The following is a 144,179-nucleotide window of genomic DNA, read 5'->3' as shown; positions in this document are numbered from 1 at the left end:
GTATCTCATTCGAGATGTGGATTCCGGTAGCCACCGATGGGTCTTCATGAGGGTCCGTCGCTCCAGATCCAATACCTACTTCCGGTGGCTCATTCTTGCAAGGTTGTGTGGTGCCGTCAGAAGGCTCCTCTGTGGAATTTGGTGATTATCATTTCGACAAGTTTGCCTTCGGTTGTAAAATGCAATCAATGGACGACGGCTTTGCCGCAGAGGATATTATTGTGCAAAAACGATGGTGGGATTTCTAGCCCAGTGCATGTAGCTGCCGGGTTTGCGGAAAAGTGATGGCGACAACACATGGTTGGCCCTGATTTGATGGTTCTTCTTAAGTACCCGGTCTCGAACTCCATGGTGAAAACCATAGGTCCGGCCTAAGTGGATTATACCTGAGAAATGTGATGTGGTTACCTTGTTCAAGGCATTGCTCGGAGATGCTTGGACTTGTTTTTGGTGTGAAACCCAAGAATGGCCTCTGGGGATTGGATGCGGTGATGACATCGCTTGAGTGTCGTTCGCTTCCTGGAGGCGTTGTTGTTGAAGAATGTCGTTGTCCATGCAGTTTCAAAGATGATTCCTATGGATATTGTCATTGTTGTAGCTTGTCGATCATTGTTTTGATCGCTTTGGTGATTTTTCTTTTACTTCACTTAGGTAAAGTTTTGGTCTTGTATGATTTTGCTCTTTTCAAGAGTGTTTTTTGCATGGATGTGTTGGCGTGGTTGTGTGCATCCACCCTTCATAAGTAAGATCATTGTGTTTGTATTTACTGTATGTTCATTTTTGTTAATAAGATTCACCCTTCGTAAAAAATGAAAAGTTTTGTGCATCACCCGATGTAGATGTGGGGCGTTTCCTTCCTTTTTTGTTTTTTTATCAATACACATAGTATTGTTATGAAAATACCATCTGCACAAAGCATGTTACGATGTTTGTTCCTTGTTGTTTGGATATGAAAAAGATAAGTGATGCACGTGCAAAGTTCCCCACAAAAGAAAATGTACGTGCATGATTAATGCATGTCGTAAACTTATATGTGATATATTTTTGGGTCCCCTGCAAAAAACAATGCTTTTGGAATATTAATATTCCTACCAACATCTCCTAGCTAGCACGCGGAAATATATTAATACCCCCCAAGCACCAAACATAGATGTCTTTTGTTGAGATGAGCAGCGATGACTTCGGTTCATCAACGTGAGAACGAAAGAAAGGAGTAACCATGGGCCTTGATTCTGTGCTGATGGGACTGAGAGGGACCAGAAACTAGATGGGCTCATCCAACTCGCAGTCAAGCCGAGTGTTTTACCCCAGAACTTCATGCCAACAAAAGACGTTTTGGGTTGGAGTACGAGTGACATCCAGTGCGATGGCAGGGGCGCTTACTACGGCCGAGACCGATAGCTGCAGGTGCATGGGTGCCTGCGAGGAAATTTCGGTCCACAAACGCAGTCTTTTCTCTTGCATGGAAGAAAATCAACCGCCTTTCACTTGATTGCATTGGCTACGGATATCTGGTGCTACTATCTGCAGAAGTAGCTTATTTAGTCTACCCATACTGTCGCACACTGTAACCATCTATCCCTGTTCTGTAGCCACAAGCTAAGACTCCAGTGAATTGGTTGGCCATGATAGACTTGCACGACAAAACCCAGTTCCTCGATTTCGTGAGTGTTTTTGCTTTTGCCTTCCGTTTTTTGGACCGCTTTCTTGCGTTTCTCCTTTCTCAACCACCCCCCCCCCCCCCCCCCCCCGCGAGTCAGACGGTCGAGGGTCCGGTCCGTGACAAGGAGTTCGGTTCTTCGAGAGGAGCGTGCAGGACTTGGGTTTTTCAAAACGGTGAGCGCGAGCGAAACACCCACTGGGTCGGCTGGCGGCATCCCGGGTTGATCGACCCGGCGGCCTTTGACTTGGCATTTGAAGCGTGAAGGAGCTTTGGCCCGTTGTGCTTGCCAGCCGACAACCGAAGCCGGATCTGTGGCTTTAAGGCAAAGTGGGGGACCGTGCATCCTTACTAAATCAGGAATCACCAAGTAAGGCGGCGGGGTGGCGATCGAGCCGGCCAGCCCCGTGCCCCTGGGTCGAGCTGGTCGGACCGGTGGCCGGGTTCAGTGGCATAGTGATGCGAGAAAGTAGGGACACGATAAATTGGTCAAAAAAAGGCAGCCCCTGAGTCTCGTTCGGGAACCCCATAGTTTCATGCGTTTACAAAAGGCGATGATATATACACTCGTGCGGCTAACTGTAAAACGGACAGAGGAGTTCCGTGTTCCACGGCGGGTTGTTTCTTCGCCGGCGGTGTCTCTCTTCCGCTTCTTTGACCTTCGTGCGTCGGTGAGGTAGTAGGTGTTGCGATCGCGCAAGGCCCTGCTCACGATGAATGGGCCCTCCCATGGAGGGGACAACTTGTGCTGGCCTGCTTGTTCTTGGACGAGTCGGAGGACAAGGTCGCCCTCGCGGAACGCGAGGGGTTTTATCTTCTTGTTGTGGTAGTGCCTCAGGCCTTGCTGGTAGATGGCCGAACGGCTGAGCGCCATGAGGCGTGTTTCTTCGAGCTGGTCGACGCCGTCTTCGCGGGCTTCTCATGCTTCGGCTCCGGTGTACATTGCAACGCGCGGCGAGTCGAACTCAACGTCGGTCGGGATGACGGCTTCGGCTCCATAGACGAGGAAGAACGGGGTGAACCCGGTCGATCGATTCGGCGTGGTGCGGAGACTCCAGAGAACGGCCGGCAACTCGTCGAGCCAGCTGCCGGGTGAGTGGATGAGTGGTTCGACGAGACGCAGCTTGATGCCGGATAGGATGAGTCCATTGGCACGCTCGACCCGCCCGTTGGACTGCGGATGTGCAACGGAGGCCAGGTCAAGGCAGATGCCGGAGACGCAGCAGTATTGCTCGAGCGCGCCCTTGGCGAAGTTGGTGCCGTTGTCCGTGATGATGCTGTTCGGCATGCCGTAGCGAACCGCTATGTCCTTGATGAACCGGACGGTTGTTGGCCCGTCAAGTTTCTTGATCGGCCGTGCTTCAATCCACTTGGTGAATTTGTCCACTGCCACCAGCAGGTGCATCATGCCGCCTCGTGCGGTTTTGAAGGGTCTCACCATGTCGAGTCCCCAGACCGCGAAGGGCCAGGAGATCAGAATGGTGCGGAGTGCTGACGTCGGCTGGTGGTTGCGCTTGCTGAAGTGCTGGCACCCCTCACACTTGAGAACGAGTGATTGGGCATCTTGGAGGGCCGTGGGCCAGTAAAAGCCGTGGCGAAACGCCTTGGCTACCAGGGATCGCGACGCGGCGTGGTGCCCGCATTCGCCCTGGTGTATGACGAGGAGGATGTCGATGCCCTGTTCCTGCTCGACGCAGCACTGGAACACGCCGGTGGAGCTGCGCTTGACGAGCTCATTGTTGATGATGTTGTAGGTGGACGCCCGGCGCTGCACTTGCCGGGCCTCGGTCTCATCCATTGGGAGAACCCCGTTCTCCAGGAATTCTGGTATTGGGAGGGCCCACGACGGAGCTGTAACCACGGCGAAGATGGCCGCCAGGGTGGGTTCTGGGTCGGCAGCCCCCGAGCCGGGTTGAGCAGCCCCCGGGTCGGGGATGGCGACGGCCGGGTCCGGGGTGATGTCGGCCGGATCGAGCTGAGTAGCCCCCGGGCCGGGTTGAGGTGCGGCCGGGTCGTGTGGAACGTGAATGGACTCGGAGTCCGCTGACGGCTTGACAGACAGCTTGCGCAGGTGCTCGAGGGAGACGCCGGACGGTATGGACTGCCGGGACGACGCGACCTTGGTGAGCGTTTCGGCCACTTTGTTCTCCGCACGCGGGACGTGGAGGAACTCGCAGCCCTCGAAGGACCCGGTCAGCTTTTGGACGAGGAAGAGGTAGCTTGCCATGTTGGGGTCGCGGGCGTCCCACTCGCCGGAGCACTGCTGCACTACCAAGTCACCGTAGCATAGGATGCGTCGGATGCCGAGTTCCTTGGCAAGCCGGAGGCCGTGCACAAGGGCTTCATACTCGGCGATGTTGTTGGAGGCTGCGAAGTGGATCTGGAGCGCGTAGCGGAGTCGGTCACCCTTTGGGGACGATAGTACAATGCCGGCCCCCAGGCCGAGTCACATCTTGGACCAGTCGAAGTGCATGCGCCAATGTGTCAAGTCGGGGAGCGGCGGTAAGTACTGGGTCTCAGTCCAGTCAGCGAGGAAGTCGGCCAGGGACTGAGACTTGATCGTGGTGCGGGGCTCGTAGAGGAAGGTGTGGCCGGCTAGCTGGAGCGCCAACTTGGCGACCCGTCAAGAGGCATCCTGGCACCCGATGATTTCTCCGATAGGATCCGTGCTAACTATGGTGACGACGTGCTCTTGAAAGTACTGCTTCAGCTTCTTGGTGGTAAGGTACACGCCGTAACACATCTTCTGATAGTGCAGGTAGTTCTGCTTGGAGGTGGAGAGCACCTCGCTTAGGTAGTAGACCGGGCGCTGGACGGCTTGGATTTTCCCCTTCTCTGGTCACTCGACCACCAGCACCGTGCTGACCGCCCGCGAGGTCGCGGCTATGTAGAGCAACAGCGGCTCCTTGTCAGTCGGTGTGGCCAGGACTGGTGCGGTGTATAGCATGCACTTGAGGTCTTGGAAGGCCTCGTCTGCCTTGTCGTTCCATTCGAACGGGCTCGTCTTCTTCATCAACTTGTACAGGGGTAGCGCCCTCTCGCCCAGCCGGCTTAGAAACCGGCTGACCGAGGCCAAGCATCTGGTGAACTTCTTGACGTTGCGCAGCCGAGCCGGCTTGCGCATGCGCTCGATGGCCTTGATCTTCTCCGGATTTGCCTCAATGCCGCATTCCGAGACGAGGAAGCCGAGTAGCTTTCCGGCCAGGACGCCGAAAACGCATTTTTCCGGGTTAAGCTTGACCTTGTATTCGCGGAGGTTGGCGCATGTTTCCTTCAAGTCATCGAGGAGTGTGAAGTGCTGCTTGGTCTTCACCATGATGTCGTCCACGTAAGCGTCGATATTGCGGCCGAGTTGCGGCAGCAAGCATTTCTGCATGCAGCGTTGGAAGGTGGCGCCGGCGTTCTTCAAGCCGAACGACATGGTGATGTAAAAATACGCCCCAAAGGGCGTGATGAAGGATGTCTTCAAGGCGTCGGCCGGGTCCAGCTTGATCTGGTGATAGCCGAAGTAAGCGTCCAGGAAGGACAGGTGCTCGCACCCGGTGGTCGAGTCGATGACTTGATTGATCCGCAGGAGAGCGAACTGATCTTTGGGACATGCCTTGTGAAGGCTGGTGTAGTCGATACACATGTGCCAGGTCTTGTTCTTCTTCAGGACAAGGACTGGATTGGCCAGCCACTCGGGTGAAACATTTCCATTATGAAGCCGGCCACCAAAAGCTTGGCGACCTCTTCACTGATGATTCTTCTCTTCTCTTCAGAAAAACGTCGTAGGGGCTGACGGACAGGCTTGGCGTCCTTGCAAACGTGAAGTTTGTGCTCGTCGTACTTCCTCGGGATACCCGGCATGTCCTTCGGGGTGTATGCAAAGATATCCCGATTCTCATGGAGGAAGTCGATGAGCTCGCCTTCCTATTTGCTGTTGAGGCGGGCGCCTACGACGATGTACTTGCTGCAGCTGGGGTCTTCTGGGTTCAGCTTCACCTTCTTGGTCTCCTTGGAGGGCTTGAAGGCGGCTTCGTCGGCCGGGTCCATGGTCGGGATCAATGCGGCCGAGGCTTCGCCTGCCATGGCGAGGATCCGGTCGAGCTGGCGCCGCTCCTCGGCAATGACCAGCGACTTGGCCAACTTGGCGCCGTATCGGGCTCACTCCAGGGACTTGCGGTAGTCGCCGGTAACGGTGATGAGGCCCTTGGGACCCGGCATCTTCACCTTCAGATACGCGTAGTGGGGGACCACCATGAACTAGGCGAGCGCGGGCCGGCCCAGCAACGTGTGGTCCGCGCTGGACAGGTCCACCACCTCGAACCAGATTGGTTCGCGTCGGAAGTGGCCACTGTCACCGAACAGGACGTTGAGCCCGACCCGGCCAAATGGAGAGCAGGAGAGGCCGGGTATGATGTCGTGGAAGATCGTCCGGGTCGGCTCCAGGTCCTCGGCCTTGAGGCTGAGCTTGGTCATCGTGTCGCGGTAGAGGATGTTGATGCTGCTGCCGTCGTCGATGAGGACTCGGGAGAACTTGCACGTGCGTCGTGCGATGATAGTGGGATGGAGGACGAGGGCGTAACCACCCGGATTCAGCATCACTGCCGGGTGATTCTCCCGGGTCCAGGTGATCGGGCGATCCGACCAGTGCATGAACTCCGGCTTGGCCGGGACGACGGTGTTCACCTCTTGCCAAAGGAGGCGCTCGCTGCGCTTGTCATCGCCGAGGCTGGTGAAGAAGACATAGGCCGCGTTCTGGTCCGGGAAGGCGTCGTCGCGCATCACGCCGCCAGCTGGAGGCGGATGCGGCTGCCCCACGCCTGGAGCCGGAGCCGGAGGAGGCGGGACATCGCCCTTCATGATGCGCTTGGTGATGGCACACTGCTGAAGCGTGTGCGTGGACGGTCTTGCGCCGCTGTGGTGCTTGCAGGGGGCGTCGAGCATCTCTTTGAAACTCATGGCGGGCTGCCATGCCATCTTGCCGGTCTACCGACGCTTCGCCGCCGGGTTGGCCGCGGGCTCGGTGGCCGCGACGAGCCGGTTGTCGTGGCGGTGCGCCGGTTGGTCGGCCTTGCGCTTGTTGTTCTGGTGATGCTGCTGCCGGCTGCTTTCGCCGGCCGGCTTCGTCCAGTGCCACCTGGATCTTCATGGCGGAGTCGGCATTGGCGTATTTGTCCGCCGTTATCATGAGCGCGGCCGTGGTGGCCGGCTTGGAGCGTAAGAGCTTGTGCTTGAGAAGGGTGTCATCTCGGCACCCGCTGACAAAGTACTGGATCGCCTAGACTTCATGGACGCCCTCGCAGCTGTTCCGGAGCTCGGTCCAGCGTGCGAGGTACTCGCGATCCATCTCCGTTGGCCCCTACACACACATGGCGAGCTGGCTAGGGCGGTCGGGTCGCTTGTAGGTCCCCATGAAGTTGCAGACGAAGGCTTGCTTGAAATCGACCCACGTGTTGACGCTGCCCATCGGCAGAATGTTCAACCACATGCGGGCCGATCCCTGGAGCATGAGCGGTGTGTATCGCATGGCGAGACGGCGATTGGCACCAGTGATGCCAATGGCCGTGGTGTAGTCCGTGGGCCAGTCTTCTGGCTTCACGGTCCCGTTGTACTTGGGGGTGTCGCGGGGGAGCATGAACCCTTTGGGAAAGGGCTCGTCCCGGATGCGTGGGCCGAAGCATGCCAGCCCGATAGCACCGCTCTCCTCCACCTCTAGGGGGCGAGCGAGCTGATCGAGACGGTGGCGAGCGTCAGCGTCGTCGATGGCGCGCGGGCCGAGTCTACTGGCGGCCAGGCCCCGGGGGGCCGGGTCGGTCGGAGCCGGACGCCGGCCATGCTGGCCGGGTCTGCTGGGTCTCCGGGACGGGCTCATCGCCCAGGACGCCGGCGGCTGTTGCGGCCGGGTCACGCCGAGTCCGAGCTCAGCCGGAGTGCGCCTCGCCGAGTGGCGAGGAAGCTGTGTGCAGAAGTTTGCCGGGCCCGCCAAGGCGGGCGGAGCCGGATCCCGCCGGCTTGGCGAGCTGGTTGAGGCGGTCCTGCTGGGTGTTGGCCGCGTTGAGGAGCTCACGCATCCGCCCGATGCTCTCCTGTAGCTCGTCACCCATGAGCCAGTCCAGACCGAGAGCGGCTCCCTGGGCAGCACGCATGTTCTTCATTGGGGTCTCGTAGACGGTCCGGATGGCGCCGAGGGCCCGGCCGATCGCTCTTCCCCAGGCACGCACATCGGCGACCTGGCTTGGCTCGGCCGCGGCGGGCGCGAATCCTTAGGCGGCGTTGTGCTCTAGCTGAGCGGCGTCCATGCGACATTGGGTGGCAGCGAGCGTCTCGGACAGGTACAACATCTGCTGACGCCTTTCCTCCAGCTGAGTTCATGCCTCAACGACGTTGGTAGCGTCGATGTCGGTGCCGATGGGGATGCGGAGGCTCTGCATCACGGCGCGCAATGGATCGGATGGCTCGGTCCGTTCCGCTGCGGCCCTGGCTTCTGCGGCCTTGCTCGTCTGGCTCGACGAGGAGGACGCGCCATCACCGGTGACGAAAACCTCCACATGGACGTCCATCGCTGGGGTAGGTGAGCACCTCGCTGGGGTACTCGTCGGTCGTGAACGCATCGGAGATGCGCAGCGCGGCGAAGGAGGCGGCGAGTGCGCCGACGACATCGTCCGCCAGCGCGACGGACTCGTCGGAGTAGGAGAAGGGCCCCGTCTGAAGCATGCTCCCGGCCAGCTCCTCGAGCTGCCCCACGGTGGGCGCCGACTATTGTGGTAGGTGCACGGTAGATGCCAAGGGATGGCTAAAGAGAGGAGGAGGCTCGAGGGCGTTGGTGGGCTCCAGAGGAGAGGTTGGCATAAGCGGGCGCGGGACGCCGGACATACCCAGGTTTGGGGCTCTCCAGAGAGATAACACCCCTAGTCCTGCCGAGTGTAGTTTGATGCTTGACAGTACAATGTGGCTCCTGGAGCTGTATGGGAGAGGAATGGAGCTGGCCAAGGCTTAGCCTGCCCCTTCTCTCTAGGGTTGCTGTTTCGGTGGCTAGTTCCACCCTTACTTGCTCTCGTTCTCTACATCACATGCCCGTATATGCGTGGGCTCCTGGGGGGTTTTATAGACCAACCCCCCAGGGATACAATGGTAATATTACGAGTCGGTGAGTCCGGGTTGCCGGTGTCCGGGGACCCGGGCTGGGACCCGCTGGGGGCCTGTGGTTCGCCGGGTTCCCCTAGGTGCGGGCCCTGCGTGCCTAGGGGGACTGTGCGCCGTCTTGTCGATCGTCAGGGTGAGGCCGAGTTGAGTCGTATACAGTGGCGCTCCGTCAGGTCACCGTTTGTTGCCGTCAGCGGTGAAGGCAGGGGCACTGTAGCCACGCTAGCCCTGGTCAGCGGGCAGGTGAGGGGCACTGTTGCCATGTTCCGGCTGACCATAGGCATGGGCGGGACACTGTTGCCTTGGTCATCGGTGATTGAAGACTTATCCCTTCGTACGGCCTGGATGGGATGGGAGCTGACCCGTGGCTGGATTGTGGAGCACGCCACGGGTGGAGCTGGCTTGTTTGAGGAAGCTTGGGTTGCGCCGGATTCGGCTGCCTTGCGCCAGTTGTTGAGGCCGAGTCAACGTGTCTTGTCGGGTCACAGATCTTGGCCGGGTTGCGGGGCTTGGCCGGGTCGAACGACCCGGCCAGGCGCTTAAGTTTACCTATGCATCTGCGAGGGCAAGTCAAGAAGTTAGCCTAAGAGCATCTTCACAATGTCCCGACCATTTAGTCCCAGTTGCGGAACCGGGACTAAAGGTCCTCTGAAACCGGGACAAGTGCCCAGTTTTCTACTAGTGACCCTATCTCAAAGAAACAATCAACAATGTGTAATACAAGTTTTTTAAGCATACTGAAGCACAAGAACATATTATTTATTTATATATATCCTGCATGGATGGGTGGTGGTCGGAGGTGAAGGGCGAATATAAACCATGCATACTGGCCTACCAACACCACTTTAATACTTCGGTACTAGTGAAATTTTTGTATGACATGAAACAAGCGCCTAAGAAATGACATAAGAAGTTTAATACAACTTTGACGTTTGCTGGCTTCGTTGTTAACGAAGCTGAAAAATGTGTATACTGTCGCTATGGTGAAGGCGAAGGAGCAATACTGTGTCTGTATGTTGATGACATACTGATATTTGGAACCCACCTGAAAGTCATTGAGGAGGACAAGACCTTTCTATCTCATAACTTTGAGATGAAAGACTTGGGCGTGGCCGATGTTATCAGGAACATCAAGCTACTGAGAAATACTGAGGGTGGAATTACACTTTTGCAATCCCACTATATTGAGAAGATTTTAAGCCATTTTGGATATTCGGACTCCAAACCTTCTGCAACACCATATGATCTTAGCATGAGGATTCGAAAGTTTGAAGGCACGACTGTAGATCAATTGAGATATTCTCAAGTGGTTGGTTCACTCATATGCCTAGCTTGTGCTACTCGCCCTGACATCTCATTTACTGTGTGCAAACTGAGCCGGTTTGTTCCAATCCGGGAGATGTGCATTAGCATGCCATTGAGCGAGTGATGCGTTACTTGCAAGGTACTGTGAACTATGTAATTCACTATTCTGTGTACCCGACGGTACTTGAGGGGTATAGTGATTCTAATTGGATATCTGATGATAATGAGATGAAAGCCAGAAGTGGATATGTCTTCACACTTGGTGGTGATGCTGTTTCCTGGAAGTCTTGCAAGCAGACGATCTTAACGAGATCGACTATGGAAGAAGAACTCACAACATTAGACACATCATGCGTCAAAGCAGAATGACTTCGAGAGCTTTTGATGGATTTGCCAGTGGTTGATAAACCAGTCCCGGCTGTCCTTATGAAGTATGACAATCAAATTGTGATTGCCAAGGCTAAGAATTCAAAAGAGAACATGAAATCCAGAAAGCACATCAGAGGAAGATTAAAATCTGTCAGAAAATCAAGAATCTCCGGAGTGATAACGTTGAATTATATCCAAACTTCTAAAAATCTGGCAGACCCTTTATGAAAAGGCTATCACGGATTGTGATATAAAATGCATCCAGGGAGGGGGTATGAGACCCACGTTAGTTATCATGCGGTTAACCCAACCTACGTGATTGGAGATCCCGTGAATTAGGACCTCGGAGAAAAATCCAATGGTCAACTGATTATAGTATCCTTAATTAACCCACTCCGCTGGAGATGCATAATACTCTCAATTCTGTAAGACAAGCTGACTTTTGTCTTAATGTGTTCCAAAGCTTCTGTAAGCAAGATGCTAACCTACAGAGCATTTTTTGAAGGAACACGCCTACGTGAGCCCGACTACTGGTCATAGTCTATGAGATTGGGTAATCTCTAGGAAGCTCGTGAGAAGGTAATGAGTGTGATTAATAAGCTCCATTTGTGGGGTTTAGCCTTCGACAACCACGTATCAGCTGACAATAGACGAAACTTCTACACGCCAAATTGCCAATTCAAGGCATAGTCCATTGTTCAGTTGTGAAGAAGTATAATCCTGTTGCTCTAGGTGGAAGTTCAACTTAACAGTCTCCACTGAAAATTCGGTATATCAAACATTATTTGGAACAGTTGACAAAGTTATGTGCCTCCAGATCTGGTGGGGGATTGATGGATTATAGATGGGCATATGACCATATAAGACAATAATCTTTGGTTAATCTCTAAGGCCCATTTAGGTGCAAGGCAAGTGGTGGGAAGTTTAGTCTCTACTGCTACAGTAAGAAGAGTGAGACCCCTTTATAAGGGCTACTCTACCACATGACATTGGGAGCTTGGGAAGAGGAGTTGTACACGCGCGCTCCTCCTCCTCCACCACCCGTCTCGTCACGATGCACGCAAATGCCGCGGGTTGCGGGAATAAGCCTATCCGAAGCTTATTTTTGCTGGTCTGGAATGGTTAATTAATTATGGATTAATTAACGAGTCACTAATAGAAGTGCCACTGTTCGAGACGTTGGACCATGGGCTGTTCGTGGACTCGGTCGTGGGCTGTTCAATGTTCCTCTCTCTGTGCTGCTTCCGGCGATCCCATCCCGACGACCGCGTGCATGGTTGGCCGGGAGAGCAGGTGCCTCCGGAACCCTGTCATTCGAGATCATACCCGGGAGAACGGCAACAAGGTTTTTGGGGAGCGTCTCCACGTGACTGCTCCCAGTCCGTCCCCGTCTCCGTCCGCCTCTGCTTCCACTACTTCCCCTGCATCGAATCCATGATTGACGACGAAGTCGCCAAGAAGAAGGCCTCGGCCGTATATATGCTATCCATAGATGTTTCGGTTCTATGTATTGTATGTGCTCACATGCTTAGGTATCATTATGAGATGCATACATTTGCCGTGCTTATCATTTACTTTTGGATTAGATTAGTCAAAAATGTGCTAATATTTCCAACACATAGTTGCTCATGGCCGATGACAAATGTGCAGATGCAGTCATGCGTCCAGCTGTAGTTGCATCCAGAAAAGAATAACCCAAAGAACAAAAAAGGTAAAATACAGCGTAAAACGTAAATCAGTTGCGTGCAAATGTCTGCAGTCAGAGCACAACACCAAAAAGGAAAACAATAGAAATTTTTGTCGCACGGATCTTCACGCATTGTTTGGGACTTAATTAATTCTTAATTTATTGAGAATTAACAAATTCATTATTATTTACAGCCGTCATGCGTTGTTTAGTCCGTCTGTAAAAAAGTTAGAATAAAGCGGAAAGAGATTGGAGTGCCGCCATGCGTCCAACTGTAGCTGCACCCAGAAAAGAATAACCCAAAGAACAAAAAAGGTAAAATACAGCGTAAAACGTAAATCAGTTGCATGCAAATGTCTGCAGTCAGAGCACAACACCAAAAAGGGAAAACAATAGAAATTTTTGTTGCACGGATCTTCACGCATTGTTTGGGACTTAATTAATTCTTAATTTATTGAGAATTAACAAATTCATTATTATTTACAGCCGTCATGCGTTGTTTAGTCCGTCTGTAAAAAAGTTAGAATCAAGCGGAAAGAGATTGGAGTGCCGCCATGCGTCCAACTGTAGCTGCACCCAGAAAAGAATAACCCAAAGAACAAAAAAGGTAAAATACAGCGTAAAACGTAAATCAGTTGCATGCAAATGTCTGCAGTCAGAGCACAACACCAAAAAGGGAAAACAATAGAAATTTTTGTTGCACGGATCTTCACTCATTGTTTGGGACTTAATTAATTCTTAATTTATTGAGAATTAACAAATTCATTATTATTTACAGCCGTCATGCGTTGTTTAGTCCGTCTGTAAAAAAGTTAGAATCAAGCGGAAAGAGATTGGAGTGCCGCCATGCGTCCAACTGTAGCTGCACCCAGAAAAGAATAACCCAAAGAACAAAAAAGGTAAAATACAGCGTAAAACGTAAATCAGTTGCATGCAAATGTCTGCAGTCAGAGCACAACACCAAAAAGGGAAAACAATAGAAATTTTTGTTGTACGGATCTTCACGCATTGTTTGGGACTTAATTAATTCTTAATTTATTGAGAATTAACAAATTCATTATTATTTACAGCCGTCATGCGTTGTTTAGTGCGTCTGTAAAAAAGTTAGAATCAAGCGGAAAGAGATTGGAGTGCCGCCATGCGTCCAACTGTAGCTGCACCCAGAAAAGAATAACCCAAAGAACAAAAAAGGTAAAATACAGCGTAAAACGTAAATCAGTTGCATGCAAATGTCTGCAGTCAGAGCACAACACCAAAAAGGGAAAACAATAGAAATTTTTGTTGCACGGATCTTCACGCGTTGTTTGGGACTTAATTAAATCTTAATTGATTTAGAATTAACAAATCCATTATTATTTACAGCCGTCATGCGTTGTTTAGTCCGTCTGTAAAAAAGTTAGAATCAAGCGGAAAGAGATTGGAGTGCCGCCATGCGTCCAACTGTAGCTTCACCCAGAAAAGAATAACCCAAAGAAAAAAAAAGGTAAAATACAGCGTAAAACGTAAATCAGTTGCATGCAAATGTCTGCAGTCAGAGCACAACACCAAAAAGCGAAAATAATAGAAATTTTTGTTGCACGGATCTTCACGCGTTGTTTGGGACTTAATTAAATCTTAATTGATTTAGAATTAACAAATCCATTATTATTTACAGTCGTCATGCGTTGTTTAGTCCGTCTGGAAAAAGTTAGAATCAAGCGGAAAGTTTCGAGGATTCTAATGCAACAGTCTGACAACGGAGGAACAAAATTAACGGTGGCAAAAATCATCTCCTGTGGGGTAACTAGCACACTAAACCAAAAGGTCTTGTGGTGAACCACCAGTGGGTGTAAACAAACCACGGGGATAATGCCAGGTTAATGAGAATTAGGAGCAAAGCAACCCCCAAAAGAAGAAACAAAGGCAGCCCTTGCTCCTTATCACCACCTTTCCGCCCCCATATTTTTATTCACCCCACCCCTTATCACAAAGCCACTTGACCCTTTTTGATCCAACTTGCACATCCCGTGGAGGTATATGCCATGCCTACAACTACAACCAATGGAATTAATAGCCGGGACAAAAATACCATCGGCGTTCTTCAACGAAATGGAAGAAAAATACCCCTGAGGATGACTCAGTCAGTGACAAAAGGAGATATGATTTTCAATTTCACTGGCGGAAGCTTGCTTGTGTGCCCATGCCTGGACCCTGCCAGGAGAGCAAAGGTGTGGATCGGCCATTGACGAAGATGAAAAGGGTACTGTTATCAGATGGGATTTGAACAGGCTATTGGAGGGATGGAAAGGCAGACATGGACATGATGAAAAGTTGGAAAGAGACCTCCACAAAGAGGTCTCCTCTTTTTGCTTCTTCCTTGCTATTCCATAGGTACCAGCTGGCCTCCTGATGTGAGCATCTTTTGATCTAGCAAGTTGCTTGCTTGACATGGGGCTAGGGCTCTATCATTGGATTCGATCACATGCAATTTTTCAGAAATGGATTCCCATGCACTCGTGTGTTGGTATCTTGGAATATAGGATATATTTTCTGGAGAAGATGATATCTATAGGTCTGCGCGTATATCTACCCTCAAAGTTATACCATTTTTCACTTTGCGCTGCGTAATATCTAGCCGTGCAAAAATGCGCGAATATTTCTTGTACAGGTTGAATAAATATCAAGTTCTCTCGAAAATTATTTGTGTGTAACACCCGCGAATAAAACAAAGAAAAATATTTACGTATAGTAAAATCAGTTTTGCTAAAGCATATCTAGATGTGTTCCAAATATTGCACATCTAAGTCCTATGCCATTAATTTTACACTAAGATTCGTGCAAGCATTTTTTCTTTTTTTTTCTTTATCCATCTTTGGATTTAAACCATAACGCAGACTTTGTGCATCTCTCTCCTATATATGCAGATGCCGGAGAACTAGTTGACTTTTTTTTAAACGGAGGCAAAATATTTGTCTCATCGATTAATTAAGCAGAGGAGAATTTCTAGTGTCCACTATCTTTGATTTTGACAAGTTCATTTTGCAACACAGATTCTCCAGAAGTATGATAAGTCGTCACTTACACACATATGCACAAACAGCTGTCACTAATATAATGTCACAACTCAACTTTTACATATAATTACATGCATGCACGAATTAGTATATATAGTAGTAATACAAAAGTAGTGCAATTAAGCTAGCTAGCTAGGAAGAACAAGAACAACAAGAGAAACGTAATGAAAGCCTCTCAATTCAGAGCGTGTTGATCGATCTTGTTGTAGTACTCTTGGTCGTCGATCCTCCACAGGGAGTAATCCTCGCAGAACTCCCATACCGGCGACGAAGGCTCCACGGCGGGGGCGGGCATGACCACGTGGCCGGCTACGCCCCAGCTCATCATCATCTCCGGGTACCTCTCCGACGCGGCGATGTCGTTCCAGAGCTGGTCCATGTCCACGGGGGAGCAGTACTGCACCACCTCCGCCTTCTTCTCCTCGCTCGCCGACGTGGCGGCCTCCTCCTCGGCCTCGTCGTCCATGCTGGTAGTACTTTCCTGCGGCGCCTCCTCGGTGGTCGCCGCCGAGGAGGACGTGGCCGTTGGGGAGGCCGAGCAGGTCGTCGTCGTAAGCGACGTGGAGTCGGCGGAGGAGGAGGACGGCGAGGAGGAGGCCTTGTTCTTGGCGAGCATCTTCTCCTCCTGGGCCTTCTTCCTCATGTGCGTCCTCCAGTAGTTCTTGATCTCGTTGTCGGTGCGGCCGGGGAGCTTCCTGGCGATCCTGGACCAGCGGGAGCCCCACTCGGCGTGGAGGCTGAGGATGAGGCGCTCCTCGTCGGCGGTGATGCGGCCGCGCTTGAGGCCCGGGTGGAGGTAGTTGACCCAGCGGAGGCGGCAGCTCTTGCCGGTGCGCCGGAGACCTGCATGGAGCACAGCCGAGAACACGCCGGAGCAGGAGAGGGAGAAGAGAGAAGATTAATGGTGACTGGCCGTAGAGGTCAGGTTGGATCGATCACCCGCCACCGCGCAAACCTGAGACCTGAGCTAAGAAATCCCAACGGCGTTCGCCGAGCAAGCGCACGAACCATACCAGTTGGGCGTCCTCGTTCTCCGTCCACGGCCCCTTCCGAGCCGCCATCGCCCCGCCGCGGCCACCGCTGTTGTTACACATGGCTGGTCGATCTATGTGATGAACCGATGATCCTCCTCCTGGCGTCTTCGTCTTCGTCGTCGGCTTCGTCCCAGACTCCGGCCAAATAATTACCCTGAAGAAAGAGGAGAAAGAGAAGCTCGTTTGTGTTTGCTGGCCGGAGATGGATGCTAATGGATGGAGCTAGACTCTGGACGAACCACCGGGTTATATATAGAGCTAAGAGTATAGTACTAGCCAAGGTGAGAGAGTGAGTGGCACCTAGCTAAATGTAGCTAGTGCGGCGTTGTGCGCGGTGATGTCAGTGGGGGCACGGTGGTGGTGGATCCGGTACAGATATGCACCACTGATTGCAAGGACGAAAGGTAGTGCGTGCGTGCCTCGTGACACCATACTAGCTACCAGCTGCCTGTCAATCGCTTGTCGTATCCGACGACGACTTGATTAGCCATGCCGGCCGGCCTCAAGGTCTCAAACCTGTTCATGGCCTTGCATGCGTGCCCAAAATTGTGCCTCTTGATTAGCCATGCCGGCCTCAGGTCTCAAGCCTCCTGATTCGATTTTTCTTCGGCGATGGAACCTAATTTCAGGTCTATCACCATGTCAAGCTGATACAACCGCACAAGAGTTTAATCCTCAACCGGTTTATGCTTACGAGAATGCTCACGGCACCAACACGCACGAAAACTCAACACATATGATTCGGTAGTTGGTGTTGTTTTTGGTTTTGCTGAGCTAATAAATAGTCGGGAAAAGAGATTCTTGCCATCCATTTGGTTGGAGATTCGCATGCATACATGTTTTTTTGGAGGATCTCATGCATGCATGCAAGCATGTTGCTAAATTTATCGTTGTTTCTAAAAAGTTTTTGTAGTTGAAACTTGTCCGTCTGCCCGATTTGCCTCACGACCCACAAAGTCGTTGTATTCCGCGGAAGGCACACCAAGTTTTTAGTTTCAGTTTTTGAAACTTGCGATTTTGTCGTTCGCTCGTATCAAGTTTCAGCAGTTGAAACTTAACGAATATTTAAAAACTCATCAAAATGTATTTAAAATGGATCTTATTTGAAAGCCCCTGAAACAAGCAACATGAATCTGAAAATATATAAATTGGAATTATCGTTCAAAACATATAGAAGGATGGGAAATGGGATGGGTGGAGCTGTCAAAAGCTGTATGCACGAGCTCATCCAAAATGGACTAATCCAGGCACCGGACTTGCCGTGCATGGGAGAAAATCTACTCTCATAAATAGTCAGACTAGTTTTCAGTTTGTTGCAAGCATATGAATTTTTGACTTGCATTTCACCCTTGTTTGTTTCAGCCTTAGGCAGCAGCCTCTCGCAGGAAAAATCAGAAGCTTTGCTACACCATCTGTACCACCGCCGTCAGGTTTGGCGACGATGGCGTTTAGGTTAGGGTCCGGGTTTGGTCATAGTTTTGCATGCGTGTGCTCAAAAGAAAGTTTTTTATAGAACTATTTTTTTTCAGACTACCACACATGTCTTTTATTCACGAAAAGCTGCAACTATCGGCCAAATGCAAAAAAAACTGTTGTATGTTGAATTGTTCTTTTAAAAATTTCTTGAAATTAAAAAGAACGAAATAACCAATCATATCAAGTACCATAGTCATAATTGATATGCCAAGGCATATCCAGCGAGGACCTGAATCTCTTGACTGATGTAAGTCATATTCATGTACTAGAAAAAAATATCTACCAGCTAGCTTGTTAATTACATTCCCGCAAAAGCAAAGCTAGCTTCTTAATTACAGGATCGAATGTCATGTGTAGACCTGATTCTTCACGTCTTCTAGATCATCTTTAGTGACAGCAATGTATGCATGCAGGTAACTTACTTAATCGCCATGTTGCAATTCTTAATAATATCCTTGTGTTTTTATATAATTAAAGAGAAAAGATGAAGAGAATTTGTTCTCTGCAATGATAAACTATAAAGATCAAATGCATCAGATGAAAGATGCCTGAAAATAATTTACCCCACTTGCGTCCACCTTTCCCAGCTTACCCATGGATAATTTACGGCTCCGTCCAATCAAAATTCTACAGAGCTACCACTGGCAAAAGAATAAAAGATCCACAAAAGTTGCAGCTACTTGTTGCCAACTTGAGAATTAATCCATGAATCTTGCTAGGCTCTATTTGAGGTGGTTATATGCTCTACATGCTTGAAGTTCTTTTTAAAAGAGGCGGCCTCGTGGAAAAGAAGAAAATTCTACTGCTTTGCTGATTGGTAAATAAGAATAAATTCTATACTTCAATGAACGATGACCCTCTCACAGTTTTTCATGGAAAGGTGGCCCTATCATGTGTCGACACATATTTTTGAAATTACAAGAATTAAAGAAGTTACCGCTACTTTATATAGAAAGAAAAAGGACAGTCAAACATCTTCAATTTTCCTTTTTCCAAGGAGGTAAGACCTCCCCTTTGCATCGGGTGATGCATGTAGCTAAACCGGATTATTGCAATTTTCCCAATTCACCACAATGGTAAACATCAGTGAATTAGGGTCTAAGTGCATGTTGGATATTATCTGAGCAACAAGAACCCTCGGCTTAGTGGTGCACCACTCAATCTTGCTCCTAGTGGCATCCACCCAACGTTATCGCAAGAAAAGGGTATATCCCACTATACATTTTAATTAATTTAATGCTTAAAATTAACACAAGATATGTGCTGAAAGTTAATACTGTATCCAACGCAAGGGCCAAAATGAGACTCAAACTCAAGATGATGGACAGAAACTCAACGACAAGTAAATTGAGTAAGAAACACAGAGCAGTTCAGCCTTTTTTATTTTTTTGGAATTTCTGTTCTTACAGAAGATCATGCCCCTTAAAAAAAATCTGAATCTTTTCTCTTTCAAGACTATCAGCCTTATTTAGAAAGCCAAGAAGAAAATATGATATTATGATAGTTTGCAAAGTATTGGAGCAAATAATGAATAGTTTGGGAAGACAACTTGTGTACTGCTATTCATGTGTTTCTTTGGCTACAGTAAAGTAGGCCTTGTTCATCATTCCTTCCAGGAAAGGTGAACTGGTAACTGTGATAGGATCAGTGATCGATGTCGGCAGTGTGCAGACTATGACAAATGTACCGTCGAGGTCACAACTTAGTGCATCGACTAGCTTTAAATCTGTTCTAAAACACTGAGTACAACATAAATGGACACACGCGCAGACGCATACACCACAACACATACGGGCAATATTCATTTTTCAATTAAACTTTGCATGTCATTGTTTTCTGGCATTATCTTCACCAATGAGCAAAACGACTATCTAAAACCGGGCAAGGATTGAAGGTAAACGGTTTTACAAAGTTTAAGTGTTTGATATGGACGATTTCATACTTTGTGTTATGTTATGATCGAAATTCAAGTATAAAAATAAAGGCTAACTTCTGACGAGCGAGCGGAGCGAGGCCTGTTGCCGGTAGGCTTGGTATGGATCAGTATTGACCTAGATCACCTGTGTTATATATTTATTTATTTTTTGCGGGGGTTATATATAGTCTTTGTAAGCCGCCGCACGGGATAAATTGATCAATTGTAAATCCCCGGTGTTTGTAAACTCCTTCAATATAGTGAAGATTTGCTGGATGGTGCCCGTGGTTTTTTCCCTTTCGTGTTGGAGGGGTTTTTCACGTTAAAATCGTGTGTCTCCTGAGTTTGATTTCGTTCTTCATCGTGTCCGATTGCATGTCGTATCTCTAACACTTTGAACCATTGTTTAGGATTTAAAATAAGCTTATGTCTAAGTTATCCTACAAGACAGTACTGTAACCAACCTGATCCTCAAACATGGAAAATTAAGAGGAGACCTGCATATAAATAAACTGTAACTAGCTTCTTCCTTGCAAAAAGGAAATAGGACTACCGAGCTGAGCTGAGGTGAGTTTTGTGTCTCAGAACTTCTAAAATCTAGTACTCCCTCCGACCTGAATCAGTTGACGCAGCGTCAATTAATTCGGATTGGAGGGAGTAGTATTTCTGAATTTCATGCATCCACTGCTTTATAAACTTAAAAGAATACATGGATCTGAAGAAACTAGCAATAATGGATTTTTACTTAAGAAGGTATATAGCATCAGCTACGTACGTGGAAAGGTGAGGTGGACAGCACCTACCTAAGTTCCTCTTATCCTACCCTATCCCGTACGTCAGCAGCCCCACAGTAGGTAAAATGTTGAGAACTAATATGTGGCTGCAGATCTCCGAAATATGTTCTACTCCCACCGATCCAAAACAATTGTGGTTTTTTCGTTTTTTTAGAAAACGAGGATTGCATCCGGCCTCTGCATCTAGACAATGCATGCAGCCATTTTATTAATTATTCATAAAGATCTTACAAAATAGTATATCAGCTTGTTCAAAGCCATCATCTTAGCAACAACTGTCGCTACTCCTAACCACTTGATGAAGGAGTGCCGATAATCCGAGCCTATACCAAACAGACATCACACCCAAACCTAACATCTAAAGCCGGAGGCCCCAACCGAGCCGCATACTGGGTTTGGGGTACAAACCGGTCCAACGCACTCTCATGTGTCATTGCCGCCGTCTTCCACCAATCCATCTTCAGAACAAAAACTAACACACCGACTTTGCCAGGCATCTCTGTCATCAACGCCACCATGTCGCCAGACGACATCCTCCTTCTGCGTGAGTCCATCTCCGCGCATTGGGCACCTAGTCTCCACTGCACCACGCCGTCGAGATCCGCTGTCATAAATGAGCAAGATGAACACCACTCCACCAAAGAAGCCACCCACTGGTCCATTGAGCCCGTGTACACCTCCAAGAATGACGACCACAAGGGGGAAACGACACCAGAGCGCCGCCGTCATCCGATCTACAGATTTAGGGTTTCCCCCGGAGGTAGCAGATAGAGGTCTTGAGTTTCTCCACGGCGATCCCTTCAAAAAACAACACAAAAGAGTGTCATCATCGCCGGTCTTGGCAACAAGCCGAGAACAAGATTTTCAACCGGATCCGCTCGATGAACCTCCGTCTCGCATCGTGCGCATGGACCACCAAGAATCTCTGCCACCATGAAGCGAGCAAGCCACTCTGGCCAGATCAGATCTGACCGGAGAGCCAACCACGCCCGCAGCTGACCAGCCCACCAAAGCCCTTCATGCGGCCGCCGATTTGAGGTGTCGTAGTGCCGCGGCCAGATGCAGCAGCTCCACCACTAGTCATCCGCCGTCGCTCCCCGCCGGGAGCGAGCCACTGCCGCAGAGGCTCTGATCTGGGGCACGCTTCCGCTTGCCCGGATGCCCCTTGCTACCCTCGCGCGCGAGGAGAGGCTCCTCCACCACCGCCGTCGGCCGCCTGGGCTTAGCCCGGCGTCTTCCTCCAGCGGCGGCGGAAGGGCTGGATGGGATGGGGAGTGACCGGCGGCTAAGGTTGGGGCCCCTCGGCTTCGGTTAACCAAAACCACGGCACTTATTCTGAATCAGAGGGAGTAGGTACTATACCTGTACAACACAGAACCATTGACTCTCCTTGCCGTTCGGTTCGATCGTGTTGGCACGATTCTTGCGACTTTGCTAGATTTTGTGACTGTTGTTGAGAGGCAGAGGTTGTGCAGTTCAAAAAAGTGCATCAGCGTGGATAGCAGGAGCAGAGATTGGGGAAGATGGCCTTTTGGTCCATGTAAAGCCAGGCCACGCTACTCTGTATCCTGTCTCTGTTGGTACATAGAGGACACTTGCTCAGGCATACCTCTTCCAGGTGACAAAACCAGAAAAGCTAGCTAGTACCAGAAACCATAACTAGCAGTATTTATGTATATATACTGATGCATCATGCATGTAACAATTTTTCGACAGATTAAAGATCTTCTTGCATACATTCCTAATATTTTTATTTTGAGAATTCATTCCTCAGATTCAGAAACACTTCGGTGGTGCCGATCTTTTTTCTTTCTTTTCTTTTTTGCATTAGCCTTTGCTGTGCTTTCCTCTTCAGAGGGTTCTTGTAACGCTTCTTCTGATTAATGAATTTTTTTTTTTTTGAAAATGGGGTTACCCCAGCCTCTGCATCAGAAAGATGCATACGGTTCATATTATTAAAGGCGAAACCAGTAACAAAGTCTCCAGTGTCTCAAAGTACGAAAAGAAAACTGAACGCTCATACGAGCCTAATCAAAAAGCCACAACCGGCAGGCAAACAAAATAGGAGCACTACATGCCTATCCTATTACATGACCGCCATCCAAACCGGTTGAAAATAACCCGAGCTACCATCTCCCATCGGGTAGACGCAGTAGCCAAACGCCCCCTGGCCTCCGTCGGAGTGAGTAGCGACCACATACGGATCAATGATGTGGCCCTGAAGATAACCTGCAAAAAATGAAAGTTCGTTGCTCTGTTAAAAACCAAATCATTTCTGCAGTTCCAGACTGCCCATAACAAGGCACAAACTCCAACACGAATGTGCCTCGCTATATCCGAGTTAACCCCATCAAGCCATGTTCCAAATAACATGTTGATATAGGTAGGTGGAGTAATATTAAAAGCAATACGAATCGAACGCCAAAGAACCTTAGCCAGCGGACAATCTAGAAAGAGGTGCCTGATAGTTTCCTTATGATCACAAAAACTACACCTAGCAGAACCCATCCAATTGCGTTTTGCCAGATTATCCTTTGTCAAAATGACTTATTTATGCACAAACCACATAAACACTTTGATTCGCAAAGGTACCTTAACTTTCCAGACGTGCTTCGAGCAAGGAATGACACTAGTGTTTATGACATCCAGATACATGGATTTGACCGAGAACACGCCGTCCTTAGTCAGTTTCCAATACAATCTATCTGGCTGCTGAGACAGCTGGACATTCATCAGCCTTCGTACAAGATGAAGCCAGGCCTCCCAACGATCGCCTACCAGCGTCCTCCGAAAGCTAATATTGAGAGGTGTTGACTGTAAGACGGTTGCAACGTAAGCTTCTCGACGTTGAACAATATTGTACAAAGTAGGATATTGAAGTTCCAGGGGCGTCTCCCCAAGCCACGTATCCTCCCAGAACCTCGTATTAGCCCCATCACCGACCAAGATCTTTGCCCTGTTAAAGAAGAGGGGCTTGACTCTCATCAATCCTTTCCAAAACGGAGAGTCAGTCGGTCGCACAGTCACCTGAGCCAAAGTTTTAGACTGAAGATACTTATTTTGCAAAATCTGAGCCCGAGTAGCCTCTGTCTCGGACGAAAGTTTAAATAGCCACTTGCTAAGGAGACATCTATTCTTGATCTTTAGATTTTCAGTGCCTAGATCGCCTTGGTCCTTCGGCCTACAGATGATGTCCCATTTTGCAAGCCTATATTTTCGTTTCAACTCATCATTCTGCCAAAAGAATCGAGATCGATAAAAGTCTAGCCTCTTCCTGACCCCCATCGGGACCTCAAAAAAGGATAAAAGAAACATAGGCATACTGGTGAGGACCGAATTAATCAGAATTAATCGCTCTCCATATGACATGAGCTTCCCTTTCCAACAGCTCAGTTTCTTTTCAAACGATCCTCGATGCACTTCCACTCTTTGTTCGTCAGCTTACGATGATGAATGGGTATACCTAAGTACGTGAACGGTAACGAACCCAACTCACATCCGAACAATTACTTATACGCCTCCTGGTCATCATTAGCTCTTCCAAAGCAAAACAATTTGCTCTTATGGAAGTTAATCTTGAGCCCAGATAATTGTTCAAATAAGCACAACACAAGCTTCATGTTTCTCGCTTTCGCCAAGTCATGCTCCATAAAGATGATACTATCATCAGCATACTGCAATATGGATATACCACCATCAACTAGGTGCGGAACCAAGCCACTAACCTGCCCCGCATCCTTAGCCCGACCTATTAAAATAGATAGCATATCAACCACTATGTTGAATAGAATCGGTGACATGGGATCTCCTTGCCTTAGTCCTTTGTGTGTCTGGAAATAGTGACCTATATCATCATTCACTTTAATCCCTACACTCCCTTTTTGCGTAAAGGATTCAATCTGGTCTTGCCAGGCCTTGTCAAATCCTTTCATACGCAAAGCTTGTTGAAGGAAAGGCCATTTAACTTTTTCGTATGCTTTTTCAAAATCCACTTTAAAAACCACACCATCTAGTTTTTTGAGTGGATCTCATGGAGCGTTTCATGCAAGACGACCACCCCTTCAAGAATATTTCTATCTGGCATGAAAGCAGTTTGGGACGGTTGCACAACTGAATGCGCAATCTGCGTAAGTCGGTTCGTCCCAACCTTGGTGAAGATTTTGAAACTGACATTAAGCAAACAGATAGGCCTGAACTGCTCAATGCGAATAGCCTCTGTCTTCTTAGGAAGAAGAGTTATCGTTCCAAAATTGAGCTTGAACAAATGAAGCTGACCAATGAACAACTCATGAAACATCGGCAACAGATCACCCTTAATGAAGTGCCAGCACTTTTTGTAAAACTCCGCCGGAAACCCATCCGGTCCTGGCACTTTATTATTTTTCATTTGTGCAATGGCCTCAAAGACCTCCTTCTCCGTAAAAGGAGCAGTCAAAATCTCATTCTCTTCCGTCTCAAGTTGAGGAACATCCTCAACCCTTGACTCATCCGAGGACACAAAACTTGAGTGTTGGTTATGTAAACTTTCAGGTTTTCCTAACCAACTATCGTCCCTTCATCTTGTTCTAATTGGAAAATTCTCTTCTTACGATGCTTTCCATTAGCAATCATATGAAAGAATCGAGTGTTGTCCTCGCCTTGGACAATTTTACTAACCTTAGCTCTCAAAGCCCACTTCAATTCCTCCTCGCGGAGAAGCTCTTTCAGCCGCAACTCGGCCTCCACTTTAGTCTCCAGCTCGCTGGTATCTAAGATAGAGGTTTCAGCTTTTAACTCAAGGGAGTGAATAAGCAAAAGAAGTCTTTCCTTCTCCGCCTTATAAATCCCAAACGTATGTTTGGCCCATCCACGAAGGAACCTTCGAAGATGACGAATCTTGCACTGCCACCGCTCAATGGGTGACCTTCCACCCGAGTCTTTAGCCCACTCTCTAGCTAACAACTCGAGGAAACCCTCTCTTTCAAACCATGCTAGTTCAAACGAGAATATATTCTTATTACCCACATGAGTTTGAGCCCCCGAGTCGACTAGTAGTGGTGTATGATCCGAGACACCTCGTGTCAACGCCTGCACTATTACCAGGGGAAACTTCTGTTCCCATTCAACACTAGCCAAAACACGGTCAAGCTTCTCAAAGGTCGGAACCGGTAACGAGTTAGCCCAAGTGAATTTCCTACCCGAGAGCTATATCTCTCTGAGATCCAAACTTTCAATGATAGTATTAAACATAAACGACCATCTGCCATCAAAATTGTCATTATTCTTTTCCTCCTTTCTTCGAATAATGTTGAAATCACCACCCACTAAGACGGGTAGTTGCTCGTTACCGCAAACACGGACCAGATCGGCCAAGAAATATGGCTTGAGTTCTGGTTGCGCGGCTCCATATACCGCCACAAAAGCCCAATCAAATCCATCGGCTTTAGTCCTGACCCAAAATTTTACCGCAAACTCTCCCAAAACTACACTCCGAACCTCCAAAGGTTCGCACTTAACCCCAAGTAAAACCCCACCGGATCTTCCTCGAGGAGGGAGGCAATGCCAGTCAAAATCTACCCCCCCCCAGATAAAGTGCTACAAAATTGTGGAGTGAAATTGCCTCGTCCAGTCTCCGACAAAGCAATAAAGTCTAAATGGTGTTCAAGAGAAGCATCCGCTAGAAACCTTCTTTTAGCCAAGTCTTTAAGACCTCTGCTATTCCAAAAAATGCCTCTCATATTTCATCATGAAATTTTTTAGAGGTATGGATCCTAGCGCTTCTACGCACAGCCGACACTAGATAAACTTTCCGTTTCCAGGTCCATTTAGGCTTAACGCCAGCAACAGAAGGCTCACCACACTCGCGCTCTGCCTCTATCACCAAAGACTCATCATCATGGTTAGAGTTTTCAGGATAGGTATACTCCTCCTCCTCCTCCGTCTCCGGTAAAGTCGGGTCAAGATCGGCACACAAACCATCAAGAATCCTAACCCCAAGCGCATCAATCTCCGACTCATTCATAGGCTTAACGGCAGCTAAGTTGCAAATCATTTCTAACGCATGTTCAGCTTCCAAGTCAAGCATATCATTAACAGACTTAGATATCTCTAGATCATTATTACCAAGTGATACGCCTAGTTGATTCGCATTGTGCACAATCTCAACATTGGTAAAATGCATAATAGAATGTGATTTATTAACAGACATACCAGTGGAAGACTCAATGTCACGCAACTTGGCCGCCCTCATAGCACACCTGAGCTGCATGTCATCAACGTCCGGCTGCTCCTGTAGCCTCCCGCTGATCCGCCTCCCCTGAGAGACAGAGTCCGGAATGCCACCAAAGGCAATGACCTCATCGCGAGAAGCTCTGCTAGGGGAAAGGCTTCCTGCCTGTCCCCCAACAGAGGCGCCCCAGGCCGAAGCCACCGGGGCAGCAGCACTAGACGGCGACAACTCCCACGGCCTGTCCACGGAAGTCCCGCCGAAAGCAGGGACCGGCGAGACCAGCATGCGGCGATCCGGAGATGCAGGCGGTGAGACAGCCACGCCACCCAATACACCCACTGAAACAGGGCACGATCCGACTGCGGCCTCCTGCACGCCCACTCCTCCGCACGCGTCCGGCGTCGAAGAGAAGAGCGCCGAGCCCGCCATGGGCGGCGGCGGTGACAGCAACTCGGAGGACCGGGCTTCGTGCCCGCCACCTCCAACCGAAGCAACCATCGCAGCTCCATCCACGGAAGTCGCAGGAGAGGTAGGAGATATGGAAAGGGCCACCTGCCCCTCGGCACCTCCCAACTCAACGACCTCCGACGCACCCATAGAAACAGGTCAGTCGCCCCGAAGCCGAGGCGGAGCAGAGAACGGTCCCAAGGAACCAAGCTGCAAGGTGCATGTCGGAGCCGCATCAGTTGACCGAACAGGAGCAACGTCACTGGAATCAGAAGGACCCGATGGCTCCTTGGCCTTGTCATCATCTCCCTTAGCCGAATCAGTCTGGTTCCCCGGAGCACCTCCTCCCTCAGACGTGTCCATCGGATTATCATCCTCAAAATCATCGAACAAGTTAGGATCCTCATACTGCACGTCCAACTGATACAGAACATCGTCATACATCCAAGGCACCATGTTCGGCAGGAACTCAATGTTAGCAACACTGACAAGGAAACACGCCACCCCGTTAGCCCGAGTGAAGGGCATATCCACCTGCTCAGTCTTGCCAATCAAAGACCCCAGGCTCCACGTCACCAAAAAGCTGTCGAGGGGATCAGATGGCGCCCCGGAAAAACGTACCCAAATCTGATGTAACGGCGTGCCCTGTGGCTCCTTCTTTTTCCATTCATCGAACTGCAACACAAAACTAGTTCCCGTGACCCTGCTCATACCAAACTTGAGGATTCTCATCTGATCCTCCTTAGAAGGGAAATCTACTTTGTAGGAAGTATCATTGAGCTTGAGCAAAGACCACTGAAAGTTACCCGGAGCGAGCTCCCTCAGCTGCTGAATAATCTGCGCCTCGGTCAATGGTCCATGAACCACCTTCACCACACCGGGGAAAGAGGTCTCTACCGCGGGAGCCGAGGGTGCCACACTGGAAGACTCGAAGAACATCAACTCCGAGCAGCAGACCCCGTAAATCTGAACAGTAGGCTTAGGCCCAAGCATAAGAGGACACTCTGCAGCTGTATGTTTAGGTTTCCAGGACAAGTCACATAACTCCGCAGTGCATTCAGCCATAAAGTGCCCCGTGTCACCACACCGGAAACAAGTGAGCTTCTTCTTCTTAGCCGCCCACTTGGGCACCTTGTCAGCCTCGAATTTCTCAGTACCATGTTCAGAGGCCGAATCACTAGTCTGCATGGGCTCCGGCAACGAGACTTCGGCCAGGGCTTGAACCGTCTCCACCGCCACCTGCGGTAGAACTGATCCCCCGTCAGCCACCTCCGTCCCAACCGAAGTCTTCGGATGCCTAGGCGGAAAGTGACGCCTGTTCCCGCCCCGCCCTCCACGGAAATGGCCCCGGAAAGAGCGGTTAATAGGGGCGACCGCACCCTCCACAAAGTTGTCGGGCGGTCCTTGAAAACCCCGGTTAGCATTGCCGTTGTCCACCCAAGCATGTCCACGGCCACCGCCGGTAGACGAAGAGCCTCGATGCAGCCCAGAACCGTAAGCATCATACCCATCATCACCCCACAGACCACGCGGAGGATTATGATCATCCCCCGACGATGCCCCCGCCCCACGACCGTTCGAGCCTTGGCTGGCGCCACCACGGCCACCCGCCATCTGCCTCGGCCACGGCCATTGGGTCGGCTACAGCTCAGCCCTAGGCGGCGGCGGCGGATCAGCCCTAGGCTGGGGAGGCGTACGAGGCGCAGCCCTAGGAGGTAGGGCCGCCCTAGCCGGTGGCGGAGGTGGTGCCCCCCGGGGCGTCGGCGGAACCGCCCGAGGCGGAGGCGCAGCACGCGCAGGGCCCAGCGCGACTGCCATCGCAGCCATAGAAGCTGCGCCGCCCGCGGCCCCGGTCTGATTCCTCACCACCGGAGCCACCCGCGGCGGAGGTGGCTTGGGCGGCATCTCCGCCGGACGCGATTCAGGTGGAAGGTGCCGGCCGACTCCGGCGAAACATGGGGAGGAACGGCGCAGGGAAGCGGCCGGGAAACCAACCCTCCCGCGACGACGAACCCTATCAGAAACAGGCTGTGAGGGAGAAGGAGATCGTGCATGCAGGGGCGACCGAACCGAGGCCTCCTCATGCACGTCGCCCGCACCCGCTGCTTCGCTAGCCTGGCCAGCCCCCTGGGCCTCTAGCCCAGTACTGACCAAGCCCATGTCGCAGGCAATCACAGGCAGCCCAATTGAGTCCAAAAGAGCATTCAAACGCTCAGATCTGGCCGCCCGAATGTCACACGCAACGGCCACCGCCGGCGATCGCTGTGGCACCAAACAACCACCTTTCTTCTTTCTCCGAGTCACTCTCGTCCAGCACTCGGGACGAAAAAAATCGGACAAAGAGATAGCCGGCGGCCCCTCCTTCGGCAACGGTCCACTCCAGGGTTTCACTTTCGACTTCTGCGAAGAAACTGGCATACCCAACAAAAACGATTTCTTACTACTCACCATAGGTTTAGGCCTCGATGTAGATGTAGCCACGCCAAGCGTAATTGGTGGCCGAACCGTCGCTTCTGGCAGATCATCATCACCTTCATCTTCATCAGCAAGAATCCAAAAATGTCCCGCAACCCGCTGCGCAGGCTTGGATCCCTCGGCGTCCTTCGTAAGATCCACGACATCAATGTGCTCGTCGCAATCTATGGGTGCCTGCACACACTCAGGAACCTCGATATGGAAAAAATCGATTGTTAAACGCTGACCGATCGCAAGCTCTTCGTCAACATTGAGATGTCTTCTGGCCATAATATCTCCATCTTCGTCCCGAATCGTCATCCAACGAGACGGATGCGAGTAGATGAGGCCATTGATCCATTGCCCCGCCTCCCTGTCATCTTGAAAACGCACGTACCATTTCGTAGGATTCAAAAAATCCTAGTCCCGATCCGCAGGAGAAGGCGGGGATGGGAGTAGATCAGGCCCCTCCATAGAAACCACCGTGTGCGTCGGTCGCAACTCATCCGGGAGGAGCGGATCCGGTGACGATCGCAAAGGCGACGGCGACAGAAGATCCTCTCCGCAGGGCGAGACTGCCGGGCGGAGCGGCAGTGAGAAACTCCCCCTCCCGTTGGCCCCCAATCCATTCCCATCGGCCGTCGAGGGCGGCGGCGGTGGCGGCGTCGGGGACGCCCGCCCGTGGCAGAGCCAACATTCAAAAGTATCACAAACCTTAACTAGCAGTATTTAAAGTATGACAAACCTTAACTAGCAGTATTTATGTATATATACTGATGCATGTAACAAAATTTCTGACAGCTAAAAAATATTCTTGCATGCGTTCCTCAGATTCAGGAACATGCGTTCCAATTTTTGAGAATTCATTCCTCAGATTCAGAAACACACATCAAAACAAGTAAACAAAGCTCTCAAGATGGTTTTATTATATTTATTTTGGTCCATCAGATTAGCCATAGCATTATTTCAGTGTGCTAAACAGGAAGAGCATGCAGGTGCTAGCTGGCTCCCATAATTATGTATTAGAAAGTAGAAACTAGAAACTAGAGATTTTCACTGGGAACGACATCGACCTTCATGGTAATCATCTCCTCGTTCATTGACTTGAGTTCGAAGAGGAGCATATCTATGTGAGGTCTAGGGTTTGTATTCAGGCCATCGCCATGAAAATCAAATTGCAGAGGAAGGATTGCAGGAGATAAGGTTCGGCTCTCGCAGGAGCACTCACACCACACACATTACGCTAGCCGTAATGCCATCGCCAACTCAAACTATCTTCGTTACAGATATAAGTATTGCCGAGCTCAAGCCCACTCAGGCCCAACCAGTCGAGCGGGTAAGCGAGGCTGCTGATGAAGCCATGTACCTAGGGTAGGGTCATGGACCTGTCCAAAATACCCTTCCCAAGGACATCTCTAGAAGAAACTACCTTTCAGTTGACCTGGAAGGATTCCACTCGACGGACTCGAAGACACTCGACCATGAAGACTCACTCGACCACCAGGAGACCTAGAGTCACTCTGCATCCAAACGGTCTGTTATTAAGTAGTCTTTATGGCCATGATATCACTTTATGTAAGGCGTTACCAGTAACGTCTGGCCTTTATGTACATTGAACTCTCTGCTACGTGGGCTGGCTGGGGTCCTGGCGCACTCTATATAAGCCACCCCCCTCCACAGGCAGAAGGGTTGGCACCCTTGTAACTCTCACACATATAATCCAGTCGACCGCCTCCAGGCACCGAGACGTAGGGCTGTAACTTCCTCTGAGAAGGGCCTGAACTCGTAAAACTCTTGTGTGTACAACTACTCCATAGCTAGGATCTTGCCTCTCCTTAGTACCCCCCTACACTACTGCCGGACTTAGAACCACGACAGTTGGCGCCCACCGTGGGGCAGGTGTCTTATCGACTTATTAGAGAAGTTGCAATTTTTCCGATTCCCTTCATCATGGTTTCAGGCGGAGTTTTGGTTGAGGGCCGCGAGATCCGTCTCGGCGCGTTCACGTTCGTCGCCGACAACTCTGCCTGGCTGCAGGAGGCTCCGCTCGACGTCGACGCGCTCCCAGTCCGCGGAGGTACGCAATTTCGAGCGTGCTTCTGCGGCGTCCTTCTGCGGCAACCGTCGACCCAGTATCGGCCGGTTTTTGTGTCATCCTCCCTCCCAGCTTCCCGCCGGCGCAAGCGCTCCGGTCGGTCGAGGCTTCAGTGGTGGGTGAGGCACGCGGTGGCTTACCAGTCGACCACTGCCCAAGTCGCGGCAATCGAGCCCGACGAATCTCTCTACGGCCTGTTCGACCTGTCGACTGGCTCCGCAGAGACTGCATCCGAGTGCGACAGTAGTGATCCAGCGGCGGAGGTCCTGATGGTCAATGGACCACACATCCCCCCGGCTTTCCCGATGCCGAGGAAGGCAACGTCGGAGGCGATCCGTCGCACGTCCATGAGGAATACCTCCCCGAGCCCCTCAATTTGCTGTAGAGGGAAGAACTTCGCCGCCGGAACATGGATGCGCTTCACACTCCAATCGTTGGAGAAACCCTTGAGGCTCACGCCTTGGAGGACGCGCGCTTGGCCAACTTGGCTGAGCGCACTCGACTGGAGAACCTTCAGCGGGCACTCGACGAGCGTGCGCAGCAACGGATTCCTGACTCCAGTCGACGCCAGCTCTTTCCACCTCCGACTCAGGTATATCGAACTCCGATTCGGAATTTGGCAGCTGCAGCCCGTATAGCAGAATCAATTAGGCCTTCCCAGTCAGAGGCTGGCAGAGGCTTGATGCAGATCAGAGATTTGCTCTGGACAGCAGGAGATCAGAATTCAGCTGTATCGCAGTCGCGGAACAGGATTCACAGCAGGTCCGTGGCAGCGAATATGGTCCAGTCGGCTCATAGCCCCAGATCGCCTCCGAGGCGTGAAGTGCGTGGTGACCGGCACGATCAGTACAGGAACCATGAGCAGTATGATCACCGATTCGATCGCAACGATCGACGTCGAGCTCCCACTCCCCCTCTAAGGGGTGGATCCTATGTGCCTCGACAGCAGGATGATAGGCGCCAGCACAGTGGCGGACGAAGAATCCCAGTCGACCCCAGGGAACTAGGCTTTGATGCGATATCCATCATCGTTCAAGGTCTGGTCGACCGGAACAGAGCTCACAGAGAGGGCAACGACAGAGATGTACCCACCAGTAGCCGAGTGCATGTCTCCGGACCAGAGTGTTTCAGCAGAGCCATCCGAGCCGCAGTGATTCCTCCCAACTTCAGGTTGGCGACTGGAGTCAGCAAGTTCAACGGTGAGTCTAAGCCCGATACTTGGCTTGAGGACTACCGAGTGGCTGTCCAGATCGGCGGCGGAAATGACGAGGTGGCCATGAAACATCTGCCTCTTATGTTGGAAGGGTCAGCCAGGGCATGGCTGAATCAGTTGACACCCAGCAGTATTTACATGTGGGAAGACCTTTCCCGAGTGTTTGTCAGAACGTTCGAAGGAACATGCAAGCGACCAGCAGGACTGACAGAGCTGCAATCTTGTGTGCAGAAGTTGAATGAGACTTTGAGAGATTACATCCAGAGATGTATCGCATTGCATCACACAGTAGAGAATGTATCTGATCACCAGGCAGTCTGCGCCTTCAAGGAAGGCATAAAGTACAAAGAGCTAAGCCTGAAATTTGGTCAAACCGGAGACATGTCTCTGAGTCGAATGATGGAGATAGCCACCAAATATGCCAATGGCGAGGAAGAAGATCGGCTCCAGAGCGGCAATCACAAGTCAGTCGCCCAGGACACCGGAGGCGGGAATTCTAGTCGGAAGCAAAAGCGGAAAGCCGAGCCAGCCGCTCCTGGAGAAGCCTTGGCCATGACTCAAGGAAAGTTCAAAGGGAAACCCAAAGGGCCTTGGAACCCCAAGAAAGTAAAGGACAAAGAAGGAAATGACGTGATGGATTTACCATGTCACATCCACACCAAGAAAGATGAAGAGGGTAATTTCATTTACCCGAAGCATACCACTCGACAATGTCGACTCCTGATACAGCAGTTCCAAGGGAAATAGTCCAAGGATAAGGAAAAGGAGTCGGACAAAGTTGAGGACAAGGAGGACAGTGACGAAGAATATCCGCAGGTCAATTCCACCCTGATGATTTTTGCTGATGTTGAGAGCAAAAACCGACTGAAAGTTATAAACCGAGAGGTGAATATGGCCGCTCCGGTGACGCCCAATTATCTGAAGTGGTCTCAGACGGCCATCATGTTCGACCAGTCTGATCACCCGACGCACATAGCCACCCCTGGGAGGCAAGCTCTGGTGGTCGACCCAGTCATTGAGGGCACTCGACTGACTAAAGTGTTGATGGATGGCGGCAGTAGTTTGAATATACTGTACCCTGAGACGCTGAAAGGGATGGGCATTCCGATGTCCAGACTCAGTTCAAGCAACATGAGTTTCTATGGAGTCATTCCTAGCAAGAAGGCCGCATCACTCGGCCAGATTGCTCTCGATGTGGTTTTTGGTGATTCCAAGAACTTCCGCAAAGAAAAGCTGACATTTGAGGTCGTAGATTTCCAGAGTGCCTACCACGCTATTTTGGGCAGGCCAGTTTATGCACGTTTTATGGCTCGACCATGTTACGTGTACCTCAAATTGAAGATGCCTGGCCCTAAAGGCGTGATCACTATTACTGGTAATCGCAAGAAGGCGGAAGAGTGCTTCCAGAAAGGCTCAAAGATCGCCGATGCTCAGATGGTGGCAGAAGAGTGGCAGGAACACCAGAGGAATGCAGACCCGAGTGATTTGTTGCGAGCTAAGAAGCCCGCTACGGAATCAGCGTTTCAGTCGTCCGGTGAGACAAAACCAGTTCACATCCACCCGACCGACCCCAACGCTGCTCCGACTCATATCTCCACAACACTCGACCCCAAATAGGAAGAAGCGCTCATCCAGTTCCTCCGTGAGAACTGGGACATCTTTGCATGGAAACCTTCTGACATGCCAGGTGTACCCAGGGGCTGGCTGAGCATCGTCTGCGAGTCGATTCAAAGGCAAAACCTGTCAAGGAACATCTGCGACGGTCTGCCGTCCAGAAAAGGAAGGCTATTGGCGAAGAGGTGGCTCGGCTCTTAGCAGCAGAGTTTATCCGAGAGATTTACCACTCCGAGTGGCTCGCCAATGTTGTCATGGTCCCCAAAAAGGACAACTCACTTCGCATGTGCATTGACTTTAAACATATCAATCGGGCCTGCCCGAAAGATCATTTTCCTCTTCCCCGCATCGATCAAATAGTCGACTCGACTGCGGGATGTGAGCGACTGTCTTTCTTAGACGCCTATTCCGGGTACCATCAGATCCGTCTGTATGGACCCGATGAGATCAAAACAGCTTTCATCACCCCATTTGGGTGCTTCTGTTATGTCACCATGCCATTCGGGCTCAAGAATGCCGGAGCCACGTTCATGAGGATGATTCAGAAGTGTTTGCTCACTCAAATCAGTCGGAATGTGGAAGCATACATGGATGACATTGTGGTCAAGTCACGGAAAGGTTCCGACCTGCTGACTGACCTTGCTGAAACATTTGCCAACCTCAGGAGGTATGATATCAAGCTTAATCCATCCAAGTGCACATTCGGAGTTCCTGGCGGGAAGTTACTCGGTTTTCTCGTTTCCGAACAAGGAATCGATGCAAACCCAGAGAAAGTGGGCACTATACTCCGAATGAAACGACATATGCGTGTGCACAATGTTCAGAAGCTTACTGGTTGCTTGGCCGCTTTAAGTCGATTCATCTCTCGTCTCGGTGAGAAGGCATTGCCTCTTTACCGACTGATGAAGAAGTCAGACAAGTTCGAGTGGACTCCTGAAGCTGATGCAACATTTGCAGAGTTAAAAACCCTGCTTTCCACCCAGCAGGTGCTCGTTGCCCCGATCAGCAAAGAGCCTTTGCTGCTTTACATTGCAGCCACAGGACAAGTTGTCAGTACAGTACTTACGCTCGAGCGGGAAGAAGAAGGGAAAACCTTCAAAGTTCAGCGCCCAGTATACTATATTTCCGAAGTCCTGACCCCATCAAAGCAACGATACCCTCATTATCAGAAGCTTGTATATGGGATTTATATGACCACGAAGAAAGTTGCTCACTACTTCTCTGACCATACCATCACAGTCGTCAGCGACGCCCCCTTATCAGAGATTCTGCACAACAGAGATGCAACTGGTCGAGCGGCAAAATGGGCGATTGAACTCCTTCCCCTTGATATCAGATTCGAGGAAAAGAAAGCTATCAAGTCCCAAGCAATAGCATATTTCCTCGCCGAGTGGACTGAGCAGCACTTACCGACTCAAGTTCACTCGGAGCACTGGACTATGTTCTTTGATGACTCTAAAATGCTGAATGGTTCCGGTGCCGGGGTAGTGTTGGTTTCCCCCCGAGGAGATAAGCTCAGATATGTACTCCAGATTCACTTTGACTCCTCCAACAACGAAGCAGAATACGAAGCACTTTTGTATGGGTTGCTTATGGCCATGTCACTCGGCGTTCGTCACCTCATGGTCTACGGCGACTCAGATTTGGTGTTTAACCAAGTGATGAAGGAGTGGGACGTCAGAAGCCCAGCTATGACTGGTTACTGCAACGCAGTAAGAAAGCTGGAGAAGAAGTTCGAGGGGTTAGAGCTTCATCACGTACCCCGACTGAAAAGCCAAGCAGCTGATGACTTGGCGAAGATAGGTTCCAAAAGAGAAGCCATCCCGAGTGGCGTGTTTTTGGAGCATGTTCACACGCCGTAAGTTCAAGAAGATCCTTTCACTTAAGAAGCCCCGCAGCCAAAAAGCGCCACAGATCCGACTGAAGTCGAGGTCCCAGCTGTGGTCGACTTAATCATGGAAGTTCTGGTTATCACTCCCGACTGGACAGTGTCCTACATCGCGTATATTCTAAGGAAAGAGCTCCTAGAGAATGAAGAAGAGGCTCGGCAGATCATCCGTCGATCCAAAGCCTTTACTGTCATGAGGGGACAGTTGTACAGAGAGAGTGCGACTTTAGTCAGCCAGAAATGCATAACACCGGAGGAGGGTCGAATGATTCTCAACGACATCCACTTGGGGACCTGTGGCCATCATGCGTCCTCTCGGACCATCGTGGCTAAAGCATACCGAGCGGGTTTTTACTGGCCCAGAGCAAATGAAATGGCGAAAGAGATAGTCGACAAGTGTGAAGGATGTCAGTTCTACTCCAACATGTCACACAAACCCTCCTCAGCCTTGAAGACCATCCCAATCGTCTGGCCTTTCGCTGTTTGGGGGTTAGATATGGTTGGACCACTGAGAACTGGCAGGAGCGGCTTCACCCATGTACTGGTGGCAGTCGACAAGTTCACCAAGTGGATCGAAGCCAAGCCCATTAAAAATCTTGATGCGGGCACTGCCATCAGCTTCATCAGAGAATTAATATTCAGATATGGAGTTCCGCATAGCATCATCACTGATAATGGGTCAAACTTCGACTCCGATCAATTCAAAGCCTTCTGCGCTTCTCAAGGCACACAAGTCGACTACGCTTCAGTCGCCCACCCCCAGTCGAATGGACAGGCAGAAAGAGCAAACGGCCTAATTCTCAAAGGACTGAAACCCCGGTTGATGCGCGACCTCAAGCACGCGGCAGGCGCGTGGGTCGACGAACTTCCATCAGTTCTTTGGGGATTGAGGACTACTCCAAATCGGTCGACTGGGAGGACCCCGTTCTTTCTGGTCTACGGAGCTGAAGCGGTTCTGCCAAGTGACCTGCTTCACAATGCACCGCGAGTCGAGCTCTACTCTGAAGCCGAAGCAGAACAAGCCCGGCAGGATGCAGTCGACCTTCTAGAAGAAGAAAGAGAGATGGCCATGATCCGATCGACCATCTATCAGCAAGACTTGTGTTGATTCTACGCCAGAAATGTGAAGAGCCGAGCCTTCCAAGAGGGATACTTGGTCCTCCGAAACAGAAGCCACATAAACTCGCCCCTACTTGGGAAGGCCCCTTCATTGTTACCAAAGTTCTCCACAACGGAGCATACCGTCTTTACAACGTCGATCGCCAGATTGACGAGCCAAGAGCTTGGAATGCGGATCTGCTCCGCCCCTTTCATACTTAAGTATTCACTCAGATGAGTTGTAATAAAAGTACTTCTGTAGTTTATTTATCAAAGACAAGAGTTTCATAATTTTACCAGTGATTGTTGTTACTTTTGTTCACATAAAGCAGTCCCCCAGCGGGTGGCTTAGCTGCGAATCTGTTTCGCCTAAGTTTGTAAAAGAAAATCCTACCGAGTGGTGAGCCAGCCTTTCACTCGGAGGCTTAGCTGCGAATCTGTTTCCCCTAAGTTCAATGAAAATCCTACCGAGTGGTGAGCCAGCCTTCCACTCAGAGGCTTAGCTGCAGTCCAAGTACTCGCCTAAGTTCAAACAAAATCCTACCGAGTGGTGAGCCAGCCTTCCACTCGGAGGCTTAGCTGCAGCCCAGTGCTCGCCTAAGTTTTTGAAAATCCTACTGAGTAGTAAGCCAACCTTCCACTCGGGGGCTTAGCTGCAGCCCAGCGCTTGCCTAAGTTTTTGAAAATCCTACCGAGTGGTAAGCCAGCCTTCCACTCGGGGGCTTAGCTGCAGCCTAGTGTTCTCCTAAGTACAAATACAATGTGCGCTCCGCAAGGAGGACGAAGCGCAGGTCGACTGCTACCTTCTCCTTCCGAGCTACGCCACAAATACAACTTGCGTTCCGCAAGGAGGACGAAGCGCAGGTCGACTGCTACCTTCTCCTTCAGAGGTGCACCACAAAAAATTCCACCGAGTGGAGAGCAAACCTCCCACTCGGGGGCTTAGCTGCAGCCCAGCGCTCGCCTAAGTTTTTGAAAATCCTACCGAGTGAAGAGCAAACCTCCCACTCGGGGGCATAGCTGCAGCCGAGCGCTCGCCTAAGTTTTTGAAAATCCTACCGAGTGAAGAGCAAACCTCCCACTCGGGGGCTTAGCTGCAGCCCAGCGCTCGCCTAAGTTTTTGAAAATCCTACCGAGTGGAGAGCAAACCTCCCACTCGGGGGCTTAGCTGTAGCCCAGCGCTCGCCTAAGATTTTGAAATCCTACCGAGTGGAGAGAAAACCTCCCACTCGAAGGCTTAGCGGCAGCCCAGCGCTCGCCTAAGTTTTTAAAATCCTACTGAGTGGAGAGAAAACCTCCCACTCGGAGGCTTAGCTGCAGCCCAGCGCTCTCCTAAGTCTTTGAAAATCCTACCGAGTGGAGAGCAAACCTCCCACTCGGGGGCTTAGCTGCAGCCCCGCGCTTGCCTAAGTTTTTGAAAATCCTACCGAGTGGAGAGCAAACCTCCCACTCGGGGGCTTAGCTGCAGCCCCGCGCTCGCCTAAGTTTTTGAAAATCCTACCGAGTGGAGAGCGAACCTCTCACTCGGGGAACTTAGCTGCTGCCCAGTGCTTGCCTAAGCATGACGAGGCACAAGCCGATTGCAATCTGTGCTTCGTCCCTACCTGCAAAAGTGCATCACAAACACTGGTATATATTCCGAGCGAAGGGCAATAATCATTCGAAGGCGAGTGCAAACATATTCAACGGTAAACCCAAGTTCAGATAACGTCTTACGGATCCGGAAGTGCTCAGACACCAAGCCTGTTAAGGTTTTTCGGTTACAAAAACCACTCGGCATTCAGAGGCAAATTTAAGGCGTCAAGCATAGAAGTTTTTTACCCCACCTGCGGAGGACTAGAAGGCGCAACAAACTCGTCCAGGTAGATTCCATCTGCGATCCGAGTGGCTGCAGCAATGAAGGTCTCCATGAAAGAACGGAACTCATGCTTCCTGGTATTGGCCACCTTGAGAGACGCCAGCTTGTCCTCTCGCGCTTCCTTGCAATGAACGCGAACTAGAGACAGGGCGACGTTGGCACCACACCTGGCAGAAGACTTCTTCCATTCTTGCACTCGACTTGGAACTTCGTTCAGTCGAGTCATCAGAGACTCGAGGTCGTTCTAAAGTGTTTCTCCTGGCAAGAGTGTTCTGTCGATGCGCGATGTTGCAACCTTCAGTCTCGCAGGATAGTCAACCACAGCAGCAATGCGAGACTCAAGGCGGAGCACGTTCATGGAGGCTTCATCCTTCACTGGAGAGTTGATGGGATCCAAGCCAGTCTCCACTCGACTAGTCTCCTCTTCAAAGTTTTGGCAGAATTCTGTGGATACGATCCAAGGATAAGCTAATGTTCCTACAAAGTCAGTGATTACCAGTCGGATATAAGGGGTTACCTTCGAGCATGAGGAATAACTTCTTGGCGAGCCCTCCCAGATAAGCCTCTAAGTCGTTCTTCTTTCCCACCAGTTCACTAGCCTTGTCACTCAGGGCTATCTTCTCACGCTTCTGTTGGGTGACCTCCTTGTTGACCGCGTCGAGAGCAGCTTTCAGATTGGTATTCTCCTCTTCAAGTTTGCTGATTGAAGCCAGCTTTTCTTCTGCAAGTTTCGTCTTGTCCGAAGCCGCTTTCTGCGCCTCGGCAAGGTCAAGGTCCTTCTTCTTCAGAGCATCCCTTAGTTTATCTGCAAAATGACAATGAGATCAGACTCAAGAATGGACAAAAAATCAGGGCAGTCATCAAGGTTCTCACCAAACATACCTTTTGCTTCCTCCTTCGCCTTTGTGAAGTTCTCCTGGACAAGCTTCAGATCAAGTTCGAGCTGGATATGCTTGTTCTCCAACTTAGTATAACGAGAAACAAGCTCGCAAGATTTCTGCGAAAGATCAGTCGACGGACATCGAAGACAGGTCACTTCAGAGTGACTAAGAGAAAAATCGTAGCATTTCTAAGACTACAGCCGAATCAAAATATTCAACTGTAGTCTCGGGGACTACACCCAGTGGGTGCACTCAGAGTGCCCCCACTGGTTCTACCGGCTCGGATCGATCAGTCGACCGAAAGCAGCTAACTGTCAGCAGTTAGACGCAGTTTAAAAAAAAACAAAGAATTCTTAAGACCATAGCCGACTACCAGTAGTCGACCACGGTCTCGGGGACTACACCCAGTGGGTGCACTCAGCGTGCCCCCACTGGTTCCATGATTCCATTCGACCAGATCGAGTGAAGAAAGTAAAAGAGAACAAAGTTCTAGACATAAAGACTATAGTCGACTGCCAGCAGTCGACCGTAGTCTAGGGGACTACACCCAGTGGTTGCACTCAGCGTGCCCCCACTAATCCAGACATTTCAATCGACACACCCACTGGGTGTATGACAAACATTAAGATTTTCAGAAGAAAAATTGTCAGGTGTCATATCCTAACAGAACAGGCGGTGTTCAACTAACCTGGACATTGCTCTGAAGAGCTGAACTTGCATCATAAGCTGCTTGGCTGGCAGCTCGGATCGCCTTCACCTGCTCCATCATGACCCCCGCCTGGCGTATGGCTTCCTTGGCAGCACCTGCTTGGTCCTCTGGGACGTGGTGTGTGGAGAAGAGAGAAGGTGGTTTGGCACTCGACGACGGAGGACGGGCACTCGTCAATGGCTCCGCAAAGGACACGGTAGCCCGAGCAATGTTTCTCCCCTCCGGAACCAATGATTCAGGTGCTGACACAACCTGAGCAGTCTTGCCAGTAGACGCCTTCTTGTTCCTCCTTTGCCTCAGTGGCGCCTCATCGTCATCGTCAGGGAGATCAATGATAATGCTAGGTGGAGCTACTGAGAAAGTTCAAAGTCAAAAATGAAGATCCGATCGACCGAAAGTGAAACTGCACAGATCATACCAGGATGGGAAGTGGTAGCATCCTCCATTTCTTGATCGTCATGCCTGGCTGAAGTCTCAGAAGTAGCAGCACTGCGATTTCAGAAATCAGTCGGTCAGCGATCGAGTCGACCAAGAATATATCCATGTTGAAAGGGAAAACATGAGTTATGCCATTACCCGGAAACAGTCGGAATCTCCATCCTCATCTTTGGTAGGGCCTTCACCGGTTTTGTCGGTGCCGCTCGAGGTTGCTTTGACGCTTTCTTAGTCGGCGCCGGAGAAGTCGTCCGAGGGCGTTTGGTCGGCTGCCCAGTAGGCGCGGCTCCCTTGCCACGCTCGACTGTAGGATCATGGGCGAGCTTGGACCGTCTTTCAGTACGAGGAGGCTCGACTACCTCCTCCTCTTCCTCCTCCTCTTCCTCCTTAGAGCCAGCATCTTCATCACCCTCGTCGCTGTCCGACTCCCACTCCTCCTGGCTTTCGCCTCCGCTTCCTTCTTCTTCTTCGGTCTATTCTTGCGCCCCGTTGGGCATCAAGTACATCTCGGTAGTTATCTGGAAGACAACAAACAAAATTTAGTCGACCGGATTGCAGCAAAGCGGAATGATGAAAACAAGAGGCACGGTCAGAAGAATGTAGTCAAACCTTGTCTGGTTCGTAGGACTGGTCGAGTGGCGGGATCCTCCTGGCTCCACGAGGATTGTCCCTGTTCCCCGTGATGGCGGTCATCCACCTCTCTAGAGTGACATCGTCGATCTCCTCTGGGTGGACCCGAGTGGTGTCTTCAGTGCTAGAGTACAACCACATCGGATGGCCCTGATATTGAAGTGGCTGAATGCGCCATCGAAGGAAAACCTCTAGGAGATCCATGCCCGTCACTCCGCCGCGAATGAGCTGGACCACGCGCTCCATCAACATCCTAACCTGAGCTTTCTCCTCCGGAAGCACCTTCAGAGAAGATGGCTTGTTCACTCGGTCCATGGAGAACGGGGGGAGGCTAGTCGACTGCCCTGGCGTCGACTGGTCTTGGCAGTAGAACCAGGTTGACTGCCACCCTCGAACTGACTCGGGAAGGGTCATGGCTGGAAAGGCACTCTTACTCCTCATCTGAACCCCGAGACGCCCACACATCTGGATTACTTGGGTTCTCTCGTCATTGGGGCTAGCCTTTTTCACCGTCTGAGAACGACAGATGAAAATGTGTTTGAAAAGGCCCCAGTGCGGCCGGCAACCCAAGAAGTTTTCGCACAAAGACATGAAAGCGGCGAGGTAGGCAATGGAGTTGGGCGTGAAGTGATGGAGTTGTGCACCAAAGAAGTTCAGAAACCCTCGGAAGAAAAGATTCAGCGGCAGAGAAAAACCGCGATCTACATGGGTGGCTAAGAGGACGCACTCACCCTCCTGAGGCTGCGGCTGCCACTCCTTCCCCAGAAGCCTTGCTGACCCATGGGGGATCAGTCCCTCATTGGCCAGGTCATCGAGGTCCTTCTGCGTGATGGCAAGCGGATCCAGGCCGACTAGGCGCTCTTCCCTTCGCCTTCGCCGTCGCCTTCTTCGCCCGCTCCAAAGCCGCCATCTTTTCCTTCACCATCGTCGCCGGTGAAGCGCGCAAGGAGCAGCGAGGCGGAGGTGGAGGCGAGCGTGGCGAGCGAGCTCGAGGAAGAGGGAGAGGGGATTGAGGGCGCACTGTTTGAAAAAACCCCGTTCGGCGCCTTATATGAAGTCTCTTCCGAGTGGCTGACTGGTAGGCCCGGGCGATCCTGTCAAATCCCGCAACAGTCGCGCGCGCAATACGTGGCGAAAAAGGTGGCGCAGAAATCGAGGCATTCCTGCCTTATCCCATCCAAGTACTTTGGCTTCCTCCGCCTCACACGCTTCCCGAAATTCAGATCCCGCTAAATCCGCGAACAGCAGAGCAACTTGTCAGACTGAAGATTTCCTCTGATATGTCGCTCGGAGATCTTCAAGTATAGAAAAGTCACTCGACCAATATCAAGAATGGATCAAGGCGACTGAAAAAGAAGTTGGTGCCGCCACCTATGGTCATTTGATCCAGAACAAGACATACTCATAGCATAAAAAGAGGGGTCAGAAGAATTCTCAACTCCTTCCTCACTCAAACCTCGATCCATTCGGGGGCTAATGATGAAGCCATGTACCTAGGGTAGGGTCATGGACCTATCCAAAATACCCTTCCCAAGGACATCTCTAGAAGAAACTACCTTTCAGTCGACCTGGAAGGATTCCACTCGACGGACTCGAAGACACTCGACCATGAAGACTCACTTGACCACCAGGAGACCTAGAGTCACTCTGCATCCAAACGGTCTGTTATTAAGTAGTCTTTATGGCCATGATATCACTTTATGTAAGGTGTTACCAGTAACGTCTGGCCTTTATGTACATTGAACTCTCTGCTACATGGGCTGGCTGGGGTCCTGGCGCACTCTATATAAGCCACCCCCTTCCACAGGCAGAAGGGTTGGCACCCCTGTAACTCTCACACATATAATCCAGTCGACCGCCTCGGGCACCGAGACGTAGGGCTGTTACTTCCTCCGAGAAGGGCCTGAACTCGTAAAACTCTTGTGTGTACAACTACTCCATAGCTAGGATCTTGCCTCTCCTTAGTACCCCCCCTACACTACTGTCGGACTTAGAACCACGATAGCTGCCTCTTGGGTTGGCCCTCAGTTTGAATATCATCTTGGCGCTCCTCTGGGATGCTGACAATCCCTCCCCTGCTAAACCCGGCTTGACCCCAAGCCGGCGCTCGAGGGAATCCCTGCTGCAGAGTGACTTTATCTTCCCAGGTAGCCATGTCCAGCGGCGATGAATTCCACTTGACCAAAACTTGGACGATGGAGTCAGAGCCACGACGGACCAACTGCTGTTGCAATACTTGCTCCGGCACCTGAAACTGATCATCAGGGGGAGCAAGATGCGAAAGCACCTGGTCTTGTGGATTGATCACCTTCTTGAGCAGTGACACATGGAAGACAGGGTGCACTTTTCTTGTAGGAGGAAGACGTAGACGATAAGCCACTTCGCCGATGCGTTCCACAATTTCAGAAGGCCCATAAAATTTGAATTCCAGCTTGTGATTTGCTTGCGGGGCCACAGATGACTTAAGGTAGGGCTGAAGTTTAAGAAATACTTTTTCTACAACTTCAAACGAGCGCTCAAAACGGTGCTTATTAGCTTGCTGTTTCATTCGCTGCTGGGCACAGAGCAAATGTTGTTTGACTGTCTCCATAACGACCAGGCGATCATTGAGCCACTGTTACAGATCATTAGAATGGATAGTACCTTCAGCCGATAACCCAAAATGGCGTGGTTCATGCCCATAAATGATCTCAAATGGAGTTTTTCTAGTAGCTGAATGCCAGTTTGTGTTATACCAGAACTCACAAACGGGAATCCACTTAGCCCAGCGCGACGGATGTCCACTGACAAAGCATCTCAAGAAGCATTCTACTTGCTGGTTGACGCGCTCCGTCTGCCCATCCGATTGTGGATGGCGAGCAGAGCTCATGCGAAGCTGAACTCCAGATTTCTGGAAAAGCTCACTCCAAAACTTGCTAGTGAAAATGCGATCACGGTTTGAAAATATAGAGCAAGGCATTCCATGCAATTTGTAGACCGAATTCAGAAAGGCCTCAGCCATAGTTTCAGCAGAGAACGGGTGATGCAATGGAATGAAGTGCCCGTACTTGGGAAGCTTGTCAATGATCACTAACAAACAGTTAAAACAGCCAGATGTTGGCAATCCTTCAACAAAGTCCATGGTTACCATTTCCCAAGGTAGGGAAGGAATTGGAAGCAGCTGAAGTAGACCAGGAGAAGGAACTCTTTCAGGTTTGGCCTGTTGGCATACCAGGCAGCTCTGAACATGAGCTTTTATGAAACTTCTCATCCCTTCCACCGGAACAGCTGCCTGATGCGCTTATAAGTGACTGGAAATCCAGAGTGCCCTCCCAATGGACTGTTATGAAAGGCAGCACAAATCTTGCTATGTAGTGTTAAGTCATTACCTAGCCATACACACTTGCTGTTGGAAATATGCCCTAGAGGCAATAATAAAATGATTATTATTATATTCCTTGTTCATGGTAATTGTCTATTGTTCATGCTATAATTGTATTAACCGGAAATAGTGATACATGTGTGAATACATAGACCACAACATGTCCCTAGTGAGCCTCTAGTTGACTAGCTCATTGATCAACAGATAGTCATGGTTTCCTGACTATGGACATTGGATGTCATTGATAACGGGATCACATCATTAGGAGAATGATGTGATGGACAAGACCCAATCCTAAGCATAGCACAAGATCGTGTAGTTCGTTTGCTAAAGCTTTTCTAATGTCAAGTATCAGTTTCTTAGACCATGAGATTGTGTAACTCCCGGATACCGTAGGAGTGCTTTGGGTGTACCAAACCTCACAACATAACTGGGTGACTATAAAGGTACACTACAACTATCTCCGAAAGTGTCTGTTGGGTTGACATGAATCGAGACTGGGATTTGTCACTCCGTATGACGGAGAGGTATCTCTGGGCCCACTCGGTAATGCATCATCATAATGAGCTCAATGTGACCAAGTAGTTGGTCACGGGATCATGCATTACGTAACGAGTAAAGTGACTTGCCGGTAACAAGATTGAACGAGGTATTGGGATACCGACGATCGAATCTCGGGCAAGTAACGTACCGTTTGACAAAGGGAATTGTATACGGGATTACTTGAATCCTCGACATCATGGTTCATTCGATGAGATCATCATGGAACATGTGGGAGACAACATGGTATCGAGATCCCGCTGTTGGTTATTGGCCAGAGAGCTGTCTCGGTCATGTCTGCGTGATTCCCGAACCCGTAGGGTCTACACACTTAAGGTTCAGTGATGCTAGGGTTATTAGTAAGACTTGTATGTGATTACCGAATGTTGTTCGGAGTCCCGGATGAGATCCCGGACGTCGCGAGGAGTTCCGGAATGGTCCAGAGGTGAAGATTTATATATGGGAAGTTGTAATACGGTCACCGGAAAGTTTAGGGGGCATACCGGTATTGTACCGGGGCCACCGGAAGGGTTCCGGGGGTCCACCGGGAGGGGCCACCTCTCCCGGAGGGCCTCATGGGCCGTGGAGGGAAGGGAACCAGCCCTTAGAGGGTTGGGAGCATCCCCCCCTTGGACCCATGCGCCTAGGGTTGGGGCGGAAACCCTAAGGGGGGCGCCCCCTTGCTTGGGGGGGCAAGTCCCCCCCCCCTTGGCCGCCGCCCCCCTCTAGATCTCATCTAGAGGGGGCCGGCCCCCTTCCTCCTCCCCCTATAAATAGAGGGGCGAGGGGAGGGCTGCATACACACCTCCAAGGCGCAGCCCCTCCCCTCCCCAACACCTCTCCTCCTCCGCAGAAGCTTGGCGAAGCCCTGCCGGAGTACTGCCTCTCCATCACCACCACGCCGTCGTGCTGCTGCTGGAGCTTTCTTCCTCGACCTCTCCCTCCTCCTTGCTGGATCAAGGCGCGAGAGACGTCTCCACTCCGTACGTGTGTTGAACGCGTAGGTGTCGTCCGTTCGGCGCTAGGATCTTCGGTGATTTGGATCACGACGAGTACGACTCCATCAACCCCATTCTCTTGAACGCTTCCGCTCGCGATCTACAAGGGTATGTAGATGCACTCCTCTCTCTCGTTGCTAGATGAATCCATAGATTGATCTTCGTGTTGCGTGGAAATTTTTTATTTTCTGCAATGATCTCCAACACTTGCCCTGTCTGATAACTCCAGCTTTGAGAGAAAACTTGTTGTGAGAATTAGGAGATGTGGACAGCTATTGCAGAAGTTCTACAACAACTGAATCTTGCTCATAACTTTTCAGCACTTCTTCCAACCATGCGGGCTGAGCACAGGAAATGAGTTGCAGTTCTGGTAGAACGTCCCCAGTAGTTGCGGGACGTCTGGAAAGCGAGTCAGCCGCACTATTTTCGACCCCTTTCTTGTATTCAATGGAATATTGTAGCCCAAGCAATTTGGTTAAAGCCTTTTGCTACCATCTGGTGTGCAAACGCTGTTCTGACAGGCAGGCTAAGCTTCGCTGATTAGTTCGGATAGTAAATTCAGACAACTGTAAATATTGGCGCTAGTGTTCCACTGCTAGAAGGATAGCCAAATACTCCTTTTCATAGACTGAGAGTGTCTGTTTCTGGGTCCATGAGCTTTACTCACGTAAGCAATTGGGTGGCCTTCTTGCATAAGTACTGCCCCAATTCCTACATCAAATGCATCTGTTTCCACAATAAATTTCTTCGAGAAATCAGGCAAAGCCAGTACTGGTGTTGATGTCAGAGCTTGTTTCAAAAGCACAAAAGCTTGCTGCTCATTGTGTGTCCAATGGAACGGAACCCCTTTCTTGAGCAGATTAGTGAGTGGCTTGCTGATCATGCCATAGTGAGCTATGAACTTCCTGTAATAACCAGCAATGCCTAGAAATCCCCTAACTTCTTTAGCAGACACAGGTGCTGGCCAACTCTAGATAGTAGTTATCTTGGAAGGATCAGTAGCTACTCCTTGGCCATTGATAACATGTCCCAAGTAACTAATTTGAGATTGTGCAAAAGCACACTTTGAGAGCTTCACTTGCCACTGATGCTGCAATAACAATTTCAATACTTCTTCCAGGTGCTGTAACTGTAGTGCATAAGAAGTACTGAACACTAGGATACCATCAAAGAAAAGCAACACAAACTTCCTGATACATGGTGACAAGGTATCATTCAAAGGAAAGTTGAGTATATTTGGTCCCCCAGTAAGGCCAAAAGATAACACCAGAAACTCAAAATGCCCCAAATGAGTCTGAAATGATGTTTTATGCTCTTCCCCTGGGGCCAGCCTGATCTGATGGTAGCCTGCTCTAAGATCTAGTTTGGAAAACCAACAAGCCCCAGCTAATTCATCCAATAGCTCATCAATGACAGGAATTGGATACTTGCTCTTAACTATGATAGCATTTAGTTTCCTATAATCATACACATGCCTCTATGTTTTGTCCTTCTTTTGTACTAATATCATTGGAGAAGAAAAGGCACTGGTGTTGGGCCTAATAATGCCAGCATCTAAGATTTCTTTTACTTTCTTTTGCATTTCATCTTTCAAGGCAGGAGGTAGTCTATAAGGCCTGCTGGACACTGGTTGAGCTCTAGGGACTAAAGGAATCTTATGATCATATTTTCTCATTGGAGGAAGGCCAGAAGGAGCTTCAAATACAGGAGCATATTTAGTCTGGAGGGCTAGTATTTCAGGAGGAAGTTCTGATACAACTGTAGTTTCAGTTACCAGCAAGGCTGACAGTTCCACCAGAGCATAGACCTGAGGAACTGCATCTTGACCCAATAGTGTAATCTGCTGGTTTGAGTACTGGAAAGATAGCCAATGAGCAGCCCAGTCTACCTGCATTGGACTGTGAGCAGCCAGCCAATCTAAACCCAAAATGCCATGGTAAGATCCCAAGGGAAAAACTCTAAAGTTGCTGACAAACTCATGACCAGCACAAGACCACTTGCCATTCAGCAACTGTTGAGAGCAGGGAACCATGCTGCCATTAGCCACTTTAACCATGTAAACTGGCAGGGAAGTTATGCCTTGTACATAAGTTGCTACTGTGCAGTCAAGGAACGAATGTGTGCTTCCTGAATCGACCAGAAATATTAAAGGTTGTCCTTGCAAGTACACCTTCAATTTCATAGTTGACACTGCTGGATGTGAATTATCCCCCAAAGCAGCTGCAGACAGACAGATAGCAATAGCTTCACCAACAGGCGTGTCTTCAGAGTCACTCACATCAGAAGGCATGTTCTGAACATAATCCAGCATTTCTTGCACCACGTGTAACTGAATCTCTTGCTTGCAACGATGGTCACGAGCCTATCGCTATCCACAGATAAAACATAGACCCTTAGATTTTCTGTAAGCACGAAGAGTAGCCCACCTATCTTCAACTGGCCAGTACGAGCTTGATCTGTTGATTTCTTGTCCTCCAGTACTTTGCTTGCTGAAGATCGAGAGTTAGGATAATTCTGGCGTTTGCTCCCCTGGTTTGCACTGCTCGAGTATGTGGTAGGTTCACCCAATACTTCTGACATCAAGGCCAGTGCATAGGCTGAATCCAGGTGTTCAGGTTGCTGAATCCCAACCAACAAACGAACTGATGGAGTTAATCCTTCCATGAATCTGATGACGTAATGCACAATATTTGGATTAGTCTCATAAGCAGTCAACTGATCATATAGTTCGGAGAATCGCTCCACATATTCCTCAACTGAACTAGTCTGTCTGATGTTGAACATCTGGCGCAACAGGTTCTGGTGCTTGTTTCTGCCAAACCTGGAGTGCAGGAGATTGCAGAATTCAGTCCAGTTAACATGAGGAGCACGATGCTGGACCGATTCCAGCCAGCGCGCAGCTGTGCCTTCGAACTGTGCAGATGCAAACGACACCGGCCCGCTGACTCTGAGGGGTGTTCCACAATCTGAAATAATCTTCACAGCGAGATTGCCAGAGTTTGGGATTGGATCCATCGAAACGCGGCAGCTCAATTCGAGGGCCAAATCCCAAAGCATCAGACTGGAGCGGATGAAAATTTTCCGGGGCCTGAATGATTTGCCTCGACGGGTTGGGTTCTGATGGCATACCTCAGGCGGGAGGGGGCACATACTTGGGAATTGTTCCTCGGTGATCTGCTTCGCCGTGGAAATTCTCGGATCCTCCCGATCCGCTGCTCGGCGCAGCCTTGGGCGACACCATCGTTCCTCGCGGAGATGAAGGAGCGGTGGGGTATGCCGTGGTGCTTCGGCCCACCCCAATCTCACCGCAGGGTTCGTCGAGGTCGACACCGATGGCGAGCTTGACGTCGTCGATGCGGCCCGATAGCTGGTCTAGCTTGCTGTCGAGCTTGGCGAGGGCGACGGACATCTCCTCGCTCCGCTTCGCCGAGCTCTTGGTGAAGGCGGCGTCGAAATCAGCCCAGAGGAGTTCGTAGATTGCCTTGGTCTACGGCGAAATTTTCTCCATGGCCTCGTCGCGGTGGCGGTCGGCGAATCGTGCGTGGCGGTGGTGGGCTGGAAAATCCAGGGTTAGGAACGGCTCTGATGCCAGATTGTGAGGTCTAGGGTTTGTATTCAGGCCATCGCCATGAAAATCGAATTGCAGAGGAAGGATTACAGGAGATAAGGTTCGGCTCTCGCAGGAGCACTCACACAACACACGTTACGCTAGCCGTTAAGCCATCGCCAACTCAAACTATCCTCATTACAGGTATAAGTATTGCCGAGCTTAGGCCCACTCAGGCCCAGCCAGTCGAGCGGGTAAGCGAGGCTGCCTCTTGGGCCGGCCCTCGGTTTGAACATCATCTTGGCGCTCCTCTGGGATGCTGACAGTCTCCCTTAAGCAGACCACCCTCCCACCATTCTTTGCCACACACGAATTCGCCCCAACCACTAACAAGCATCCATCTGTACGAGTTCTTGCTTTTCCGGCAACACATCTCAGTTGGCCAGTCCTTCCCCTTCGACTTGAGTTTCACTTTCATATTTTTAGCTGGAAGTCGTACGGCATTGGTATAGTCTTTACCGAACTCCTCGTGTTTTGCACGTACAAAAAACAAGTTAAAATGGTGGTTTGGTAGATTATGTCGGTGAGGTAAGTAAACTATATCATGTAAGTAACCAGTTCTAGCAGTTGCCATTTCAAGAGGAATGTAGTTTGATAATATCCACGGTAACCTGGAGCCACTTGACAATACAAATCATGCCACGTCAACAAAGCAGAGGTTAAGAAGATAAGAACCGGTGAACTCGAGTACAATATGTACTGCTGACTCTTTTTTTTTAGTGTAATCTCTACAACTGAACATGAGAAGCCTATTCTGTCTTGTTTAATAGTCCACACCCCCTACATCTCATAGAAAACCAACATAAAGCTAAAGGCCAAAAAAAAGGAGCGAGAGGCTGAGAGCACACACATAATAGTTACTCCCTAAGAAAACTCACATCCTTATATCTGCATCACTTAATTAAGTATTTTTCTTCAATGGCAGATCGAAAGTTCGCAATGAAATGGTTTTCGTACTTGTATAAATTGAAGCCTACAAAGAATTGAGCTTACAAATTTGCTTCTTCTTTAGTCTGCTTGAGTTCAATGTTGCTACATATAGGGGATACTTGGATCCGATAGCTTGCTATTTTTCATCAACTATCTCCGCTGAGTAATAGTTAGACTGGTTCTCCACGGTAGGATGAAAGAAGGTTGCTCAGAAGGATGAGTGTCCTTGCCATCTAGACTATCATGAGGAAAACCATGAATGTCGCTTTCCGGGGAAACATTTCCTCCTGCAGGTAACTTTGGTTGATCAGAACAAAATCTAGAACCTTTCAAATAGTTTAAGTATGGTTATATTTTCTATGATAGTATGATACCATGAGAAGGCTCCACTGTATTCACTGCTAAACCAGTCATTGCATCCTTTGTACCATGTCTTGAACGAATGTTTGTAACACCCCAAGGATGAGTTGCGTTTGCAAGTATATGGACCGTAAACATGGAACCTTCACTACCCGTTGACGGTACAAAGATGCACATATCTCCCACCTGCACATTGTTGTCACATACGAAGCCTAACCAATAACCTGCAAGCATGCCCTTGCCTTTTTCCATGTAGAATCTTGGATGCCACTTCTCGCTCTTGTCTGGAATTTGAAGTGTGACAGGCATCCCATTTTCATGTGGAAACTGTGCAGCTTCAACTAATGTGCGTTCCTTCGAGATGATCTGGTTATGTATGAATCGGATGTGATAATCATTGAATAATAAACAGATAAACCAAACTCAAGCTGAATTCAGAAAAAACATGTTTCAATTGTCCAGAGAAAAACATTTAATAAGGTGTTCTGAAGATCCACAAGAACTTGAAGATGGGAATTCCCCGCTTATAAGGTACACTAGGAACATAAATGTAGAGTACAACAGCAATCACACCAACATATGGTTCATATTATAAGCATGTGAGTTGGCGATTCAGTTTAGAAGAAGAAGAGTATTTTACCAAAAGAGGACGATGTGATTGAACATCACAATTTTTCATGACAGCCACGAATACAATAGTTTCAGGTTTAATTTTCTGGATAAGCGTGTTTACTCTCTCACTTTGTGCTCCAGATAGACAACTCCTAAGAATTAGCCCATAATCAGTTTCAGGAGGTGATAGCCGATCTTCCGGCTCCACAGACTCATATTCTACAAGACTGCCATGTCCTGTATAAAATTTCACAGGTAAGTAATTTAAGGTTTGACACATTCAGGCATACGTTAACATCGGAGCTGCTTCACATGCAAAAATAAATGATGCTCGTTTCTACAGCATTACCTTCGATCGAGACAATATCAGTTATTCCAAGGCCTGGGCATTCATGTGGAATTTCCTGGTTGCCCATCCAAAGATCATCCGACTCCACATCCTCTTCTTCAGATGTATCCTCTTGTACTGTAACAGAATTCCATGAGTAAGTTAAGCGAATTGCGGCGAGGGGTGACTATTAATTTTGATGCAAATTGACCCTACAAGTTAACCTGAAAATTCCTGAGATGGAGAAGATGTTACTGCCCTCTTCAGTTGTTTTCCAGGACGCCTTGAGGTATTGCTGCCATATTCACCAGATCCATCAGCCACAGTTGCAGCAGAGGACGAAGCTCTGTCTTCTGCACAACGTACACAAATGTTATTTTTTCTGACGAACTCCATCCCATTACAGAACTTGCAAGGATTGCCCATCTCTCATGAGTCCTGTAAAATCGATCAAGCAGAAATTATTTTAGACAGCTACATTCAAGAAACTGGTAAAATGAACAGCACATTTCGGCTAGCTAGTTAGAGCAACTCCAATGGAGTTTTGTCTGTTTGGGTCGGCCAAACGGACATCCATCCGTGTCCGCGTTTTCATTTGGGTCAGCCGGTGTGCCCAACACGGGGTTGACGCATTTTGGACATGACCATGCCGGCATTTCGTGGAACACCTGATGGCCCGCCGCTCTCCTGCGCCGCATCCCGCAGACGAGGTCGACACCAGCCCCGAGCTCCCGCCGCACCCGCTTGCCTGCGCGTCTCCTGCCACGGCCGCGGCCCGCCGCCCGCCATTGCGCGAAACGCCTGTGGCGGCCGCAGCCCCCCGCTCGCCTGCTCGCGCCAGCTTGCAGCGGCCGCCATGCCCGCGCGCCCCGCATCTCGCCGAGGCCTCCTGCTCGTGCGCCTCGCCTGCTCCTTCTCGTGCTCCTTGCCGCTCGCCCCGCCCGCCGCGCTAGCCTCGCAGCTCCCCGCGGCCGCCGCAGCTTGCCACGCCCGCTGTGCCACCTACGCGGGCGCGTAAGGGCGCCTGGAGGCGGCACCACCTGCTCCTGCTGCTTCAGTTCGGGCGCGGAGAGGCGAGGCCAGGTCGGGCGTGTTAGACTTAGAGATAAACTTATGTTGTAATCTCAACAAAGTCTCTCTCCCTCTCGTTCAATTATCTATCTCTGTAATAACAGCCGTATCCATGCAATAAGAAATCTTGTAAGCCACGGCAGAGGCTTTCTGCCTCGATCAATTTATACTCGCGGCTCCCTTACGAGGGAGTAGGAACGCTTCCATCTGACATGGTATACAGAGCCATCCTCTTTCCATCTATCTAGCCAGAAGCTCCACCGATCGCTAGAAACCCTATCGATCGCCAGAAACAAAACCATCCTATCGATCACCCAAACAGATCGCCATGTCTTCCTCCTCGGCCCCGGTCTCCCTCAACCTTGGAGCCCCTCCTGCCGAGAAGCTCACCAAGGGAAACTTTCTCTTGTGGAAGGCACAAGTGATGCCGGGCCTGCGAGGAGCGCAGGTCACCAGCCTCCTGGATGGATCCGATGCAGCGCCCCCGAAGATGGTGGAGCAGCAGCAGACGGACAAGACGACGCGCATGGTGCCGAATCCCTTGTATGCGCCATGGCTGTCCAAGGATCAGCAAGTCCTCGGCCATCTCCTGAACTCTCTGTCGAAGGAGATTCTCGCCCAAGTTGTGAGTAAAGAAAATACCCTTGATCTATGGACTGCTATTACCACCATGTTTGCCTCGCAGTCTCAATCTCGGATCACGAATCTGAGAATTGCCATCACCACCACCAAGAAGGGCTCTATGTCAAGCACTTCATACATCGCCCGGATGAAGAATCTGGGGGATGAACTTGCTGCAGCAGGCAGTCCCGTCTCTGACCCAGAGATGGTGGACTATGTCCTTGCTGGACTGGATCGGGACTATGATCCCGTTGTGGCAGCCATTGGCGCCGTCAAGACTTCCATCACTGTCGATGACCTCGTCGCTCAGATCGCAGCCTTCGACCAGCGGATGGAGATGCTGGGTGATGGCTCCGACGCCGGCTTCAACACCTCCGCGAACTTGGCGTACAGGGGGCGTGGTCAGTCTCCTGGCCGCGGGCGTGCACGCGGCAACAGAGGCCGCGGCCGTGGCAGGCGCTCGCCCTCCTCTTCTCCAAGCAGCAGCAGCACGCGAGGTGGTCGTCCCCAACAGCAACAGCAGCAACGACCATTGCACCGGGACTATCCCGAGTGCCAAATCTGCCTCAAGCATCACCGCGGGGGCGCCCGTGCGTGTTGGGATCGCTATGAGGAAGATGAGTACGAGGAGAAGGAGGAAAATGTCGTCACCGACTCCTACGGCATCGACACAAACTGGTATGCAGATACCGGTGCTACAAATCATATCACAGGGGAACTCGACAAGCTGACGATCAGAGACAAGTATCGTGGACATGATCAAGTGCATACTACAAGTGGTTCTGGTATGGAAATCACTCATGTTGGTAGTTCAATTGTCAAAACCCCCATGAAAAATTTGCATCTAAAAAGAGTTCTATATGTCCCCACAACATCAAAAAATCTTCTTTCAGTTCATAGGTTTACTCGTGATAATCGTGTTCTCATTGAATTCTATCCTTATTTCTTTTTTGTAAAGGACTTGGACACGAGGAGAGTGCTTCTTAAGGGCAAGTGCGTGGGAGGTCTCTACCCACTTATATCTTCTTCATCATCATCCAATAAACAAGCTTTTGTTGCTATCAAGCCTTCTTCAGCAAAGTGGCATAGTAGACTAGGTCATCCTTCATCAGTTATTGTTAAATTTGTTCTTAGCAAGAATAAACTTCCTCACTCTCATGAGTCTAGTATTGAGTCTGTTTGTGATCCATGCCAACAAGCTAAAAGTCATCAGTTGCCATATCCTATTTCATTCAGTATTTCCACTGCACCATTGCAACTTGTGTTTTCAGATGTTTGGGGGCCAGCTCCCACCTCTGTTGGTAGGCATTCATACTATGTAAGCTTTATTGATGACTATAGCAAGTTTACATGGATCTATCTTCTTAAGAAATGATCTGAAGTGTTTCAAGTTTTCAAGAATTTTCAAAATCTTGTTGAGCGGAAACTAAACACTAAAATCATTGCAATGCAAACAGACTGGGGAAGTGAATACAAGAAACTGAATCTCTTTTTTCAAGAACTTGGCATCTCACATCATGTATCATGCCCCCATGCACATCAGCAGAATGGCTCAGCCGAAAGGAAAGATCGCCATGTTGTTGAAGTAGGGTTAGCGTTACTAGCTAATGCATCCATGCCACTAAAGTTCTGGGATGAAGCATTCTTGACTGCCACATATCTCATAAATTTGCTTCCTAGTAAAGTCATCAAATTTGAGACTCCCATCACACGTCTTTTTGGCACTACCCTGACTACAAATCACTTTGTGTATTTGGTCGTGCGTGTTGGCCCAACCTTCGTCCATATAATACACGCAAGCTTGCATTCCGTTCCAAAAAATGTGTGTTCCTTGGATATAGTCCACTTCACAAGGGAGTTAAATGCCTTGATGTTGATGTCGTATTCGATGAATCTGTCTATCCCTTTGAATCTCTTCATCCCAATGCCGGAGCAACTCTCAAGAAATAAATACTCCTTCTACCACCACATCTCCAAAGCATTGATCATGGGGGCGATAATTGTACTGATCCAACTGATGATCCTACTAGTAGGACTGTTTCTTCTTGTGTGCAGGATCATGCAGCAGAAATCGGTGCAGAAAATAATCAAAACTTTGAACAAAACGATCTGGTATTTTATGTGCTAGAAGGAGACGAAGCAGATGCAGAGCACGAGGCAGATCCTGCGCAGCCCAGAACTCCTGTACGCTAGGCCGCCTCGGATCGAACGCGCAGATTCGCGCCATGCAGGAGTCCGCGCGGCCAGTTGGAGGGCGACACGTCACCGCTTCCGGACGGCGCGCCGCGTCCCGCACCGCGTCCCACGCCTGAACCGCGTCCCACGCGCGGGCCCGAGACAGCGACAGCGACAGGAGGATCAGGAGCCGCTTCGGGATCCCTGACCCACGCGCATGTGTCGGCCAGCAGTTCAAGATTTTCTGCGGCCGCTGCTCCTGATGAATCGCCCACACCACAGGCTACACGGTTTGAACCAGGATTTGTTGCGGAAAGCGAATCTGAGATGTCTTCAGGATCCCCTACGGCTGATTCTGCTGCAGCATCTCCTGTGTTGCAGATTGTTGCACGACGAAATCAACCAACTTCTACAGTTTCGCGTGTCACGACCCGGCTACAGAAAGGTATAAAAAACCCAAAGGTTAGAACTGACGGCACTATAAGATATGGCATGTTGTGTATCACAGGAGAACTAGCAAAATTGGAAGATGCATTAGGGGATCCAAAGTGGAAAAGTGCAATGGATGAAGATTATTCAGCTCTCATGAGGAACAAGACGTGGCATCTTGTACCTGAGAAAAGAGGTAAAAATATCATTGACTGTAAGTGGGTCTACAGAATCAAGAAAAAGGCAGATGGCACAATTGACAAGTATAAGGCACGTTTAGTTGCAAAAGGATTTAAACAATGTTATGGTTTAGACTATGAAGATACTATTAGTCCTGTTGTTAAAGCTGCAACTATTAGACTTGTGCTAGCTATTGCTGTGTCCAGAGGATGGAGCTTGAGACAGCTAGATGTTCAGAACGCGTTTTTGCATGGTGTTCTGGAAGAGGAGGTTTACATGAGACAACCACCTGGGTATGAAAGTAAGAAAACACATCATTATGTGTGTAAGCTTGATAAAGCACTTTATGGTTTGAAACAAGCACCAAGGGCATGATATTCAAGATTGAGTTCTCACTTAAGATATCTTGGTTTTGCTGCATCCAAGGCTGACACATCGCTCTTCATTTATAACAAAGCAAATACAACTATATTTGTGTTAATATATGTTGATGATATCATAGTTGCAAGCTCTTCTCAAAGTGCTACTGATGCTCTTTTGCATGATCTAAGTTCAGAGTTTGCTTTGAAGGATCTTGGTGATCTCCACTTCTTTCTAGGTATTGAGGTTAAGAAGATTCAAGATGGCATAGTATTAAACCAGGAGAAATATGCTACTGAACTTCTAACTCGTATGGGGATGAAGGACTGTAAGCCTTCACCCACACCATTATCCTCTTCAGAAAAACTTTCAGCTTTTGAAGGAGAACCACTTAAGGAAGAAGAGAGCACAAGATATAGGAGTGAAGTAGGAGCCTTACAGTATTTGACACTGACAAGACCAGATATATCCTTTGCTGTTAACAAGGTTTGTCAGTATCTGCATGCACCTACTACTGTACACTGGACAGCTGTTAAAAGAATTGTACGATACATAAAGCACACTGTGAGTCTAGGGCTTCAATTCAGATGCTCTAATTCTTCCTTGGTTAGTGCTTTCTCTGATGCTGACTGGGCAGGATGCAGTGATGACAGAAAGTCAACTGGAGGTTTTGCAGTTTTCTTTGGCTCTAATCTTATTTCTTGGAGTGCTAGAAAACAAGCCACAGTGTCCAGGTCAAGTACTGAAGCTGAATACAAATCATTGGCTAATGCTACTGCTGAGATCATTTGGTTAGAATCATTGCTCAATGAGTTGGGAATCAAGCAGCATCGTGTGTCTTGTTTGTGGTGTGACAATTTGGGAGCCACATATCTCTCTGTGAATCCAGTCTTCCATGGTAGAACCAAGCACATAGAAATTGATTTTCATTTTGTACGAGAAAGAGTTGCAGAAAAGAAGTTGGACATACGATTCATTCCTTCCAAAGATCAAGTAGCTGATGGGTTCACTAAAGCCTTGCCAGTCAAGCTGTTTGAAGAATTCAAGAAGAATCTTAATGTAGGATAGTTGAGATTAAGGGAGGGTGTTAGACTTAGAGATAAACTTATGTTGTAATCTCAACAAACTCTCTCTCCCTCTCGTTCAATTATCTATCTCTGTAACAACAGCCGTATCCATGCGATAGGCAATCTTGTAAGCCACGGCAGAGACTTTCTGCCTCGATCAATATATACTCGCGGCTCCCTTACGAGGGAGTAGGAACGCTTCCATCTGACAGGGCACAGGTGCGAGGCGAGGTCACCAGCTGTATCAGCACCGGGCAGGCGCAGCGCGAGGCAAGGCACGGCGAGCACGACGCGGCACAGCGAGCAAGCCGACGCGTTGGAGCTGGTCAGATGCTAGTCGGATGCTGGTCGGGAGAAGATCGGATGCTCGCCCTTGCATAAGACATTTTTTTAACACTAATGTAGTGTCAAAAAACGTCTTAAATTACATTACATTATGGGACAGAGGGAGTAGCTATCTAGCACATACACATTGAGGCGGCGCGTAGCTAGCTAGCTAGGTCGCCCTCCCCGAGCGAGGCGACCGGGGTGGTTCCCCACCCCTCCTCCTCCCCGCGAGTCCCCGCCCCCTTCCCCCCTCGCCGCTGCCGCCGGCGGGCGCGGCCGGGCGTTGCCCGCGCGGCGCCCCGCAGTCCGGTGATGGCGGCCCTCCTTCTTCCTCCGTCGCTGGACCCCGGCTCGGGCGAGCGGTCCTGGCGGCGGAGCCCTTCGGCCGGTGGTGTTCCGGCGCGGATCTGGACGGTGGCGGTGCGGAGGCGTTGCCCCTTGGCGGCGGTGACGGCCCATGGCTTGCGGCGACCGGCGGCGCCCGGTTGGCCTAGATCTAGGCCCTACGGGCCCGATCTGGGTAGGGGCGGGCCTGCTGGGTGGCCGTAGTGGGCTGTTCTCCGGTGGTTCCGGCGAGCTCCTCGCGACAAGGATGGCGGCTGCTGTGCCGCAACTACTGCAGCACGGCGGCAGAGCTTCACGGGCCCATGTTGGGCCTGGCCGGACTGGGGGTCTGGTGTGCCTCTACTGCTATGCCCGGTCTGCTACCGCCTAAGCCGGTGGAGGTTGTTCCCTCCCTCGTGGCTGCGGTGCTGCCGGTCCTTGTCTTCGGGTGTCTCGTTTGGATCCGGCCGGCCTCGCTTTGTTGGCCGTCGTGAGACGACGGCGGTGTCCTCGTGACTGTTGGCGCATGTTGGTGGGCGGCGAGTGTGGTGGAGCCGAAGGTTGGTCCTGGGTGGTGGGCGCGAGAGGTCGGGAGAAATCCATGTCGGGTCTTGCCGGCACCAATGCGGTGACGCCTGTGGGCGCCGCCATCCTTCTTGAAGGGCGTCGGGTGAACCTCTCCCCCCTCTACCCTCCGTGTACCGGGAGAAATCCTAGGATTCGTCCGGGCAGCAGCGCCGTCATCGTCGCATTCCTTCTTGAAGGTGGTGCTTGGTACACGGCAACTCGGTGGCTTTGGAGCGTGGTGGCTATCTTCAGTGGGCGCAGCGATCGCAGTGTGCTGTAGCTTTCGTTGATCCAGCGTTGTTGGCATTTCTTCTCTTATTTTCACTTGTTATTTCTTTTGGACATGCTTGTGTTGTTTGCCCCAACGTGGATTGGATTGTTGTATCGGGTGGTTGCTATATCAATATAGCGGGGCGTAAACCTATTTCGGTAGCTAGCTAGCTATCCACGCCATGCACAGGTGCAGGTTTAGGTATGCTATCTAGCCACCCAGTGGCCGGGTACGCGTTCTAGAGCTGCCTTGAGAAGCACCAGCTCGGCCCGGACGACACAAGCGAGCAGGCCGAAGTGCCTAGCTGCTGCTGCACCCCCAGCGGCGGCCCACATCCTGGCGTGGTGGCACAGATCTTCAGCGACGCGACCGTGCACATCCGCTGCGGCGCGGTGGAGCACGTCTCCGGCGAGCAGCGATGCCGCGGTTGGCATTTGGCAAAGCGCTTGGTGGGTGGGTGGGTGGTGGGCCAGAGAGAGAGGAAAAGAGGATGGGTGAGTGGATGAATGCTAGGGACCAAAGAGCACATGCAGCCGGCAGAGGTAGACGAAGAGAACGCAACAAGCATCCGCTTTGAACCCAAATCAGTCCCAAATTTGAGCCGGAATGAGTCCCACTAGTAGAAAAACACCTAATAGTTCCGGTTCATAAGGGCCTTTAGTCCCAGTTCATGAACCGGGACTAATGGGTCGTTACTAATACCTCCACCCATTAGTCCCGGTTCAAACACGAACCGGGACCAATGTTCCTCCATGTGGCCCTGCGCGCCGAGCCCAGTCAGGGGGCCTTTGGTCCCGGTTGGTGGCTCCAACCGGGACCAAAAGGCATCCACGAGTCAGCATTCCAGTGGTTGGGGTTTTTGTTTTTTTTTCAAAGGAGGGGGGGTTGGGGGTTTTGGGGGGTTAATTTAGGTGTTTCATATATTGTGTTAGCTAGCTAATTAATAGAGAGAAGTGTCCTCTCTTATGTCCGTGCTTGGTCGATGCTACGTACTATATATACATAAGTGATCGAGAGAACCATTCAGTACAGAAGTTCGTCATGCATACCGAGAGAAGTGATCAATCGACCTCTCCTTCTCCGAGAGATTGGTCGAACAACAAGTTTTCGTATCATGTATCCGACGCTACTGGCTACATACATGTACAATATGTATAAGATCTCTTAATTACAAACCCCTAGCATTTGAAATCAATTTCCACATGGTATTCTCCGGCTTTACTGATGACGTGGTCAAGAAAGAATCCCGCCAATTCCTCTTGAATTGCTTTCATGCGATCTGGTTCTAGGAGTTCATTCCGCATCTGCCACGCCTAATTTGAAGAAGGGGGTTAATTAATACATATATATGAATGAAACTCAACAGAAATGATGGTGTAATAAAATGAAATTATGAATATTATTGCTTACGCACTTCATATTGTCTTCTAGAGTAGCCCCGCTTGTTTTTCAAAGTCGCGGTGTGGATGAACTCGCACACATAGTATCCACAGAAATAGTACTTACAGGCAGTAGCAAAAGACCATTAATTTATTGAGGGCCTTTTGATTGAAGAACGCGAAGAACTCATCAAATGGAACACACAATAGATCATTTGAAACGAGGTCGTGCTCCTTTTTAATGTTCAGATACAAACTGTTCGTCCCCTCAGACTCTCTGTAGGTTTTCATGTACAGACTATGGAATCTTCGCATCATTGTTGTCAGAGATTTTTCATCTTTGACAAGAGGCTTCCCGTACTCGTATCTGTGTTCGTCCACCTCCATGAAATCAGGAAGTGCATCGTCAGGCAGGTAATCTTCAAGATTGCCATAACTGGCCACCGTCCCCGGAGCATTAGACACATTGAGCGGGGGGCACGATTGTTGTGCTTGTTCACCGAGCTGGGCAATTTTTCCCCTTTGCTCGTTCTTTTAACCTTTTACCACTGACAGCAGTTCCCGACAACTGGGCTTGGAGATATGTCTGTTTAGTAATGCGCTCATAGTTGGTTCTCGGCAGAGACTTTGGTGGTTTCCTCAGGGCATCGATAGTGCGCTTTGCTTTCACCGGATCTACCTTCTCCTCCGGAGGTGGATGTCTCTTTGCTTTCACCCCTTTAAAGAACTCCTTCATGTGAGTCCGCACAATCGTATCGTTTTCCTCCTCGGACCTCTCGTACGGTAACTTCTCTAGAGGCTTGAGAGATGGACCGTATTTGTATTGCCTCCCGCCTCTGGTTGTGCTGCTAGACGCCGGAGTAGACGGAGCGACTGCGGCGTCTGTCTTCTTTCGTGCTTGCTTACCAGGCGGAGGAGAAGGAGTACGACGCGCCGGAGCAGCCGGGGTGGCGGTGGGTCTCTTCCGCCCTTGCTGGCGAGGCGGAGAAGGAGGAGGCTGCTGGCTGCTCGGGAGCGCCGGCGCAGGCGGAGTGCCGCCACGCGCCGGAGAAGGAGGCGGAGTGCCGCCACGCGTGCCCTGATCGTCACTCACCGTAGGAGGAGGCGATGGAGGAGGCGGAGTGCCCTAACTCGCCCGAGGAGGAGGAGGAGGCGGAGGCGTCCAGTTCAGAAGGTTGATGAGCTCCTTCCGCCATAGGCATGGAGTCTTCAGAGCAGAACCCATCCTAGTCTCCCCTTCACCGGTAGGGTGCTCAAGCGAGAGTTCCTCAAATCCCTCCGTTATTTCATCCACCATCACCTTAGCATATCCTTCTTGAATCGGCTGGCAGAGATAAGTTGTGCCGGGTTCACTAGGATAAACTTGGCCAACAGCCGCCTTGACCTTCAAATTCATCCATCGCGCCATAATGTGGCAATTTTGAGACTCCGTGATACCATCCACGGGATAGCTGGCAGGAGCCGTCAAGACATGTTCCGGCTGAAGCAGCTCGATGGAAGCCACACTGCTTCTCCGCTGAGATGGTAGGGTAGCTTCGGGGGAAGCTTCGGCAGGTCATTTGCTGCGATCTGCTGCTTCTCATTCCTCTTCTCGATCCTCTAGCCACATTACCCTTTCATGCAGCACCTACAGTTGGTCCTGCTCCAGTTTCTTCCTCCTCTCGTGGGTTTTGTAACCCCCTACGTCCGGAAAACCAACCTTCCATGGAATGGAGCCTGGTGTGCCTCGTGTCCGTCCAGGGTGCTCAGGATTCCCAAGGGCCATTGTGAGCTCGTCCTTCTCCATGTTTGGAAGGAACGTCCCTCGCTGCGCTGCATCGATATAGTGTCGAAGGTTCTTGACTGGTATTTGCAGTTGCTCGTCCGTCCACTGGTACTTCCCTGTTACAGGGTCCAAGGTTCCGCCAGCCCCGAAGAACCAAGTCCGGCAACAGTCTGGCCAGTACATTGTCTCTGGTTCGATCCCTTTTTCAAGCAGATCATGCTCAGCCTTGGACCACTTAGGACGGGCTTTGAGGTAGCCACCTGACCCCGTGCGATGGTGAAGCTTCTTCTTCGTAGCATTTTTCTTGTTTGTCTCCGACATCTTCTTACTCTTTTCCGATGTCTTGTGGGCCACAAATGCGGGCTAGTGATCTTTGATCTTCTCATATTTGCCGATGAATTCTGGTGTCTTTTTTTCGACAAACTGGTTCAACTCTTTCCTCCACCTCCTCATTAGGGTTGCCATCTTCTTAAGAGCACAAGACTTGATTAATTGCTCTTTAACTGGCTTCTCCGGATCCTCCTCTGGCGGTAGGGTGAAATTTGCCTTCAGCTCTGTCCAAAGATCTTATTTTTGCATATCATTGACATAAGACACCTCAGGGTCTTCCTCCTTAGGCTTATACCATTGCTGGATGCTGATCGGGATCTTGTCCCTAACAAGAACCCCGCACTGAGCAGAAAATGCCTTCCTTGTCCGGATGGGTTCAATGGGTTCGCCGTCGGGCGCGATTTCTATGATCTCAAACTTTTCATCCGAGCTCAACTTTTTCTTCGGGCCTCGTCTCCTTACCGAAGTTGTCCTCGATCCGGAGGGCTAGAAATTATAAGGAAGAAAGACGAGAGTAATTAATATGTGTACATATACCAAAACAATGGAAGCATCAATTAACTAGTCAGCACGGGCTTAACTAATATATATATACCTGGCCGGACTTGGTTCGGTCACCGGAGCAGTCAGCACGGTCTCCTTCTTGTACCTCCATTGTGTCACCGGAGCAGTCAGCACGGTCTCCTTCTTGTACCTCCATTGTGTCACCGGAGCCATCATGAACATAGTCCTCTTCTTGTACCGACATTAATGGGCCGAAGCCTTCATGAACATAGCCCTCTTCTTCACCCAGTCCTTCCAGCTGACCATCGGTGTCGAGGAGAAATGATGCAACTTCATCACTTCCATTTGCGATTATGTCCACCAACATCGCTTCTGTTTCTTCGTCTCGGGAGTGCTCCATAGTTTCTGCAAATATTTACAACATGTCAATTATTATTCAAACATGGTACAGATGGATATATATATATTAGTGGCAAATGTAGAACTAGCTAGCTAATCACAATAAGGAATCATGTTAGTGGCCTCAACGCTGCTTCTCTAGGGTTTGGGGTCGCCTCGAAACAATGCTTCAAGGGTTTGGGGTGGCCTCGATGACAACGCTCTTTTAACTTGGTAAATTTGGGTGGCCTCGAGAGAGTTAATTTGTCGGGTAGGGGCGCGGCGGGAGGGGGTAGGAGACCAACATGTTTTCTCTCTTGGGTTTGGGTGTCCTCGAGAGTTTTGGTCGAGCGAGAGGGCCGAGGGGGTGCTGCCGTTGTATAAGTTATCACGGTCGAGAGGGGGTATATATATCGACCGCCCCTCATGTCGAAGTTATCTCGAGGGGAGGGGGGTATCGGTACCCCCCCCCCCCCGCTCGTGTTGAAGTTTCTTCGTTCTCCTCTATTACTTTCTTCTTCTACTACTCTTCTTTTTCTTCTTCTCCCTCGAGAAAGGAAAATAAGGAAAAGGAAGAAAAGAGGAAGAAGGAAGAAGAAAAAAAAGAAGAAAAAAAAAGAGGAGAAGAAGAAAGGAATAGAGGAGAAGAAGAAAAATAGAAGAAGAAAGGAATAGAGGAGAAGAAGAAAAATAGAATTTTCTATTTTTCTTCTTCTCCTCCATTCCTTTCTTCTTCTCCTCTTCTTTTTCTTCTTTTTTCCTCTTCTTATTTATTTCTCCTCTTCTTCCTCTCCTCTTCTTCTCCTTTCTTCCTCTTCTTATTTTCCTTTTTCCTCTCATTCTTTTAGTATTGCTTGTTTTTAAAAAAATGTTCAAATAGAAAATTTCGAAAAAAACAAAGGTTTTTCCCAATGCATTGTTCATATGAATATACAAACATTTGCATATTCTACAATAATTAATATCACCAAAAAAAACTATGAACAGAAAAAAAACCTAACTTTTCTAAAAATCTATCTTTTGCATATATGAAAACATTAATACACATATGAACAAAAATACATATATGAACAAAAACATGCTCTGAACAATTTTTTAATACATTTTGAACATCTACATACACATAGCCACATACATACACATATACATTGAACAAAAAAATTAAACTAATAAAAATGGAAAAAAACAGAGCCGGTGCGGCGCGGAGGCTCACAGCGGGGGCGGCTAGATGACGATGGCGATGGTGGGGGCGGCGAGGGCGCCGGCACGCGGGGGCAGGACGGGGCAGGGGCTCGGGGCGGCGCGCGTGCGGGGGCGTGACGGGGCGCGGGCTCGGGGAGGCCGGCGACGAGGACGGCGCGGGCTCGGGGAGGCCGGCGACGAGGACGGCGCGGGCTCGGGGAGGCGACGGCCTTGGCGGCGGCGACGGCGGCGATGGCGAGGTGGAGCAGCCTGGCGGCGTCGAGGAGGGTCGGCGTCGTCGGGGGCAACTGGCGATGAGATTCTGAATTTTTGCAAAGTGTTTGATTATATAGCAAAGCCATTGGTCCCGGTTCGTGAATCCAACCGGGACTAATGCACCCTTTAGTCCCGGTTGGTGGCACCAACCGGGACCAATGCCCGGTGCCACCAACCGGGACCAATGGCCCCTGTGCTGCCTGCGTCGGGGCCAAAGTTTAGTCCCACCTTACTAGTTGAGAGGGGCGCGCAGTGGTTTATAAGCCCCAGTGCCGCACTCCTCTTGAGCTCCTCTCCACCGCAGGCTTTCGGGCCTACTTGCTATTTCTTTGCCTGATGGGCCTTCTGGGCCTACCGCGGGCCTGAATCCTGGCCCATAGTAGGGTTTCATGTCGTATTCAGGTCGTGGGGGCCCAGTAGGAGGCACTTTTTTTGTTTTTTCGTTTTATTTACTTATTGTTGCTATTTTTATTTTTTTCCAGTTTTTTTGTTTTGTTTTCTGCATTATTTATTTTCATTTGTTTTTTGCTTTATTTTTTAATTGTTTTTGCTTTTAGTTTTAGGAAAATTATAAAATTTCTGTTAGTGCCATTAGTTTTCAAATTTGAAAACATTTTTTTGTTTTTCTGTTTTCTTTCTTGCTTTATTTATTTTATTTTGTTTCTACTTACAACAAAATACGTATTGTTGCTATTTATAATTATTACGAGGGCCGAACCATAAGACATTAAAGCATTTCAAATGAACTCTGAAAAAGTTGAAAGTTGGCATGGTATCATAAATTGACGGGGATGAGTTCCGTCAGCACGACGGCGTGGTGACGATGATGATGTTCTACCGGCGCAGGGCTTCGCCTAAACTCCGCGACGATATGACCGCGGTGGAATATGGTGGAGGGGGGCACCGCACACGGCTAAGGAACGATCCGTAGATCAACTTGTGTGTCCATGGGGTGCCCCCTGCCCCTGTATATAAAGGAGTGGAGGAGGGGAGGGCCGGCCCTCTCTATGGCGCGCCCTAGGGGAGTCCTACTTCCACCGGGAGTAGGATTCCCTCTTTCCTAGTCCAACTAGGAGTCCTTCCATATAGTAGGAGTAGGAGACAAGGAAGGGGAAGAGAGAAGGGAAGGAAGGAGGGGGTGCGGCATATTATTGCCTCTAGGGCATATTTCCAACACCTCCCCCTAGTCCAATTCGGACTAGGCCATGGGGGAGGGGGGGCGCGGCCTGCCCTAGGCAGCCCCTCTCTCTTTCCCGTGTGGCCCAATAAGGCCCAATACTTCTCCCCGGCGAATTCCCCTAACTCTCCGGTACTCCGATAAATACCCGAATCACTCGGAACCTTTCCGAACTCCGAATATAGTCGTCCAATATATCGATCTTTACGTCTCGACCATTTCGAGACTCCTCGTCATGTCCCCGATCTCATCCGGGACTGCGAACTCCTTTGGTACATCAAAACTCATAAACTCATAATATAATTGTCATCAAAACCTTAAGCGTGCGGACCCTACGGTTCGAGAACAATGTAGACATGACCGAGACACGTCTCTGGTCAATAACCAATAGCGGGACCTGGATGCCCATATTGGTTCCTACATATTCTACGAAGATCTTTATCGGTCAGACCGCATAACAACATACGTTGTTCCCTTTGTCATCGGTATGTTACTTTCCTGAGATTCGATCGTCGGTATCCAATACCTAGTTCAATCTCGTTACCGGCAAGTCTCTTTACTCGTTCCGTAATACATCATCTCGCAACTAACTCATTAGTTGCATTGCTTGCAAGGCTTATGTGATGTGCATTACCGAGAGGGCCCAGAGATACCTCTCCGACATTCGGAGTGACAAATCCTAATCTCGAAATACGCCAACCCAACAAGTATCTTTGGAGACACCTGTAGAGCACCTTTATAATCACCCAGTTACGTTGTGACGTTTGGTAGCACACAAAGTGTTCCTCCGGTAAACGGGAGTTGCATAATCTCATAGTCATAGGAACATGTATAAGTCATGAAGAAAGAAATAGCAACATACTAAACGATCAGGTGCTAAGCTAACGGAATGGGTCATGTCAATCATATCATTCAACAAATGATGTGATCCCGTTAATCAAATAACAACTCTTTTGTCTATGGTTAGGAAACATAACCATCTTTGATTAACAAGCTAGTCAAGTAGAGGCATACTAGTGACACTCTGTTTGTCTATATATTCACACATGTACTATTGTTCCGGTTAATACAATTCTAGCATGAATAATAAACATTTATCATGCTATAAGGAAATAAATAATAACTTTAGTATTGCCTCTAGGGCATATTTCCTTCAGTCTCCCACTTGCACTAGAGTCAATAATCTAGATCACATCACCATGTGATTAACATCGATAGTTCACATCATCATGTGATTAACACCCATAGTTCACATCGCCATGTGACCAACACCCAAAGGGTTTACTAGATTCAGTAATCTAGTTCACATCGCTATGTGATTAACACCCAAAGAGTACTAAGGTGTGATCATGTTTTGCTTGTGAGAGAATTTTAGTCAACGGGTCTTTCACATTCAGATCCGTTATGTATTTTGCAATTTTCTATGTCTACAATGCTCTGCACGGAGCTACTCTAGCTAATTGCTCCCACTTTCAATATGTATCTAGATCGAGACTTAGAGTCATCCAGATCGGTGTCAAAACTTGCATCGACGTAACCCTTTACGACGAACCTTTTTTCACTTCCATAATCGAGAAACATATCCTTATTCCACTAAGGATAATTTTGACTGCTGTCCAGTGATCTACTCCTAGATCACTATTGTACTCCCTTGCCAAACTCAGTGTAGGGTATACAATAGATCCGGTACACAGCATGGCATACTTTATAGAACCTATGGCCAAGGCATAGGGAATGACTTTCATTCTCTTTCTATCTTCTGCCGTGGTCGGGTTTTGAGTCTTACTCAATTTCACACCTTGTAACACAGGCAAGAACTCTTTCTTTGACTGTTCCATTTTGAACTACTTCAAAATCTTGTCAAGGTATGTACTCATTGAAAAAACTTATCAAGCGTCTTGATCTATCTCTATAGATCTTGATGCTCAATATGTAAGCAGCTTCACCGAGGTCTTTCTTTTAAAAACTCCTTTCAAACACTCCTTTATGCTTTGCAGAATAATTATACATTATTTCCGGTCAACAGTATGTCATTCACATATACTTATCAGAAATGTTGTAGTGCTCCCACTCACTTTCTAGTAAATACAGGCTTCACCGCAAGTCTGTATAAAACTATATGCTTTGATCAACTTATCAAAGCGTATATTCCAACTCCGAGATGCTTGCACCAGTCCATAGATGGATCGCTGGAGCTTTCGTATTTTGTCAGCGCCTTTAGGATTGACAAAACCTTCTGGTTGCATCATATACAACTCTTCTTTAAATCCATTAAGGAATGTAGTTTTGTTTATCCATTTGCTAGATTTCATAAAAATGCGGCAATTGCTAACATGATTTGGACAGACTTAAGCATCGCTACGAGTGAGAAAATTTCATCGTAGTCAACACCTTGAACTTTGTCAAGAACCTTTTTCGATAAGTCTAGCTTTGTAGATAGTAACACTACTATCAACGTCCGTCTTCCTCTTGAAGATCCATTTATTTTCTATGGTTTGCCGATCACCAGGCAAATCCATCAAAGTCCATACTTTGTTCTCATACATGGATCATATCTCAGATTTCATGGCCTCAAACCATTTTGCGGAATCTGGGCTCATCATCGCTTCCTCATAGTTCGTAGGTTCGTCATGGTCAAGTAACATGACCTCCAGAATGGGATTACCGTACCACTCTGGTGCGGATCTCACTCTGGTTGACCTACGAGGTTCGGTAGTAACTTGATCTGAAGTTACATGATCATCATCATTAGCTTCCTCACTAATTGGTGTAGTAGTCACAGGAACAGATTTCTGTGATGAACTACTTTCAAATAAGGGAGCAGGTACAATTACCTCATCAAGTTCTACTTTCCTCCCACTCACTTCTTTCGAGAGAAAACTCCTTCTCTAGAAAGGATCCATTCTAAGCAACGAATGTTTTGCCTTTGGATTTGTGATAGAAGGAGTACCCAACAGTTTCCTTTGGGTATTCTATGAAGACGCACTTCTCCGATTTGGGTTCGAGCTTATCAGGTTGAAACTTTTTCATATAAGCATCGCAACTCCAAACTTTAAGAAATGACAACTTTGGTTTCTTGCCAAACCACAGTTCACAAGGCGTCGTCTCAACGGATTTTGATGGTGCCCAATTTAAAGGTGAATGCAGCTGTCTCTAATGCATAACCCCAAAACGATAGCGGTAAATCGGTAAGAGACATCATAGATCGCACCATATCCAATAAAGTGCGGCTACGATGTTCGGACACACCATAACATTGTGGTGTTCCAGGTGGCGTGAGCTGTGAAACTATTCCACGTTGTTTTAATTGAAGACCAAACTCGTAACTCAAATATTTGTCTCCGCGATCAGATCGCAGAAACTTTATTTTCTTGTTACGATGATTTTTCCACTTCACTCTGAAATTCTTTGAACCTTTCAACTATTTCAGACTTATGTTTCATCAAGTAGATATACCCATATCTGCTCAAATCATCTTGTGAAGGTCAGAAAATAACGATACTTGCCACGAGCATCAACACTCATTGGATCGCATACATCGGTATGTATTATTTCCAATAAGTCAGTAGCTTGTTCCATTGTTCCGGAGAACGGAGTTTTAGTCATCTTGCCCAAAAGGCACGGTTCGCAAGCATTAAATGATTCATAACCAAGTGATTCCGAAAATCCATCTTTTATGGAGTTTCTTCATGCGCTTTACACCAGTATGACCTAAACGGCAGTGCCACAAATAAGATGCACTATCATTATTAACTTTACATCTTTTGGTTTCAATATTATGAATATGTGTATCACACGATCGAGATCCAACAAACCATTTTCATTGGGTGTATGACCATAGAAGGTTTTATTCATGTAAATAGAACAATAATTATTTTCTAACTTACATGAATAACCGTATTGCAATAAACATGATCAAATCATATTCATGCTCAACGCAAACGCCAAATAACATTTATTTAGGTTCAACACTAATCCTGAAAGTATAGGGAGTGTGTGATGATGATCATATCAATCTTGGAACTACTTCCAACATTCATCGTCACCTCACCCTCAACTAGTTTCTGTTTATTCTGCAACTCCCGTTTCGAGTTACTACTCTTAGCAACTGAACTAGTATCAAATACCAAGGGGTTGCTATAAACACTAGTAAAGTACACATCAATAGCATGTATATCAAATATACCTATGTTCACTTTGCCATCCTTCTTATCCGCCAAATACTTGGGGTAGTTCCACTTCCAGTGACCAGTCCCTTTGCAGTAGAATCACTTAGTCTTAGGCTTAGGTCCAGACTTGGGCTTCTTCACTTGAGCAGCAACTTGCTTGCTGTTCTTCTTGAAGTTCCCCTTCTTCCCTTTGCCCCTTTTCTTGAAACTAGTGATCTTGTCCACCAACACTTGATGCTCTTTCTTGATTTCTACCTTCGTCGATTTCAACATCACGAAGAGTTTGGGAATCACTTTCGTCATCCCTTGCATATTATAGTTCATCACGAAGTTCTACTAACTTGGTGATGGTGACTAGACAATTATGTCAATCACTATTTTATCTGGAAGATTAACTCCCACTTGATTCAAGCGATTGTAGTACCCAGACAATCTGAGCACATGCTCACTAGTTGAGCGATTCTCCTCCATCTTTTAGCTATAGAACTTGTTGGAGACTTCATATCTCTCAACTCGGGTATTTGCTTGAAATATTAACTTCAACTCCTGGAACATCTCATATGGTCCATGACGTTCAAAACATCTTTGAAGTCCCGATTCTAAGCCGTTAAGCATGGTGCACTAAACTACCAAGTAGTCATCATATTGAGCTAGCCAAACGTTCATAACGTCTGCATCTTGCTCCTGCAATAGGTCTGTCACCTAGCGGTGCATCAAGGACATAATTCTTCTGTGCAGCAATGAGGATAAACCTCAGATCACGGATCCAATCCGCATCATTGCTACTAACATCTTTCAACACAGTTTTCTCTAGGAACATATCAAAATAAACATATGAAAGCAACAACGCGAGCTATTGATCTACAACATAATTTGCAAAATACTACCAGGACTAAGTTCATGATAAATTAAAGTTCAATTAATCATATTACTTAAGAACTCCCACTTAGAAAGACATCCCTCTAATCTTCTAAGTGATCACGTGATCCAAATCAACTAAACCATAACCGATCATCACGTGAAATGGAGTAGCTTTCAATGGTGAACATCACTATGTTGATCATATCTACTATATGATTCACGCTCGACCTTTCGGTCTCCGTGTTCCGAGGCCATATCTGCATATGCTAGGCTCGTCAAGTTTAACCTGAGTATTCCGCGTGTGCAAAACTGGCTTGCACCCGTTGTAGATGGACGTAGAGCTTATCACACCCGATCATCACGTGGTGTCTGGGCACGACGAACTTTGGCAACGGTGCATACTCAGGGAGAACACTTCTTGATAATTAGTGAGAGATCATCTTAAAATGCTACCGTCAATCAAAGCAAGATAAGATGCATAAAAGATAAACATCACATGCAATCAATATAAGTGATATGATATGGCCATCATCATCTTGTGCTTGTGATCTCCATCTTCGAAGCACCGTCATGATCATCATCGTCACCGGCGCGACACCTTGATGTCCATCGTAGCATCGTTGTCGTCTCGCCAATCTTATGCTTCTACGACTATCGTTACCGCTTAGTGATAAAGTAAAGCATTACAGGGCGATTGCATTGCATACAATAAAGTGACAACCATATGGCTCCTGCCAGTTGCCGATAACTCGGTTACAAAACATGATCATCTCATACAATAAAATTTAGCATCATGTCTTGACCATATCACATCACAACATGCCCTGCAAAAACAAGTTAGACGTCCTCTACTTTGTTGTTGCAAGTTTTACGTGGCTGCTACGGGCTTAAGCAAGAACCAACCTCACCTACACATCAAAACCACAACGATAGTTTGTCAAGTTGGTGTTGTTTTAACCTTCGCAAGGACCGGGCGTAGCCACACTCGGTTCAACTAAAGTTGGAGAAACAGACACCCGCTAGTCACCTGTGTGCAAAGCACGGCGGTAAAACCAGTCTCGCGTAAGCGTACGCGTAATGTCGGTTCGGGCCGCTTCATCCAACAATACCGCCGAACCAAAGTATGACATGCTGGTAAGCAGTATGATTTGTATCACCCACAACTCACTTGTGTTCTACTCGTGCATATAACATCAAACCATAAAACCTAGGCTCTGATACCACTGTTGGGGAACGTAGTAATTTCAAAAAATTTCCTACGCACACGCAAGATCATGGTGATGGCATAGCAACAAGAGGGGAGAGTGTTGTCCACGTACCCTCGTAGACCGTAAGCGGAAGCGTTATCACAACACGGTTGATGTAGTCGTACGTCTTCACGACTCGACCGATCCAAGTACCGAACGTACGGCACCTCCGTGTTCAGCAAACGTTCAGCTCGATGACGTTCCCCGGGCTCCAATCCAGCAAAGCGTCGGGGATGAGTTCCGTCAGCACGACGGCGTGGTGACGATGATGATGTTCTACCGGCACAGGGCTTCGCCTAAACTCCACGACGATATGACCGAGGTGGAATATGGTGGAGGGGGGCACCGCACACGGCTAAGGAACGATCTGTAGATCAACTTGTGTGTCCATGGGGTGCACCCTGCCCCTGTATATAAAGGAGTGGAGGAGGGGAGGGCCGGCCCTCTCTATGGCGCGCCCTAGGGGAGTCCTACTCCCACCGGGAGTAGGATTCCCTCTTTCCTAGTCCAACTAGGAGTCTTTCCATGTAGTAGGAGTAGGAGACAAGGAAGGGGAAGAGAGAAGGGAAGGAAGGAGGGGGTGCGGCCCCTCCTGTTGGGGAACGTTGCAGAAAATTAAAAATTTTCCTACGGTTTCACCAAGATCCATCTATGAGTTCATCTAAGCAACGAGTCAAGGGAGTGAGTTTGCATCTACATACCACTTGTAGATCGAGTGCGGAAGCGTTCAAGGGGATGGTGATGATGGAGTCGTACTCGCCGTGATTCAGATCACCGATGACCAAGTGCTGAAAGGACAGCACCTCCGCGTTCAACACACGTACGGTACGGACGACATCTCCTAAGTCTTGATCCAGCAAGGAGGAAGGAGTGGTTGAGGAAGACAGCTCCAACGGCAGCACGACGGCATGGTGTTGTTGGTGCAGCAGTACTCCGACAGGGCTTCGCCAAGCACGTACGGAGGAGGAGAGGTGTTGGGGAGGGGAGGGGCTGCGCCTTGGCTTGGGTGTTCAGCCCTCCACTCACCCCTCTATTTATAGGGGAAGGGGCAAGGGGAGCCGGCCCCTCTAGATGGGATCTAGAGGGGGGGCGGCGGCCAGGGAGGGGGGACTTGCCCCCCAAGCAAGGGGGGCGCCCCCTCTAGGGTTCCCCCCCAACCCTAGGCGCATGGGCCCAAGAGGGGGCGCGCCCAGCCCTCCGGGGGCTGGCTCCTGCCCCACGCAGCCCAGGTGGCCCCCCCGGGAGGGGTGGCCCCTCCCGATGGACCCCCGGAACCCTTCCGGTGGCCACGGTAGAATACCGATATGCCCCCGAAACCTTCCGGTGTCCGTATGACAACTTCCCTTATATAAATCTTTACCTCCAGACTATTCCGGAACTCCTCGTGACGTCCGGGATCTCATCCGGGACTCCGAACAACATTTGGTAATCACATACAAGTCTTCCTAATAACCCTAGCGTCACCGAACCTTAAGTGTGTAGACCCTACGGGTTCGGGAGACATGCAGACATGACCGAGACGGCTCTCAGGTCAATAACCAACAGCGGGATCTGGATACCCATGTTGGCTCCCACATGCTCCTCGATGATGTCATCGAATGAACCATGATGTCGAGGATTCAAGCAACCCCGTATACTATTCCCTTTGTCAATCGGTACGTTACAAGCCCGAGACTCGATCGTCGGTATCCTGATACCTCGTTCAATCTCATTACCGGCAAGTCACTTTACTCCTACCGTAATGCATGATCCCATGACCAAACACTTGGTCACTTTGAGCTCATTATGATGATGCATTACCGCGTGGGCCCAGAGATACCTCTCCGTCATACGGAGTGACAAATCCCAGTCTCGATCCGTGTCAACCCAACAGACACTTTCGGAGATACCTGTAGTGCACCTTTATAGTCACCCAGTTACGTTGTGACGTTTGGTACACCCAAAGCACTCCTACGGTATCCGGGAGTTACACGATCTCATGGTCTAAGGAAGAGATACTTGACATTGAAAAAGCTCTAGCAAAACGAACTACACGATCTTGTGCTATGCTTAGGATTGGGTCTTGTCCATCACGTCATTCTCCTAATGACGTGATCCCGTTGTCAATGACATCTGATGTCCATAGTCAGGAAACCATGACTATCTGTTGACCAACGAGCTAGTCAACTAGAGGCTTACTAGGGACGTATTGTGGTCTATGTATTCACACGTGTATTACGATTTCCGGATAATACAATTATAGCATGAATAAAAGACAATTGTCATGAACAGGGAAATATAATAATAATGCTTTTATTATTCCCTCTAGGGCATATTTCTAACAGTCTCCCACTTGCACTAGAGTCAATAATCTAGTTACATTGTGATGAATCGAACACCCATAGAGTTCTGGTGTTGATCATGTTTTGCTCGCGAGAGAGGTTTAGTCAACGGATCTGTGACATTCAGATCCGTATGTACTTTGCAAATATCTATATCTCCATCTTGAACATTTTCACGGATGGAGTTGAAACGACGCTTGATGTGCCTGGTCTTCTTGTGAAACATGGGCTCCTTGGCAAGGGCAATAGCTCCAGTGTTGTCACAGAAGAGTTTGATCGGTCCCGACGCATTTGGTATGACTCCTAGGTCGGTGATGAACTCCTTCACCCAAATTGCTTCATGCGCTGCCTCCGAGGCTGCCATGTACCCCGCTTCACATGTAGATCCCGCCACGACGCTCTGCTTGCAGCTGCACCAGCTTACTGCTCCACCATTCAACATATACATGTATCCGGTTTGTGACTTAGAGTCATCCAGATCTGTGTCGAAGCTAGCGTCGACGTAACCCTTTACGAAGAGCTCTTCGTCACCTCCATAAACGAGAAACATGTCCTTCGTCCTTTTCAGGTACTTTAGGATATTCTTGACCGTTGTCCAGTATTCCTTGTCGGGATTACTTTGGTACCTTCCTACCAAACTTACGGCAAGGTTTACATCAGGTCTGATGCACAGCATGGCATACATAATAGATCCTATGGCTGAAGCATAGGGGATGACACTCATCTCTTCTTTATCTTTTCCCGTGGTCGGGCATTGAGCCGAGCTCAATCTCACACCTTGCAATACAGGCAAGAACCCCTTCTTGGACTGATCCATTTTGAACTTCTTCAAAATCTTATCAAGGTACGTGCTTTGTGAAAGACCTATGAGGCATCTCGATCTATCTCTATAGATCTTGATGCCTAATATATAAGCAGCTTCTCCAAGGTCCTTCATTGAAAAACACTTATTCAAGTAGGCCTTAATGCTGTCCAAGAATTCTATATCATTTCCCATCAAAAGTATGTCATCTACATATAATATGAGAAATGCTACAGAGCTCCCACTCACTTTCTTGTAAACGCAGGCTTCTCCATAAGTCTGCATAAACCCAAACGCTTTGATCATTTCATCAAAGCGAATGTTCCAACTCCGAGATGCTTGCACCAGCCCATAAATGGATCGCAGGAGCTTGCATACTTTGTTAGCATTCTTAGGATCGACAAAACCCTCCGGCTGCATCATATACAGTTCTTCCTTAAGATGCCCGTTAAGGAATGCCGTTTTGATGTCCATCTGCCATATCTCATAATCATAGTATGCGGCAATTGCTAACATGATTCGGACGGACTTAAGCTTCGCTACGGGAGAGAAAGTCTCATCGTAGTCAATCCCTTGAACTTGCCGATAACCCTTAGCGACAAGTCGAGCTTTATAGATGGTGACATTACCATCCGCATCCGTCTTCTTCTTAAAGATCCATTTGTTTTCTATCGCTCACCGATCATCGGGCAAGTCAATCAAAGTCCATACTTTGTTTTCATACATGGATTCTATCTCGGATTTCATGGCTTCTAGCCATTTGTTGGAATCTGGGCCCGCCATCGCTTCTTCATAGTTCGAAGGTTCACCGTTGTCTAACAACATGATTTCCAGGACAGGGTTGCCGTACCACTCTGGTGCGGAACGTGTCCTTGTGGACCTACGAAGTTCAGTAGCAAGTTGATCCGAAGTACCTTGATCATCATCATTATTTTCCTCTTAAGTTGGTGTAGGCATCACAGGAACATTTTCCTGAGCTGCACTACTTTCCCGTTCAAGAGGTAGTACTTCATCGAGTTCTACTTTCCTCCCACTTACTTCTTTCAAGAGAAACTCTTTTTCCAGAAAGGATCCGTTCTTGGCAACAAAGATCTTGCCCTCGGATCTTAAGTAGAAGGTATACCAAATGGTTTCTTTAGGGTATCCTATGAAGACGCATTTTTCCGACTTGGGTTCGAGCTTTTCAGGTTGAAGTTTCTTGACATAAGCATCGCATCCCCAAACTTTTAGAAACGACAGCTTAGGTTTCTTCCCAAACCATAATTCATACGGTGTCGTCTCAACGGATTTAGACGGTGCCCTATTTAAAGTGAATGTAGCTGTCTCTAGGGCGTATCCCCAAAATGATAGTGGTAAATCGGTAAGAGACATCATGGATCGCACCATATCCAATAGAGTGCGATTACGACATTCGGACACACCGTTACGCTGAGGTGTTCCAGGCGGCGTGAGTTGTGAAACGATTCCACATTTTCTGAAGTGTGTACCAAATTCGTGACTTAAATATTCTCCTCCACGATCCGATCGTAAGAATTTTATCTTTCGGTCACGTTGATTCTCTACTTCATTCTGAAATTCCTTGAACTTTTCAAAGGTCTCAGACTTGTGTTTCATCAAGTAGACATACCCATATCTACTCAAGTCATCTGTGAGAGTGAGAACATAACGATATCCTCCGCGAGCCTCAACACTCATTGGACCGCACACATCGGTATGTATGATTTCCAACAAGTTGGTTGCTCGCTCCATTGTTCCGGAGAACGGAGTCTTGGTCATTTTGCCCATGAGGCATGGTTCGCATGTGTCAAATGATTCATAATCGAGAGACTCTAAAAGTCCATCAGCATGGAGCTTCTTCATGCGCTTGACACCAATGTGACCAAGGCGGCAATGCCACAAGTATGTGGGACTATCGTTATCAACTTTACATCTTTTGGTATTCACGCTATGAATATGTGTAACATTACGTTCGAGATTCATTAAGAATAAACCATTGACCATCGGAGCATGACCATAAAACATATCTCTCATATAAATAGAACAACCATTATTCTCGGATTTAAATGAGTAGCCATCTCGTATCAAACGAGATCCAGATACAATGTTCATGCTCAAACTTGGCACCAAATAACAATTATTAAGGTTCAAAACTAATCCCGTAGGTAAATGTAGAGGTAGCGTGCCGACGGCGATCACATAAACTCTGGAACCATTCCCGACGCGCATCGTCACCTCGTCCTTCGCCAGTCTCCGCTTATTCCGCAGCTCCTGCTGTGAGTTACAAATATGAGCAACGGCATCGGTATCAAATACCCAGGAGTTACTACGAGTACTGGTAAGGTACACATCAATTACATGTATATCAAATATACCTTTGGTGTTGCCGGCCTTCTTATCCGCTAAGTATTTGGGGCAGTTCCGCTTCCAGTGACCCTTCCCCTTGCAATAAAAGCACTCAGTCTTAGGCTTGGGTCCATTCTTTGACTTCTTCCCGGCAACTGGCTTACCGGGCGCGACAACATCTTTGCCGTCCTTCTTGAAGTTCTTCTTACCCTTGCCCTTCTTGAACTTAGTGGTCTTATTGACCATCAACACTTGATGTTCTTTCTTGATTTCAACCTCTGCTGACTTCAGCATTGAAAATACTTCAGGAATGGTCTTCACCATCCCCTGCATATTGTAGTTCATCACAAAGCTCTTGTAGCTTGGTGGGAGCGACTGAAGGATTCTGTCAATGACCGCCTCATCCGGGAGGTTAATGTCCAGCTGGGACAGGCGGTTGTGCAACCCAGACATTTTGAGTATGTGCTCACTAACAGAACTATTTTCCTCCATCTTACAACTATAGAACTTGTCGGAGACTTCATATCTCTCGACCCGGGCATGAGCTTGGAAAACTAGTTTCAGCTCCTCGAACATCTCATATGCTCCGTGTTGCTCAAAACGCTTTTGGAGCCCCGGTTCTAAGCTGTAAAGCATGCCGCACTGAACAAGGGAGTAATCATCAGAACGAGACTGCCAAGCATTCATAATGTCTTGGTTCTCTGGGTCGGGAGCGTCACCTAGCGGTCCTTCTAGGACATATTGTTTCCTGGCAGCTATGAGGATGATCCTCAGGTTCCGGACCCAGTCCGTATAGTTGCTGCCATCATCTTTCAGCTTGGTTTTCTCTAGGAACGCGTTGAAGTTCATGTTGACATGAGCATTGGCCATTTGATCTACAAGACATATTATGCAAAAAGTTTTAGACTAAGTTCATGATAATTAAGTTCATCTAATCAAATTATTTTAATGAATTCCCACTCAGATTAGACATCCCTCTAGTCATCTAAGTGTTACACGATCCGAGTCGACTAGGCTGTGTCCGATCATCACGTGAGACGGACTAGTCATTGTCGGTGAACATTCTCATGTTGATCGTATCTTCCATACGACTCGTGTTCGACCTTTCGGTCTCCGTGTTCCGAGGCCATGTCTGTACATGCTAGGCTCGTCAAGTTAACCCTAAGTGTTTTGCATGTGTAAAACTGTCTTACACCCGTTGTATGTGAACGTAAGGATCTATCACACCCGATCATCACGTGGTGCTTCGAAACGACGAACTTTAGCAACGGTGCACAATTAGGGGAGAACACTTCTTGAAATTTTTGTAAGGGATCATCTTATTTACTACCGTCGTTCTAAGTAAACAAGATGCATAAACATAATAAACATCACATGCAATTATATAATAGTGACATGATATGGCCAATATCATATAGCTCCTTCGATCTCCATCTTCGGGGCTCCATGATCATCTTCGTCACTGGCATGACACCATGATCTCCATCATCATGATCTCCATCATCATGTCTTCATGAAGTTGTCACGCCAACGACTACTTCTACTTCTATGGCTAACGCATTTAGCAATAAAGTAAAGTAATTTACATGGCGTTCTTCAATGACACGCAGGTCATACAAAAAATAAAGACAACTCCTATTGCTCCTGCCGGTTGTCATACTCATTGACATGCAAGTCATGATTCCTATTACAAGAACATGATCTCATACATCACAATATATCATTCATCATTCATCAAAACTTCTGGCCATATCACATCACATGACAATTGCTGCAAAAACAAGTTAGACGTCCTCTAATTGTTGTTGCATCTTTTACGTGGCTGCAATTGGGTTCTAGCAAGAACGTTTTCTTACCTACGAATAACCACAACGTGATCTTGTCAACTTCTATTTACCCTTCATAAGGACCCTTTTCATCGAATCCGCCTCAACTAAAGTGGGAGAGACAGACACCCGCCAGCCACCTTATGCAACTAGTGCATGTTAGTCGGTGGAACCGGTCTCACGTAAGCGTACGTGTAAGGTTGGTCCGGGCCGCTTCATCCCACAATACCGCTGAAGCAAGATTAGACTAGTAGCGGCAAGCAAGTTGACAAGATCTACGCCCACAACAAAATTGTGTTCTACTCGTGCAATAGAGAACTACGCATAGACCTAGCTCATGATGCCACTGTTGGGGAACGTTGCAGAAAATTAAAATTTTTCCTACGGTTTCACCAAGATCCATCTATGAGTTCATTTAAGCAACGAGTCAAGGGAGTGAGTTTGCATCTACATACCACTTGTAGATCGAGTGCAGAAGCGTTCAAGGGGATGGTGATGATGGAGTCGTACTCGCCGTGATTCAGATCACCGATCACCAAGTGCTGAACGGACAGCACCTCCGCGTTCAACACACGTACGGTACGGACGACGTCTCCTCCGTCTTGATCCAGCAAGGAGGAAGGAGAGGTTGAGGAAGACAGCTCCAATGGCAGCACGACAGCGTGGTGTTGTTGGTGCAGCAGTACTCCGACAGGGCTTCGCCAAGCACGTACGGAGGAGGAGAGGTGTTGGGGAGGGGAGGGGCTGCGCCTTGGCTTGGGTGTTCAGCCCTCCACTCACCCCTCTATTTATAGGGGAAGGGGCAAGGGGAGCCGGCCCCTCTAGATGGGATCTAGAGGGGGGGCGGCGGCCAGGGAGGGGGACTTGCCCCCCAAGCAAGGGGGGCGCCCCCTCTAGGGTTCCCCCCCCCCAACCCTAGGCGCATGGGCCCAAGGGGGGGCACGCCCAGCCCTCCAGGGGCTGGCTCCTACCCCACGCAGCCCAATTGCCCCCCCCCCCCCGGGAGGGGTGGCCCCTCCCGGTGGACCCCCAGAACCCTTCTGGTGGCCCCGGTACAATACCGATATGCCCCCGAAACCTTCCGGTATCCGTATGACAACTTCCCATATATAAATCTTTACCTCCGGACTATTCCGGAACTCCTCGTGACGTCCGGGATCTCATCCGGGACTCCGAACAACATTCGGTAATCACATACAAGTCTTCCTAATAACCCTAGCGTCACCGAACCTTAAGTGTGTAAACCCTACGGGTTCTGGAGACATGCAGACATGACCGAGACGGCTCTCAGGTCAATAACCAACAGCGGGATCTGGATACCCATGTTGTCTCCCACATGCTCCTCGATGATGTCATCGGATGAACCACGATGTCGAGGATTCAAGCAACCCCGTATACTATTCCCTTTGTCAAGCGGTACGTTACAAGCCCGAGACTCGATCGTCGGTATCCCAATACCTCTTTCAATCTCGTTACCGGCAAGTCACTTTACTCGTACCGTAATGCATGATCCCGTGACCAAACACTTGGTCACTTTGAGCTCATTATGATGATGCATTACCGAGTGGGCCCAGAGATACCTCTCCGTCATACGGAGTGACAAATCCCAGTCTCGATCCGTGTCAACCCAACAGACACTTTCGGAGATACCTGTAGTGCACCTTTATAGTCACCCAGTTACGTTGTGACGTTTGGTACACCCAAAGCACTCCTATGGTATCCGGGAGTTACACGATCTCATGGTCTAAGGAAGAGATACTTGACATTGAAAAAGCTCTAGCAAAACGAACTACACGATCTTGTGCTATGCTTAGGATTGGGTCTTGTCCATCACGTCATTCTCCTAATGACGTGATCCCGTTGTCAATGACATCTGATGTCCATAGTCAGGAAACCATGACTATCTGTTGACCAACGAGCTAGTCAACTAGAGGCTTACTAGGGACGTATTGTGGTCTATGTATTCACATGTGTATTACGATTTCCGGATAATACAATTATAGCATGAATAAAAGACAATTGTCATGAACAGGGAAATATAATAATAATGCTTTTATTATTGCCTCTAGGGCATATTTCCAACACCTCCCCCTAGTCCAATTCGGACTAGGCCATGGGGGGGGGCGCGGCCTGCCCTAGGCAGCCCCTCTCTCTTTCCCGTATGGCCCAATAAGGCCCAATACTTCTCCCCGGCGAATTCCCGTAACTCTCCGGTACTCCGATAAATACCCGAATCACTCGGAACCTTTCCGAACTCCGAATATAGTCGTCCAATATATCGATCTTTACGTCTCGATCATTTCGAGACTCCTCGTCATGTCCCCGATCTCATCCGGGACTCCGAACTCCTTCGGTACATCAAAACTCATAAACTCATAATATAACTGTCATCGAAACCTTAAGCGTGCGGACCCTACGGTTCGAGAACAATGTAGACATGACCAAGACACGTCTCCGGTCAATAACCAATAGCGGGACCTGGATGCCCATATTGGTTCCTACATATTCTACGAAGATCTTTATCGGTCAGACCGCATAACAACATACGTTGTTCCCTTTGTCATCGGTATGTTACTTGCCCGAGATTCGATCGTCGGTATCCAATACCTAGTTCAATCTCGTTACCGGCAAGTCTCTTTACTCGTTCCGTAATACATCATCTCGCAACTAACTCATTAGTTGCATTGCTTGCAAGGCTTATGTGATGTGCATTATCGAGAGGGCCCAGAGATACCTCTCCGACATTCGGAGTGACAAATCCTAATCTTGAAATACGCCAACACAACAATTACCTTTGGAGACACCTGTAGAGCACCTTTATAATCACCCAGTTACGTTGTGACGTTTGGTAGCACACAAAGTGTTCCTCCGATAAACGGGAGTTGCATAATCTCATAGTCATAGGAACATGTATAAGTCATGAAGAAAGCAATAGCAACATAGTAAACGATCAGGTGCTAAGCTAACGGAATGGGTCATGTCAATCAGATCATTCAACTAATGATGTGATCCCGTTAATCAAATAACAACTCTTTTGTATATGGTTAGGAAACATAACCATCTTTGATTAACAAGCTAGTCAAGTAGAGGCATACTAGTGACACTCTGTTTGTCTATATATTCACACATGTATTATGTTTCCGGTTAATACAATTCTAGCATGAATAATAAACATTTATCATGATATAAGGAAATAAATAATAACTTTATTATTGCCTCTAGGGCATATTTCCTTCAGCGGATACCAAAACCATCGCACTATATAAGATGCAATAATAAAAGTAAAAAAATTATACAAGTATCTATATAAACATACAAGTAAGAATTTTTTTTCCTTTCTGAAAGAAGATAAGAACAAGAGGCTTACCACGGTGGTGCTGGCGAAGAGATCGGCGCGGGCGATCGACGGCGGTGAAGACGGGGACGGGACGTGACTGACCGCTAAACCTAGACAAATATTGAGGAAAATGGAGCTTGAAGTTCGAGCTTGGAGAGGAGAAAGCTTAAGTAGTGTGGCTCGGGCATTCCATCAAACACCTCGTGTGCATAGGAGGTGAGCTAGAGCACCACAAAGCTCTCCCCTCGCCGCCCACGAAAAACAGAGCACTAGGAGTGCTCTGCTCGCGGGCGAGGGGTATATATAGGCAACTAATTGGTCCCGATTCGTGCCACGAACCGGGACTAAAGGGCAGCCTTTGGTCCAGGTTCAAGCCACCAACCGGAACCAATGGTGGTGGGCCAGGAGCGAGGCGCATTGGTCCCGGTTCGTCCCACCAACCGGGACCAATAGGTCCAGTCGAACTGGGACCAATGGCCCACGTGGCCCGGCCGGGCCCCGGGGCTCACGAACCGGGTCCAATGCCCCCATTGGTCCCGGTTCTGGATTGAACCGGGACTTATGGGCTGACCCGGCCTGGACCATTGCCCCCTTTTCTACTAGTGTCCACGCAGACACGAAGCGGCCAGAAAATAAAAATGGGTACCTGCGTTAGGCATCGATTTTTATCCGCGCAGACCCAAACGGACGCAGGCGGACGATTTGGGTCCCTGCATTGGAGTTGCTCTTAGAATACTAAATCTGTCTACAGCAGATTATATATCACCATGCATGTAAACTAAAGAAAATCAAACGAAAACGAAGAAAGTACACTGATTTCCAGGCTTAGAAGAACAAGAAACACATGACAGACTGAAGGAAGCAAATTGGTCAGAAGATACTGGAGCTTACTGTGGTGCTTATGCCACGGCAGATCGATAGGACGAAATGAAGGAATCAACGGCACTTGGTCCTGGGCTTAATATATGAAGATGGACAGGGGGAAATGAAGGGGTTTGAACGGCAGATTGTGAAGACGGATAGTGTGAAATTAAGGGATTGAACATCAGTCCAAGAGGTTCCTGAACTTAATAGATAGTGGGAAATAGTGAAATCGAACGGCAGTCCAAGAGGTTCTTTGTGAGAATTAGGTTAAGCGTATGCTGGCATAGCAGGGACGCGTACGTGTTAATATAGGCACAGGAGATTACAAGCACAGGAGTTAGAGGAGGTTAGGATCGATCTCTTATCTACAGGATAGCTACAATGACATATGAGATCGATCCTACCGACCCAACTTCCTAACGTGATACACACGCACGCACACACAACGTGATATACGTGGTTTATACGTACACCGCGTATATACACAGAATACAATGTTTAACACTCCCCCTCAATCACAACTATCTAAGTTGAGATTGCCCTGAATGCCTTCAGCTATTGCAAAGTAAGTGGCTTAGTGAATCCATCCTCAACTTGATCACCAGTGGGTATAAACCTTATATTCAACAATTTTTCAGCCACCCGTTCACGAACAAAATGATAGTCAATTTCAATATATTTTGTCCTGGCATGAAATATAGGATTAGCAAATAGGTATGTGGCACCAAGATTATCACACCAGAGCGATGCAGCTTTTGGATGATGAACACCCAGTTCTGTCAGCAAATGTTGGACCCAAATAATTTCAGCAGTAGCATTGGCTAATGCCTTGTACTCAGCTTCTGTACTGGACCGAGAAACAGTAGGTTGCTTGCGAGCACACCAGGATATCAAATTACCTCCAAGGAATACTGCAAAGCCTCCTATTGACCTCCTGTCATCAGGACAGCCTGGCCAGTCTGCATCTGAAAAAGCACTAACTAGCATAGAATCTGACTTTCCAAATTTTAAACCATGACCTTTGGTTCCTTGAAGATATCTAAGTATCCTTTTTACGGCTGTCCAATGGACACTAGTAGGAGCATGTAAAAATTTGACAAACTTTGTTTAGTGAGTATGAAATATCTGGCCTAGTCAAAGTCAAGTATTGCAATGCTCCTACAACACTTCTATACCTGGTGACATCTTCTGCCCCAAGTGCCTCTCCATCATGAAGGGACAATTTTTTAGAGACAGACAAAGGTGTAGGTGATGGCTTACATGTCTTCATGCCCATCCGCTGAAATATTTCTTGTACATATTTCTCCTGTGACAACACAATTCCACTTGGTACATGTTTTACCTCAATTCCAAGAAAGAAATGCAGGTTGCCCAGGTCCTTTAGTGCAAAGTCCTTTCTCAAGTCCTTGAGGAGAGCTTCAACTGCTTGAGATGAGGAACTTGTGACAACAATATCATCAACATAAATGAGCATAAAAATGGTTATCCCATGCTTGTGATAAAAGAACAATGAGGTGTATCCGCTAGATGGAGAGAACCCCAGAGATTGCAACTTTGAAGATAACCGAGAGTACCAAGCCCTAGGTGCCTGTTTCAGCCCATACAATGCCTTCTCAAGCTTACAGACATGACGTGGAAATCTGGAGTTTTCATACCCAGGCGGTTGCCTCATGAACACTTCCTCTTCAAGAACACCATGCAAGAACGTGTTCTTTACATCTAGCTGTCGAATGCACCAGTTTCTAGAGACTGCAACTGAAAGAATTATTCTGATAGTAGCTGCTTTTACTACAGGACTAAATGTGTCCTCGTAATCAAGCCCGTCCCTCTGTTTAAACCCTTTGGCAACTAAACATGCCTTATACCTGTCAATAGTGCCATCAGATTTTCGTTTGACCTTATAGACCCACTTGCAGTCAATAAGATTCCTCCCCTTGACTGGTGGAACCAAACACCATGTCTTGTTTTTCATAAGAGCATCATATTCCTCATCCATTGCCTCCTTCCATCTGCGTTCACCTAGTTCTTCCCCCAGATTCTGCGGTCCTCCTGTGGCACAAAAAGAACCCCAACGAACACAACCATCTATATAGATTTTAGGCTGAACAATACCACTTTGTGACCTGGTATGGGAGCGTGCAGGAAGCGGCGGAGCAGGTTGCGAGTTACATTGCTGAAGTCGATTGGAAGAAGAAGACACGGCCAATCCGGAGTCCACAGAAGATCCAGGAGAGAACTCCTGTTGTGGCTCGAGCGAATCAGCAGATGAGGACGCCCGCCTCCCCGAAGCGGCCACTTGGCGCGTCTGGGTTGGTCTCTAGTGGCTGGTTGGGCGGCAGCCGACCGGAGCCGCGCGCAGAGGGCCCTCCTGGCCGCGACACAGACGTGACCCGCGGATGCGACAAGGGCCGACCGGTGCCATGTGCGCCTGGCCCACCAAATCCAGCCACAGGTGCAGGCCGCCTGGCTGACACCGACGCGGATCCCAGAGGCGATTCGCCTGGCCTGCCTGGTGCGCCTGACGAGGCTGATCCCGAGGGGATCCCGCCCAGATCAGCTCCGGGATCGCCGTCCGGATCTTCTGCGGCGTGTGCTGTAGTTTTGGATCCTGACATAAAATCATACGAGTTTTCTCCAAAAGCTTCATTATATTCCTGCACACTTTCAGCAGAGTTTTGATCAATAGAGTCATGAGACATGGACACATGGTCAGCAGGATCTACTACACCCCCGGGGATAAAGTTTGGCGATGGGAGGAGATGGGCGGGTAGAAGAACAAGCTCTTTGCGAAGTTGAGCGCCGGCGTTGGGGTGGAGTTTGGCAAAAGGAAACACTTGTTCATCAAAAACCACATCGCGAGAAAAATAGACACGTCCGGTAGCAACATCCAAACACTTGTAGCCCTTATGAAGACTACTGTACCCCAGAAAAACACACTGTTTTGAACGAAACTCTAGCTTGTGCTTATTAAAAGGATGTAGATTTGGCCAAACTGCACAACCAAAAATGCGAAGGAATGTGTAGTTTGGTTTGGTGCCAAAGAGACGTTCAAGAGGGGTTTGGTTATTAATGACTCTGCTAGGAACATGATTGATGAGATAGACGGCTGTGAGGAACGCTTCGTCCCAAAACTTCAATGGCATGTAGGCATGCGCAAGGAGGGAGAGGCCCACCTCCACTATGTGGCTATGTTTTTTTTCAGCGGAGCCATTCTGTTGGTGGGCATGTGGACAGGAAACATGATGAGTGATGCCCATGCGATCAAAGAAAGAATGGAGTTTTTGGTATTCACCACCCCAGTCCTTTTGCATGGCAAGGATTTCGTGATCAAAGAGACGTTCAACATGTTGTTGGAAAAGATGAAACTTTGCAAATACATCAGACATATTCTTAAGAAAATAGATCCAACATAGTACTTTTGTCTACCAACAGAAATGGGTCGAGGACCCCACACATCTGAAAAAACTAGCTCTAAAGGAGCCTTTGATTCACTAGTAAACGAGAATAAGGAAGTTGATGACTCTTGGCCATCTGACATGAATCACACACAAGGAGATGATCCTTTTTATTGGAAACTGAAAGACTAAAATCTCGAAGAATTTTCTGGACCACTGGAAAGGCAGGATGCCCTAGGCGCTTGTGCCATCTTGAGGTAGATGGCTTGATCACAGTGAGAGCTTGACGAGAGGGAGCATCATGGCGGCCAGAAATAAGGAACAACCGTCCCCTACTCTTGCTTTGAAGAACGGTTCTCCGGGTGGCTCGGTCCTTAACAAAGAAAATTTCAGGGTAAACTTCAAGGAAGGCATGGTTATCACGAATAAGCTTGTAGGCAGAAAGTAAACTTTGATCTGATTCTGGTGCATGGATGATGTTATTTAGTTTGAGAGAGCCATGAGGTGTAGTGACAACCGAATGACCAATGTGAGCAATGTCCATACCTTGACCACTCGCAGTTTGGATTTGTTCCGTGCCAGTGTACCGATCCCGAACAGCAAGCTTCTCCAGCTCCCCTGTCACATGATCGGTTGCTCCGGTGTCGAGGTACCAATTTGTGTCCACTCCATAGGAGTGAACAGCATTGGCCGAACGGTTCCCTCCACCACCACCTCCGCCCGCAGGGTTGCGGACGTTGTTGTTGTAGTCGCGATCATAGCGCTTTCTGCAGCGCCAAGCTCCATGCCCCTCCATCTTGCAGATCTGGCACTTCTCGCGGTCACCGCGATCACCGCGGTCACCACCACCTTGTCGCGGCGCGCCTCCAGAGCCGCCGTTGCCAGAGTTGTCGGGGTAGCACTGGCCACCCGCGTTGTTGTTGTTGAAGCCGCGGGAGCCACCGTCGTTGCCGCCACCAGGGCAGCTATAGTTGCCGCCGCCGCGGCCACCACCCCTGGCCGCAAGATTCACGGAGTAGGAGGCGGTCTGGGCGGCGATGCGAGCCTCGGCGGAGAGAAGCAGCGAGAAAAGCTCGTTGAGGCCGATCGGCTACTCGGTTGCCGTGCGCGTGGAGATGGCGGAGACGAACCCATTGTAGTCCGGTTCATGAAGAAGACCTTGCAGGATGTGGTCGACCACATCATCCTCATCAAGCGACTTGCCGGCGGCTGCAAGTTCGTCGGCGATGCCCTTCATCTTGGTGAAGTAGGCCGCCGCAGAAAGGTCGCCCTTGCGGGTATGCTCGAGCTGTGAGCGGAGCTGGATCACCCTCGCCCTGGATTGCGACGAGAAACTCTGCAGGAGCGCAGCCCAGAGCGTCGCCGCGGTAGTGCATGTGCTGACCTGCATCAAGACCTCTCAGGATAGCGATGCAATCAAAAAAGTAAGAACCTGCTGGTCCTGGGTGACCCATATGGCGTGCTCGGGGTTGGCCACGAAGGTGACCACCTTCTTGCCGGAGACTTCTTTCTCCGTGGCGATCTCAGCAGCGGGCTCCTTGATGGAGCCGTCGATGTAGCCGGTCATCCCTGCCGCCTTGATGTGCGGCAGGACTTGCGCCCTCCACACGAGAAAGTTCTCGCGCGTGAGCTTCTCGGTGATGGTGTGGCCAAGAGCAGCGATCGAGGGTGCAATCATGGCGGCGGAAGATGAAGAACTCGACATGGCTAGATGCGATGAAGAGCGATGGCTCTGTATACCATGTGAGAATTAGGTTAAGCGTATGCTGACGTAGCAGAGACGCGTATGTGTTAATATAGGCATAGGAGATTACAAGCACATGAGTTAGAGGAGGTTAGGATCGATCTCTAATCTACAGGATAGCTACAACGACATATGAGATCGATCCTACCGGCCCCAACTTCCTAACGTGATACACACGCACGCACACAACGTGATATACGCGGTTTATACGTACACCATGTATATACACAGAATACAATGTTTAACATGCCTTAATAAATTAGCACTACCTACGAATCAACTTGTGGTTGAGTTGGTTAGGTGGACAGTGGTATCACCAACCCACCAGGGTTCAAATCCTGGTGCTCGCATTATTCCTGGATTTATTTCAGGATTTCCGGCGATGCGCTTTTAATGGGAGGAGACGTTCCCGTCGACGACGAGGCGCCTAAGCAATTGACCCCAATGAAATTACTAAATCCTTCATTAACTTAGTACTAATCACTGTTGATTTATAGAAGATGACCCCATTGCCATGGATATGACCCCATCAACCTTTTTTTCAAGCTTCGTCCCTGCGTTCCCGTCGACGACTAGGCGCCTACGGTGGCTTCATAAATCTCAAGATGATATGCCGGCTCAGTCTCTCGGAGGTGCTCATAGGGGTAGGTTGTGCGTGTGTGCGTTCATAAGGATAAGTGTATGCGCGTGTATATGAGCGTTTGTGTCTGTACTGATGCTCAAAAAAAAATTAGCACTACCTGTGTATACTGCATCACGGGAAAAAGGAAAAATCTTCATTTCATTTTCTTCCCAACACCTAGTCCTCGATTAACAGTATAACCACGTTCATGCACCACAGATCTAAGAAATAAATGCAGATTTAGTGTGCAAGTGTGTACGACAAAGCGATGAATTCTGCTGGGATGCAGGGGGGCAAACTCACAATTTTGGGTCGCTTTCAGCAAAGAAAAAAAAAAAGGATAAAGAAAGTAAGGGCTTGGCCGGCTCACCTCTCAGCCTGGGACGAGGAGGACGGGGGGAGGCCAGCGCCGCCGTCGCTTGCCGCCGGCCTTCGCTCCAGCTCCGCATGCCTGCCCCCCAGCGCCAGACCCATCGCTGCCATGTCCGGAGTGGGCACCGGCTGGCGACGGGACGGGCGGAGACTCGAGCGAAGGAAAAGGGATCGGACCGTGGGTAGCAGAGAAGATTGATGTTTACCATATTTTTTGGACGCCGATAAGTACCGAACGTTCGGTCTGGGAGCTCCCCAGCCCGAACAACTCGTTCGGTACAGGGGAGCGATCGATCGAACGCTTTAGTACGGCAAGATTCACCCCCAGCACGAACGCAGCAGCCCACCATATCAGGCACGACCAGGCCTAGTAGTGGGCCTCCCATCACCCCACGACAGTTCAGCGGTAAGAAAACATAACATGATCATAAAAAAAGCCCAATTTTCCACTACTATCAAGTCTTCAAGCTGGGATTTGAACTCAGCCTTAAAAAAGCTGGGATCTGAACCTGATTATGAATAGGAAAATATATTTTTTGCCACAATATGTATATTAAAACTGTCATCAAGTTGGAAAAATGGATCCATACTAATTATGAAAATGAAAAAAAACTGCTAGAATTTAAGAACACGTAGAAGAAACTTTGGCAACAAAAATGTTTCAACAAAAAATGTCCATGTTTATATAAAACAAATTTTCCATGACCAAAAGCAATCAGTTTGCTATGGTTAAAAATCCAATCCAAAAAATACATGTTTTTTGCTTATTGTTACAAAATCCAAGCCAAACTTTGGTATAACGCAAGTAGTTTGCCATGGCAACATAATAAAGATCGAATAAGTAATAAGTCTTGCCATGGCAATTAAAAGTTAAAAATTGCCATGGGAATTTAGGTAAATTTGCCATGTTAACAAGGGTTAAATTGCCATCGGTAAAAAAAACTTGTCATGGCAATAAAGTTATATATTGCCATGGGGATTTAGGTAAATTTGCAATGTTAATGAAGGTATTTTAGCCATGGCAATAAAAGTTCAAATATTGCCATGGGGATTTAAATAAATTTGCCAATTTAATAAAAGTCAAATAAATAGTAAAACTTGTCATGACAGTAAAATTAAAAACTGGCCATGGGGATTGTAAATTTGCCATGTTAATAAAAGGTAAATTTTCCATGGAAAATAAGTAGTAAAACTTGGCATGGCAATAAATATTAAAAAATGGCCATGTGGATTTAGGTAAATTTGCCATGTTAATAAAAGGTAAATTTGCCATTGCAAATAAATAGTAAAACTTGCCATGGCAATAAATGTTAAAAAATTGTCATGGGGATTTAGGTAAATCCATGTTAATAAAGGTGAATTAATTAACTTGTCATGGAAATAAAATATAAAAATGGCCATGGCGATTTAGGTGAATTTGCCATGTTAATAAAAGGTAAACTTGTCGTGGAAAATAAATAGTAAAACTTGCCATGGCAATAAATTTAAAAAAAATGCCCTAGGGATTTAGTTAAATTCGCCATGTTAATAAAGGTAAAATAATTACTAAAACTTGCCACGGCAATATTTGCCATTTTGTTGTTTTGACCATATAAAGAATTACAACGACAATTTTAAAAATCAAAAGTTGCCGTGACAATAAAGCAATGAATTTGCCATGATCCAAGGACTAAAATTGCCTTGATTTGATAATTATATTTTCCATCTTCTAGGAAGCAAATTTGCTATGATGTGTAAACTAAATTTGCCATGATTAATTAACTAATTTTTTTGATGTTTACATGGTCAAAAAGTATAAGATTAGTTGCCATGGTCTACCGAAAAATGCCATGGTAGAAAAGAGTAAAATTACGCCATGATCCAAAATCAAAGTTGCCATGGCAAGAAAACAATGAATTTTCCATGATCCGATAACTAAATTTGCCATGATTCGATAACTATATTTGCCATCTTCTAGGAAAATTCAAGAAAAATTATACAGTGAGACAACAAATTTAAGAAAAAATGTATAGTACAATACATGTTTAGTCCTGAATCCTTCTCTCTAAATGAAAAGCAAGCTTTGATTACTCCATATCCCTTTTCAGTTTAATTATCTCTGGTGCCATTCAACGAAGATGACCACAAACTCTAAATGTCCCTTTCCCCACTACAGAAATTCAGCGCACATACTCTGATCATTTATTTTCTTCTCAAATCTCAGCTGCAAATCTCATAGCCTATCACCACTACAACAAATCTAGGGACAAAAATTGCCATTCCGTCTTGGAAGACTAGTATGCATCTCTGTTTTGTTCAGATCACACAAAACAAATGATTTTCAGACAATAAAGTGGTAATGAAATACACAGAAAAAGGTTGTTCTACTGGTTCAGTTGACATATTCAAAAGAAGGTGACCTAGTTCACCTCTGCCCAGCCGATTCACTTCTGATGTATGCATCGCTAGAGCAAAACGAAACGTAGAAATGGAAGAATGGGAATTACCGAGCAGAGCTCTGACTAGCACACCGGTGCTGATCTCCAAGCTCCCCGTCGGGAGTGGGGCAGCTCGCGTTCGTGACCACGTCGGGGAGCGCAGAAGGCTGGGATGGTCATCGTCCCCGCGGCCTGTCGTCGGAGCGCAGCACCACGTCAGGGGAGCGGCAGATGCGTGGACATGGTCGTTGTCGCCGCGGGCGTCGTCGACGCAGCCCCGCGCCGGGGGGAGAGCAGCAGAAGCCTAGAGGTGGTTGTCATCGCTGCTCATGGCTGCCGGCAAAGGCCACTCCTCCTCTCTCGCCGCCGAGGTTGTCGTCATCACACGGGTGGGGTGCGGCCGCGCCGCTGGGGTTGAGCGGGCTGCATCTCAGGTGGGTGGGGGTTGGGGTGAGAGCGGCGCACCACGCCAGGAGGGTGGTGCGGTGCTATCGCACCGCGGTGTTGCGCCAATCGGCAGCCGCTGCCCTCCTCCCCGGCCGCCGCACATCGACCCCCATGCATCGCGCGTCCCCCGGAGCCCACCATGCCACGCACTCACCCCACGCCGGAGATCTTCTCGGGTTCCTCGCGCTGCCGCCGCAGTTCGCCGGGGGAGTTGCCGACGAGAGAGAGATGCAGAGGGAATGGGGATGGCAGAAGAGTGGTGTGTGGGTGAGGGGAGATCGAAAGGGAAGGAGGATAAGGCTGTCGTTCGTGACCAAATCGTAATATCCCGAACTCTTCCACATGCTGACGTGGACAGTACCCTGCACTGAGTCGTGCGTGCAAAAACAACGGCAATGAGGGCGTTCGGTGCCAAAAGACACAAACCGGCACGTTCGGCACTTATTGATTCCGTATTTCTTTAATAATTATTAAGGTTTTTATTGAGAATTAATTATTAAGGTTTGTTATAGGCATTTAGGCAATCTTTTTTTTAATCGAGTACAAACATAGACACTCGTACGATCCCCTCAAGGTAATCTTCTCCGATCCCCTTGTTGCTAGTTTGGGGAAACCCTAGTTTTGTTTGGATCTAGAGATTTGCATGGAGATGTGAGATGTTTGTTTGCCAATTTCCTATGATTAGGCTTTGTTAGTATGTTAGGGTTATTCTTATGAGTGTTCTTATGTTGATGCTAGGGTTAGGTTTAAGGCTAGGGTTATGGTTAGGGTTAGGACTAGGGTTGTTGTTTGGTATATATTTTAGGGTTTGTATTCCTTGTTAATCCTTGGATTAGTACTCATGGAAGCAATGTTACGTTGTGTTGTTTGAATGTTTATAGGGATGGGAAGAACATGTGTGTTTGTTCATCATGGGGACAAAGACGCCTTCTTGAAAGGCAATATTGAATCGGACCCGGATGAGCTTGACATGGTGTTTGATAGTAGTCCTAGCTATGCGGAGCTGTTGAAAGGATCGAGATGGACCTAGAGGGCGGGTGAATAGGTACAATTACAAATTTTAATTATTACTTGGCAATTTTTAGGCAATAATGCGGAATATGAAGATGAGCCTAACAATTGCGCGTGAGCACAAAGTACTAAGCAAATAACACAAAACACGTAAGTAGGCAAGCACAATATAATGTATGCAAGTGTAAAGAGACAAGTAATCACAAGTAGAGAGTTAAGGTTAGGAATAACCGCAACTCCGGGAGACGAGGATGTAAGCCGATGTTCACTCCCTTGGAGGGGAGCTAGTCACCGTTAGAGGGATGGATCTTACCACGAAGGCACGCCAACGCCACGAAGGCTCGCCCTATTCTCCCTTTGAGACAACACCACAGAGGCGTTTCTCAACCACTAGTGGTAGACCTTGGGGTGGTCTCCAAACCCTCACAAACTTTTCCGAGGGTAATCACAAAGTTTGATTCCTCTCCGGATGACTCCTACCGCCTAGGAGTCTCCAACCTCCAAGAGTAACAAGAACGATGGGGAAATGCTCAAAACTTGCTCAAGTCACGAATTCCTTTGGTGAAAAGAAGGGGAAGAAGTGGATCTATCACTTAATTGGAGAACTTCTCTCAAAATGCTCCTAGAACACTTGGAATCTAGGATTTAGTATGGATGAATGAGAGAGAGATTGCGGAGTGTTCTTGTGAGGCTCAAAGTGAATGGTCAACCCTATCCCGTGGAAGGGAAGGGAGTATATATAGGTGGTGGGAAAAAGTGGCCGTTTGGGGTACAGGATGGCCGGACGTCCGGAGAACGTCGCACGTCCGGAAACCCAAATGGGTCCGGACGTCCGACAGTCATCTGACGACCGGCCGCTGTGAAAAGTGTGACCCACAATCTAGTGTACAGGATACGGACGTCCGAGCGGGGCCGGACATCCATAAGAATGCTTCTGATGTGAAAGTGTCGGACGTCCGGAGGGTTCCGGACATCCGTAAAAATGTTTCTGTTGTGGGAGTGTCGGACGTCCGGAAGTGTCCGGACGTCCGGGCAATCAGGAAGGACCGGACGTCCGTAGAACACCGGACGTCCGAAGGCAAGGTATATAGATAGCAACTTTTGAGCAAGTTTTTCACAGATCCATCGATCCCCTCTTAATAGTGCGGGATCCCTATACTCAAGAACAAACCATAAATGAAGTCAACATCTTGTATCTCCATTCTTGAGTTATATGCTTTTGTCCCTAGTCATGATCCATGCACACGGTCTTTGGAACATAATCCTGAGATATACTTGATAAACATGATTAGTCCCGAGCATATGTGTTGTCATCAACATCAAAATATGATTAAGGGCATGATTGCACTTTCAATCTCCCCCTTTTTGGTAGTTGATGACAACTCATATGCATACTCATAATAGTAATCGGAAGTATTTGTTGTGGAGCTCAATAACCATAATAATAATAAGTAGCGAGCGAGCTCCCCCTCAAAGTGATACCACAGATACTACTAAAAACAAAAATGATGAGGGCTCCCCCTCAAACTGATGCCACGATAATCAAGAGTTACACTTCATATAGATTCACCAAATCTCAGATTCAACAAACTCATAACCAACAAACTCATAACATAGTTCCACAACTCATAACATAGTTCAACAAACTACTCATAACATAGGTTCGATTACATAATGAGCTAGAGTAATGCATATGGAGCCTACTCCCCCTTTGGCATCAAGTATCCAAAGAAAAGAACTAGGGGGGATGACATGACAGTATTAAAGATCATCCTCATCATCATCATCATGAACACCACTGCCACCAGCCTCGTCCAAGAAATCAGCCCACTCAGGACCGGAGGGAAAAACAAAATCAGAAGGGGGATCTGCAGGAAGACGCTCATCGTCACTCACATCATATACGCCTGAGTCTCTCAAACGAGCCTTTAGAGCGTTCTTGGAAGTGACCATACGAGTGACCACATCGTGGTGTTGGGAGCAATGGTAGGTGAGCATCTTCATCATGGCTGAATGAGCCTTCCCAAGAAAACGAGCAATGCGCCCAAAGGGGGCATCACTGGAAGGAGGATGGGTAGTGTGAGAAGGAAAACTAGCGGCGGTGCGACTAGCAGTAGCAGGAGGAGGAGGAACATGGTCAGCCGCCATGTGAGGTGGGATGACCCATCTCTCATGTATATGAGTGCGTGCAATGGGAAAGGGAGCTACACTCTCGATAAATGGCTGAATAAAAGGTGCATGAGGGAAAGCCCACTTGTGCTGGAAGCTAGCAAGGCGGATCTCATGCCATAGAAAGTGTGGAACATTTATCTTCCCTTTAGGAGATGTGAAGAGGCGATGCATGAGATCAATGCAGTAGTTGCTGCAGGAGCCCTTGTCACCCATCTTGGGATAAATGGTGCGGATGACACACTGATAAATGATATTGAATGGAAAACGCCAAATGGAGACTTGATTTAGACCCTTTTGTTTTTCAGTGCTAGACAAAGATGATATGGGTCTAAGGAGATCCGCACAGACCGCAATGCCTTTGGGCTTATGGTTGGGGTCATCCTTGTGGATTTTGAACCCAGTGTCGGGAAATCCAAGTGCGGTGACAAACTCAGCAGAAGATGCTGTGAGTGAAGTGTCGGAGGTCATCCATGTGACAGTGTTATCAGGAGCAAAGTAACATGTGGCATAAAACTGATGGATGGCAGCATGGTTAAAATCATGTTGAAAGGCGAATGGGGCAGCTAGGTTTGACGACTCAATGAGCTCAATGGCTCCCGGATATTTCTCCGGATGAGTGCGAATGTGCTCAAGATCAATGCAAACATGAAGTGACAAGCCTTTAGGGATGACAATCGTGGTGAAGATGTCGGCTTGGACATTTGTGCGAAAGCGACTATCCTGAGAGTCCCTAACAATAGTAAATTGATCTACATCACGACGCAATTTAAGATATGAAGATTTGGGGACCTCGTTGAAATGCTTGACATGATGGCCTAGTGATAGTGGAGGCTCAATGGAGATGTGACGGGCATCACCGTGGGGTTGCACCGGAGGAGGAGGAGGTTGAAAGGTTGGACGATGAGTGTCGGGCTTGGGGGCAGCGACGCGGACGCCAATCATCGGGGACGGATCCACCTCTTCAAGCTCATCCTCAAAATCTGACCCCTCCGAAGAGGAATCACTGGATGAGCTGGGAGGACGAGCGGCACATTTACGAGGGCGATCTTCCTCCTGGGAGTCGTCGGAGCCTCCGCGACGAGACGGACGAGCCGGCCCTCCGGCAACTTGCTTGCGTGCGGAGTGCTTGGACCGAGGCATCGTGACCTAAGGGAGATGGAAAGCACATGTCAACACCCCTCCATAGATCAGGGTGAATGCATGAGAAGGGGGAGAGAAGGTTGTGCCCTACCTTGCGAGGAAGAGCACGGAGGAGCCGAGCGACGTGCTGGAGCAGGGAGTCGACGGACTGGCCGGGGAGAGAAACTCCGAGCGGAACGGGCTGGACGGGCCGGACGGCGAGTCGCAGATCCGCGGCGGGGAGAAACCCCGGTGAGGGGTACGGCGGCGGGCGGCTGCGGGGAGTGGAGAGGAAGACAGGAGCGGCGGCGGCGGCGAACCAAGTGGAGAGGATGGGGTTGGTTGACCAAACCCTACGGCGCGGTATATATAGACCCCAGTAAAAAACTTACGGACGTCCGGAGCCTACGGACGACCGGAGGCATATATGCGTCCGGACGTCCGGGAATGGACGGACGACCGGAGCCTGGACCATCAGCAAATAGAGGATAACAGAGATGATTCTATGGATGTTCGACGGCTTCGGACGACCGGGCAGAATGTAACAGAAAGCTTTTTACGGACGTCCGGAGTCTTCCGGACGTCCGGCAGTGAAATACCACACGGACGTCCGGAACCTACGGACGTCCGACGCCAGAAGTTTGGACAGGAGGCAAGAATGCAGGTGCTGATCATGATGAGGAGAAAGGCATTTTCTCACAGTAAAACTTGTTTATGTAGTAACTCAGATCCTACCTTACTCAATCATAGCCATAGACTACAAGTGGTGGCTAATGCCATAATGTCTGAGTAGACATGACATGACACAGAAAGACTTGAACTTTAAGTGCATAGTCACTACTCCATCATGTTAAAGCACCATAGGCCTAGACCCATGGATACTTTGAGAGTGTTGGTTCTTTTTATGCATTGAGTAGGGCGAGAACATTCATGAATTGAATGTCTTCCCCTAAGTATATGCCTACATCATGACAAGACATTATATTCATGCATGACTGGGTACTAGATTTCACATAATGTTGTCAAGATCCAAGATACCAAGTTCACGCCTAAGTCGACAGAATCTTGCTTCATCTAGAGGTTTGGTGAAGATATCTGCTAGTTGAAAATCTGTACCAATGTGATCAATGTGAATATCACCCTTCTCAACATGATCTCTCAAGAAATGATACCTAATATCAATGTGTTTGGTGCAGAGATGATCTTTGGGGTTCTCAGCAATATTGATGGCACTTTCATTATCACACAAAAGAGGCACATTTCTATAGGTGATACCGTAATCCTTCAAAGTTTGCCTCATCCATAACAACTGAGTTGCACAACTAGTGGCAGCAATGTATTCAGCTTCGGCGGTAGAGAGAGCAATACAATTTTGTTTCTTCGAGGACCAACTCACCAAGGATCGTCCAAGAAACTGACATGCACCGGATGTGGACTTACGATCCACTTTGTCTCCAGCCCAATCCGCATCCGTGTACCCAATGAGATCAAACTTAGCATCCTTGGGGTACCAGAGGCCCAACTTTGGGGTGTGAACAAGGTATCTAAGAATATGCTTAACCGCCTTATGATGACTTTCCTTAGGGAAAGCTTGAAATCTAGCACACATGCATACACTGAACATGATGTCTGGTCTAGATGCACAAAGATAAAGCAATGAACCAATCATAGAGCGGTAAGTAGATGGGTCGAAAGGAGTACCATTTGTGTCTTTAGTGAGAGTGATTTTGGTTGGCATGGGTGTCTTGCATGGACTAGCGTCAGACATACCAAACTTTTCTAGAATATCCTTGAGGTACTTTACTTGAGATAAGAAAATTCCTTCTTGAAATTGTTGAATTTGAAATCCGAGAAAGAACTTCAAGTCCGTATTGAGTGACATTTCAAAATTCTTGGTCATGGAATCCGCAAACTTCTTGCACAAATGAATGTTAGGAGAACCAAAAATGATGTCATCTACATAGATTTGGCATAGAATCAAATCACCCTTGTCCCTCTTAGTAAAAAAAGTGGGATCGATCACCCCTCTCACAAAACCATCATCGAGTAAAACCTTCTTCAAATGATCATACCAAGCACGAGGTTCTTGTTTGAGGCCATACAAAGCCATATGAAGTTTATACACATAGTCTTTGTGAAAGGGGTCAACGAACCCGGGTGGTTGTGACACATATACTTCTTCTTGTAGAGGACCGTTAAGGAAAGCACTCTTCACATCCATTTGATGTAATGTAAAACCATTGAAAGCGGCATAAGCAAGTAAAATGCGAATGGATTCAAGACGGGCAACAGGGGCAAAGGTCTCACCAAAATCCAAACCTTCAACTTGTGAGTACCCTTGTGCCACTAACCTTGCCTTGTTTCGGATGATGACACCATTTTCATCTTGCTTGTTCTTGAAAATCCATTTTGTTCCAATGACGTTGTGCTCGGTGGACGGCCTCTTGACTAGTGACCACACTTGGTTGCGTTCAAAACTGTTCAACTCTTCTTGCATAGCAACAAGCCAATCGGTGTCCATCAAAGCCTCTTGTACCTTGAGTGGTTCAATACTAGACACAAACGAGAAGTGAGCACAAAAGTTTGTCAAATGTTTACGAGTGACTCTACCTTCCGAGATGCCGGTGAGGATTTTGTCAACATCAACACGACCGACCACTCGAGGCATGATGGAGGTGAGGGTTTCACGAGGTTCAACTTCATGTCCATCATCCACATCTTCAACATATGGATCATTCACGTGTGGAGGAAGATCTTCTTGTTCATGTTGCAGTTGTTGAGGTTCGTCATCCATGATTGGACTTTCTTGTTCTTGCTCTTGATGATGATCTTGTTCTTGATGGTTATCATTAAGTGAGACTTGACCAACCTCATCAACATGGGCTAAGGGTATAGGTTGAACAATAGGAACTTGTGTTGGTATGGATGTTGAGGTAGTTTGATGATGCGTGAGACCTCCATCTTCTTCTTCATCATCATGAGGTTCTTGTTCCATAGGAAGAAGTGCACCAACACCCATGTTCAAAATGTCTTGAGAAGAATCTTCTTCACCTACATCACTTAGATCAACTTGCTCCCCATGGGAGCCATTAAATTCATCAAACACCACGTCACAAGTTTCTACAACACATCCATTGGATTTGTTGTAGACTCTATAGGCGTGAGAGTTTGATCCATAACCAACAAATATACCCTCAATTGTTTTGGATTGAAATTTTCCTAACCGTTCTCTTTTGTTGAGAATGAAACATTTGCATCCAAATACACGAAAGTACTTGACATTTGGCTTGTTTCCAGTTAGAAGCTCATATGGAGTCTTTTCCAATATAGTGCGGAGGAAGAGTCGGTTCGATGCATGGCATGCGGTATTGACAGCTTCAGCCCAAAAACTATGTGGTGACTTGTATTCATCCAACATGGACCTTGCCAATTCTACAAGTGTACGGTTCTTCCGTTCGGCTACACCATTTTGCTGAGGAGTGTATGGAGCTGAATATTGATGCTCAATCCCTTCATCACTAAGAAATTCTTCCAAGGTATAGTTCTTGAACTCAGAGCCATTGTCACTCCTTATTGCTCGGATTTCTCTGTCAAACTTGCGTTGGGCTTGCTTGGCAAAATCAATGAAGGTGATCTTCGTTTTGTCCTTGGACTTGAGGAAGAACACCCATGTATATCTTGAGTAATCATCAACAATGACAAGCCCATACTTTTTCCCACCAAGACTATCCCATGAAGGAGGCCCAAAAAGATCCACATGAAGGAGCTCCAGGGGCCTTGAAGTAGATACTATGTTCTTGGGTGGGTGCTTTGATTGATGTTGCTTCCCGGCTATCCATGCACTACACACACGATCTTTCTCAAAAGAGACATTTGTTAGTCCAAGGATGTGATTTCCCTTTAAGAGATCTTGAAGATTTCTCATGCCGACATGGGCTAGCCGGCGATGCCATAGCCACCCCTTGTCAGCCTTGGCCATTAGACAAGTTGCATGGAATGTGCTCTCTTTCGAGAAATCAACCGTGTAAAGGTTGCCATCCAACTCTCCAACAAAGGCCACTTTGAGAGTATCTCTCTTAAAGACTTTCACATCCGTTAGTCCAAAGAGTGTATCATAACCAGCAGAAGCCAATTGGCGAACAGAAAGCAAGTGATATTTAAGGGATTGGACTAGCATAACATTTGCAAGAGACATGTCATTGGTGATAGCCACCTTGCCCAACCCGAGTACCTGTCCTTTTGAACCTCCACCAAACATAATGCTCATGAATGGTTGAATAGCTTCCATGAAATCGTAGAGCAATTTGCTATCTCCGGTCATATGATTTGTACATCCACTATCAATCACACATTTCACCCCACCGGAGAAGCTTACCTACACACAATTAGGACTTGGTTAGAGGCACCCATTTTGCAATGGGCCCTATCAAGTTAGTTACAAGGGTCTTAGGGACCCAAATAGCATAGAAACGGAATGCATTTCGAGGACCAACAAATTTTGCAAAGACTTCTCCATCCTTAGTCTTCCGAAGTACATAGGAAGGAGGCATGAACTCTTTAGGCTTGTTGAGAGTGGGCATGCCCCTTGTGGCCTTCCCACCCACAACCTTACCTTTCTCCTTGTGCCCTTCTCTTACAAAAGTTTCGTTTAGAGGAGTTGTGCACTTTTGGGAGGATGTCTTCTTCTTACTTGTCCTAGGGTCAAACCCAAGTCCCTCTTTGGCAAACACCTCATTGTGTTGACTCAAAATCTCATCAAGATTCTTTTGCCCTTGAGCACATGTCATGAGACCTTTCTCAATTTGAGCCTTGAGAAAATGATTTTCCTCAAGAATAGATGCTAGATCACTACTAGATTTAGTAGCACAAGCATCAACATTTATAATAGGGGAAGAGTAAGCCTTGGCTAAAGTTTCAAGATAAGTAAGTTTGAGCGTCTCAAAACTCTTTCTAAGAACGGTGAGCTCTTCTTCCTTAGTCTTGAGGGACACGGATAGAAGATCACAATCCTTATATAGAGAAGCATGAGACTTCACAAGCTTGCTTTTATCATTCATTAACTCTTCACAAGAGTCAATAGCCTTTTTCAAGGAGGCAAGATCATTTGTGTGAACATCAATGTTTGCACCAATTTTTAAGCATAGTTCATCATTTCGTGCTTCCTCATATTGGACTTTCCGCTCAAGGATTTCACACTTTTCCTTTTCCTCGGTGACGAGGGTTTCGAGTTCCTTAATGGTGATGGTGTGCTTACCCACCATCTCCATAAGCATACGAAACATAGTGAGTTTCTTTCCTTTGAGGGAGCACATGAACTTATTAAGTTTAGCAATCATAGGATCATCTAGATCATCATCCTCATAGCTATCCTCCGCATCAAGGTACTCATCACTAGGAGTAGAAGGTGTGAAAAGAGGAGGATTTGATCGTGGAGTTACCTTGACCTTGTCAGAAGAGCTTTGGTCCTCTCCTTCTTCAACCATGGCCTTTGCCATTAGGCACTTGTGAGCGTTGCCCTTGTAATCTTTCATGTAGTTGTAGGTGACCACGTCACCACTCTTGTTTACTAACCTCAACGTGTTTTGAGAGTCTTGAGCAACTCCGGCAACACCACTAACATCATCCGGATCAGATTCTTCTTGAGCAACCATTGCCATTCCATCTCTCTTCTTGAGCTTGGAGTTCAAAGGATTCGGCAACTTGTTCTTGGGAAAGGTCTTGGGAAACCTTGGTTTATCTTCTCTCTTCTCATAAGGGCACTCGTTGGAGAAGTGACTGGTTTCTTCACAGTTGTAGCATTTTCTCACTTTCTTCTTTTGAAATCTTCCCTTGAATTTTCCGGCGCTAAACTTCTTGACAAAAAGAGCCATGTCTTCATACGAAGGGCCCTCGTCGGAGTCAATCTCATTACCATCTTCATCCTCATCATCTTCTTCTTCTTCTTCACTTTGCTCATCTTCACATACTTGCTTGGCCTTCAATGCAAGATTGATTTTTGATAATGGGGAACCATGCATGGCAAGATGTTTTGTGGCATTGGCCTTTGACTCTTCAAATAGTTGGAAGGTGGATATGATGTCATCTATAGTCATTTCCTTGAAGGTATGGTGTTGTCTTATGTCCCACACCATTTGATGATGATATGGAGCAAGAGCATGAAGCAACTTATCCACAAGAAACCTCTTAGTCATATTGAATCCATCTTGAGTCTTGTCACACTCACATGACTCAATATCCGCAGTGAGAGTCATGAGACGCTCAAGGAGTTGATTGGGGGTTTCACCTTTTTCCATACAAAAATTTTGCAATTGCCCCTTGGCAATTTCATATTGAGCACTCCGGAGGGTAGAAGTGCCAGTCCTGGATCATATAATACTTTCCCATAGTTCCTTGGCACTTTTGATGTGTATGAACGGTCTCCTTTGCTTTTCATCCATACCTCTCCTTATACACATGATTGCCGTGTCATTGAGGTTCTTGTCATATATTTCTCTTGGTGTGGGGTTCTTCGGATCAACCACATGATAGCCATACTCCATAATCTCCAGCATCTCATCATTTCCATGTCGAAGATGATCCTGCATAGCAACTTTCCACAATGCAAAATCGGCAGTAGCAGTAAGTAAAGGAGGTTTGCCTTGAGGGTTATATCTTGGTTTCTCAACCTGAGGTCTTGCATAAAGCCAAGGAACACTGGTGTGTTCATTGCTAGGAGGTTGATGACCAAGTGATGAAATAGGCACAGTTGGGCTCGGACTCACACCACTTGAGTGTGGTGCAAGCACCGCGGACAACGTGGCTAATCTCAGTTGGACCAAGGCCTCAAGAGAAGCATCATGCTCCTCTTTTTGCTTAGCAAGGGCCCGTTCTAGATCCTGAGACGTAAAGGACTTGACTTCAGAAGAAGCCTCGCCTTTATCCTTAGGATCTACAACCAGGGGAGTCCCATCTGGGTTCATCTCGCTCTAGGGCGGTTAAGCCACAAGAATAGAGCACGAGGCTCTGATACCAATTGAAAGGATCGAGATGGACCTAGAGGGGGGGTGAATAGGTACAATTACAAATTTTAATTATTACTTGGCAATTTTTAGGCAATAATGCGGAATATGAAGATGAGCCTAACAATTGCGCGTGAGCACAAAGTACTAAGCAAATAACACAAAACACGTAAGTAGGCACGCACAATATAATGTATGCAAGTGTAAAGAGACAAGTAACCACAAGTAGAGAGTTAAGGTTAGGAATAACCGCAACTCCGGGAGACGAGGATGTAAGCCGATGTTCACTCCCTTGGAGGGGAGCTAGTCACCGTTAGAGGGATGGATGTTACCACGAAGGCACACCAACGCCACGAAGGCTCACCCTATTCTCCCTTTAAGACAACACCACGGAGGCGTTTCTCAACCACTAGTGGTAGACCTTGGGGTGGTCTCCAAACCCTCACAAACTTTTCCGAGGGTAATCACAAAGTTCGATTCCTCTCCGGATGACTCCTACCGCCTAGGAGTCTCCAACCTCCAAGAGTAACAAGAACGATGGGGAAATGCTCAAAACTTGCTCAAGTCACGAATTCCTTTGGTGCAAAGAAGGGGAAGAAGTGGATCTATCACTTGATTGGAGAACTTCTCTCAAAATGCTCCTAGAACACTTGGAATCTAGGATTTAGTATGGATGAATGAGAGAGAGAGAGTGAGGAGTGTTCTTGTGAGGCTCAAAGTGAATGGTCAACCCTATCCCGTGGAAGGGAAGGGAGTATATATAGGTGGTGGGAAAAAGTGGCCGTTTGGGGTACAGGATGGCCGGACGTCCGGAGAACGTCGGACGTCCGGAGAACGTCGGACGTCCGGAGACCCAAATGGGTCCGGACGTCCGGCAGTCATCGGACGACCGGCCACTGTGAAAAGTGTGACCCACAATCCAGTGTACAGGATACGGACGTCCGAGCGGGGTCGGACATCCGTAAGAATGCTTCTGATGTGAAAGTGTCGGACGTCCGGAGGGTTCCGGACATCCGTAAAAATGTTTCTGTTGTGGGAGTGTCGGACGTCCGGAAGTGTTCGGACGTCTGGGCAATCAGGAAGGACCGGACGTCCGTAGAACACCGGACGTCCGAAGGCATGGTATATAGATAGCAACTTTTGAGCAAGTTTTTCATAGATCCATCGATCCCCTCTTAATAGTGCGGGATCCCTATACTCAAGAACAAACCATAAATGAAGTCAACATCTTGTATCTCCATTCTTGAGTTATATGCTTTTGTCCCTAGTCATGATCCATGCACACGGTCTTTGGAACATAATCCTGAGATATACTTGATAAACATGATTAGTCCCGAGCATATGTGTTGTCATCAACATCAAAATATGATTAAGGGCATGATTGCCCTTTCAGCTGTTGCAACAAGTGTGGAAAGATTTGAATTGGATGGACCCTAGTGATATCGTTGAGTTGGAGGGAAGGCACAATGTAGGTTTTGAAATGCACATCCGTTGGAAGATAATGCGTGTCGACACTGTGTTGCATACAAGGAAATGGTGGCCGAATCACTAGACAAGGCTCTTGAGTTATTTGCAATGAAGAAGGTTGATTCAAGGTTGCATTTGGACTTGAACCGGAACCCCTCCCCTTTGGTTGCTAGTAGCCCCCACCCTTGAAGTGAGATGAAATTGTTGAACCTCTTTTGACCCAAGAAGTGAGGCCAACATTGAGCCCGTTTACAAGCAACCAAGATGAAGCTTTGCAAGAGGAGAATGATGACTATGCGGACGATGACAATGAAGTTGATCTCCATGACAACAATGTGGGTGATCTCGACAAATATCATTTGTAAGAGACAATGGACCATTCCATCCCTTTTTCCCGTGCATATGCATCGGACTCGGATGACGATGGTCCCGACGAACAAGTTGATGCGGAGGGGTTCACGGTGAAGGAGGCTGAAGCTTTCGAGAAGGTATTCTGTCGGGATCATCGGACTACATTGTTCAAGGATGTTAGTCTCGCGGATGAAGCCGTGGTAGATGGTGGCCAATATATATCTGTTGGGGTTAGACCAAGCTCTCACCGTGATTTGGGAGATGGCAAGAACCGGATTGCAAAAGGGTCTAACACTAGTAGAAAACAGGGCATTTGTCCCGGTTTGTGAGGCCCTTTTGTCCCGGTTCATGAACCGGGACTAAAGGGTCGTTACTAATGCCTCCCCCCTTTAGTCCCAGTTCTAACACGAACCGGTACAGATGGGCCTCCACATGGCCACTGCGAGCAGCCCAGGCAAGGGGGCCTTTGGTCCCGGTTGATGACATGAACCGGGACCAAAAGGCTTCCACGTGTCAGCAGCTGGCTGGAGCTGAGGTTTTTCTTTTTAAAAAAAAAAGTGGCTGGTTTAGCGGTTTTGGGGGTTAATTTTAGGTTGTTATTAGCTAGCTAATAGAGAGAAGTGTCCTCTCTTATATCTTCGTCCTTGGTTTACCAACGCCACTGCTATGTTCATTTCACCCACTGATATATAATAACTCATGCATGCTCGCATCATACATCATCATATATAATAACAAGTCCTACTAATCATGCATCATCATACAACTTCTACTCGTTATTAATAACAAGTCATATGATCATCATCCTCATAGTCATCGAACCCAACCCTACATAATTGTTCTTAGCACATGATAATCGGTATCAGGTAGGACCTAAACACCCTTGAGGTAAAATATCATAAAACAATATAGACCCTGACTCTGAAGAATGGAGATCATCCTCTCTCCAATTCTTGCGCTTCGCCTCCTTTTGCTTGCAAGAAGCTCCTTACGACTGTCCATACATTTTTTCCATTCTTTGATTGTCATGTCTCCACTTCTTTTAGAAATCCGGTATGGACAGTTGAGATTCGTAGGATGACCTAGTTGTATGTTCAAAACATCAAGGCGACCGTGCGTATTGATAACCCACAAGTATAGGGGATCACAACAGTTTTCGAGGGTAGAGTATTCAACCCAAATTTATTGATTCAACACAAGGGGAGCCAAAGAATATTCTCAAGTATTAGCAGCTGAGTTGTCAATTCAACCACACCTGGAAACTTAGTATCTGCAGCAAAGTGTTTAGTAGCAAAGTAATATGATAGTGGTGATAACGGTAACAAAAGTAAAGACATCAAAAGTAATGTTTTTGGTATTTTATAGTTATTGTAACAGTAGCAACGGAAAAGTAAATAAGCGAGAACCAGTATATGGAAAACTCGTAGGCATCGGATCAATGATGGATAATTATGCCGGATGTGGTTCATCATGTAACAGCCATAACATAGGGTGACACAGAACTAGCTCCAGTTCATCAATGTAATGTAGGCATGTATTCCGAATATAGTCATACGTGCTTATGGAAAAGAACTTGCATGACATCTTTTGTCCTACCCTCCTGTGGCAGCGGGGTCCTATTGGAAACTAAGGGATATTAAGGCCTCCTTTTTAATAGAGAACCAGAACAAAGCATTAGCACAGTGCCAAGGCAACCAAGTGGTAGCCAACAAGTGCCAAGCCAACCAAGTGGTAGCCAAAGAGGATCTTGGAAACAAAGAGTTCGGCAACTATGACTTACAAGAGGCCGTGGTGGTGGTAGAGCTCGTGGTGGTGGTGTAGGCCGTGGTGGTGGTAGATCTCGTGGTGGTGGTGGTGTTGGCCGTGGTGATGGTCTTGGTGATCTGGGCACGCTATGAACAAAAGCGGTATTAACGTGTTAGGCAAGCGAAGATGAGAATAGTGCGAATGGAAAAGAAAAAAGGGCAAATACCACAAAGTTCATCATTGGAGCTGAAGGGATCACTGAGTTGCCTTTCCTGACTAATGCGTTGTACTGGTGCTGGGCTAGCTCATCAAAAACGGTCGGATCTTCCAAGATCTCATCAGCATACGCCGACTTGCATACCTCCACACGGGTACTTGCAAGAAACCATGTGAGATAGTTGTTGAACGCGACCGGGCAGTGCTCACCAAGCTGGGCTCATTTTCCGGCCCTAGCTTGCTCCACACTAAGCGCGAACTGTATGACATAAATCCAGTGATGTGTTGATTGATCTTCCACTGCTTTTTCCTATCCAACCTGCAAGTTAGAAACATAATATTACCACCATTGAAACCGCTGAGAAGCCGCTAAGTGCTCAAGGTTAATTATATCTTACCCGTGTAGCACCTTGTCCGTGTCCTCCCACTCCGGCGGAAATGACTGGAACAAACCAAACTGGCGGAAGAGCCGATGTGGCAGGTTAAGCTCAACCGCCCAGTTGCATATGAGTGGGCACCGCATATGCCAGAGATCCCTATCCCTAGTGCACATCAGATTCAGCCCTCTATAGGGTTACCAAAACTCTCTCCTTTTCCATACGACTCCCATTCCACCTGCAAAATGGGATAGAATGCAAAATTCATATCGAGTTACGATAGAAGCATGATAATCACTTATGCAATGTCGATTCACCTGCTCAGGCGTGATTGCGTCCAACTCGCTCTTGTACAACTTGTACATGGCCGACGGATCATCCGTCGTCTCATTTAACACATCCCACTTGTGAGCCCAAGTGGGGAGCCGTAGTGGGTAATTTTTATCATCCCAATCCTCGTACTTCACGGTATTCGGTCGTCCAACCGGCAAACACTCCTAACTCCATATGGAAAGTGCGAGCGTACAACCACCAATACCTCCAGATGGCCTACAACAGGCTTCGTCCAGTTGCACATAAAAGAGAACATGGTTGAATTAACAGCAAGATCGCATTGATAATGTAGCAATGAAGTGAAAAGGAAACAACTTCATACCTGTCGATACAAGTAAGCCAGTGTCGCCGAACCCCAACTCCATTTGCTATCGAAGACGGTCAACGCCTTCAGCCACATCCATGGAGCATTCTTGCCTGTGCCATCAGCAAACATAGTCCTGGATATCATGTACCACATGTAGACACGAGCATATGTCTTCACCGTGTCCTCTTTAGCATCCTCAGGGCAAGTACCAAAGTTCGATGTAATCCACGTGAAAGGAGCACCGACTGCGACTCTTTCCTTCTTCTTGTCTTCTGCTTCTGGTTCCCGAGGCTTCGGAGGAACCATATCGATAAGGGCATGCATCTGCGCGCGCCACCCATCAGAATTGGTGTTCATACATAAAGGGTTCCCATCGATAGGAAGACCGGTGATCATAGCCATATCCTGGAGCGTCACGAATATCTCTCCGGTCCGAAGATGGAAAGTGTGTGTCTCCTGCCTCCAATGATCAATAAGCGCGGTGAGTGCTGCACCATTGTTGGGTGGCGTCGATCGGCTGACCAACTGAATGAAAGGGAGAAGTACTGTCTCCCTTACATACGGTGTGTACCTCTCATCATAGCGCATCCACCCAAGGGTGCCCCGTGAGACCGAAGCTTCAAAGGTGCAAGCTCCTACAAACAAACAAACAAATCATTACATATGGGGCATTTGTGTTTGAAATAAACATGAAATTCATAACACCGGCAACTTTCATTATTACCCGATGCTCCACCGACATAGCGTATGACCAGTGTTGTTTGTCCCGGTGATCATCGAGAAGCCAAACCATCCTAACAATTTGAAAAAAAAACTTTCTTGTCAACACAATTATCTTTTGAATACAAATAAACTAAAGTACGCCTACTAGATGCAAAATTCAAAGCATATGTATCCAAAGCATTCTTGTCAAAACAAATATAGGTTCAACACAAATAAACTAAACTAGGCCTACTTCATACAAATAAACTTTTCCATATAAATAACATGTCAACCTATGTATCCAACCATATTTTTTCGAAAAAATAAACTAAACTAGGGTTCCCCAAATCAAACAAACAAGAGTTCTAATACATGCAAGATTATAATACATGCAAGAATCTAATCTAATCAAATAAAACAAAGGTTTCCCAAATCTTCAAAATAGTATATTTTCTATGGATAGAAAGAAGGGGATCGGAGGAGAGTACCTTCTAGGATGGATGGGTGACGAAATCCACGGACCAAATTGTCGGATCTGAAGGATTTGGGAGAGGGGGTTGAGAGGGAGAGTGGAGAGGGCCGCCGCCGTGGCTTCTTCTGTCTTCTGTAACTGCTGCAATGGGGTGGGTGGGGGAGGAGAGGGCCGGCGCGGCTAGATCTAACTCACAGTGCAGCGCCCGACGGCTAGGCGCTGCACATTACATGTGTGGCGCCTAGCTCCGAGGCGCTGCACTGCTGGGCGGGGCCCAGGGCTACCACGGTGGACTGGCATGCAACGCCCCAGAGCTAGGTGTTGCACCGTAGGGTGTGGCGCCTGTGTGGCGGGCGCTACACAAAAAGGTCAGGGACGTGAAATAGTTTCACGAACAGTTCACTCTGTGAATTGATTTCGTCCCGAGATTAAAATTGTCAAATTTGTCTTCCCAGCGAGGATCCTCACATATTCATACTCGCTTTCTCATTTCTACACCTACAGGAGTCACGACTAGCTAGTCGTTGTTTGGGTGCTCTGACGCAGAGAGCAATATATATACTCGTGTGCTAGTTAGGAAACATTACTTAGAAGTCGTTTAAAAAAAATATTTTGCTCTCCTTATGAGCCATAAAAAATATGTCACATCTAAGTTTATAGGCATGCATTAAATTTGTGTGTACTATTTCATCATGACTTTGTCCCTTTTGATATGCAAATAATACATGTTCAGAGACAGTAAGGTACAAAGCTAGACACTTCTATACGAGCATCCAAACTGCGTATTGAATGATTTTATTGACAAAGGAAGAGATAAATATACCCGAAGTCATAGAACTTGCACGCGATGGTCAGTTTGGTGCATAAACTTGTAAAATACGTGTTTCTAGTTATCAAACTTGCACGAGCATTCATATACAGTCACATTTCATGTACACGGACGTATTCATGGCCTATGTGGCATTTCAGTGTGGTCAGGGCCCACTGTCATCCGTTGTAGCATGTAGATCTGTAGAGAAGCCTTTGGCTTTTTTTTATTTTCGTATTAAGCCCCTAAAAATAAAATGAAAAAACAAGCGATGTGGGGTTTTCAAGCTGCAACGTGCCCTAGTAGTCACATGTGGACAACCATCAGACTACTAATCATTCATGCCTATATTGCACGACTAATTTCTGTATCATATAAACATTGACTGAAAATAAATTTTACAAGAAGTGTAACACGGGAAAAATGAGCACCATGGCTCGACCATGTGACCTTGTGGTCAAGGTTAACTAAGATTACCACCGACAAAACAACACGGCCAGATGTAAGAAAACAATTTATATTCTTGTGTTTGTGACATTCAAAAAATATTTATGTGTTACAAAAAAGATAAGCGACATTTTAAAAAGTTTCAAAAACTTGTATTTGAATTTTTTTTAATCAACACAACACGTCCAGGTTAACAATTTTTCAAATACAAGTTTTGGAACTTGTGTGTATTGAAACATATACTCCATATGATACACATATGTTTTGATGTTTTAGATACTCCAGTATACATCTATGTTTTGATACACATATACTTTAAATACTCCAGTATACATCTATGTTTGGAGTATTTAAAAAATATGCTTAATACTTTTTAAACATATGATAAACATTTTTTTCAAATACAAGTTTTGAAGCTTTTTTCAACTATGTTTTTAACATTTTCGGATGGTACGAAACATTTTTAAGCTACACAAACAGTTTTATACATTGTATAGGCATTTAAAAAATGTCATGACCAGTTTTTTTGAATGTATGAACATTTTTAAAATGCAACGTATCATTTTTAATTACACAAATGTGGTTTACAATGTTTAAACATTTTTTAAAATGCCACACACCTTTTTTGTAACACATAAACATTTATTAAATAACACAAACACAAGAATATATATTTTTTCTTACGTAGAACAAGTAGGACTAATAACATGAAAAATATTTATCCCATTTGTATATGTTGTGCTGTCGAAGCCTGGTGGTAATCTTAGTTAACGTTGACCACGACGTCACATAGTCGAGCCACGGTGCTCCCTTTTTTGGGGTTACATTTCTTGTAAAATTGATTTTTTTCTGTCGTGTTTATATGATATAAAAATTATCCGTGCTAGCTAGACATGAATGATCATCGGTTTGGTGGTTTTTAACCTGAGCCTAGTAGGGGCACGTCCCTAATTCGTAACAGAACCATCCCTTGTTTTTCCATTTTATTTTAGGGGCTTTATATGTAAATAAAAAATCATTTTAGTTTAGGGGCTTAATAAGTTTAAAAATAGGTGCATAGTACGTAAATAAAGAAAAGGCATGCAGGTCTACCATGCGTCGTGGGCTTACAGTGGGTCCTGGCCATGTTGGCATGCCACATAGGCCACGGATACGTCTGGGTACATGGAATGTGACCGTATATGAACATTTGTGCAAGTTTGATGACGAGAAACACGTATTTTACAAGTTTGTGCATCAAACTGACCGTCACGTGCAAGTTTTATGACTTCGGGTGTATTTACCTCCGAGGCACTGCACTGCTGGGCGGGGCCTAGGGCTGCCACGGTGGACTGGCATGCAACGCCCCAGAGCTAGGTGTTGCATCGTAGGGTGTAGCGCCTGTGTGGCGGGGGCTACACAAAAAGGTCAGGGACGTGAAATAGTTTCACGGACAATTCACTCTGTGAATTGATTTCGTTCCGAGATCAAAATTGTCAAATTTGCCTTCCCAGCAAGGATCCTCACATATTCATACTCACTTTCTCATTTCCACACCTACAGGAGTCACGACTAGCTAGTCGCTGTTTGGGTGCTCTGACGCAGAGAGCAATATATATACTTGTGTGCTAGTTAGGAAACATTACTTAGAAGTCGTTTAAAAAAATATTTTGCTCTCTTATGAGCCATAAAAAATATGTCACATCTAAGTTTATAGGCATGCATTAAATTTGTGTGTACTATTTCATCATGACTTTGTCCCTTTTGATATGCAAATAATACATGTTCAGAGACAGTAAGGTACAAAGCTAGACACTTCTATACGAGCATCCAAACTGCGTATTGAATGACTTTATTGACAAAGGAAGCTTGATTTACTTTTATGATTGTGTCGAGGTCAATACAATCATACTATTATTCAATGCCCGGTCTCTGCAAGGATCAGTAATCCAGGATCCGCACATACTATTCTCTCTCTTTCTTGTATACTCCCTCCATTCCAATGAAGAGGTCCCCTTCAGTAGATCCCCTCTAAAGGATAATTTTGTCTTTTACTACTAACTAGTAAATGCGCATTTGCAACACATGTGGAATCTTAATTTGATTTGAATACATACCTGAATTTTCTTTACAAAAGTAGCATCAAAAGAGATTGTTTGTGTAAACACTATCAGTGGCAGGTTCATCTCTTCCCCTGATTCCCTTTTTTGCCTATCATTCCATTGACTAGATCATCAAAGGCGCGCGTTGCCGCGCCCGTCCATTTTTTCAATAAAATGGCTGAAATGTTCATAAATTTAATTGAGAAGCATATTTTTAAAGCAAATTGTCATAAAGTGGTCATGCGTCATGTTTATCTAGTTAGCCAATATTATTCGAAATATGCATATAGACATATGTTGCCAGCAAGTTCCTAAATGCCAATATTTGGTTCATAAATTGTAGTTTTGATAATCACAATATGACACATCATTTACAATGTAGAGTTGATAAGAAAATGGCATTGCTCATAAGTCAGCTCATATAATCAAAAACCTCTTAGCCAACAAAGAGCATAGTTGATAAGAAAATGGTATCTTTCTCATATAATCAAAGTCGCTCTAAGTCTATGAGTTACCACCAAAGATGTCATAAGCGCCCTACTACTCAGACATAAGATTAATCTAGTCAAAAACAGAGTTTTCATTTAGAGCTGAGCTAGCCAAATTGTCAGCCACCAAATTACAAAGTTTGTGATGTCAAAGACCAAACGACACAAGACTACATGGTCCTGGGAAGCACCAATCCTAGCTAGTGTGTCAGCCCCATTATTACGAGCTCTGAGAAAATAGACAACTCGAATACTCTCAAAGTAACAAGACAAAGAGGAAGGAGAGATCTCTGAATATGACAGCATTAACACACTCCTCCTAGCATTCAAACAAGCATGACATAATTTGTTCCTTGCAGAGATTCAGATTTGTAGCATGCCATGCATGTGTATTTTTCCCAGAAGATGCTGCAACAATGACACAACTATTCTTTCTAATGTCCAAGATAGCTCTTGGGACAGCTGATCGTGCACCCTCTTTCTACAGCCAAATATCATGATTTTGCAATATCTGAAAATTAGCAGGAATGTACTAAAAGAATGTCTATTAAAAGATAATCTATATGATCTGCTTTTTTAACTTGTTAGATACAACATACAAACCCTATGGAGAATAAGGGTGCTGCTATATTGGCATTGAATTTATGAAGTGCTTTCTACAAACAGGGAGTGACTACTAAACTAAATTGAAATGACTTGCACAATGCGTAGGAGCATGTATACTGAGTGAATACTGCAACATCTTATGGTGTGGTCGAGCGAAACTAATTGTCATATATATATTGAAAATAATCAAAGATAGATAAACTTAAAGATAGAATCAAATTCTTAAGTTTCACCTTAACAGGTTTAACAATAAAAGTACAGTAATGATATCGTCTGATATCTCTTTTGGACAAGACCAACTAAAACATTACCAAGTAACTGCAAAGCAGAAGTAAGGAAGGAAGAAATTAATTAGTCGTACAACATTATCAATGTGTTCCCATAGCATAACATGTATCTCATTTACGACATGGGATTATATCATTGTTAAAGAGATGAAAAATATCTGGACAGAGGTCGGTCAAGTCCTTGAAGGACGTGGTTGACCGTGCCCCAAATAATGATGACCTGCCAACAATGCACACAAAATGGCTCCTCTCGAACTGAAGGAAAAAACACCACCTACCATCACGTGCAGATGAAATGCCTCACAAATCCTAATTTGTAAGGCTACTTAATAATAATAGCAGGAAATATGGTATCATGAAGAAATCTAGAAACTGAAGAATCAAAGCTATGATTAACTTGCCTGCAATTTGGGTAATAATAGAACTAATTAAACATTTAGATTGATTACAAAAAACAAACATCTATAGAGAAGGAAAGCTTCTATATCCTCCAAAGGAGAAGGTAACAAAACTGGTAGAGAAATGACTTACCGTCATAGTGTTTGAAATCAAAGGGGAGCCCTCTTGTGCCATTCGTGCCATGTCTGGTGTGGTATTATCAATGTAGATGGATTCAGTCTAGAAAGGAAGAATTATTAAACAAGGATCTAACTAACTCTTTTTTTGACAATGACATGGCTTTACAAAGTCAGACAAACAAAGACTATGGCCCTCATGTAGATTTTTTATCCATCCATGTAAATAGGGAATTCTAGGGAAAAGGTAACATCATCATATAATCATTGCAAGTAAATTCTATTTCACTTGCTGATTGGACATCTTTAAAAATTACAGAAATAACAGCAGAAGCGAGATGTGGTATACAGCTGGTACTTTAAATCCTCAGAGAAGAAATATCCCAAGAATGAAGTGTTCCACTTCACAACATAATTTTTTCAGCAAATGGCACATGAAATTTCTAGGGATGAATATAGGCTAGCCCTTTTTTGACCGAATCCAGAACAAGATGTGCCATAGATGAGCAACTGCTCGCCCTCATTGTCGCTGGATCTTTGCGGACGCTGCACTTGGATTCGGTCTCTGTAACCAGTCCCATATTTGAGAGAAGGATATGGAGGGGAGGCTTCCCTGTTCCCACAAAGAGATCCTGGAGCGAAGAATATGGGAACATTGAATTTGAGAGAAGGATTAAGATTTCTAAATCGGAGAAAAAGGAGAGGGGTAGCCTTTACCTGGTTTATATGGAGCATACATCGTCATCTCCGAGGCGCGAATGGTGACAAGGGATCAAGGCGGTGGACGACGTCGCGGGGAGAGGATGCAGCTAGAGCGCGGCGCGAGAGAGCAGTTGCCGCCGCCGCTATCCTTGCCGACCACCAGGAGGGGCATCTCTTCTCAAGGTCGGATTTGGGGTAGTGGCCCTCCGATCAAGGTCGCTTTTGCCGGTGGCGATGCCATAGGAGAGATCGGGGTAGCGGAGCGGGCGCTGCGGGGTGGTATGCGGCGGAAGGGAGGAGATGGGTCGAGCGAGGTTGACACATGGCATGGGCTTCGTGTGGTGGACGGCCCAATTAACCTCAGACCTTCGATTTTTCCACTGGAATAGCGGCCCTCGAGGACATGTAGCCCAGGTAAGCGCCTGTTTATTATCGAACGAAGCGGCCGGATGTGCTGTTAAGAGCCAATCAAGTGGCTGAAATTTTCCAAAAGTGCTGATCCAACGGTTGCGAACGTACATAGCCTGAGAGGGCTGAAAAAGTGCTCGGTTATAATGTTTCTAAATAAGTAGAAAGTAAGAATGTCAGGATTACAAGGGTAGCACCTTATCAAGTATCATTCCATCGTTGTGGCAGTTTTCTTTCTTGTGAAAGGTGTACGTAAGGAAAGGATCAGGGAGAGAAGGATTGATTAGCAGTAAACACATTTAGCACTAATGTGTTTAGTTGCTCACTATTAGGACAATAAGGACTGTCGGGTTAATGCTAATGGATGGCCGAAATCTGTCGGATCTGCCCCACTGGGTCTTTTTATATTGGTGTAGATATAAATATAGATATATATTAGTAGCTAATCCAAATGGAACTATAGTTAGTGGACGACGATCTAATTTCATTTTCCTAAAGTACGGAAACAGAGGTACTCCGATATTCGTACGCTCGTACAGGAAAAAAAATGTTTATATGGGTTCCACACCATCGCGCCTATCTTTTTTTTTAGAAATGGAGGCGTACCCCCGGCCTCTGCATCAGATGATGCATGCGGCCATCTTATTAACAATCCAGAATCATCATAAAAGTCTTACAGCTCACAAAACGGAGCAGAAAAGAGTATAAAAAAGTAAGGTAAAGTACAAGCGAACCACGTCAACCGGAACATTGAAAAATGAAAAGGATAAGCTCTAGACTCCTATCCTGTTATGCGAGCGCCATCCGAACCGGTTGAAGATAACCCAAGCTACCATCTCCCATTGGTTGCACACAGTAACCAAAGCCTCCCTGGAGTCCATAGGAGTGAGTAAGGATCACATACAGATCCAAGCTGTAGCTCTGAAGATAACCTGCAAAAAAGTTAAAGTGTGTTGTCTGTTAAAAATCATATCATTCTTGCAGTTCCATATAGCCCATAAAAGACGCAATATCAACTGGAGGATTAATATTAAAAGCTATATGAATCGTTCTTCAAATTAACTTGGTAAGTGGGCATTCAAGAAATAAGTGCTATATTGTTTCGTCATGATCACAAAAACAGCACGGCGAAGAACCTACCCATCGCCTCTTAATTAAGTTGTCCTTGGTGAGTATCACTTGCTTGTGAACAAACCACATGAATATTTTAATACGCAAAGGAATCTTAACTGTCCAAATGTGTAGCGACCGTGATAGGGGGCCAGAATTAATGAGATCCATATAAAAAGATTTCACCGTAAATCTCCCGTTCGTAGTTAATTTCCATTGTATTGAATCCGGCTGATCGGAGAGTTGAACTTCTATCAATCTCCGGACCAGGTGCATTTAGGTGGTCCATCTCTCACCAACACTCGTCTGAATTGGATGTTCAAGGGAATTGTTTGAAGGACGGTACCCACGTAATCCTCCTTACGTTGCACAATATTATAGAGTGTAGGATATTGGATGGCCAAGGACGTCTCTCCTAGCCATGTGTCTTACCAAAATCTTGTTAACATGTCATTGCCAACCAAGAATTTGGCCCTACGAAAGAACAGGTCCTTCGTGCGCATAAGTCCCTTCCAAAACGGCGAATCAGTCGGTCTCATGGTAACCTGGGCTAGCGTTTTCGAATGCAGAAACTTATTACGCAAGATTTGAGACCACATACCCTTCGGCTCAGTCTCTAGTCTGTAGAGCCATTTGCTCATAAGACATTTGTTCTTGATTTCTAAGTTTTCAGTGCCGAGACCCCTTGGTCTTTAGGTCGGCAAATGATATCCCATCGTACGAGACGGTATTTCCGCTTGGCCTCATCAGACTACCAAAAAAAGCATGATCTAAAGAAATCAAGACGCTTGCGAACTCCTTTCGGAACCATCGCGCCTATCTGTTTCAGCCTCTTCTCCTACTGGACGCCCAACAAGGAACTCGACACCCCTCGTCTAGGTCGCGCCGCTCTGCCTCCGTCAGCCGCTTCCGTCGGTTCTTGCCTAGTGAGAAGCTTCGTTTTTTATCACCCTGCGTTGTTTATCCATCTCCTGGTTCAGGTTGGACGCCGTGACCAAGCTTCCTCAGAATGAGCCGCTCATGTTTTCTACTCACCATCCGCTGACCGCCGTCGTGCCGCTATCTGATGGGCAGGACATGCACCGAGCGCCGTGCCCGTAGTAAATGTGGCGAACGTCCATGGAGGGGGAGGCGCGGAGCTCACGGTCAATATTGTGGTACAACATGTTTTGCCCTCAAATGGGGCACATGTGAGCCTCCGTAGATGCTGATGAACATCCAAGGCAGCAGTGTACGAGCAGAAGCTCAATGGAGTACTTCTCTTGGTTCACGGGTGGCATGGGTGGGTGGAGGCGTTACATGATCCTTCTGCAAGAGCCCATTATCACCGCCAATCTCATAGAGATCGGGGTTGCTATCCACACCCTTATGAGCATGCTGTGGATGGACTCCACGAAGTCGAGCGTGGCGTACACGCGGGGAACTCGGGGAACGATCACCGGCATGCCGTGGATTTTGTCTTTCTATGGTTTAATTTGACCATCATGCCCCCATCCGAAGGCGTATGTTTCAATCTTAACCGTTGATTCAATTAATAGGGGTATACGTATACCCCTATTAATTGAATCAACGGTTAAGATTCACATTAAAAAGACGCATCTTAAAATTCAACTTTGATCATAAATTAGGCCAGCCAAATGCGGCTTAGATGTTATGAAAATTGTACCGTTGGGTTCACATTAAAAAGAAGCTTCTGAAAGCAATATATTTCTATTTGGGTGTTGTAATCCACACTTAGCTACTCGTCTCAACTTGCAATCTATATGCTGAATCAACACTTACTTTTTGATTCACAGAGAAAATAACATACAGCTCTTGTTACACATGCAAGTAAAATAGTTGTGGCAATTTGTTACACCAGCTTTGAAAACTGACCAAATAGAAATGCAATGCAACATCATCTTTACTGGTTGAGGAGATTAAAGATGAAAAATGATGTTTCTTTGGTCTTGCTTGCTAAGTTGAAATGGCTAGAGCCATAATGCGAACAAGTACTCAAATTAAGATCTAGCTTGTTCTTTGCTAACAATAACAGGAGATGAACGAAACATGGAGTCCGACCTTTTACTCTACTCGACTTCTCTTGCCAAACCCCCGGCCATAGATTCTATCCATGACAAAAGAAGGTGGCAAACTGCGTAGGCATGCCAGTGTGGTTACTACCATAGCATTTGACAAAACGTACATGATGTCACAAGCAAAGCCTCGCTGCAGTGCAACTGCATTTCTATACATCTCTATACACCTTATAATGCTAGTTTTTATTCATGATGCCTCTCACGTCTATTGGCTTGAAGTATTTTCTTCTTGATATGTCCATTTGATTTTTCCTAGCTATGTATATAATATCTTCTATGGATGGGTATGAGAAGTGTTGGAGTGACCGAGGGTCCATGAACATGGGCTGCCATAGTCAAAAGACCATCGGCATCCGTGGCCAAGTAATGGCTACCGGGTTGGGCTTAGGGCCGCGAGTGAGCTCTGTGACCTGAGCAGTGCGGTGCTGATGGCCTCAAACACCGCCGCGGATGTTTGCACAAGATTGCCGCGAGGTGGAGAGTCTGCTCAAGGAATTGGAGGCTATGCAGATCAAGCTTGCCACAGTTCATGCATGCTATCATTGTACACCAGAGAAATTCAAAATAGTATGAACGATGGAAAGCACTTTCAGGTGGGAGAAACAATGCATGAGTGGCGCTTGTATCATTGGTCTTAGACAATATCAGAATCACTGACAATCTCAAACATGGACATTGCTTCTTTCAAGTAGATCATAAAAGCATATGTTCCATGTACATCTAAAAATACCATTCAAGAATTTATTAATTCCAAATATAGAAAACTACAAATTAGTAGCATAGGTATGTATAGTTTTGGAGGCATGGAGATGGAAGGAAGTCTATGCTAGGAGGTGGGACACGGTGCCCCACAAGTTGCTCTCCATAGTTGTGATCCTTGGAGAGAGTAGAGATTAGTAAACAAGGAAGAAGTGAATTGGGTTGTGTTGCAAATAAAAATCAGTGTAGGCAAAACATAAGAGTTGAGCTGGGTAGGAGAAGCTAGGCTAGTGATGCCAATATGCCCGTCTGTTGGGTGGTGAAGTTAATTTAGGAATTTAGGAGTAGTATTGAATGGGACTTTCTTGAAGATAGATGATTTACTCAAGGCTTAAAATGTTTCGTATGTATACTACAGAGATTAACATGCAAAACTGCACATTCTAAGAGACCAACACAATCCTCATTGGGCACGAATACGAACTATGATGTTCATTGCACAATTGAAAAAACAACATCCCAGATTGTGCTTTCTCTAACCTTCCTCGCCTTGTGTTTTGCGCCAATGAATTGCTTTGACATCTAATCTTGAAGGTCGTAGCTTCTACTTGGTATGTATACTGATGATATATTATCAATTTTGGCTTTACAGTCCAATGGCCCACATAGTCTTCAGAATTTCTTCTGTGTTGTTGCTTGTTCAAAGGTTTGTTTATGAATCATTAAATTGCGCTTTTTCACGAGTAGAGAATGAGCAATCAAAGTTAGGTACTACCTCCGTCTCGGTGAATAAGTCATTCGCGTAGTTCTAGGTTGACGATTTAACTATATAAATATGTATTATATGTGACAAAAAATATATATTTAGAAACTACATCCATGTAGAAATCTAGTGATATACTTTTCATGACATATAACACATATTTAATTCCTCAAATCGATGACCTAGAACTACGCAAATGACTTATTCACCTAGACGGAGGTAGTAGTCTAGCAGCTTTACCTATGCTTACAATACTGATGATACTTTGAATACCTAAACCTAAACTTGTACCAAGTTTGCAAATCTAAGAGGAACTTAAAGTTGTGGACCTATATATAATAAACTCTTTCTTGATGTATCTGTGATTCTTGTTGTGCCTCCTTTTCCTCCGCGTGGATTGGAGAAACTCCCCTCTGGTGTCTTATCCCTCTCACTCTCATCTAGGATGCATACTTATTCATCATGCTCTTTCCCATGAACTTGTGCAAGGGACACTGTGCTATATATTTGGGTGCTTTGGTGGCGCCAAAGCAATATATATCTCTACATGCTAGCTAGGGGACATTTTTTGATTGCATTTTCCTCTTCCATACGAGCCCTTAGAAAGGTCACATATAAGCTCATGGACATGTATTAATTGCATGTACTCTCTTTTTCACATTGTTTTACACGTACATGACTTTTTCTACATGGAAGTAATGAAGGAGCAAAGAGATGTAGGTTCAAAGAGTAGTGAATGCTTTTATATAGCTTTATTGGTTTTGGTGGTCGTATTGCCAATACAATTGCATGGTTGTTCAATCTCTGGACTCTACAAACAAAGATGCACACATCCAATACACAAAAAAAAAAGGCTTATGATGAAGTACAATAGTCATGATAAAAAAACAAGGGGGGAAAGCGTCAAACTAAAACAACTCGGTGGCTACCCTTATGACACTTCTTGTGTGCATACTGTTGCCACCATCTCCAGCGTTGAAGCAAAGACTTGACATGAAAGGCAAAGAAAACTTCGTCTTATCAAAGACGGTACACATCTTCGCAACCATCACGATAAATAAAGTGAACTCTCATCCCAACAAACATCTTTGACATCAACGGTGTATTAATACCGCATATTCAATAAACAAATATATTTTGAACAACATGAGATGGGTAAATTAGATGTCTCCTCAAGATAGACCATGCCACATGAACAGACGGGAATTCATAAAGTTAATAGTTAATTAAAATATGTGATAAAAAGAACATGTTTTACTACTCAGCAAATTCCATTTAAGTAGGTTGACTTTGGTTAGAATACACCGTTATGTACTCAACAAGTCTTTATTTCCACGGAGTTCTAATTTTCAATGTTGCATGCTCAAAATCCTATTGAATAGGACATACATTGGATGGCGCCTCATTGCGTTTTGGTTTGACGATGCATATATAGTAGAAGGTTATATAATAGTCTCGTTAATCTACGTCACTCCTCACTCTTCAAGGAAAAGTGGCCTAGAAATCCGTACAATAGAAGAGTGAATATTGCAGGAATCCCAACCTCCACGACATGTGTAAAAAGTAATCATAGCATTTAAAAAAACACATGAAACATGGATGATATCCAATCAAAACCAACCTTCATGGTTAGTTGTGTGATTGTAGATTTGCCATGTGGGGTTGTGAGCGTAAAGGGGAAGCAGAGGCAACCAAAATAGGGAGATAGGTTCTTCACACGCATCCAGGAAACACCTTGGGTGCATGTAGGAAATCTGAACCATATCATGAAATTCACAAGCACCAAGCTATAATATGTTCACCACAACAATATACTTGCAAGACCGGTTCACTACAACATCAATACCCAAACATAATCATCAATATATCACAAAACCCATGTATGTCATGCCTCCAATGTCAACAAAGCCAAACAATACCAAACTCGGTCAATAGGATGATGACACCTAATTAGTTTTAGCCTTCTTGCCTGCATGGTAGCTTGCTTACTATGTAAGTCTTGGTAGCTTAAGCTCCCAAATGGATGATGACATTGTGACTACTTTGTAACACATGATATTGAGGGCACATGTCAGAGCATGGTATGGTAGAGTTGACTTGTCATGTTTTGTTGGGCAATCAGAAGACAGGAAATTCATATTTATGTGAGTATTGCATATTTGGCAAGCAGACACTTCTTAGGTTTAGTTGGTTTGTGCACATGATGAGGGCCATTTTCTTGACTATGTGCATACCGATTGGGGTGAAGCACCAGTTACATCAACTTGTCAACAGTTGAGAGAGGCTCTGATTTCAAGTGAAGCTCTACATGGGCATACAAGTTAGATCTAGCTTGACTAAGACTTACCACACTTGACAAATGGCTTAGGTTCAAAGGGGTCTATGTGACATGGAGTTTGACATGCCACAAAATATTTGCAAGGGGACAGATCATGTGTCCTCTGCATCAAGTCAATGTCGCGTCAAACCTGATTTATCATTTGTAGGCATGCATAATATTTTTGTGTCAAAACTGTATTTGGGTAAAGATTACCTCAATAAATAGTTTTTGCATCTTTGTGAAATAAAATAGTTTTGGTTATTTGCCACAATAACACTCCAAAATGTTTTTTCATTCAATTTACTTTAAATATAAATGCAACTATATATATTTAGTAAAAGAGACTCGAGATTAGAATGTTATTTTCTTGTTTTCTTGCTTGCTAAATAGACATAACATTACTCAAGCCAGAAGAAAACAATACACTTAAAAATCTCAAATCTTGTTAGCTATTTGCTAATCAACAAAAAAAGAACCTTGGACTCTGGAGTAGGATCCTTTACTCTACCCAACTTCTTTGGCCAAACTTTGTTACATTCCCTAAAACCTATATGCAGTATCATGAACAAAGTCCTGTTGTGGCTACATTATTGTCTCGACATGTATACATCCTACATCGCCAGCTTCTATATGCGAACCGGTGATCTCTCTCATCTAAGTGTTTATATAGGTGAGACCCTTTACGGAGCCCTATAATGAATATGAGCCTTGCATTTTTACGAGCCCAACATATGATTAAAATGAAGGTATTCTTATACAAGTGAGAGGATAATAACCTCGATATTATGAAGAGTACCACGAGACCATTAGTTAGTAAAAATTTAAATTTAACATATTAAGAATGAACATTATTACACGTACTATAAGGACTGCATAGCTCAGAGTGGTTGATTACACACAAGAGTCTATGCTGCTAATTAATCGTGGATCACTATTTTTCTGTATGCATATACCATGTCGATGATCAAGGGTTGTGATGTCGAAACACCAACAACATCCACGTGCTAGAGATGGCTACTTATCTTGGGATATGAACGATTTCAATGGCCCAGCGCCGAGTAGTTGATGGCCACGAAAACCGCTGATGCTTGTATAAGATCGACTGAGGTGGAGAGGCTACTCAAGGAATTGGACACTACGGGTAAAGCTCGCCACAGATCATGACATGTATGGTATGTACAATAAATAACCTTTGATAATATTATCCATGTACTTGACAAGTGGAACAATGCATAAATGACTCCATCGAATTGCTAATATAAGCAAGAAAATATGAGCTTGTGGTACAAACAAGTTTCACAGTACAATTGGTCTTGGACTATATTTTAGCAAACACATTATACACAACGACCCTATATTTATAATTTCTCTCAATCCTACCGATAGACTCTATACTTTAAATGACTTATTATTTCTCTCTTACATTTGTACTAGTTGTAGTCACATGTATGGATCGGTGTGTTTGGGAAGCCATAGGGAAAACTAGAGAGGCTACCTCCTTTTATATCATACTCCCTCCGTTCCATAATGTAGTGCATATATATTTTTTTGAAAATTCAAACCACAAAAACACTGACCAAATTTGTGGAGAAAAACATATACATATAGATTTCCAAACACATATCATTAGATTCATCATAAGATGTAGTTTCATATTTTATACATTTGATGCTGTAAATATAAATAGTTTTCACTATGAACTCGGTCAAAATTTGCAATGTTTGACTTTTTCAAAACATCTATACGCACTACATTATCGAATGGAGGGATTAATAAGATTCTGAGTAAGTGCAGATTGCTATACTATGGAGAAAAAAAAATCTATGAGATTAATTCAAATCTAGATTATGATGTGTCTGTGATTGAACATATATCGGAATTTCACATGTTACCCTAAAAAAATATGTGCAGCTGTTGGTAGAATGTAGGAATTCTGTACCCTATAGGAGTTTTATGATGATATAGCTCTACTAGATCCTTCTACTACAAGATTTTTTGATGATAACAGGCAAGTCACTGCAGGCGAGAGCAAGACAAGCCAAATATTGTTTTAAGGTAGTCATTTAAATTTATAATACCCTGCATCAACAACATGTGCTATCTATGTATCCAGAAGCAATAGGTAGTAATCAAGGCAATAGATTCATCCGAGGGGCATAAATGATCACTTTGATAGAGAATTTATATCTCATATTAACAAATTGAAAGATAAAAGTCACATTGCTAATTTTGGCATTTTGGGGAAATAACAATCATTGTGTACTTTTTTAATCAAGGATAATATATTGCTACCATTAGATGGCATGTGCCTCTCTGGAATTTGATCTAACCATAGGTCATGCTAACATCAATCTTGAACTTCTCGCAAAAAAACATCAATCTTGAGACAATCATTTGTACGCATCCCCTCAAACAAGGTTTTATCCATTATTGATTCCTTTCGCTCTCATCAGCATGGTTCCCTATTTTTCCAAGTTTCTTAATTTTTGTTTTTAGAATTAAGTGTTTCTACTTTGCCAACTTCCTAAATGACCACATTTTCTCAATGAAAAGCAACTCCCAATAGGTGTTGTTTGATGTCGGCATACCTGTCAATTAACTAGAATTTTTTTTGGTGTTACAATATTGTGAACACTAATATATGTGGCTTCAGTTGCAAAATCTGTTTTAGCTTGTAGGTTAGTAACTAGCATAGAACACCAGCTCCATTCTGCAGCACTAAAGCAGTTGGTAAAATTAAAAACACACTTTAGAATCACTAGTAGAGGAATTTGACTAGCAAAACGAATCCCTAGCTAGCTATAATACTAAAATCTTTCAGAGCCAATCATGTCACCATGTATGGGGACTAAAGAAAATAAAAAAAATGGAAAAAAGAGAACCTGATTGTAGGCTTAGAATAACAAGTGACACATGACAAACTGGAGGAAGCAAATTGGTGGGAAAATACTAGAGTTTACTACGGTGCTGCAATGGCAGATTTTTTTTCGATAAACGGCACTTCTAATTATTCACAGTGTAGCATGAAGTGGATACGTGACATGACAGATGGATATAGAAGGAAATAGAGGCATCAATTGCGGCAAGAGGTGGATGCTAGCGGCACGTAGGACTAGCGGCTAGGTGGATATCTGGGCCACTAGAACCGACCGGACCCCTCTTGTTAATTGTGGTAGTTCTTTTTCAAAATCTTAATGAAAAGGACTAATAACCTTGGTTGCTTGTTGTTGAAAAGAAATTGGCAGTAGATCCTTTGGACTTATACTATATAAAGATAGATAAGGGCAAATAAAAGATTTGAACGGCCGAGCAAGAGTCAAGCCCCACATTCCTGTCACCGGCGCCACACCCATCTGCAGTCCGCTGTCCAGTGTTGTCGCTGATTTTGCTCTACGGGAGCCAATGAATATTGGAACAAATGAAATGAGATCGGATCATCTTCAGTCTGAGCAAGCAATCACAAAAGGAGAGAGACAATTGATATTTTTCTTCATTTATAGTTTTCATTTTCTCAAGTTCTGTTACAGGCATTTAGGCATTCAAGAGATTGTTACCCTATAAGGAGATTAATCATAATCCAAGAGTTGCATAAAATTTGTGTCAAACTTTAGATAAGATAGAACAAAAGTTGCAATGTTGTAAATGTAATTTTCATTTGATAAATACTTGTATTATGGAAAAATTAAAATGAAATGTCAGGTCATCCAATTAGAAAAATGAAATGTTATTAAGAAAGTCGGAGGGGTTGGTTGGGTGCACCCAATTTCAGATGTCACATGAGACGCATGGAATAAATCGGTTGATAGTTGATACTAATTATTAGTCCATGGTGAATCGGTCGAAAGAAAGAAGTTTGTCCACGCAAAAAAACACATTTGACATAAACGTTTGGGATTTAGATTAAAAGATGTTATCATGATTAAATACTAACAATGATCATCTGATTCATATGTTCGCAAAAAATAGTGAAACAAAATAGGCATGATACATCGGTTGATAGTAGCACTACAGTCCACATACCGAACGCGATGGGGAGAAAGAAGGTTGAGGTTGTCCATGCAAAGTAGGAAGAGGGAAAATACCACAATCAACCCCAACCTTTGGGCTTTAGATTGAGGATTAAGAAGTAACATAAACTGACATTTGAACATGTTTGAATAGAGAAGGAGCACCCGATTTCAGATGTTCGTAATGAACATTGAAACAAATGGACGTGATTCAGCTGTTGATACTGTAAGAGACACAGATTTTTTTTTTCAAACTATGATGATTTTTATAGCAAATTCGGAAACTATACATCCTAATGGAGAAAAATCAAAAGTATCACCCCGTCGGCCTCCTGTTGGCCGAAAAGGGACTTTTCGGCCTACCGTTGGCCAAAAAGTACTTTTCGGCCAACAGTTGGCCAAAGAGTCCCTCTTCAGCCCTCTACTTTTTAAAAAATTCATATCAAATAGGATTTTTAGTATTTTAATTTGATTCTTTTTGCATTAGATTAGAAATTTTATGAAGTTTCTGTAGATATCAGGTTTGACTAGATTTGAAACTTTGAATTTGAATTTTTATGAATTTTCTCAAATCACTAAATTGCCTATAATTTGAGCTAGGAGTATTCTTTTTAGATGATTCTTTTTGCTACTGGTTCTTTGTGACTTTGTTTATCAGTAGTAATTAATTGGTGAATTTTAGGATTATTTAAAATTAGGTTTTTATGAAAACAGTTCTATTTTAGTGTTTTATAGGTTTTATGCGATTTCTTTTAATTTTAATTGCTTTAAAAAAATTCTTTAGTTTTTTTGACATATTCTATTTGTTCCTGTTTAGTTATTAGTAGCTATTTTATTTGTAGTATTTTTTTGTATTTTATTTCTTTTATCCTACTAGAAAACTTGTTTTGAGCTTCATAGGAGTTTATATTTAAAAGTGCCTTGTAAATCCTGTACGACCATTGCCGTTTTATACATGAAAAAAAATACTTTCCCATAATCTTTTTCCCTGGATTTTCTTGCCACCATTTTCTTTCCCGCCATTCTCTCCCGCCACACTAAGGAGTGCTGCATTGACGAAGGATGACGATGATGCCTTCATGTGGAGTGTGAAACACTGTGTGAGAGAAGTCATAAGTGTGAAACACTCTCCGATGATGATGACGAAGCTGCCAACACTTATGACTTCTCTCAGACAGTGCTTCACACTCCACCAGCAGCACCGACGCAGGAGACACAGACCGTGTCAGACGATGTTATCTACGATCGTGGACACCATGAGGCTCGTTTTATAAGTTGAGAAGTGAAGATGGCGAGAAAGAAGATGGCGGGAAAGAAGATGGCGGGAGAGAATGGCGGGAAAGAAAATGGAGGGAGAGAATGGCGGGAAATAAAATGGCGGGAGAAAATGGAAGGAGAGAATGTTGTAAAAACCTAATTTTAAATAATCCTAAAATTCACCAATTAATTACTACTGATAAACAAAGTCACAAAGAACCAGTATCAAAAAGAATCATCTAAAAGGAATACTCCTAGCTCAAATTATAGGCAATTTAGTGATTTGAGAAAATTCATGAAAATTCAAATTCAAAGTTTCAAATCTAGTCAAACTTGATATCTACAGAAACTTCATAAAATTTCTAATCTAATGCAAAAAGAATCAAATTAAAATACTAAAAATCCTATTTGATATGAATTTTTTAAAAAGTAGAGGGCTGAAGAGGGACTCTTTGGCCAACTGTTGGCCGAAAAGTACTTTTTGGCCAACGGTAGGCCGAAAAGTCCCTTTTCGGCCAACGGGAGGCCGACGGGGTGATAGTTTTGATTTTTCTCCATTAGGATGTATAGTTTCCGAATTTGCTACAAAAATCATCATAGTTTCAAAAAAAAAAATCAGAGACACAGATAGGATGCAACACACTTCTGTATTTGATTCATGCCAGTACATATATACGTGTATAGGGGAATACGAAGGTGCAAGTCTATCATGTCTAACTAATTCCCTTGAGTCTGGCTTGTGACTAAAGAACATGTAGATGTGGTTACAATGTGCGACGGTATGGTTAGACTAAATCAGCTACTTGTACAGATAGTAGTACTACATGTCAGTAGCGAATGCAACCAAAAGAAATAAGGTCTGCATTTGTGGACTCAAATTTCCTCTGAGGCACCCCTGCACGTGCAGCTACCGGTCTCAGCCGTAGTGCTCAACTCTCGTGATGCACTGGATGTGACTTGTATTCCCACCCAGGATCTTTGTTCTTGGCGTGAAGTTCTGGGGTAAAACACTAGGCTTGACTGCAAGTTGTATCCCCCACACATTCTCGACGAGCCCATCTATTTTCTGATCCCTCCCATTCCCATCAGCAAAGGATCAAGGCCCACGCATACTCCTCTCTCTATTTCTCATGTGCTTCAACAGAAGTCACCGCTACTACTCGACTCAACAAAAGACATATGTTTGATGTTTGAGGGTGCTGCGGAGAGCAACATATTTCCGCGTGCTAGCTAGGAGACGTTGGTAGGAGTATTAATATCCCCAACATTGGTTTTTGTAGTGGACCCGGGAAGGATTTTGCTCTTGCGTATTTGACCTAAAAAATGTGCCACATATAAGCTTCCGACATACATTAATCATGCACGTACATTTTTTTCGTGGGGAACTTTGCACGTGCATGACTTGGTCTTTTCATATCCAAACAACAAGGAACAAATATAGTGAGTGCGGATGATGTTTTTCATGAGATTGATCTGTATATTGGTAAATGAATAAGAAAATAGGAAACACAGTCAGTATATGCGTCGACTGATGCACACAACCTTTTATTTTTTTATGAAGGGTGAATTTTATTGACCAAAAATGAAGCATAAAGTAGTTGTCAACACAATAAGCACACACCTGGGCTCTGCCTAGTTAAAATGTACACAACCAACACCAAACACACGAAAAAAAAGTACCGACAAAGTGCAAAGTCATAGGAGACCAAAACTATACCTAAGCGAAGAAATAGGAAAATCACCAAAACAACCAAAACAATGACCGACACAATAATAATGACCATATCCACACCAATTCTCTTTGACACAATATGGACAACAATGCGTTCGGAAAGAGAACGACGCTCAAGCGCCATCAACACCTGATCCAACCACCAGAGACCATTCTAAGTTTTCACCCTAGAAAACAAGTCCGAGCAATGCCTTCAACCAAGGTAACGACATAAAAACATCGCCTTTCCAGGCATAACACATCTGGATCAGGCATACTGTTTTCATGTTGGAGTGAAGACCGGGTACTCAAGAAGAACCATCAAATTGAAATCAATCATGCGGTGTCGCCATCACTTTTCCGCAATCCCAGCAGCTACATGCGCTAGAATAGAAATCCACCATCACCACTGCACAACCATATCTTCTGCGTTAAGCCATCATCCATTGATTTCTTCTAACCACCGAAGGCAAGCTGGTCAGAGTGAAAACCATCCAAACCCACAAAGGAGCCTTCTGACTATATCTTCCAACCTCGCTACAGGCATTCAAAAGATTCTTATCCTATACGAATATTAATCATAATTCAAGAGTTGTATAAAATGTGTGTCAAACTTTAAATAAGATAGGACTTAAGTTGTGATGTTGAAAATGTACAAATAAAATTTCATTTGACAAGTATTTATATTCTTTAAAAATTAAAATCAAATATAAGGTCATCCAATTAGAAAAATGAAATGTTATTAAGAAAAGTCAGAGAGGTCAGTTGGGTGCACCAAATTTCATATGAAACAATAGACGCGTGTAATACATCGGTTAATAACGTATACTAATTATTAGTCCACGGTGAATCAATCGAAAGAAACCCAAAAAAAGAAAAAACACATTTGACAACAAGCATCTGATTTCATATTGTTCGCAACAAATAGTAGCACTACAGTCCACATAGCGAATGCGATAGGGAGAAAGAAGGTTGAGATTGTCCATGCAAAGTAGGAAGAGGTAAAAGACCAAAATTAACCCGAACCTTTGGGCTTTAGATCCAGGATGAAGAAGTAATACATAAAACGACATTTGCACATGTTTGAATAGACAAGGAGCATCCGATTTCAGATGGTGGTGACGAACATTGAAACAACAGATGTGATTCAGCAGTTGATACGGTAAGAGACACGGATAGGATGCAGTATTTGATTCATAATATGTCGGTCAGTACATATATACTGTGTATAGGGGAGGCACGAAGGTGCAAGTCTATCATGGCTAAGTAAGTCCCTTCAGTCTAGCTGGCGGCTGAACAAGGCGACGGTATGGTCTAAATCAACTACTTTTGCAGATAACAGCACTACATATCAGTAGCGAATGCAACCAAGAGAAATAAGGTTTGCATTTGTCGACCGAAACTTCCTCACTGGCAACCAAGCACTTGCATGTACTCTGGCCTCTTGATCCACTTGATGTGTCTGGGACTCCAACCCAGGATCCCTGTTCTTGGCGTGAAGTCTGGGCTAAAACAGTAGGCTTGACTCTAAGTATTATCCCCCACACATTCTGGACGAGCCCATCTTGTTTCTGATCCCTCTCACTCCCATCAGCAAAGGATCAAGGCTCTCTCTCTCTCTCTCTCTCTCTCTCTCTCTCTCTCTCTCTCTCTCTCTCTCTCTCTCTCTCTCTCTCTCTCTCTCATGTGCTTCAACCCTAGTCATCGCTACTCATCTTAACAGAAGACATGTTTGGTGCTTGGGGGTGCTGCGGAAAGCAATATATTTTCGCATGCTAGCTAGGAGACGTTGGTATGAGTATTAATATCCCGAAAGCATTGTTTTTTGCGGGGGACGCCAAAAGGATTTTGCTCAGCTGCATTGCACCTAGAAAATATGTCGCATATAAGTTTACAACATTTTGCATTAATCATGCATGTACATTTTCTTTTGTGGGGAACTTAGCACGTGCATGACTTGTCTTTCTCATATCCGAACATCGAGGAACAATTACAGTAACATGCTTGTGTGCAGATGATATTTTTCATGAGAATAATATGCTTATTGATGAAAAGTAGAAAAGAGGGAAACGCCGTCGGCATCTGCATCGAGTGATGCACAAAATATTTTATTTTTTACGAAGGTTAGATTTTATTGACTAAAATGAAGTATAAAATTGATACAAACACAATAAAGACACACCTGGGCTCTGCATAGTTAGAATGGACACAACCAACACCAATGCACACATGCAAAAAACACGCCGGACCAAAACTTTACCTAAGTGAAGTAAAAGAAAAATCACCAACACAATCAAAACAATGATTGACAAACTACAACAATGACCATATTCAGACAAATCATATTTGAAACCGCATGGACAATGATATCCTTTAACATCAGCGCCTTTAGGAGGTGAACGACACTCAAGCGCCATCATCACCGCATCCAACCACGAGAGGCTATTCTAGGTTTTCACCCTAGAAAACAAGTCCAAGCATATCCAAGCAATGCCTTGTACAAGGTAATGACGCAAACACATCGCCTTTCTCAGGTATAATCCACTTGGATCAAACCTATGGTTTTCACACTGGAGCACGAGACCAGGTACTTAAGAAGAACCATCAAATCGGAGTCAATCATGTGTTGTCTCCATCACTTTTCCTCAATCCAAACAGCTACATGCGTTGGGCTAGAAATCCCACCACCGCTGTTGCACAAACATATCCTCTGCGTCAAGCCATCGTCCATTGATTGCATTTCACAACTGAAGGAAAATTGGTCAAAGTGAGAATCGCCAAAATCCTGAAAGGACCCTTCTGACTATAGAGCACAACCTTGCGAGAACGAGCTGTCGACAGAAGGTACTCGATCTGGAGCGGCAAACACTCATGAAGACCCATCAGTGGGTACCGCAATCCACATCTCGAATGATATAGCACTACCACAAGCAACAACCTGCTGCCTTTTCCTAGTGAACTGATATAAGGTCAGACCACCACACACATCCGAGGTGAGCGGCGTGTCCTAGCTGGCTCCCCTCAAGAGATCCCATAGTGTAAGTTGTTGTGTGCTTTGCCTGTCCGCCTGGGAGCCATCATGTCACCATGATCTGCCGCCTGGAGAAGCCGTCGCACCGTTTGATACCATTTCACACACCTATGCCACCTTCTTAGGGCCGGCCCAGGCTTTGCCTACAGCAGTCGAGACGAGGAGGACAGTGGAAGGTAGTTGCGGCCGCTATGATTTCTCCCTCGAACCGTGGTGGGAGCGACTTCAGGGTGGTGTAGTTGTTAGGTAGGAGTTTATATCATTGTCTCTATAGTATACACGATACTACGATAGATCCTTTTATTACTTATTGTGAAGTTCATCATCTAACTTCAATATAGTTCAAACAAAAGAGATTGTTATCCTAGAAGGACATTAATCATAATCCAAGAGTTGTATAAAATTTGTGTCAAACTATAGATAAGATAGGACTAAAGTTGCAATTTTGAAAATGTACAACTAAATTTTCATTTGAGAAATGCTTATATTCTTGAAAAATTAAAATGAAATATCAAGTATGTTATTAAGAAAAGTCTACTACAACAAGTTTTGGCCGGCTCCGGCGAGGGAGGGGCAATGTGAAGGAAATATGCCCTAGAGGCAATAATAAAGTTATTATTTATTTCCTTATTTCATGATAAATGTTTATGATTCATGCTAGAATTGTATTAACCGGAAAACTTAGTACATGTGTGAATATATAGACAAAACATAATGTCCCTAGTATGCCTCTACTTGACTAGCTCGTTAATCAAAGATGGTTAAGTTTCCTAACCATAGACATGTGTTGTCATTTGATGAACAGGATCACATCATTAGGAGAATGATGTGATGGACATGAACCATCCGTTAGCTTAGCATTATGATCGTTACAGTTTCATAGCTACTGCTTTCTTCATGACTATACATGTTCCTCAGACTATGAGATTATGCAACTCCCGAATACCGAAGGAACACTTTGTGTGCTACGAAACTTCACAACGTAAAAGGGTGATTATGAAGGTGCTCTACAGGTGTCTCCGAAGGTGTTTGTTGGGTTGGCATAGATCGAGATTAGGATTTGTCACTCCGTGTTTTGGAGAGGTATATCTGGGCCTTCTCGGTAATGCTCATCACTATAAGCCTTGCAAGCAATGTGACTAATGAGTTAGTTGCAGGGTGAAGCATTACGGAACGAGTAAAGAGACTTGTCGGTAACGGGATTGAACTAGGTATGATGATACTGACGATCGAATCTCGGGCAAGTAACATACCGATGATAAAGGGATCAACGTATGTTGTTATGCGGTTTGACCGATAAAGATCTTCGTAGAATATGTAGGAGCCAATTTGAGCATCCTGGTTAAGCTATTGGTTATTGACCAGAGATGTGTCTCGGTCATGTCTACATAGTTCTCGAACCCGTAGGGTCCGCACGCTTAACGTTCGATGACGATATGTATTATGAGTTATGTGTTTTTGATGGCCGAAGTTTGTTCGGAGTCCCGGATGAGATCACGGACATGACAAGGAGTCTAGAAATGGTCGAGAAATAAATGTTGGTATATTGGACGGCTATATTCGGACACCGAAAGTGTTCCGAAAAGTTTCGGGTAAAACCGGAGTGCCGGAGGGGTTACCGGAACCCCCCGGGGAACTAATGGGCCACATTGGGCCTTAGTGGAGAGAGAGAGACGGGCTGCCAGGGCAGGCCGCGTGCCCCCTCCCCCTTGGGTACGAATTGGACTAGGGAAGGGGGGGGGCGACGCCCCCCTTTCCTACTCCCTCTCCCTCTCCTTCCTTCCCTCTCTCCCGGGAGGTGGACTCCTACTAGGACTTGGAGTCCTAGTAGGACTCCTCTCTCCCAGGCACTTATAGGGGGCGGCCGGCCTCACCCTTGCTCCTTTATATACGGGGGCAGGGGGCACCCTAGAACACACTAGTTTCTCTCCCAACCGTGTGCGGTGCCCCCCTCCACAGTTACACACATCGATCATACCATTGTAGTGCTAAGGCGTAGCCCTGCGCCGGTAGCATCATCATCACCGTCGCCACGCTGTCGTGCTGACGAAACTCACCCTCGTCCTCAACTGGATCAAGAGCATGAGGGACGTCATCGAGTTGAACGTTTTCTGAACGCGGAGGTATCGTACGTTCGGTACTTGATCGGTTGGATCGCGAAGAAGTTCGACTACATCAACCGCGTTATTGAAACGCTTCCGCTTTCGGTCTACGAGGGTACGTGGACACACTCTCCCCTCTCGTTGCTATGCATCACCTAGAAAGATCTTGCGTGATCGTAGGATTTTTTTTTGAAATTACCTCGTTCCCCAACACAATGATGGTGGCGCGCCTTCAGCACGCTTCAGTGCTTGTAGTCATTGTTAGATGGTCTACGGATCTGGATGTAATTTTTATTATTTCTGATGTTCGTTATCTGCCATGATTGAAGATCAGTAGATCGGAAGTTTTCTCGCGTCGGTTCGGTGCACTTAATTTCAGACGTCACAAGAAACACATGGAACACATTGGTTGATAGTTGATACTAATAATTAGTCCACGGTGAATTGATCAAAATAAAGGAGTTTGTCCACGCAAAAAAGCACATTTGACATCAACATTGGGAATTTAGATGAATAAAAGATGTTATCATTATTAAATACTGAGAACGAGCCTCTGATTTCATATTGTTTGAAACAAATAGTGAAACAAATAGGCATGATACACCAGTTGATAGTAGCACTACAGTCCATACGATGAATGCAATCGGGGTGATGTTGTCCACGTAAAATAGTAAGAGGAAAGAGACCACAATTAACCCCAAGCTTGGGGCTTTAGGTCTAGGTAACGAAATGAAGAAGTAACATAAAACCACATTTGAACATGTTTGAAAGACAAGGAGCACCTGATTTTAGATGTTGGTGAGGAACATTGATATAAATGGACATGATTTAGGTATTGATACTATAAGAGACACGGATAGGATGCAACACACTTCTGTACTTGATTCCGTCAGTACATATACACTATATAGGGGAGGTAAGAATGTGCAAGTCTAATGTTTCGAAATACCTGTGGCCCTGCTTTATATATAAAGCAAAACCCGAACAGAGTATACGGCCGAACGATACAAGGTGGAGAGGAAGCCCTCTCACAATGTCGATCACAGGATAAATGTATCATGTACACCGCATGCGACTACCCTACCAATAAAGAACACAGGAGGATCCGAGTACAACACCATGCTACACCCTACACACCTAATGAAAGATCGAGGATGTCGCCTAGAGGGGGGTGGTGAATAGGCGCTTTAAAATAATTATGGTTTAGGCTTGAACAAATGCAGAATAAACCTAGTGGTTAATTTGCCAAGAACAAAACCTAAAACAATTAGGCTCACCTATGTGCACCAACAACTTATGCTAAGTAAGATAAGCAACTATGTGATAGCAAGATATATGACAAAGAACAATATGGCTATCACAAAGTAAAGTGCATAAGTAAAGGGCTCGGGTAAGAGATAACCGAGGCACACGGAGACGACGATGTATCCCGAAATTCACGCCCTTGCGGATGCTAATCTCCGTTTGGAGCGGTGTGGAGGCACAATGCTCCCCAAGAAGCCACTAGGGCCACTGTAATCTCCTCATGCCCTCACACAATGCAAGATGCCATGATTCCACTACGGGACCCTTGAGGGCGGTCACCGAACCCGTACAAATGGCGACCCTTGGGGGCGGTCACCGAACCCGTACACTTTGGCAACCCTTGGGGGCGGTCACCGTCAAATTGCTCGGGGTGATCTCCACAATCTAATTGGAGACCCCGACGCTTGTTGATACGTCTCCAACGTATCTACTTTTCCAAACACTTTTGCCCTGGTTTTGGACTCTAACTTGCATGATTTGAATAAAACTAACCCGGACTGACAATGTTTTCGGCAGAACTACCATGATGTTGTTTTATGTGTAGAAAAGAAAAGTTCTCGGAATATCCTGGAAATCCACAGAGGCACTTTTCAGAATAAATAAGAATTTTTGGCGAAAGAATCAAGGTCAGGGGGCCCACGGGCTGTCCACGAGATAGGCCCCCCCTAGGGGCGCGCCCTCCTATCTCGTGGGCCCCTCGGACCTCCTCCGACCTCAACTCCAACTCTATATCTTCCGTCTCGCGGAGAAAAAAATCAAGGAGAAAGTTTCATCGCGTTTCACGACACGGAGCCACCGCCAAGCCCTAATCTCTCTCGGGAGGGCTGATCTAGAGTCCGTTCGGGGCTCCGGAGAGGGGGATTCGTCGCCGTCGTCATCATCAACCATCCTCCACCACCAATTTCATGATGCTCACCACCGTGCGTGAGTAATTCCATCGTAGGCTTGCTGGACGGTGACGGGTTGGATGAGATTTACCATGTAACCAAGTTAGTTTTGTTAGGGTTTGATCCCTAGTATCCACTATGTTCTGAGATTGACGTTGCTATGACTTTTCTATGCTTAATGCTTGTCACTAGGGCCCGAGTGCCATGATTTCAGATCTGAACCTATTATGTTTTCATGAATATATGTGTGTTCTTGATCCTATCTTGCAATTCTATAGTAACCTATTATGTGTTATGATCCGACAACCCCGAAGTGACAATAATCGGGATACTTCTCGGTGATGACCGTAGTTTGAGGAGTTCATGTATTCACTATGTGTTAATGCTTTGGTCCGGTTCTCTATTAAAAGGAGGCCTTAATATCCCTTAGTTTCCACTAGGACCCCGCTGCCAAAGGAGGGTAGGACAAAAGATGTCATGCAAGTTCTTTTCCATAAGCACGTATGACTATTTACGGAATACATGCCTATATTACATTGATGAATTGGAGCTAGTTCTATATCACCCTATGTTATAACTATTGCATGAGGAATCGCATCTGGCATAATTATCCATCACTGATCCATTGCCTACGAGCTTTTCACATATTGTTCTTCGCTTATTTACTTTTCCATTGCTACTGTTACAACTACTACAAAAACCCAAAAACATTTACCTTTTCTGTTGCTATTGTTACCATTACTATCAATACCACTCTTGCCACTAAATACTTTGCTGCAGATACTAAGTTATCCAGATGTGGTTGAATTGACAACTCAACTGCTAATACTCAAGAATATTCTTTGGCTCCCCTTGTGTCGAATCAATAAATTTGGGTTGTACTTCACCCTCGAAAGCTGTTGCGATCCCCTACACTTGTGGGTTATCAAGACTAATTTCGGGTGCCGTTGCCGGGGAGCATAGCTCTATTCTGTGAGTCGCTTGGGATTTCTATCTGTTGATCACTATGAAGAACTTGAAAGATGCTAAGACCAAGATTTTTCCCTCAACTACGAGGGGAGGTAAGGAACTCCCATCTAGCTCTGCACTAGATTCTCCTTCCGTTATTAGTAAGGTTGCGATACCTAAAACTGCTACTGCTATGAATTCTGATATGTCGCATGTTATCGATGATGCCACTTCTGCTTTGCATGATACTTATGATTGAACTACTTTTGTGCGTGATACTACTTTGCCATTAGGTGAATTTCTAGATGAACAACTTGCTAGAGTTAGTGGGAATGAAAATATTGAAGATGCTATTGATGATAGTGATGATGAACGTTCCCCCAATGATTATGTTTTACCTGTTGTTCCTAAGGGTTATGTTATGAACAAAGAAGCTGCTGAAGCTATTCTTGCTTGCAATGATAGATCTGATCTTAAGAAATTATTAGCTAAATGGAAGCAGCAGTCTCTTAATGCTAGAATGAAACCCGATCCTACTTTTTCTACTTCACCTATCTGTGTTACTGATAAGGATTATGAATTCTCTGTTGATCCTGATATTATTACTTTAGTTGAATCTGATCCTTTTTATGGCCTTGAATCTGAAACTATTGTGGCACATCTTACCAAGTTGAATGATATAGCCACTCTATTTACTCATGATGAGAAGACTCGCTATTTATATATCCTTAAGATATTTTCGTTCTCATTAAAGGGTGATGCTAAGACTTGGTATAATTCTCTTGCTCCTGGTTGTGTGCGTAGTCCCCAGGATATGATTTATTACTTCTCTGCTAAATATTTCCCTGCTCATAAGAAACAAGCTGCCTTCCGGGAAATATATAATTTTGTGCAAATCAAAGAAGAGAGTCTCACACAAGCTTGGGGGAGGCTTCTCTGGTTACTTTATGCTTTTCCTGATCATCATCTTAAGAAAAATGAAATACTTGATATCTTTTATAATGGACTAACCAATGCTTCCAAGGAACACTTGGATAGTTGTGTTGGTTGTGTTTTCAGGGAAAGAACAGTCGACGAAGCTGAAATACTATTGAATAATATGTTGACTAATGAAAATAATTGTACTCTTCCCGAGCCAGTTCCTGAAGTAATTCCTGAACCAATTGAGCCAACTCCTAAGCCTATTCCTAAACCCACTCCGAAGAAGAGAGGTGTTTTATTTCTCAGTCCTAAGGATATGCAAGAGGCAAAGAAATCAATGAAAGAAAAAGGTATTAAAGCTGAAGATGTTAAGAATTGACCTCCTATTGAAGAAATACATGGTCTGAATATACCGCCTGAAGAACTACATTGTCTTGATAACCCGACACAGGTAGTAAAGGTAAATTCTCTCTATAGATACGATAAAGTTGAAATACCCTCTACTAAATTTCATAGCCCATGCTTAGATGAATTTGATGACTTTATGGCTAGACAAGAAAGTTTTAATGCTTATGTTGGTAGAGAGTTAAAGAATAATGCTTTCGAAATAGGACACGTAGGTGATAATCTGGCTAGAGTTAAAGATGAACTTCACCATGTTAGCAAATATGCTTCTATGGTTGCTACTCAAGCTGAGCAAGTACTCAAAGCTCAAAACGATTTGCTTGATGAATTGAATAATAAAAATGACTTTGTTGTTAGAGTGGCTACTAGAACTGGTAGAATGACTCAGGAACCTTTGTATCATGAAGGCCACCCTAAAAGAACTGAACAAGATTCTCAAAGAATAATCTAGATGTTCCTAGTTCTTCTAAGAGGAAGAAGAAAAAGAAGAATGATAGGTCTTTGCAAACTTCTAGTGAACCTAATGTAGAAACACCTGAGAATCCCAATGATATTTCTATTTCTGATGCTGAAACACAATCAGGTGATGAACATGAACCTAGTGATAATGTTAATGATAATGTTCATGTTGATGCTCAACCTAGCAAAGACAATGATGTAGAGATTGAACCTGTTATTGATCTTTATAACCCACAACCAAAGACTCAACATTATGATAAGAGAGATTTTTTTGCTAGGAAGCACGGTAAAGAAAGAGAACCATGGGTTCAGAAACCCATGCCTTTTCCTCCTAAACTATCCAAGTCAAAGGACGGTGAGGATTTTGAGCGTTTTGCTGAAATGATTAGACCTATTTTCTTACGTATGCACTTAACTGATATGCTTAAAGTAAATCCTTATGCTAAATATATGAAGGATATCATCACAAATAAAAGAAAGATACCGGAAGCTAAAATTTCCACCATGCTTGCTAATTACACTTTTAAGGGTGGAATACCAAAGAAACTTAGAGATCCGGGTGTACCAACTATACCATGCTCTATTAAAAGGAATTATGTTAGAACTGCTTTGTGTGATCTTGGAGCCGGTGTTAGTGTTATGCCTCTCTCTCTATATCTGTGACGCCCGGGTAATTAAGCTACAGTAATCCCCGCTAATGATGCCATGTCACTTCGGTTACTGTGGATAACTCGCGTTAGTTTGGAACCTAGTTCGAATTTCAAATTCAAAATCGAGCAAACAGTAAAAAATTTCAAATATTAAAATTTAAATGTTCGGAGTGAACCAAATAATACATAGGTAATTATGGTGATGAAACCACATTTTTATAAAAATGTTTAAATGCTCAAAGGAAAATAAAACAGCAGCAAAAGAAAGTAATTAAATGCCTTTTGTATTTTGTAAAATATTAAACTATTTTATTTAGCTGTCCAAATTAATGTGGCAGTGGTATATTTAGTATACCATATTTAGGTGTTGTTCTTACATTCTTCAAAATTGAAGTAAATTAATAATTTAATAAAACCGAAAGGAATAAATAAAAGAAAAGGAAAACAGAAAACAAGAAAACAAAAAAAAAGAAGAAGAAGAAGAACCCCCCCCCCTCGCTGGGCCACGGCCCAGCAGACCATCGGGCCGCCAGGCCGGCCCAGCCGCACCCCGCGCCCCAGCCTACTTACCGCCCCGGTCCACCCGACCGAAACCCTAACCCCCCCACTCTCCTCTCGCGCCCCCACTCCCCCTCGATCCCCTTCTCTCCCCCCCCCCACCGATCCGGATCGGGATCGGCCCCGATCCCGTCGACCCCGACGCCGGCGCCCCACCCCCACCCGACGCCGCCCCGTCCTTCCCCCCTCCCCGACCGGCCACTCAGGACGCCGGCGCCCCCCCTCGCCGCACGCCCGACGCCCCCTCATCGCCTCGGATCCGTCCCCGTCTCCCACCTCGCCGGGACCACATCGCCGTCGAGCGCCGCTTCCTCGCCCTCCTCCTCGCCGGTCTTCTCCGGCCGCCCCCGAGCACGCTGCCTAGACCCTACGTGCCCCTTCCCCCCCGTGAGCTCCCCCCTTCGCTCCCCCTCTCCCCCTAGGTCGCCTCGGCCGTCGCCGCTCGACGTGCTCCGGCGCCACCGTCGCCCGTGCCGCGCCGGGCCGTCCCGTCCCCGACCCCTCCCCTCTCCCCCTCGCTCACTCACCGCGCCGTCCGGGCTCCGGCACGCCCGCACCTCGGCGGCGCCCGCACGCGCCCACGCGGCCACAGCCGCGGCCCCGCACGGCCGCGCCGCCCCCCCTCGCACGGGCCTCGTCCCGGTTCTCCCCGCCCGCGCGGCTCGCCGTCCGCGCCCGGTGCGCGACCGCACCCCCGGCCTCCTCTCCCTCCGGCGACGCCGGCCCCTCCCCGCTTCCCCGTGCTGCTCCCCTGCCTCGGCCTCGCGCGAGCGCCCGCACCCGCGCCCGGTCGGCCTCCTGGGCCACTGCCGGGTGGGGTCCGATGCCCTCTGGGCCACTGACTAGCGGGCCCCAGCCCCAGAAACGTTTAAAAAAAATATAATAAAAATAAAAAAATAAATAAAATAAATAAATAAATAAATAAATAAATAATAAAATAAATAAAACAATAAATATAAATAATTAAATTAAAATGATTTACTAAAATTATTAATTAATTAATTAATTAATTAATTAAGTTAATTAATCTGGTTTAATTAAATTAATTAACTAGTTAAGTTTAATTAAACTGTAATTAGATTAACCTAAACCCTAATTAACCTAAATAGAGAATGACAGGTGGGTCCCACTGGACCCACATGTCAGGGTTGACTCAGTCAACCCCTGTTGACTGCTGACGTCAGCATGACATCATGCTGACGTCATAAATACATTTTTTCGAATTAATTAAATATATAATTAAATTCCAAAATTATTAAAATCTTTTAAAAATCATATCTTTTAATCCGTAACTCGGATTAAAATATTTTCAACATGAAAGTTGCTCAGAACGACGAGACGATTCCGGATACGCAGTCCGTTCGTCCACCACTCCCCCCTAACCTATCGAACCCGCAACTTTCCCCCTCCGGCTCCTCTGCCCGAAAACACGAAACACCGGGAATACTTTCCCGGATGTTTTCCCCCCCCTTCACCGGTATCATCTACTACCGCGTTAGGGCACACCGAACACCGCGT

General features: G+C 46.5%; 1 protein-coding gene and 1 pseudogene across 1 annotated transcript; both read right to left on the bottom strand.

Annotated features, from left to right (window-relative positions):
• Window positions 1-15,217: 15,217 nt before the first annotated feature.
• LOC100873099 (transcription factor MYB59) lies at window positions 15,218-16,482 on the bottom strand. The gene is made up of 2 exons (XM_044527707.1): window positions 16,158-16,482; window positions 15,218-16,045 (listed from the first exon to the last, which is right to left on the bottom strand). Exons 1-2 carry the CDS (start codon window positions 16,294-16,296, stop codon window positions 15,378-15,380), a joined length of 807 nt encoding a protein of 268 aa, XP_044383642.1. The 5' UTR covers window positions 16,297-16,482; the 3' UTR covers window positions 15,218-15,377.
• Window positions 16,483-30,573: 14,091 nt separating this feature from the next.
• Window positions 30,574-91,084, bottom strand: LOC123076639 (B3 domain-containing protein Os03g0620400-like; annotated as a pseudogene).
• Window positions 91,085-144,179: the final 53,095 nt, after the last annotated feature.

Source organism: Triticum aestivum, chromosome 1B, assembly GCF_018294505.1.
Source record: "Triticum aestivum cultivar Chinese Spring chromosome 1B, IWGSC CS RefSeq v2.1, whole genome shotgun sequence".
Classification (NCBI taxonomy): Eukaryota; Viridiplantae; Streptophyta; class Magnoliopsida; order Poales; family Poaceae; genus Triticum; species Triticum aestivum.
Note: the sequence above shows the minus strand (reverse complement) of the source record. Positions and strands in the feature narration are given on the sequence as shown.

Coding starts and splice junctions, on each gene's coding strand:
- LOC100873099 (XM_044527707.1), bottom strand. CDS start 16,296: ATGTGTAACAACAGCGGTGGCCGCGGCGGGGCGATGGCGGCTCGGAAG. Junction 16,046..16,157: donor TTTCTTAGCTCAGGTCTCAG/GTTTGCGCGGTG, acceptor TGCTCCATGCAG/GTCTCCGGCGCACCGGCAAG.